Source organism: Phacochoerus africanus, chromosome 1, assembly GCF_016906955.1.
Source record: "Phacochoerus africanus isolate WHEZ1 chromosome 1, ROS_Pafr_v1, whole genome shotgun sequence".
NCBI classification, from domain to species: Eukaryota; Metazoa; Chordata; class Mammalia; order Artiodactyla; family Suidae; genus Phacochoerus; species Phacochoerus africanus.
The window spans coordinates 259,995,684-260,139,862 of record NC_062544.1 but is presented as its reverse complement, the minus strand read 5'-3'; positions in this window follow the sequence as shown (position 1 = coordinate 260,139,862).

Here is a 144,179-nt window from a genome sequence, read left to right as displayed (position 1 = left end):
AATTGAAACAGAGAAATTAATCAGGAGAAAATGGAGAAGGCAGAGGAGAGGAGGAAGAGGAGCAAAGTCACAGAAGTTAAAAGAAATGCCCAAGTGCTAACTAGGTACAAGATGAGAGATTCATATCTAGGCACCAACAGGAACTAGATATATCCTTTATGGTTTTCAGTCTTAGGGTAACTAAAATGTAAGGGCATAACATAGAGACATTTCAAACACACAATGGGTTATCTTTACTTACTTTTTCTTTTAAAAGGAAAAGGAATTGTGTTTTCTCTTCAAACTAGCAAAAAAGGAATTGAAAGAAAGAACCCACAGGAGCTAAGAAATAGTGCACCCAACACAAAAGTACCATGAAAAGAAATTCCTTCAAAATAGGCTCTGTGGTATGTGAGAAGAAAAATGGTCAAAACTGAAAAATGAATATCAAGGGTTCTAACCACCATGCTTTCAAGAACAAATGGATTAACCACAGCATATAATATACTTAAAAGGCAGGATTATCCTGAGGTCGAAATGAAAGTTTGTGCCTTTTTCTATCAATAAGGATAACTAAAAGAAGATTGAAAACTCATGGAAAAAGGAAAGATTTATATGAGGAAGCCTGAGACCAAATATGAAGACAAACATGAAGTAGGATGATTTTGAGCTACTCATGGAGTAGAAGGAAAAAGAGCCCCTTGACCTGCACTCTTGGAGCATCTCCTCACCTGGACAAGGTTTAGTGAAACAGGATTATATCATTCTACTCAGTTATGTGGTGATTAATAATTACTGTAATTATAATATTGAAAATGTTTATTTATTCCAAATTTTAGAATATAAAATATAGATAAAGGTCCAAATATTTAATTAATTATAATGGTAATACAGAATGTAAATAGTATGAATTCGGTCAATATAAAATAATGGCCCAGCTAACAGAGTACAGAGAAAAATGAGGAGGAAAGATGTGAAGAAGCATTAATATTTTTATCTTAATAATAGGACACAAGAAGTTAATGAATTCAACTTTGATGAATAAACACAAAGTTTGGCAATGACATGACTAGTAAAAATTTAAGGGAGCAAAAATCAACCGGAAGTAAAGAGAGAGCATATTTGGCAAATTCATCATCATCTACATGAAAAAATAAAGAGATAGTTTAAGTTGTAAATTTGGGGTTTTACATCTGTTAAACAATTTTAAGATGTTAATACAAAATAGAGGTATGAATGCATAGATCAGTGCAGGAGTTGCAAGTTGGTAGCCCAAAAGCTAATTCTGAAAAACAGGCCTTTGGGGTTTATTTCCCTTACAGTGTTTGTAAAAATTAAGAAACTTAACCAAAACATTCATATTTCCTTGGGGAAATGTTTTTTTGGGGGGTAAAATAAAGGAGAAGAATGATTTAGCAACACTGAAGTGACATTCCTGCATGGGAGCAATTGGCCAGAGCTGACAAACAGGCTTCCCTTAGTTGGGCCTGTGTCCTGTCATTGCCACATCCCCCAAGACTTCACCTGTGTTATTTATGCCCTGCTTTCGCTGTTTACCTTACCTGCCTGGCCTCTGTGAGAGTGGAGTTCATGATACTCACTGAGAGTTAATGAAGTTAAACACCAGAAGACTGCTCTAGTGCTTCAAGGTTGTTATCTCTGGGGAAATGGGATCAAGGGTGGGAAGCAAAGAGTTTGGGAGATAATAATCTTTTGTTTCTACCCTTCAGCACAGTTTGAAACAACCCCTTTATCTTAATTTTTGTCTGTGTATATCTCTGTCTATGTCATATCTGGCCGTAGCCTTATGTGGTCCTAGTCTGGTCACAAACTGATTCAGAGATAAGTCTCCAGCTGTAATAAAGAGATTCTATTCTAGTAGAAGGGTCAAATACAGGTTGGAAGATGGCTTTCAAGGCAATGGTTCAGTGCCAGGGTCTATGGATGCTATAACAATAATAAAGCAAAAAATCAAAACAACTTATCCACTGGTGGATATAATATAATATTTCTCTGTTCCTACTTGTGACAGTTATCTCTTACAAATAACCATGTGCTCCTCTACACTTCCCAGCCTTCCTTATAGGATGTTGCAAATAAGTGACTGTACTTTAGTCAACAAGATGTGGGCAGATGTGCTATAAACCAACCCCAACCCTGACCCATAAACCCTTCCCAAGCAGTCTTTTGGATCTCTTTCCTTCCCTTAGCAACATGGAAACCAAGTGTTTGAGATGTCTTAGCTAAAAGACAGAGGGTGCCTATCGCACCCATACTGGACTATGATGTGAGAAAGAAAAAAGCCTTAGTTATGAGAACTGGGGATTGTCTGTTCTATCAGCCATTGTCAATTACATAAACCAGTGGCTCTCAAATTTATCATGTTTCAAAATCACCAGGAGGGCTTGTTGAAACACAGATTGCTCACCCATGATTTAATATTGTCTCCTACATACCAGCATTGAAGCCATGCTTATTGGAACTCGACTGCCTGAAATGAAGATGTAGGAAGAATAGGTGATGCCAGATTTCCAAGATGTAACATAATGGTGCATTTATCACCACTGAGATGACTAAGAAGTCCAGAAAGTGATGACTTCAAGTTACCTTGAAGCACAATTTCAGTTGCAGCATGATTATGATCTTCTGGGAAACCGGAGGGCAGACAGATCAGCCTCCTCTGAGGTCACCCCTGTTGAGTAAAAGCATGGGTCAGACTGCAGGTGCAAGTAGAGGAGAGGAAACAACCAGACACTACAAACAATGGTTCAATGCTCTCATGGGAAAGTCACATCGTGGAGTCATGATAAGTGCCCCAATCTCATACATATATGTTGATCTCTAACAGTTTTAAATAGGAATTTGTCATTTCTGAATAGGAGCAATAATAAAAAGCTAACTGCCAGAGGAGGGAAAATACCCAATAGGAATCTCACAATTTTATGTTAAGAACATTGGCAGAAAAAAAGAATGCATTTCTAATGACCAAGGAGTGACAGAATCAACCTTAGAGGTTAAAAGCAGCAATTAGACAAAATTCAATTTTCTTCTTTTCTCTTTTCAGATATGAAAAATGTGCACTGATGTGATGGGTATTTCTACAGAATTTTTCCGAACAGTGATTTTACCAATATTGCCAAATTTGTTACTGCTCCTTTTCAAAAAGTTAGTCTTGCATCCTCTTCAATAACTTCATACCCTTCTTGTAACACTATACCAGAAACCACAAAAACTAGCCATTCTTTGGGTATATAAAGGTATAAAATATTTTTATTTTAGGGTTTTAACTTACTAATACTTAATTTGTTAATTGTCTCACCATAATATGATAATGTTACCTATGAGTTCCAGAAATTACTTTTTCTATTACATTTCTATTACATTCTTTCTCTTGTTTTTTTTTTTTTTTTTTTTTTCATAGATCAAAGCACAGCAAGTCCTGCCTGGACATTGCTGTTAATATTCCTGAGCATAACTTTGTTACTGCTAGTTATTAATTGAGAGCCAAATGAGAAGTCTTGATTATACTATGTGATTTTTCCTATTCTATTTGCAATCCAATGAGATATCCACTCTTGATGTTATTAACTCTTCAAATTTAAATTTTAATCTTCATTTATAAGACATCTCTTATCCTTAACTGTACATGTCAAAAATAAATTTATATATTTTTTAATCCTATTGAGAGATCTGAATACAGAAAATGAAATAAAATGGATTTTATCATAGTTTTGGTCCACAAAAATTTTAAATATATCAAAATATTCAGAAAAGGTAACCTTTAATTCTATTTTGTTCATATAGTTTTTACAGTAAATATTAAAAACTATCTATTATCTACAAAGTATTGTGCTAGGTGCCAAAGCAGATCTGAACATCAAGAAAACAAAATATTTAGATCACAGATGCAACTTGGATATGGCTTTGCTGTGGCTGTAGTGTAGGCTGGCAGCTGTAGCTCCAATTCAACCCCTAGTCTGGGAACCTCCATATGCTGGCCCTAAAAAGAAAAAAGAAAAAAAAAAGAAAAAAGAAAGAAAAGAAAAGAATCTCCTCTATCTTAATAGAACTCAGAAGTGAGGTCAATTCCTAAGAAGTTATGGTCTTGATAATGGTTAAGAAAAGACAGCAGCCCAAAATGGAGTCACTTGTGCTAAGTCCATGTCATCATACCTGGACCTAATACCTAACTTAATTGCAGTTTCAACCTTTCCCAGGAGTAGAATCTTAACCTAGTGAATCTGAAATGACCTGGTCAGCACAGGGAGGTAATCTTTCTGATAGACTCCTGTCATCCTCTAAAGGAAGGTGATTTGTCCACATCTACTCTTTGCTAGTTACTTCCTTCTTCCACCTCCTTCTGCCTATAAAACTCTTCCATTTTGTAGAGCTTCTAAGAGCTCCTTCCACTTGCTAAATGGATTGCAGCCCAATTATGAACTGTTTAATAAAGCCAATAAGATCTTTAAATTTTACTAAGCTGAATTTTATTTTACAAGAGTCATTGTTACTTTCCTAAAGAAAATAGAGCTTAAACACTATATATCAGAAGATTATTTGTAGGAGGAATCAGTGACAGTTTGGGGGCTATCTGAATTAGTTCTTAAAGAATCATAAGCTACTGATGGTAGAGAAGGCAAATGTAGATGGGAGGAGGCAAGACTATATGGAACATTTTAGGAGTGGAATTACTCTGGAGGATGGTTATAAAGACAATGTAGGGTATCACTAGTGATAAGGCTGACAAAGGGCAAACTGGTATCAGATTATAAAAGTTTAAATGTAACATTCAGGAGTTCGGAATACCCTGTAGTCCCTAAGGGTGTGACCTACGAGTGGGAGAAGGACAGTTTTAAGAATATTGCCAGGAGTTCCCACTGTGGCACAGCAGGTTAAGAATCTGACGGCAGCGGTGGAGGTGCAGGTTTAATCCCTGGCCCAGCACAGTGGGTTAAAAGGATTGAGCACTGCCACAACTGCAGCTCAGGTCACAAATGCAGCTGGGATTCAGTCCCTGGTTTGGGAACTTCCATATGCTTTGGGGCAGCCAATTAAAAAGAAAAATTCCAATGATAGGGATATACAAATAAATTAAGGAGGGTCTGAAAATCAGATCTGTGAGATACTGATGGGAGAGAAATTGTGTGGGACAAGCAGAGGGAGAAGTCAAAGATAACTGAGGTTGAGAGCCTGACTAACGGGTGAATGATGGCTCTACATGCAGCCAAAAGGAAGCTTGTTTGGGGCAATATGTAACTATAGACTTTTTTTTTTTTTTGCTTTTTAGGGCCACACTTGTGACATATGGAAGTTCCCAGGCACAGATCATGGCAATGCCCAATCCTTAACCCACTGGGTGAGGCCAGGGATAGAAACCACATCCTCATGGATACTAGTCAGGTTCGTTACTGCTGAGCTACAATGGGAAATCCCAGACTTAAGTTTAAAATGCTGTTGTGATATGGGAGGGGAAATGCAGAGCAGGCAAATGCAAAAATCGGGCTGGTGCTCAAAAGAGGGCTGGATGTTAGTATTAAAGACTTGAAAAACGGTTAAAGTCACGGGGGTGATTGAAATCAACTGGAAGAGTGAGGAGTTAGAAAGGTCAAGTGCTAATAATTATTCAAGACCAGCATTATCCAATTTACTTCATTCAGACTAAATTCAGACACTAAGACTGACACAGCTCCCAGAACCTCCACAATTGAGAGAATGGTCTACGACGTCAAATGTCACAGAAAGAGGGAGATGTCTGTTTGCATTTGGGATTAAAGGCATGTCTGAGAGAATCTGTATCAGGAGTCTTTTTATTTCCTCAGATCAAGTGTAGATTTGGCAGTTGGCTAGGTTACCTGACAGAGTCAGAAATCAAACTGATTAACTCCTAACTCCCCAAATCCACATGGAGTCTGAATTATTCATTTGAATCTTCTAGAACTGACCACACTGTGTTATACCTCTATGTCTTCTGGCTGAACAATAAGCTCCTTAAGGGCAGGGCTTTGGTCGTACAAGTGTTTGGCTCTTAAAGGAACCTTAATAATTTTTTTGTTAATATAGTAGTTGAGTGAAAATTGGCTTCGGTTTTGTATAGATCTTCAACCATTTGCAGGAGTAATTAGCATCAAAAGAAGAGAAAGAAAGACTCAGTATAATTGTATTCCAGGGCCAGTAGAAAGCTGGTGACCAGAGAGCTACGGATGCTAAATATGATTTAGAGGCCCTAGGATGGAACAGTGAGTCAGTCTTCTCCATTCCTACCAGAAAGACATGCTTCATGGATTGATTAACGGTGATTCTCAATTTACAAATGAGTTTATAGTGACACACAGGTGAAGTCACTTCCAGATGATCATAATGTGTCAGAAGAAGATCAAAGCCTGAAGGAACGGGCTTCGAAGAGAGCATCTAGTCTGTAACCTAACAAAGAAGTCCCAAACTTGCCTGAAAGTTCCCTTCTCAGATGAGTAATGATGGTTATCCCTGCCTGAGGTTACTTTTACATGAGTAACTCAGGGGAAACGTGCACTTTTAAATGACAATTCCCAACGCTGCTATAATCTTTTTAAAAAATCATATGGGGCCTTCTTTATTAAAGACAAAGCAGGGATTCTTCTTGGTGGGACGGTGAAACATATCCCAGCCCCCTCCCCAGGAATATACATTCTCTGCATAATGAACAAATACAGGACAAATGCATTGACTTATGTTATATCCAGCACCTTTAAAGTGATTAAGTGGATCATTGCTTTTCCTTGTCTGAGGTATATTAGGCATTGGTTTAAAAGGTTCATTTCTTTAGTAACATCCAGAAATAAGCTGAGGTGAAGTTACCTTGAAACTTTTTTGATCTCACTGCAATCTTGAAACAGGGCACAGAATAGTTAACCTGAGGCCCAGACAGTCTCCCGCTGACCAGAAATGAGTGAGAGCTACAGCTGAATGTCAATAAGCGCCTGTGAACTTGGGTAACCCAGCTGAGCCCTCTGCTTGCCAGAGCTGGAGGAGGTAATCAGCTTGACCCGTGTGACCTTCCTGAGGCTGTGCTCTGTTCTACATCTAGAAGCTTCTTCAAATGCATGCTGCTCCGTTGAACCCCTTTTAGAAGAACTGAACTTGAGTCAGCCTTAAGAGGAAACAAAATATAAATTAACTGGTTACAGTGGCACAATAGAGTAGATAATTTTAAACAACAAAAAACTTAAGGGCAACACGTCCTGGAAATCTCAAAAAGATTTATAGGAACAACTATGACATCTACCCTTCCAGCATTGAAGTTTATGTAAAGAGTTCTGTCAGCACTTCACATTTTAGGGGGGAGTATTGTTCCATCAAATGCTTTCAGCTTTCTGGTTTTGATAAATGGATTTACTATTGTTTTATTGTTTACTGTTCACTGTTTGCATTGCATACTTCCAAGGATGCCATACACAGAGAGTTTACCTCATAGATTAAGAGCATATTTCTTAAGGTTTTCATTGAATTTGGAAAAAGCATCCCATGTTGTTGTTCTGTTCAATAAAAGAAACTTGAACAATAATTTAAGCTCCTGTCTGTGTCTAAATACGCTGTTATTAAAAGAATGTTATTCATAAACAGAGTGTGAATGCTAATTCTACTGTTAAACTGCATAACATACATAACCAAGTAGATCACAGCCAACAGGACTTCCCTAAAAGCGAGGAAGAGTGACTTGAATAACAAAGATCACCCTATCACAGACTATGCAAATCCATAAATAAGCCCTGTTAACAAATATACAGTTTACCTTCCCAAGAAAATGGGGCTTAAATGTAACAAAAAGATTCAATTGTCTCTCACTCACAGTGGTGTTGGAGAACTCCAACTCAAAAGACACATTATTCCATCCGGGAGCTAAAGGCTTCATTCTCACCCTAAAGCAAATTTACCACCAGGTATATTCATAACATGGGTTCAGTCTTTAGTACGAAGGCATCCTTGATCACGACTAATGACTTTTGCCTTGAAAAATTATTTATATACTATCATTTTCCTTGGTTTTTATAGGACTTTTAAAACTCCTTAATCAAGAATTGCTCCAGAAAAGGTAATTTTTTTTTTTTTTTTAATCAACGGCCATTGGCCGCTGTCATTCCTTTGCAAAGAACAAAGGAGATGAGCTCCAGTGTGGGCAAAGGAATCATACAAAGTTGAAAATCGCAATCTGTGAGCAAATACTATAAAATACTCTGTAGCCTTCTTTGGACAAGCACACATGGTTAGACTATGTGGGGTGAGGGGGTAGGGCGGGTAGAGGGGTGGGGCAGGGGGGAGCCTGCTAACAAGTCTATATTAAGCTTAACATTATACTCTCAGCTTGGTCCTAAGAGAAACAACACAATTATGAGCCCTAAGAGGAGCTGAGGCAACAGATGGTAAAGATTACTTGAGGGAGATGACACCTATATATTTGACCACAACTGTCAAACATACACACAGAAAAGCTTCACAACAACTGCACTTTATCCAGACTTGCCAGTTTCTGGCTCAAGCATCTTGTGGCTGACAGCTTGAACACCTCTGAACAAAGATCTTCAGAGCACAATTCCCGAAGGAGGTTGACTTTTCAAAACACACGCCACGTGCCCAAGTAAATCACGTATTAAGATTGGACGCTAACAACCTAGCTAAACTCATAAAACGTATTTTCCTGCTGATTTTTTAAAAGCCCATTAAGATTGGATCACATGATAACCAGTTATTTTAGCACAGTCTAAATTTATACATGGAGTTTGCCTCTAGAAAGTGTCACATGTTTGTTTTGCCCCTGGATCCCTCCTTTTTACCAAGATTTGTAGAATCAATCTCTGTGAAAGTAAATATAAAGAGCAAATCTGCTTTACCTAATTAGATCACATTATAACTAGCACAGAAGAACTTCACTGCTTTATTCTGAGTGTCTCTTTTTTGGCTCCTCTGCCCTGCATCACCAGCACCACCACCCACACTTCCCTGAAGGGAAAAGAGCTTTGTCGAAAGATTTCCTGGCAAATCAAAAGCACTCTGTGGATAGTAATAGTGTGCCTTGCACCAGAATGAGACCTAGTTATGCAGTGTTCTCCAGAATGAGTCCCTGTCGGCTCAGGTCGATCAAATGCCTAATACCTGAAATGAGTAAAGAGGCTTCCGAAATTGCTCCAGTAACTAGGTTAAGCTAAACAAACACACTTAGGTTTTGCATAGCTCCATATTCCCACAGACACAGTGTAACTTGCAGAGATTAGCTGCCAAAATGTACTTTTGGACCTATTCTTGTTAAGGTTACGAAATCACTGTGTGTTATGGCTAGGTACTGATAATTCTCATTTCACAGACATTTTTAAGGGTCTTATTTGATGGAGAGTGGACTTGGGGTCAGTGTCCGTGATAAGTAGGGGAAAAGAAAGACAATTAAGATCAGCACTTCAGGAGTTCCCTTCATGGCTCAGTGGTTAACAAATCCAACTAGGAACCAAGAGGTTGTGAGTTTGATCCCTGGCCTTGCTCAGTGGGTTAAGGATCTGGTGTTGCCCTGAGTTGTGGTGTAGGTCACAGATGCGGCTCGGATCCTGCGTTGCTGTGGCTGTGGTGTAGGCTGGCAGTAACAACAGCTCCGATTAGACCCCTAGCCTGGGAATCTCCATATGCCACAGGTGCAGCCCTAGAAAAGGCAAAAAGAAAAAAAAAAACATCAACACTTCTAAAGGAGTTTCCACGCCAGCAGAAGAAATAGACAAGGAACATTTATATATAATAAAATTGTGCAAATACCATAATAGAACTACGAACGAAAGTCTGGGAGTGCTCAGAGATGGGGAAAATCATCAGTTCTATCTGAGCCACGAAGCAAAGGCCTGAGGTGACCTGAGGCCTTCCAGGGTGACATAACATAGGACACTGCATGAAGGTACACCATACACCTTGAGATGGACACACGCTCCAGTGTGCAACCTGGGCTGAAAATGTGCAGCTTATCCTCGGTAAAGGGGGAGAACAAAGAAGTCCAGAAGTTTGGGCAACTGATTTTTTTAAATGTGTTTAACATGAATGATTCCAAATGTTCACAAAAGGAAAGAGAATAATAAATAATCCCTCAAATGCCTGTCACCTAGTTTTAATGATTCTCAAATTTTGGGCATATTTACTTCCTTTATCTTCTTTTCTTTTATTCTTTTCTTCCTGAATTTTTAAAAAAGTATATCCAACACATGGATCGGTTCACCTTTCTGACTTCTTCATGTGTCTCTAAAAAACTGGGCATTGTCTACCTAATCACAATGCAATTATCACAAAATTAAGGCTAATTTCTTTTCTTTTCTTTCTTTCCTTTTCTTTCTTTCTTTTTTTTTTTTTTTTTTTTAGGGCTGCATCTGTGGCATATGGAAATTCCTGGGCCAGGGATAGACTCAGAGTTGCAGCTGCCAGCCTACACCACAGCCACAGCAACACGGGATCCTTAACCCACTGAACAAGGCCAGGGATTGAAACACATCCTTATGGATACTAGTCGAGTTCTTAATCCACTGAGCCACAATGGGAACTCCAAATAATGCTAATTCTTAATTACCACCTAACAGGGGGTCATATTCAATTTCTCTTTTTTTTTTTTCCAAAGATATATTTTTTATATGGTTAGTTTATTAGATTGGAAAAATATTTTTTTTTATAAGCCCAAATGAAATCCCATCAAGATGGGTAGTATCTCATAGTCAGGGGGAGTTCCTGGAGGGCCCAGACTATATCTAAATCATTGTTGAATAGTCTTGTACCTAAAACAGTGCCCAGCCCAGAATTAACCCTAAATAAATGTTTGCTGAGTTGCACTGACCTCAACTGAATAAAGTTTTTAAGTTGAACTCCATTTCATCAGGGTTCATTTTTAACATAACTCTAGTGGCTATAAAGTAGACATTGAAAGGCTTGTTCTAACAAAAATCTGTATGTTCAAGAAGCCTGTAATATATGAGATCAACAGTGCAGGTGTCAAAGACCACAAACCATAAATTGGAACTTTACAAAACAGCAATTATCAGTTTATAGATTTACTGAAATGACAAGCCTCTGTGTCTTATGGAATGTGGGAAGGGGTCATTGCTTACCCTTGAATATCTGAATAAATCAATACCTGAATAGACTGCTATCAAAGGCAGGTCTTTCTCAACCAGGCTAAAATGTCTCCTCTGATGATTAAGGAATTGTTTTAAAAATATTTGTTTCAAGAGTTTCTGTCATGGCTCAGCAGTAACAAACCGGTCTAGTATCCATGAGGACTCGGTTTGATCCTTGGCCTCACTCAGTGGGTTAAGGATCTGGCGTTGCCATGAGGTGTGGTGTAGATTGCAGACTCAGCTCAGATCTGGCATTGGTAGGTTGGTAGCTCTCATTTGACCCCTAGCCTGGGAACTTCCATGTTCTGGGGGAGTTATTCTTGGAATATCCTGTGTATTCTCAGTACTTAAGAAAAGAAACCGCTACAGGAGAGAGAAGGAGCTACGGAGAATTGTACTCATCACCTAGCGAAGTTTTAGCACTTGACGATTTGAGACACAGTTATACATTTCTTATCTCACTGTTTCCATTTGTTATTCACAATAATTGGTGAAATGTATAGGCCAGATATTATTACTTACAATTAACAGGTAAGCAAAATGAGATCCAGGGTAAGTGACTGCCATTTTCAAGGTCTTGAAGCTAATTTTTGGTGGAGGCAAGAATTGAGATCAAGTCTCTGGATACCAAGAACAGCACCAGCGATGTAATGTTTCTTCAATTTCCTTGGTTTTTATTTTCCATTCTTAGCAATGTCTTGGTTCCACTTGTCCTATGGCATCAAATCTGTCCAGAAGATGCTGGAAAGCAATGAGTCCTCCCTGTCCTTGTGGGTGGACCACGTAAATAAACTTCAAGCAGTTTGAAGCATCCTTGAGAGCTGATAGACTCCTCTTCATATTACTTTTATAGATTCTTCAGGGTCCATTGTTATTTTTGAAGCTTTCTTCCAAAAAATAAACAGAATCATATTTGCCCCCTAGAGTAACTTCTTCTATTAGTAATTGGTGACCCCAAATGATTTGAACTAGTTATGTAATTAGTATAGGAATACATATTCTTATAAAAGACTGAAAAGTGTTTTGTATTCATTTTGTTCATAGTATCCATAATATATGTATTGTATGCATAGATAATCAGACATTAATGCTGCTTGAATTTTGACCACATTAAATTTTAGTATGAGAATCTTTGTAATAATCAGGTTATGGCATTAAAATAAAATGCGGAGAGCAACAATTAGTTCTGGTTCAATTATTCCACACCAAATTATCTTCAGTCAATTATTATGAATAAATGTATATGGTTCTTGCATTATTAATATATGAGCTACAAGTTCTGTATTTAGCTTTCTATTGTTGTTCCTTGTATGACATCCATTTTGATCAGCTTGTGGTCATATTTCCAGAGTTACCTGTGTTTCCAATTTTTATTTCATTTTTCCCTTAAACTATTTCTTTATGAAAAGTGTTCCTAATTTTTGAAAATGAAATTGTTTCATACAAGTGCCCTTAAAGAAGATTGCATCATAGTCAAGTGCTGTAATTTCTAAAACCCAAAGAAACTGATGTAAGATATGAATGAAGATTATTTTGGATTTTCTTTTATCTAAAGCCCCAGAATTTTAATTGTAAGATCGATTATTTCCACTTATAAGCCAAGTCTACTTATGGGGGCTATATTTGGTTCCAAAATCTTATTGCAGAAGCTTCTGATTGAGATCACGCTCTGTCTTTTCTCACAGTGATTTCTCAGAACATTCCACTGAGATAGGCGCTAATTTCTCTTTCTTTACTTCCTACAAGTGGAATTAAGTGAGAATGTTCAACCAGCTTCTTTTCTTTCAAGTTGACTTATAGCTCTTGGAACACTCTTAGAAATGAAGGAAATTCATCTACCCAGATCAGGGAATTCTGCAGATTTACAAGCTTGAAGTTTTGCTCTTCATTGTGTTATACATTTTTGTTAATGGTCAGTACTGGGGGAAATGCCATTGACAATGAAAATATTTCTTTAAAAAGAGGACGAATAGATGCTATTAAACTTACTGGAGTTGTTGCACTTAACAACAACAAAAACACAAGGGGAATTTTAGAAGAGTGGAATTAAGCTGTACAAACAATGCATGTCATGGACCATGCATGGTGGGTTCCCTGGTGGGTTTCAAGCAGCAGAAAGCTTGCTTTACTAAAACATAGTATTTGGGAAGCCTGCTAAGAACCTTGCAGTGACTGTGTCTTAACTCTTTCTGTCTCCACCACAGCACTGAGCTGTTGACCTTGCAGAAAATAGATGTTTAAGTAAAAGCTTGCTGCATGAATGAATACATGGCCCCAGGTTGATTCCAAAAGAAAATTCACATTTGTATGACATGGTATCTCCTAGAAGCTCTTAATTTCAACCTCCCTCCCCTAGAGACCTCCAGAAGGGTGCCAGGGCCATCTTTCTGAAATGCAAATCTTGTCTTGACATTCTTCTAGCTAATTACCTTCACTGGCTCCCATGTACCCGCAGGAATCAATCCAAAGTTCATAATCAGACATGGAAATCCCTTGCTCCCACCTCAGACCCCAGCTTTATCTCTTCTTCCTACTCCTCTAACCCTTCCCAACCACCCACTAGTAAATTATGTACATCTACCTGCGTTCTCTTTCTGTGCTTTTATGTATGGTGTTCTCAGTGTCCTTGCTTATCAAGTCCCTGGCTAATCTATCTTTCAGTATCTGGTCAAAACTCACCTTCTCTGAGAAGCTCTCCCAGAAACCCTACTTCCTGCAGCCTGGTTGTCTGTGTCTCATTCTGGCTTTCAGTATCTTCTGGCATCTGGGTAAGTGGGGTTTGCTGTCCTCTGCCTCTCTGGACTCTGCTGTGTGAAGAACTTGGGTTCGTTTAACCTTTAAATCCAAGGCACTCAGTGTCAATCAATGTGCCAGGTCTACAGTAGGCACTCATACAAGTTGGCAGGGGTGGAGTGGGAAGATAAAGGGGGAGCAAGAGGAAAAAAAGAAAGAATGGTGGGAAGGAGGGAGAAGAGAAGGAAGCAGAAAAAAAGTTATTGGTTCAGACCATTTTTCTAGGCTCTAGAAGCCAGAAATGAACTCTAAAAATCAAGAAATGTTCAACATTTAAAAAAAAAATCTACTAAACATGGAATATATATTTTAAAGTATTAGCTTTTATATTTTGTAACTTCTGCATAAGTCTTAATAGCAATTATTGTGAATCAATTCCTCTTGAGTGATTACATGATTTAAAAAAACAAAAGCAGTAATTTTCTTATTAAAGCCTGCCCTTTGAAATCAAAGAAAACATAAATATTTCCAAGTTTATTTGACTCCAACATTGAGGTGAAAACCCAATTCAGAAATAACAAAATTCTCATTCTAGAATACTTTGTTTAAATACCAAGTAAAAAGTTAATTATTTTGCAGTTTTTGATGTGTTTTTGGGTCATGAGATAAGTCTACTTTACTTCCTCTTTACCACGGGCTGGAGGCTTTTAACTATTTATGGATTTCACTGATCAGCAAGCTCAGCTAAACTGAACCGCTCCAAGGAGTGCGGAATTTTAATAGAAGCGGGGCTTTCTTTAAACGTGGTTGCCTTTAAAGGGAACTTAAGATATGTTTGAATATCTTTCTTTATAATATGCAAAGATGCAATCATTTGGAGAAACATACAAATAACTTGTCATGCTAATTATAAAACCTAACAGTGCAGTATAAATTCCTAAGTTAAAAAAAGAGAGAGAGAAATCCATGCTGGAGATGGAGAGAGAGGACGTGCAAAACACAGAAAACCACCAAACATTGCAATAGATGCTTCCCTTTGCTCTTCACACATACTCCCACCCCTTTCTGAACTACCCAGACTATCAGGGACCTCAACAAAGCAAACAAACAAGCACCCTGTGCATGGCAGAGAAGATTGGAGTTTGACTCTAAATATGCAAGTAAAAATAAAAACTTCTTGCATTGATCATTCATGTAGGATAGTCTTGCTTTAGATGTAGCAATATTCTTCACCCTTCTGCAACCTTTTCTCCCTTAAACATTGAGCCTTGCATCTGGGAAATCTGCCTATCTCTCAGATCAAGAAAGCCTGTCCAAGGCCATTCAGTCCAAGGCCATGAGGTACAGAGCAGTGAGTCTGAAGCAAAACTGAGAACCCAGGCACTGCAGTCCCAGTTGGTCAGACCACTAGGCCACATTGCACCATCACAGCAAAGACAAACACCAGGGTTGTTCCAGGGCAGTCTATGTTTGTTTATGAATGTGTTTGCAACCTTTCCGAAGCCTTGTTGTCCTAATTTCTTTTTCCTGTTTGCAACTTATGAGCATTTCTCTCTTCCTCACCCCTGATCTAACCTATTTATGTGATCCTTTTTATTCTTTTGTTTGAAATGGATTCTGGGAGCAACTGAAGGAGAAAATGGAATAAAATGACAGCTTCTGGGTTGTCTGGAAGCACATTTATATCAGGGTGTTGGTGCTTATCTTACTGTAGATAATATTAAGGAAATGCATCAGCACCAAAAACTATTTTACACACACACAAAAAAAAAGCAACCAAAATGTGCTTTGAGCCCAAAACAACTTCAAACTCTCCCCTACATGTTTTGAGTCAAAGAATCTCAAGACAGTGAGGAAGTGATGGAAGTTAGATAATCAATTGATTACGATCCTTTCAACCCAAATGCAAGGGTGAATTTGCCCAAACTTATGTTGTAAATAGAATCACATTTTCCAAGTGTCTGCTTAAATATACAGAGTGTGTCAAGAATCACATAAGATAGATTCATCAGTCAGTGTGCTGCTTTAAAACACATGATCTATTATACAAAACTGAAAAGCCCAGAAATAAAGTAGGAAAAACAAATGTAACACATCATGATTGCTAATACTTGATGGAAAGCAGGCTGGTCTAGAGGAGGTTGAGAAGGTAGACCAACTGCTGTTGAACTTCTAGTGTGAACCCTAAGTATGGGGAAGATTTTAAGGTTAGAGGCACTGTTTTTTTAAATCTAATTTCATTTAACTTTATCCTTTGATATAGGAATTAATAGGTTTGTCCTAACACTATCATTAAAAGCCATGGTCAGGTCAATATTTGGCTCACAGATGCAATGAATATATAATATTTCTATCAGAAACCAAGAATATATTTTGTAGAGGCAAAATTGTTTTTTCTAGTGTGTAAATTAAATAGCATTTTTTCCCCTCTCTAATTATCTTTTGGTTTTTAATGTCTGTTTCTCTCACTTTCAAAATCTGGGTCTCCAAGACTTGAACACAGCAGTGAGTGAGGAGAGCAGCTGGGTCATCTACCTGGTCACCAGGCTAAACTGGTCCTACAGCCAGCAGTGCCAGACCTCTGAGTCCCTGCCCTTGTGTGTCTGGGATCAGGCAGCTTCAGCTCACAGTGACCTCTTGTGAGGAAACTGGCCGTGAGCCCTGACCCCTGGGTGGGGCGGGAACATTGCAGTCAGGCCCATTGCCTAATCCTTCTGACTCCACTGGAGCCTAAAATGAGGAAGAATGGGATGAGTCTTACCTCAAAAAGGAAGAAGGGGAAAGATGAACAAATAGCCCTAAGGTAATAGAGATTCCTGGCCCCCATGTCTCCCTCTTGGGAAGGTCAAGAACTTTCAGCTCTTACTGATGGTTAATAAGATGGTAGAATCTTTGGAAAGGGAAGCTAGCAGCCAGCCTGTTAGTTTGTCTAAGAGAAAAGAATCTAATTAGGAGCTAAACCAGTCTGGATAGGAGAGAAAATGGGCTCTCTTAGGAGCCTTAAGAATGAAAAGAATGAAATGCCACCGTTCATAAGGGATTGAGGGAAACCAGTGTTTCCTGTGATACAACCTGGCTTTTGTCTAATTGCCAACTTACCTCATTGTAGTGATCCCTTATCTCAAGGGGTTTGTTTGTTTGTTTTTGGCTTTTTAAGGCTACACCTGTGGCGTATGGAAGTTACCAGGCTAGGGGCTGGGGGCTAAATCAGAGCTATAGCTGTCGGCCTATGCTACAGTCACAGCAATGCAGGATCCGTGTCTATGACCTACACCACAGCTCACAGAAATTCCTTAACCCACTGAGCAAGGCCAGAGATCGAACCGGCAACCTCATGGTTCCTAGTCAGATTTGTTTCCACTGCACTACAACAGGAACTCCTCTCAAGGAGTCTGGAAGAGAAAGGAGAACACTCTGATGGTTGACCTACTCCCTGACAGGTTTTGTTTATTTGTATCTTTGTTCCTTTTTCTTGACTATCTCTTAGACAATTTTCCAGACATTTGGCTCTCAGATGGCTTTTCCTGGAGAAAAATCCCAACAACTGCATATGAAAGAAATCACGCAAAACCTTGGGAATGATAAGTATCACAGAATATTCTTTTGAGTCCTGTTGTCCTTGGTGCCTGGAAGCTAGGTAACCACACAAGCATAAGCATGAGTTCCCTCAGCCAAATTATCCAGGTCATGGAAAGACTGGTCAGTAAGCTCTGCATTTTCAGTAGGCATGAAGGAAAGCAAAGAAGCAGCACTGTTTCCATAACAGCATCCCCTGATGGCTTCCCACAGTCCTTGATCAAATTCTCTGATGTAGGTACCCAGCCTAATTCTTTGATTTTTCATATTGCCTGGAGGAAGCTAGTGCTACACCAAATGAAAGAGGAAGAAAATGCACTCATTCATCCTCCTGAATCAAATGGCTAAGGAAGGAGGGAGACTTTACAAGTTAGCAAACTCCCTTCCCTTCTCCCTCCTCCTTTTACCTTTGTTTTTTTGTTTGTTTTGTTTTGTTTTTTTGTTTTTTGTTTTCTTTTGGATGGCTAAATCTCAGCTCCATACCCCAAATAAAAGATTGAATTGGAGGATCTGATACTTTTTCATTTCCGTCATAGAATCAAATAGCATGAAGAGCCCTTAGAGACTGATTTGATTGAGTAATTTATTTATTCATTCAGCCATTTAACAGGCATTTGTTTAGGGTCTACTTTGCAATAGGCACCATGCAAAGAATGAGAATGCAAAGACAAAAGGATATGAGTTTTTGCCCTGGAGAAGCTCATGGTCCAGTAACAGAGACAGACATGAAAACAAATGTTTGGGGTATGAATCATGGCTCACAAACTGAAATGTGTGTGCAGTAAATGTAATTTGTCTTTATTTTCTTTAAAGGAGATTAAATGCCATGCTAAGCTCTCATCTTGCAAGGAAGGAAGTTCAATGTCAGTCATTACTGAAGGTCCTTTCTTGCTTTGCCCCTATGTCATGCAAAGGTCCTATTTTGTTTTGGTTTTTTTGTTTTGTTTTGTTTTTTCTTCATAGCCCAGAAAGTGTGGATCCACATAGGCTATTCCTAGATGCCTTCAGTCCAAGCCTAGCTGGTTAGTTGAGATCTGGAAGCCCCACTATTTCCATGACACACATGGACCACTGGATCCTCAAGGACACAGGAGCCTGGTGCCTAAAACCAGCTTCCTGGATAAATGGGTGGCCCACCCCTCACGGTGGTCCTGCCACCTTGTGGGGCTCCACCAAGAGTAGGGCTTTCCTGGGTCCTGCTGCCCAATTTGCCCAACTCCCTCTTCCTTGCCTGAGAGGGTAACCTCCTCTCTCTCTCCTCTCTGTATTTCCTCTATACCAACACAGCAGAATCTGCTCAAGGAGATAATATATCGAGAGAATATACACAAATTAATACCCCAGTGATTATCCTACCCCTAGACCCCAACAGGGTATGTCTTCTCAACTCTTGTGGCTGGGTGCCTCACAAGCCTCACCCTTGTCCCAGATCAGAGTATGTGCTTGAATAAGTGTTATAGGAAGGACACAACTACCGACAGGGTTTGTGGGACTCAGAGAGGCTGATATTTCTTCTCATCATGAGGTATGAGGAGATACTCATAATGTGCATTATGAAGCCAAGAAAACAAAATGTAGGAAACAGAGAGGGGCAAAAGAGCCTGTGTGTTCCAGGGAATGTGAAAAGCCTCCTATGGTATGGTGGAGGGGGTGGTGTGTGCGCGCGCGCGCGCGTGCACATGCATGTGTATCTGTGTGTGGTAGGAAGTGATGACAAGGGGTGAGGCTAGAAAAGAGGTTGGAGCTAAATTGTGAAGGGACTTATAGTAAACTTAGGGTGTTTCCAAGGTGAATTTCTAAGGTACACAGTTTTAGGGCATTGTTTACCCTGCAGTATTAAGGGGAATCCATGGACTTTGGAGTCTGTTGGCTATAGCTTGAAGTTCCATCGTTTTCTTGCCATATGACCCTGGGCAAGCTATTTGACCTTTCTGAACCTCAGCCTCTGTTATCTGTAAAATGGGCATAGCATCTTCAGAAGCTTTTTGCAAGTATTGAGCAAGATGATATGGAAGCATCTGTATAGATCTGGGCACAAAATTAGTAATAACTACATGTTAACCAGTAATATTAGACTTAGACAATTATTTTCATGTCACCATACTCACTGCAACCTGAAGAGGCAGACCCGGCATGCACTGCTGAACCATGCTGCAGCTTGCAGAGGCATCCGGGGATCAACATTGAAAGTCTCAATTGACTGAACATGGGGGCAGACATAAGATGATGTGACACGGTGGTTAAAAATGGCCCCAAAGGTCCAAAGAGATGAACATCAGGTCCAGCACCTGGGGCAGGGCTTTGATGATTTCACCAACTTCAAGGCAGTGTCTGGCACTCAGATGCCACCTAAGTCAATTTGTTTTGAGATTCCCCAGAGAACATAATAAAAATTAAAAGGAGCCATCAGAAGGGGGAGAGCTATGCATTCATTTCTAGGGTCTGGTGTGACAAAGTACAATAAGCCAGGAGGTTTAAAACAATAGAAACCTATGCTCTCACAGTTCTGGAAGCCAGAAGTCCAAAGTCAAGTTGTCAAGAGGGCCATGCTTCCTCTGATACTGGGGTGGAATCCTTCCTTACCTCTTTCTAACTTCTAGTGGGGGCTGCCAGCCTTGGGGTTTCCTGGGGTGCCTTTTTGGTCATGTGGTATTCTCCCAACATGTCCGTCTCATCTCCACATCTCTTCTCCTCTTATAAGGATCCAGTCATATTGGATTAAAGGCCTGCTTCCTCCAACATGACCTCACCTTAATTTACATCTTAATCACATCTGCAAAAACTATTTCCAAACAAGGTCACATTCGCAGACTCCAGGGGTCAGGACTTCAGCATATCTTTTTGAAAAACACAATTCAAACTACAAGTGATTTTATGGAAAGAGCACTGGGCTTGGAGCTTGGTTGTGGTAAAGTTACCTCTCAGAAGTCAGATGTGATATTTGTAAAATCAGGAGTGGCTTGAAAATGCTGTGATTATCCGAGCCTCTCTTGATTCTAAAAATGAGATCTATCTAGAAGCAAAAACTGAAGAAACCAATTGAAACTGTGTGTTCAAATCAAAACTGCAGTTTGAGGAACTGGGGATTACATAACCAATAACCTAAGACTTTACTGACCCTGGCAGCTTTAGGAAGCAGTGCTTGTGAAAGAATGCACTCTGTTTGAATAATTTCTTCAGTTGGGCAGAGGATAGATTTTCTTGTGTAACTGGCATTTCCCACCCATCCCTTAAAATGTATTTTGATGAATACATTTTGGATGAAAAGACATGAAGTATAAGAAAGAAGAAAGTTCAATTTACTCTCTAAATTGAATCGAGTTTTGAGTACTAAAACAAAACTATTATTATTAAGCACCTCTCCTCCCTTAATTGCAAAACAAATATCACCACTGAAGACAATTTTTTTTTTTTTTTTTTTTAGGCCTGCACCCATGGTATATGGAAGGTCCCAGGCCAGGTGCTGAATCAGAGCTGCAGCTGCTGGCCTACAGCAACACAGGATCCGAGCTGTGTCTTTGACCTACACCACAGCTCACAGTAGTGCCAGATTTTTAATGCACTGAGCAAGGCCGCATTGTCATGGTTACTGTCAAGTTCATTACTGCTGAGCCACAATGGGAACCCCAGTCACTGAAGTCTTAATTCATTATCTCCGTTTTCCCTCTTATCTCCCTGAATTCTTACCCCTGGTTGCAATAATATGTATGTTGATGGTTTTTTGCAGTAAAACAACTGATACATGGGTCATGCTTACAACCTGAGTCTGTCTTGAGAGTGTGTCACATTGTAGGGCAGTCTTGCCTGTTGATATCCAGCCTCCAATCTTTACATGTTTTATGATTTGATTGTCTCTGTGAATGAAGGGTACCTGCTCCAGTTCCATTTTGGGGTGGCCCAATGCAACCCAAATGTTAGCACATACTCTGTATCCCTGAGAAGGATACAAAAGTTTTGTAGGATCCTAAAAGGTGGTTCAATTGAGAAGAGCATCCTATTAGGGGAAATTGTACAAACAGAGACTTAGAGGCTGAAGAACATAGAGTATATTTGGAGGAAACTGACTTATTTCATTAATGATCTAGTCCCAGCTGAGCCTGATACAGGCAGCTGGGCCCCTCTTATGGAAGGGTTTTGCCTCCAAGGCTGAGAATTTCCAAATGTATTCTGCAGGCAGTGAGGAGCCACTAAAGATTTAGGGGCAGGTGGTTAAGATAGGAGTATGTTTCAGGAAGTTATCCCTTTAACAACACAGAAAATGGGCTGATGAGTGAGAATCTGCATTGACAGAGACCATCTGTGAAGCAATCATTACAAAAGCCAGAGCAAGGAGTGATGCCAGCCCACACTCAGGTAGTGATTTCAGGAGAGAAATGGAAGGTATAGGTGACAGAACACCCACTAGCGTGAAAACATGAGTTGTAGTCCTAGCAAATGAAGAAATGATGTGATGCCACGGATGTGTGAGAAGGATGGTGTTCTATTTTGGATGTGTTGCATTTGAGGTGACTTCAGGACAACCCAAAGAAGACGTTCGCTGGGAAGCATGAGGTCACTATCTCCACTCTGGCATGTTTATAAAGAAGGCTCCCAAGGGCACAGACTGCAACTCTGTCCTTTGCTGAATTCAGATGTCATGCGCTGTGTTTACAGAACCCATGGTGGTTACTCAGTAAATCCCAGTTAAGATCTTTACATAGTACCTTTCATCAGACACTCAACGAAGTCATCAGCAGCCCTACCTATCTATTCAGTCATAATGCAGGAGACTTGTAGGTCTAATGTTTTTAACGTAGCAACTCTTAACCAAGTCCTTCTTCTAAAATCAGCTTTTTAACCAAGGAGTGAAAAGTGTTGCAGAAATAGCCTGAAGTCACATGTTCCATATACCTAAGAAATGGAAGTGGATTTCAGGAGCCTGAACTCCCAGATGCCTACTTTCATCAGGCTACTTTTTTTTCTTTTCTTTCTTTGCTCGTTGATGTATTAACATTATACATTACAGAAGTTTCAAGGACCCCGTCTGAGAAGAATGACCAGAAAAAGTCTTTTCTACCCATAAAACGAGGGGGACAAAGAGAAGGGTTGGTTAGATGCCAAAAGCAATCATGTGTTTCAGAGATGCCCTTGGTTGGTATGCTCATAAAAATAATTTACAGGGGGAAAGTTGACATGGAGTCACTCTCTGTCCTTATAAGCCGTGCCTTCTGATTTCAGTTGAGAGAGACAAAAATATGAATAGGGCAGAGGTAAAGAAATAACATGACATGCTGACATGTAGATATGTAGAGCCTAAACCTGTTATCTTGACCAGTTTGGGAGGGGGGAAAAAAAAAGCTCATTTACTTTTTCATGGACTCAGGCAAGAGGGAATCAGGGAAGGCATTTGGCATTGAAAGCCAGGACCCCTGGGTTCTAGTTTGGACTGTGTCCCTAAAGAGAAGTTCTGCTACTAACCTTGGGTAAATCACTTCACCCTCTGCAGGGTTGGCACTTTCAGCTATAATTTTCTCTCCTTCACACATCACCTTCTCTATTGATTCTCTGCCCCTGCAGCCTTCTTTAAGCAATCACACATGAGATATATAAAATACCTATGTATTTTTGGAGGCTGTGTATTTCCTACTGCGAGAAGCTCCTCTTCTCCTGGCTAATAATGAAAATTACAAGTGTGGAGCCTGGCTCACTTGTGTCAGGATGATATGAGTAAACTGAAGGTCACTTTCAGCATACTTCACCATGCCTCCCAGGCACTGCTGATAAGAAAAAGAGAAAAGGACAAAGACAAAATTAACTTCTAATTTCCCATCCAAGCAGCAAACTGATAGAAACGGAGAGCCGGATAGAATCTCTTCTAACATGCAATGGAGAATTATATATTAAATATCTTATCTGGTATAACTTATCAGAGATAACCAAGCATGCAACTATTTAAATCTATATTTATGGGTAAGGTCCCTTGCTCTGAGCACTAATAAATTTCAGTGACACATTTTCATATATAGTATCAGTCCAAAAATCTTTCAGCTCTAAATTAGATGAATGAATAAACAAATCAGATACATTAACTTTCTCTTTGGAGTAGTTTTCTTTCCAAGCAATCACTAAAGTTATTTACATGCTGATATAAGACATTACTTAACATAATGAGTAACAATTTCCCACTCTCCAAGGTATTAGCCTTCGTCAGGAATTTATTTTCACAATTCTATAGCATGGCCAAGAATATTAGCAAAGATCCTGATTTGTGTGTGTGTGTCTGATATATTTCATGAAACTGGATTGGTAATAAAGGCTGGTCCAGAATTAGCCATACAAGTCACTCTAACATAAGATATAGATAATATATATTAACTATGGACAATGAATTGATTTTATAGAACACCCCACCCAAAAATGAATAGTGAAACTTGAAGTCAAATAACGAGCACTTTCAAACAAAAGATTTGAATGTAAGCTCTTCCCACATAAACTTTTCATCTTTGTGTAGCACTTTCTAAGTCCAGCAATTTTATGTTTGTGAGCAAGGCACCGCCTTGGCTTCAAAAAAGTCCAATTCAGCATTAAAGTTTACACATATATATAGATTAATTATGACTTTTTTGGTTATACAAATTTATTTTATAAAAGGAAAGTTATCCTGTTGCATTTGAGTACAATCTTATTTCTACAGCAGTGATTTATTACTCAGAAGCCTATCTATTGTATAAAACATGTTTTACCTCTGCTGTAACATTTTCAACACAGGATTTCCACTTAATAATAATGCACACCATTCAGGGAAAATATGCACTACTGGCTTTAGATTTGATAAGGTCTGAAACTGACAAGTAAGTATCCTTCCAAAATGACAATACTTTAAAGCCACATGATAATTCTACTTTACCCTAATTCAGTGCAGTTCAAGAACTTAAATGAAATAGAAACTCCAAATGAAAATCATAACATTGAACTCCATAGCACGTACAATATATACAGCACACATAATTTGAATATCCAGTTTCAGTCTCCAAATGTCTCCTGTGCTTCTTTAGAAGCCTGTATTTAATCTCAAGCAGTCAAAATGAAGGTGATACTAAAAATGAATAAAGGAGGTACCCCTGTGGCTCAGCAGAAACGAATCAGACTAGTAACCGTGAGAATGCAGGTTCGATCCCTGGCCTAGTTCAATGGGTTAAGGATCCAGTGTTGCCATGAGCTGTAGTGTAGGTCACAGACACAGCTTAGATCCCGAGTTGCTATGGCTATGGGGTAGGCCAGCGGCTACAGCTCCAATTAGACCCCTAGCCTGGGAACCTCAATATGCCACAGGTACAGGCCTAGAAAGATAATAAAATAAAATAAAATAAATTAAAATGAAATGAAATGAAATGAAATGAAATAAAATAGGAGTTCCTGTCGTGGCTCAGTGGTTAACGAATCCGACTAGGAACCATGAGGTTGTGAGTTCGATTCCTGGCCTCACTCAGTGGATTAAGGAGCCAGCATTGTCATGAGCTGTAGTGTAGCTGTAGGGTAGGTCAGCAGCTACAGCTCCAATTGGACCCCTAGGCTGGGAACCTCCATATGCCACGGGTGCGGCCCTAAAAAAGACAACATATAAAATAAAATAAAATAAATAAAAATAAAAATGAACAGAGATGTACAGAGAATTAAAAGCATTTTCATTTAAAAATTTAAATGGCCTTCTGAGGCATGGAATTTAAAAAAAGAATAATGTTCTAAGATTTAATTAATGGTAATAGTCCAGCATAGAAAATAAGAGATAAGGAGTTCCCGTCGTGGCACAGTGGTTAACGAATCCGACTAGGAACAATGAGGTTGAGGGTTCGATCCCTGGCCTTGCTCAGTAGGTTAAGGATCCAGCATTGCTGTGCGCTGTGGTGTAGGTTGCAGACTTAGCTCGGATTCCTAGTTGCTGTGTCTCTGGCATAGGCCAGTGGCTGTAGCTCCGATTCAACCCCTAGCCTGGGAACCTCCACTTGCTGTGGTCACGGCCTTAGAAAATGCTAAAAGACAAAACAAAAAACAAAAAACAAAAACAACAACAAAAAATAACAGATAAGCAAAAAGAGTCAAATAAATGTCATTTGATAATTTCAAAATTACTAATATGCGTACACTTTGTTATAGGTTGACTCTGTCCCCTCCCCCACAATTCAAATATTGAATTCTAATCCTATTCCCTGGGAACATGCCCTTCTATGGAAATAGAGCTTTTATAGAGGTAATCAACTTCAAGTGAGATCATTAGTGTGGCCCTAATCCAACATGACTAGTATCCTTATAAAAAGGGAACATTTGGACACAATAACTCATAGAGAGAAAACTGTGAGAGGGGACATGTGGAAAACACAGCCATCTGCAAGCCAAGAAGAGAGGCTTCTTCTCCACAGCCCTCAGAAAGAACCAAACATGCTGACCCTTTAATTCTGGACCTCTCACCTCCAGAACCATGAGACAATAAACACCTGCTGTTTAAGCCACCCGCCCACTCTGTGGTACTTTGTTATGGCAGCTTAGCAAGCTAATATATACTCTCCATCTTTTTGTTAAGTGAGTAAATAAGCAAATAAGTGTATATACATAAACATGCATATGTATATATGTAAATACATATGTACTTGTATATATATTTAATTGGTATCAATTTATATACCATTTTGTAACTTTTTCATTTTCTCTATAGAAACATCTCACCACCTCTTAAGATGGGACAAGAATAATAAGTTAACATGGAATGAGCATTTATTAGATAACAGGCACAGTTTTTAAACTGCTATTAAGTACTGTATGTCTACTATCAAAATCCTTATGCTGGCTAGAAGAATATAATATTTAATGACCACATAGTATTCCACTATATGGACATGTCATAAGATCATAAGTATATCCTATTACCAAGTGTTTAGGTTTATTCCATTTGTGAGGTGGTAGTGTTTAAAAAAGATCTCTGGGATTCCCATTGTGGCTCAGTGGTTAATGAAACTGACTAGCATCCATGAGGATGCAGGTTCAATCCCTGGCCTTGCTCAGTGGCTTAAGGATCTGGCATTACCATGAGCAGTGGTGTAGGTTGCAAACACAGCTCAGATCCTGCATTGCTGTGTCTCTGGAGCAGGGTGACAGCTACAGCTCCAATTTGACCCCTAGCCTGGAAACCTCCATACGCCATGCGTAAGGCCCTAATAAAGAAAAAAAAAACCCACTTCTATGAACATCTTTATGTTTTAATACAGGTGCATACATACTATCTTCTTGAAATGAGGGTCTGTGGGCTTATAAATCTTAAAGTAATTTGACAAAATATATATGTATATAATAAGTACAATATCATTTAAAATATATATGCATATAATATTTTCATTATGTGCATACATATGTATGTATCTGTGTGTATGTGTGTGTGTATATATATTACACATTTATGGATAGGATGTGTGTGTATATTTATAGGGAGAGAGAGAGAAATTATTGTCTTCCAGGATATTATGCCAACTTAACTAATTTTTACTCCCACCAGAGATAAAGGAAAGTACCTATTTTCCTTTAGTATCTTGTGTATTAAAGCCTGGTCAATTTGTAGGCAAACAATGGCATCATATTGCCTTAATTTGGATGTCTTTGACTACTAAAAACTTGAATTCTGAAAACGTGTGTGTTAGTCCTTCCTATTTTATTTTTTGAGTGTTTTGTTTCTTCATTTACGCTTAATCTGACATCACAGTGCTTTTTTCTGCTCTGGATTGTTTTTATGATTTCCTTGCCTCCCGTTGTCCCCCTGGTTTTAAGAATTGACACCAGCTGATGTTTGGTCACCTCCAACCCACAATGCCCCTTGTCCATCCCAGCGTCATATTTCTGACAACCTCAATCAAACAGAACACTAATTCAAAGCAATAAATAAGATATAAGAGTCTTTAAGAATGAAGGAAAATACTTCATACTTGGAGACCATAAGATTTATGAGTATTGCTCCAAAGGAGACCTTTATAACAGTTTGCTCGCTAATTTTAAAACACTAACGAATGAGAGAGAAAATGGTGACTCTTAGGCCCTGACTCACATTAAATAAAATATTCTTCCTTCTTGCCTACAATTTTCTCTGTGCACCACTTCCTTCCTTACCCTCATGACATCTTTCTCACTCCCTTTTCTGGAATCCCAATGTCACTATAGAGATTTAACTTAAAGTGTGAGTTCTTCTGTGCTCCCTTCCTAGATTTTCTACCCATCCCCTACTCAGCTCCTTTCTCATATGCTAATACTGCACTTCACATAAATCCTATATGACCCTTGCTGTAATGTCTCAATTATTTGCCCATGTATCTGTTTCTGATATGAGACTGAGAACACCATTAGATAGATCAGAGGGCTTTTTGCCTTCGTAGTTTCAGTGTCTGGTCCCAGACAAAGGCTATCATGGAGGAACCACATAATTGGGGACATTGCTCATCCTGAGGGTGTATTTGGCTTGAGGGAAGTAGATCTAATATTCACTTTTATGTCTAAGGCTAAATCTTAGGAAATTTTGTTGATCTGCAGAGTTAGCTCTTTGGAAAGAAACAATTGTTTAAGTTTATGCACAACAGAACAATGCACAAGTCAAAATGGATCCCTAAATGGCTTACTTCCATATCCGTGAGTGCATATATGACGATTACAAATATCACTCATCTCCTGGGCTCCCAGGTTTCTGTTGTGGTCATTTTGTTCTGTCTTTTTAGGGCCACACACAGGGCATGTGGAAGTGCCCAAGCTAGGGGTCGAATTGGAACTGCAGCTGCCGGCCCACCCCACAGCTCAGGGCAACACCAGATCCTTAACCCACTAAGCAAGGCCAGGGATGAAACCCACATCCTCATGGATACCAGTCACGTTTGTTTCCTCTGTGCCACAATGGGAACTCCCTGTTGTGGTTGTTTCCCAATCTGCAAAACAAGAGTTGTAACTTGAACTCCAAGGGGCTTTTCAGGTCTACAAGCCGGTGATGCTCTTTCTGCTTGGGCAGGCTGGTATGTGAAGTGTCTCCGCTGCTATTTTGAGGGCAGGTGGAGCCTGGGGCTGCTTGTGTCACCGTCTCAGAGATAGCAGACTGTTTACACACAGCAGCACCGCCCTGCCTCTGAGAGCTGATCCTATCAGACAGGGTTATTTCCAGCTGTCTTCAGGAGCAGACAGCTGCTGTATCCAAATTTGCCTGCTTCACCACTGGAGAGTGTGAGAAGCGGTCATACTCCTTGCAGGGCTCTTGGACGGCTAAACAAATCCTTGGGAGAATTCCACCTCACGGCATCAGAGAGCCATTCGTAAAAGCCGACTTGGAGCCAGGGTTTTTTCACATTTTCATTAGGTTGGCAAACTTGTGCTGTAGCCAGGTGGGGCTGGAATTGAGGGAGATCAAATCGAGCCCAAAGAAATTGAGGATATGGCACAGGTTCACAATCTGTTAATAATGACGACAAAAAATTATTTGGTCCTAAGCATGTAAGTTCATAGATATTGTAGATTTGGGGGGTAAGTATGTGGATATTGTATGTAGCGATGGTTCAAAATGATATCATAGGAGCTGAAAAAAAGAATTTGAAAGACCCAATAATTTGGGCATGTACCTGTGTCATCCTACTCTACACACAGTGTTGGATAGATACTTTTAAGATTTAGTACTTTTCTCAGTACTAAAAAGAAATAGTAGAAAAATGAAAATCTAAGGAGTTCCCATTGCAGCTCATCAGGTTAAAAACCCCATTTAAGGTCCACAAGGATGTGGGTTCAATCCCTGGCCTCCCTCAGTGGGTTAAGGATCTGGTATTACCACCAGCTATGGCATAGGTCACAGATATGACTCAAATTTGGCATTGCTGTGGCTGTGGCATAGGCCAGCAGCTGTAGCTCTGATTCAACCCCTAGCCTGGGTGTGGCCCTAAAAAGAAAAAAAAAAAAGAAAAGAAAAATGAAAACTTAAAATGGTTAGAAGAGAGTGATAGCAAAAATTGGAAATGATAATTAAAGTATTCATCATAGTATCAACATGACTTTACTAAATAGGAAGCTCCAGTATGCATGTTAACTGGATTTCATTTATTTAAAAAATGTTCAAGAGCACAGTTTTGAAGATGGAATCAAGACCTCTGCTTAGCCCTTAGCAAAGCTGTATGCCACTTAGTTGAAGGGCCATCACCTCCACCTTAACCAGATACAGAGTCTCTGGGACCAAGGGGAGCTGAGAGTCCACTTCTTCCTGCTTGAACAGTTTCTCTTTTGTGCCACAATGCAGTAGGACTTGTTTGCAAAGAGAGTGACATGAGGTGAACTGAAGTGACCTTATTTCCAATGGGATTTCAACCACTCCCTGAGAGAAACAAATTTCCCTGATTTAAGTTGAATTTAGAAGGATAACAGACACCAGTCTAAAGCATTTAGTTTCTTTTATCTGGTTTCTCCTTAACAAAAGGATTTGAAGGACTTAGCTTCCTGTAATTGCTTCAAGACAGTAAAGAATTTCTTTATGCAAATACTAGCAATACAACTATTTCAATTATACAAATTATATTTATTAAGATATAATAGAACGATAATATTTAGTTTCATGTGTGTAACAGAATGATTTTTGTTTATATTGCAAAATATATACAAGCTGTATAGTTAACATTCAAGTTATTATTGTAAACAGCTCTTCACAAGGTGCAAAGAATTGGGTTTGGCATGACAGAGGACTCAAAGGCTTCTGGAAGATCCTCCAATGAGAAGTCATCTACTACTTACCTTGCTAAGATGAAAAAGATTTACTTTGGTTAAAATGCAGGTGTCATTAAATAAAAACTGACCACAAAGAATGAAACCTAAGTCTTTGGCAGTTTCTCTAAAGTTTTATTGGATAAATCTGAATAGACCTGAATTTTCATAATAATATCCAGAAAGCAAAAGGATAATGGTATAGTTTCATTGAAAAATATTTTTTTCATATTCTTGCACAATATTTAATCTTACAAGGTCATAAATAATTGGAAACTAACATATTACAAAGAGAGCAAGTTCCTGGTTTTCAACAAGTACTTATAATGGGTACATCAGCTAATGAAGGAGGCTTATTTGGTTATAAACGATTGCAAGATATGTTGTAATAATAACCACACCATCATTTTAATACGTCTGCCAAGTACCACAAGGCATCTATCAAATATATTTCCAGCCTGAATTTGTTGGGAAAATGTAGTTATTTTTGGAGATTCTTCAGAAATATTTTTTCTTAGATGCAGGTTATCTTAACACAGAGAAAACGTAAGCCACTTGTTAGGGGAAATTGCTAAGATGGAAGAGATGTCACGGTGCCACGCTGTCCTTACTGTTTTTAAAAATATATCTCAGTGTTGTTCACACTAGGGCAGGATGCATCTCAAAATGCATCACTTGCGGAGTTCCCGTTGTGATTCGGTTAACGAATCGACTGGAAACCATGAGATTTCGGGTTCAATCCCTGGCCTTGTTCAGTGGGTTAAGGATCTGGCATTGTTATGAGCTGTGGTGTAGGTTGCAGACACGGCTTGCATCCCGTGTTGCTGTGGCTGTGGTGTAGGCCGGCGGCTATAGCTCCAATTGGACCCCTAGCCTGGGAATCTCCATATGCTGCAGGAGTGGCTCTAGAAAAGGCAAAAAGACAAAAAAAAAAAAAAAGCATCACTTGAAATGCTAAAGTATTTTTCTCATTGAATATTGACCTTGACCACTTCCAGCTTTCCTACACCAAAAATATGTAAATAATCATTAACACTTGATATTTTAACACTTGATAAGTGCAAGAAATGTGTTAGGAGCAATATGTCTCAATCCTCAAATCATCCCATCATATGGGTGATAATATTTACCTCCATTTTATAGCTGAGGAGACTGAGGCACAGGGTATTAATTAACTTAATGAAGGTCACAGAGGTGATAAGTGGCAAGGCAAGTAAGATCTCAACCCAGCAACTGGCTTCAGGATCTGAATACACAGCCACTACATCTTCCAGCTTCATCTGCACAATTGGTGCTACTACAAGAATTCAGGTTTCTGTGTATGTATAAGGATGTGTTTAACAATAAAGATTCTAAGGCCATTATTTCATAAGAAAGAAGCTGCCACTTTGCTACTTTATAACTCACATTGCTAAAGTTGAAAATCCAGGAGCCATATTTTAGCTGACAATGGGTTTTAAGTGCTGTTTCACCTGGGAAAACTGAAAACTTGAACTGTAGTTTAAATAAAGATGTAAGATGGGCATTGCTTGAAACTTTAAAGGACAATTAATTATTTCTATTTTTTTTAAACTTCAAGCTTACAGAAAAGCTGAGAGAATAGTATATGAAATAGCCGTAGAAACTTCCTTGAGATTTATTATTGCTAATATTTTGTTACATTCGATTTTTATATTTTCTTCTTTTGCTCAAGTGTTTGCAGTGGAGTTCCTTGGTTAGGACTCTTGTGCTTTCACTGCTGTGGCCTGGGTTCAATCCCTAGTGTGGAAATAGATCCTACCTCGTGCTATTGCTGCTGCAGTCAAAAAAAAGAAAAACAACAGCAAGTATTTGTAAGTGAATCACATATATCATAATGTATAACACTAAGTATTTAATTATACATCACTGAAAAATAAGGACAACTTCCCACTTTCCCCCACAATTTGGAATATAGCTAAATTATTATCACATTTAAAAAAATTATAATAATGGTGATTCCTTAATACCATCTAATAGTTAAGCCATATTCAAATTTCCTACAGTTGTGAAAAATAGATATTTTGCAGCTATTTTATTCAAGCCAGAGTCAAAACAAGGTCCAGCCATTGCTTATACTTGTTATAACTCAAATCTCTTTTTCTAATTTATTTTTGAAGTTGTTTCATTGGACTTCTAAAAGTCCTTTTAAAATATTCCTTAAAATAAATGAAAGATTTTTTTTTTAAAGTTCAAAAGCAAAAAAGAATATGTGGAATTGATATTTTTTGGAGAAGCTAAAATAAATAAAAGATAGCCATCTGTCTTTCAGTGATCTTTTAGGCATCTTTTCTAATTGTCTAGTACAATGACTTGCCCACCTCTTACCATGATCTCATCTTTTCCAGCTCATGTGTCAGCAGAACCTTAGAAATTCAGAACTGAAAGATCAAAATGTTGGAGATCAACCAGCATAACCACCTCCTTTAACACATTAGAAAACCAAGTTCCAAAGAGGTAAAGTAAACCGCCCTTGGCCAGAACTACGTATTAGCAGAAAATGGAACTAAAATAAAAGTCCAATCCCCTTTTCAGTAATAACCACAGTGAAAGAAGATCATATTATCTGGCCCCTATCCTTCTAAAAGATTGCAGAACAAATGACTTTTCAGATCCCATGCTCTGGCACCAAAGTCAATAAAGCTATTACTGACATTCCAATTTACATCAGTGACAGCACATTTTATCAAACAAGTCTACAGGTTAGCCCCAAAGACCCAGTTCAAATCTGTGGACAGGAGGTCAAAGGTTTGTACTGAGTCTTTGGTGCATGCTTGAACGCCTGATAAAGCCATGCTCAGGACTGGATGCACTAGGGCTCTCAGCAGAACCTTGTAAACTCAGCCACTCAGACCTAAGGAGACCCAATGCAGTATCCTTTTTCCAGTCTGTTTCTTTTTGTTTGTTTGTTTTTAGGGTGGAACCCACAGCATAAGGAAGTTCCCTGCTAGGAGTCCAATTGGAGCTACAGCCACTGGCCTAAGCCACAGCAATGAAGGATCTGGAGCTGCATCTGTGATACCACAGCTCATGGCATCACAGGATCCTTAACCCACTAATGAGACCACGGATCAAACCTGATTTCTCATGGATGCTACTCAGATTCGATTCCACTGAGCCATGTGGGGAACTCCCCCAGTATGTTTCTAAACCCAGCTTTTCTTCTGCCATTGAAGGAATATTTGTCCTCTTTCCTTGTGTTTCTGTGGCTGTCCCACACTGCCAATCATGACTTGCCTCCACCCAAAAGGGGATTCCAATCAGACTTGGCTAGTCATGGAACTCCAACTGCCTATATTCACAATGATTTACAGAGTGCATGTGTGACCCAAGCAGAGCCAAGTAAAACACTCCTGCAATTCAATATACTGGGAATAAGAGTGCTCGCTCTTTCTTTTAGCTCATACCCTTTAAGAATATGAACTTGGAGTTACCCTTGTGGTGCAGCAGAAACAAATTTGACTAGGAATCATGAAGTTGTGGGTTCAATCCCTGGCCTCCCTCAGTGGTTAAGGATCGGCATTACCGTGAGCTGCTGTGTAAGTCACAGACTTGGCTCAGATCCTGCGTTGCTGTGGCTATAGTATAGGCCAGCAGCTGTAGCTCCAATTCAACCCCTAGCCTGGAATCTCTATATGCCATGAATGTGGCCCTAAAAGGCAAAAAAAAAAAAAAGAATATGAGCTTGACAATCTTTCCACCACATGGCGAGGACCTTAGGTTAATACTTAGAGAAAAACTTGGCGTTCCCCTCGTAGCTCAGTGGTTAACAAATCCAACAAGGAACCATGAGGTTGCAAGTTCAATCTCTGGCCCTTGCTCAGTGGGTTAGGGATCCGGTGTTGCCGTGAGCTGTGGTGTAGGTTGCAGATGAGGTGTAGGTTGCAGATGCAGCTTGGATCCCATGTCGCTGTGGCTTTGGCATAGGCTGGCAGCTACAGCTCCAATTAGACCCCTAGCCTGGGAACATCCATATGCCATGGGTGTGGCCCTAGAAAAGGCAAAAAGACAAAAAAAAAATACTTAAAGAAAAACTGACTCATGCATATCTGAGATATACAGAGAGCCCTGACAATACCACTTGGGCCTACTTGGAATTCTACTGGGTGAATTAATAAATGCTTTTTTTTTTTTTTTTAACCTTTGATAGATGCTGTTAGATTTCTGTCATTTACATCCAAAAGTACACAGTTCTGCTTTGCAGAGAGTCATGAAGCCCTGAGGTTTTCAAGACATCTAAAGATAGTGATTTGTACCTTGCCACACCATTTCTAATTTTGAAAGCAGAAGTTACACAGGTCAGGGGTCCTCTACCCATAGTGACCAATCAGAATTAAAACTTGTGTTTTTCCTTTTCTTTAGATAGAGAAGTAACAGATACTTCATAATTAAAAAAAAAATCACCATAGATTCACAAACAGTAGCCTGATTTAGAAAGGTGGAAATATGGTACCTTGAAATTACTTAAAAACTTCCCTTAGAATGACATGTCACCTTGGCTACATCACAGAGGGTTGCCTCTTGAGAATTGAGGGTGTATGATAAATCTGGAAGGTGTAGGGAAAGACGTCAAGATCAGTTACTCTTCCCTTGGGCAGGTCACCGAGGAGGAAGAGGGCTGGGGGACCAAGGCCCAGGAGTTAGTAAACATCAGGACTGGATCTGCCTGAGCCCCTGGGACTTAGCTTGCACTTCAAAACTGTCTGTATCTGTATAACAGCAGTTGCTGGGGCTTCAAACATGAACCACCTTTGGCCAACATTACAACTGAAGAAGGGGAATGGCTACAGTATTCTGGACTAGCAATCACTGTTCCAAACATGTAGGGTGGGAGTTCCCTGGTGGCTCAGTGGGTTAAGGATCCAGTGTTATCACTGCTATAGCATGGGTTCTATCCCTGGCCCGGGAACTTCTGCATGCTGCAGGTGGGACCGAAAAAATGTGTAGGGTGGTCTTCAACAGTAAGAAGCAGATCTTTAGGGGTGTATGGCCTCACCTAAAGCCATCACTGGGCTCTCTTTATTCCCTTTATTCTGGGCAGAACTTTAGCAATATATTTAGTGCAAGTTTTTGTATACACATGGTTACAATCCCCAGGGAGGCAATTATAGTTTATAAACCAGAAGAGGGAAATAAAAAATCATGTTCTTACCCATAGGCAGTGGATAGCTGTAAGGATCTATATATAGGGAAGAAGCCACACTGCTTTTACAATCCCATCATAATGGGTTAATTTTACTGAGAAGCTGAGTTGTGAACTTCTCTTGACAATTGCTTTACATAATTCCTCTTACCTAAGAAACTGTCCCAGAGCCTGTGTCCTTTTAAATTTCTTAGGTGTCTTTCACAATCTGTAGCACAGTCCTATTGTCTGGTGTATCCTTTTGTTATTCTACTTACCAGAAATGTTTATTAGGCTGCCCCAGTGATCTTGGTTTTTCTTCAGCCATCACTGTCAGGCTCCCTAACAGATTTCTGCTGTCACCCCCTGAGATCTTGCTTCACCCTCTAGTCTGAATGTTCTGGAAATATTATTTTTGGTTTCAACATAGGCTATTAATCATGCACATTTATGACCTGCAATATCCCAGAAGGCTTCAAGTTATACCCAATGAGAAAGTTCATGGACTAGTAGGCAAAAAGCCAGCTCAGACATGGGAATACCTGATATTCTAGTATTACTAGCTCAGAATCTAGGCAGAGACATGTACGTGCTCTGCTGTGGAGGGAAGGTAGGAAGTGGAAGTCACTTTAGAGCTCTTCTGGCTTTTCCTCCACCTATTTCCTTCAAACTTTTTAATCCTGTCCCTCAGGATAGTTCGTTTTCCCCTTTACCATCTACTACAACCTGGGAATTGGCTTAGCCTAGCAGTATTCTTAGGCAGAAAAGTCTTAACAGGGCAGATGGTCATGGGTAGAAAGGTGCTTGCCAAATATATTATTGGAGTGGGTTGAGAATAGGAGCAAAAATCCAGGAGGGATTTCATTACTCCAAGTAACAGAAACAGAGAAGGAGAGGGAAAAACAGAAATCATGATTCATTATGAATTCAGATTCTGACTTGGTCCAACAGTTGTATCCAAAGTCACTATTTTGAGGATTTGACCTTATGATTTTATTTTTTTTCCTTTTATAAATGGTGAAACAAATGCCTGTTTCTTGTGACAAAATCAAATAAAACACTGTTCTAAAAAACGCAACTTCCACCTCCCTCAAACCTGCTCCTCTGGAAGAAACAAATGAGTTACAACTTGGTCATTTAAAAAAATTTTTTAGACTCATAAATTTTTTCTTTATGTCCATGTGTTATTTTCAACACATAATACACATATATCAAGTGTTCTATTTAGCAAAAAAAAAAAACTTGTTTTATTCTTTTGCATAAATGCAATAAACATAAACTTACTCTTCGACATATTCTTTACTCTAATCCAAACGTGGACACCATGATTGTTCTTTCGGAGGTATATAGATTTGAAGTTTAATGGGTAACTCTCTACAGATTATTATTTATGAAAGAGTCAAAATGTACTTAATTTATCCAAAAAGCAGTGAATAAAAAGCATGGTATCTGTTCTTATGGGGTTTAAACTCTATTAGGGACATAAAGCCAAACCAAATAAATATGTAAACAAGAAAAATATCATATAGCAATAACTGCTATCCTAATAATGACAATAATGGTGCTGCAATAAAGTGACTGGGTAGCTACTTTAGATTTTTATGGCATCTCTTTAAAGTCTTATCCACCAGGAAAAATAAAAGTATGAGTTTTTTCTTGTACAATTAACTTCTCCGGATTCAAATATGTCTTCCAAACGCTGATAATTGCAGGTATAAATTCTAGCAGGCTTTAAGCAATGGTATCCTGTAAGGCCAGTTCTTTCTGAGTCAATAACTGTGAGTTTGATTGACCTTGGCAGTATTACAGGGTCGTATTTTTACATGGCTGAACTGTTCTTGAACAATTTCTACAATTTACTAGGTACAAATCGTCTTTTATTCAGCACCAGGCATGCGTGTCTTATCTTCCCACCAAATTCTCCCCTCCTCCCCACCTATTCTTTCATTACTTTTATGAAAGAAAAACTATTATAAGATAAATAGAGAAAACTCATCCCCATTGGCCTTTTTTCTTACAGCCTGCCTTCTCTTTATGCTGTTACAGTTGAAATATTGCACTCATGGACTTCTGGTTTATTCTTAAGATGGATTTTATTTGTGAGTTTATCTCATTGTTTCGTGGCTCCAATAGCTCATAGAATAACCTCTTTTTATTTTCATCAGAGGAAGGACAAGAACTAAGGAAGAGATGTGGTTCTATCAGCAATTCACCTAGGAAAAATTCCAATCTTTTTCTAAACCGTCCTACAAAGAAATTGCAATGTCATCACAAAAGAGACTGAAACTGCAGTCAATTCTTAACTATTAAAATATTTCTAAGAAAATATAATTTTTAAATAAAGGAGTAAAACTCATTCCCATGAAAGCAATCCTTCTTTTATCTCCATGCTTCCACCCAGCATAGTGTGTGGCAGGGGGTTGGGTGGGATAACTAAATTAGAAACCGCAAAAGTCAGGCAGAATACCAACAGTATTCCAGGTGGCATTTTCAGGCAGAGTAATTGAGGAGAGTTTAAAGATGGAACAACTTTCAAAAATGTAGACAGGGTATGATTAAATCAACAAGAAAGAGTGAAATACTTAGGGGGCTAGTTTTTCCACACCCCTGGCTAAAACGGCAAAAAAAAGTGGGGAAGCTCTAAAAGTAGAGGTAGAAAAAGGCGCTGGGCTCTGATGGGCTCTGCAGACTTCCACTGAGGCACTCAGACAACCCACTGTTTATCAGAGCAGGAATTGGGGACATAAATACTTTAACTCACTCTCCCTGAAACCGGCATGTCCTGATGGTAATTCCCTTTGGTGGAAACCAAACAGAAGCTTGAGGACAAGAGAGCTTGTGGACACCGTTCACATAGGTCAGCTTCCCAGGGCAGAGAGCATTATGGTAAAGAATGGAGAGGAGCTGTGGGGAAAAGAAAATAAACCAGCATATCAGGTCCTGCTGCAGATGAAAACTTAGGGTCCTGAGACTTTTCTTTCCTCTCTGGGCTGGATGGCAATTAAGGATTTTCTCAAGATCCAAGATTCTGTGGCTTCCCTTAACTCTATTTATTTATTTTTTCTTTTATTTTTTTTAGGGTTGCCCCATAGCATATGGTAGTTCCCAGGCTAAGAGTCAGATCAAAGCTGCAGCCACCAGCCTATGCCACAGCCACAGCAACTTGGAATCTGAGCCACATCTGGGAGCTACACAGCAGGTTGGATCCTTAACCCACTGAGTGAGGCCAGGGATAAAACTTCCATCCTCATGGATACTATGGATTCCCTACAACTGAGCCACAACAGGAACTCCTCCTTAACTCTAAATGTCTTAATTAAAGAGAAGGATATTCACAGGTGAAAAGTTTTATTTGTTACTATACCAAAAACTTATACAAATTTTCAACATCTATTTTTACTTTCTTCCTTTTAATAGCCCTATGATGATTTTTTCCCATCATTTAAAAAAATGTATGGGTAATTAACTTTTTTGTGTTAAATATTAATGTACTACCTACATGGAAGTATTCTAAGTGTGCCCTGTTAGTACAATGATTTAATCATTATGTAGTATTTCCTATAATATCCATCTGAATGTGAAATGTTTATAGTATTTATTTGCTATTTTCCAAGATTCAGGATTCAATGGTATTGAAAAATTTTGGTCTCTATTAAATTGGGAGCTCCCTGAAAGAAGTCCGTATGCATCTTTGTGTCTCCCTAGTATCTGTGTAAAGGGTTTTGCAGTGATTTCACAGAGATTACCTGTGTTCCTAGCTCTTTGCTTTGTGTTAAGCACTGTGCTAAATGCCTTTTAAATGCTAGTCTTCGTAAATCATTGAAACAACCTTAAGAGTTTACCAAAGAGAAAATTTAAGCTCAGAGAGGTTAAATAATTTGCCTCAAGTCACACAGCAATATATGTTACAGCCAGGAGCTAGACTGGATCTGGGTGACTGCTTTAACTAGTACATCAAACTGCCACTTGGAAATAAACAAGACAAAGAGCTTTCTATTTTGTCTGGCAGAAAAACACTGGAGATGGTGGTGATGGTATTGTTAAAAGCTTTGTTACCATTATGCCAAGGAATATGAAAATATTATTGCCCTTGAGTACATTAAAATGTGGTAGGGAGTATTAGATAGTTGCTTAAATGTCTGTAATGTAAGATAGAGTAAAGCAAGGATCATAAGGAAGTACAAAAATACATGCAGGGGAGGTGGCCTCCTGAACAATGGAAAGGGTTTCAATAATTATGAAATTAAGGATGTCACTCCAGGTAGAAAGAACATTGTGAACAAGCAATGAAGTTGGAAGACACAGGGTGTGTACCAGGATCAACAAATAGTTTAATGACTACAGCAAGAGCTGTTGTAAGGGAGCAAGGAAAGAAAAGACTGGAAAGGTAGGTTGCGCTCCAGCGATTAATCTGCTTAATTGTACTATCATCTGGTACATATTTCTAGAATGTGTTGACAAGAGAGCTCATCAAATTTCATGATGAAATCTAAAAACATTTTGTCTACTGGATTTCCCTGATCTAGCAATTGTGCAATCTTGCCAAAAGAAAATGAAGTCAATAGGTTTCACCAGCCCAGTCCTGCTATCCTCCAATATATTTTTCACACTGGAGTGAAGGTACACCTCCAAAAATTCAAATCCAATTACGTACCATTTTTCTTAACACACTCAACTAGTTTCTGGTTTCCCAGATTCACATGCTCACATTTTCAGTCACCTGTCTTACCAGACCCCATCTTTAAGAGATCCCAGGTACACCAGACTTCTCTCTACTTCTGCGATGAACTTTCTTCTGAGCAGCACACTCTTCCTTCACACCTCTGTCCCTGCTGAGCTGTCTCCCAGGTCCCAACCTAGCTGGCCTTCTTCTGCAGTGTCCTTCCTCTGGTCTCCTTCATTGAATGTACCCTGCAGGGCTTCCTTATGCCATTGGTGCACTTGTCAGTATTTTTTCATGTTAATTTAAATTGCAGAAGCATTTTCATCTTTGTTTTTTACATTCCCAGGTTCAGGAGCCAAGTAGCTACATGGTAGGTATTGACTGAGTAAATGAATGAATGGGTAAAGTAAGCGGCATTTTCCATGAAGTAAGTGGACAGACTGAGCTTGCAAGTCAGAGAACTGAGAACTTTCCTGTCATTGTTCTGAGGTGGTGAGACTTGCAGCATCTATATGGATAGCTCAAGTCTCTCCCTCCTCAACTCAGTCTCTGAAATGGTTGTCATGATAACTTCTCTGTATCCTTAATCTGTCCAGGTGGCCATAATATGCTCCAACAATTACAGCATTTGTTTTCTGTTCTTTTACTTTGAATATTCTCAAAACTGATTTCCCCTCTGCTTGTATATTTCTAAATAATTCATTTTTGAAAGTTATGCTTTTTCACCTCTGTACTTTAAGCCCGTGTCCCATTCCATTGTGTTTTAAGACGATATTCCCTATTTTGTTTTCTCCCAAGAATGACTGGAAATCATCCAAACCACTTTTCTTTAAAATTACAGTTGTAGTCCTTTCATAGGAATGAGTTTCCATTTCTTTTCAGAGTTTCATCCAAGCCAATATCTAATTATCCTCAAAATTCAGTACAAAACCACTTGGGGAAGGGACTGTACAATCCATTCAAATCAGTGTTTATCAAACTACATGCAGTACACGCCATTGTTTTATATATTATGTAGACACCCAGATAAAAACCCAATAATCTGAGGTAATCTATGTGGGAAAAGAATCTGAAAGAGAATGGATGTGTGTGCATGTATAACTGAATCACTTGTTGTACAGCAGAAATTATCACACACTTGTAAATCAACTATACTTTAATAAAACTTAAAAATATACAACCAAAGATTTGACACAACTCATTTCATAATTTAGTTTAAGGATTGTCACTTCAGGATGACTTAATTCAATTCATTAAGAATTAAGTTTGATATAATCCCTTCACAAAGATATTTTCCTCATGAGTTAACACACCTTATCTTCATGATTTTATTCTCTAATATTGTTTCTCTCTGGAGTTCAAGATGTTCAGGTAGTTTTTATTTGTTTTTTTATTGAAGTATATAGTTGATTTAGAATATTATGGTTTCAGATGTGCAAATAGTCATTCAAAATTTTATAGATTATACTCCATTTTAAGTTATAAAATACTGGCTGTATTACCAGTGCTGTACAAAATATTCTTGTAGCTTTTTTTTTTTTTTTTTGTCTTTGTGCTATTTCTTTGGGCTGCTCCCGCGGCACATGGAGGTTCCCAGGCTAGGGGTCGAATCGGAGCCATAGCCACTGGCCTACACCAGAGCCACAGCAACGCGGGATCCAAGCCGCGTCTGCAATCTACACCACAGCTCAGGGCAACGCCGGATCGTTAACCCACTGAGCGAGGGCAGGGACCGAACCCGCAACCTCATGGTTCCTAGTCGGATTCGTTAACCACTGCGCCACGACGGGAACTCCGTTTTTTTTTTTTTTTTTGTCTTTCTTGTAGCTTATTTATGTTATACATAGTAGTTTGTACTTCTTAATCCCCAACCTCTATCTTGCTCCCCACTTTCCTCTACCCACTGGTAACCTCTAGTTTGTTGTCTATATCTCTATGTCTCTTTTTATTATATTCCATGGTTTGTTTTATTTTTTAGATTTCCCATGTAAGTGATAACATACATTATTTGTCTTTCTCTGACTTATTTCACTAAGCACAAATCCCCTCTATGGCCATCCATGTTGTTGCAAATGGCAAAATTTCCTTTCTTTATATGGCTGAGTGGTATTCCATAGTGTGTGTGTATATATATATATATAACTTCTTTATTCATTTTTCGATTGATGGACATCTGATATTAATTTTGAATTCTGCCACTTTATCAAATTCATTGGTAAGCTCTGGTAGTTTTTTGGTGGTGTCTTTAGGATTTTCTATGTATAGTATCATGTCATCTGCAAACAGGGATAGTTTTACTTATTCCTTTCCAATTTGAATTCCTTGTATTTCTTTTTCTTCTCTGATTACTGTGCCAGGACTTCCAATACTGTATTGAATAAAAGCGGTAAGAATGGGCATCCTTGGAGTTCCCGTCGTGGCAGGATGGTTAACGAATCCGACTAGGAACCATGAGGTTGCGGGTTCGGTCCCTGCCCTTGCTCAGTGGGTTAACGATCCGGCGTTGCCGTGAGCTGTGGTGCAGGTTGCAGACGCGGCTCGGATCCCGTGTTGCTGTGGCTCTGGTGTAGGCTGGTGGCTAGGGCTCTGATTAGACCCCCTAGCCTGGGAATCTCCATATGCCATGGGAGCGGCCCAAGAAATAGCAAAAAAAAAAGACAAAAAAAAAAAGGGCATCCTTGTCTTGTGCCTGATGTTAGAAGAAAGGGTTTCAGCCATTGAGTATGATGTTAGCTGTGGGTTTATCATATATGGCCTTTATTGTGTTAAGTTATGTTCCCTTTATGCCTACTTTCTGGAGTTTTTATCATAAATGGGTGTTGAGTTTTGTCAAAATCTTTTTCTGCATCTATTGAGATGATTTATTTTTTTATTCTTCAATTTGTCAATATAGTATGTTATATTGATTGATTTGTGGATATTGAAAAATCCTTGCATTCCTTGGATAAATCCCCACTTGATTATGGTGTATGATCCTTTTAATGTATTGTTAGATTCAGTTCCCTAATATCTTTTGTTGAAGATTTTTGAATCTTTGTTCATCAGTGGCATTGTCCTATAATTTTCTTTTTGCATGTGTTATCTTTGTCTGGTTTTGTTATGGGGGAAGTCTGGCTTCATGGAATGAATGTGGAAGTTTTCTTTCCTCCGCCATTTTTTGGAATAGTTTCAAAAGAATAGGTGTTAATTCTTTTCTAAATGTTTGGTAGAATTCACCAGTAGAGCCATCTCATCCTGGACTTCTCTTGGTTGGGAGTATTAAAATTACTGATTCAATTTTATTACTGGTACTTAGTCAGCTCATAGTTTATATTTCTTCCAGATTCAGTCTTGGAAGGCTGTACCTTTCTAAGAATGTGTCTGTCTCTTCTAGGTTGTTCATTTTATTGGCGTATAGTTGTTTGTAGTAGTCTCTTGTGATCTGTTGTATTTCCCTAGAGTCAGTTTTAACTTTTGCCTTTTCATTTCCGATTTTATTGATTTGGGCCCTCTGTCTTTTTGTCTTGATGAGTCTGGCTAAAGACATCAATTTTGTGTACTTTTTTCAAAGGACTACCTTTAGTTTTATTGATCTTTCCTACTGTTTGCTTTAGTTTCTATTTCATTTCTTTCTACTCTGATCTTTATGATTTCTATCCTTCTATTAACTTTTGGTTTTGTTTGTACTTTTTTTTATAATTCCTTTAGGTATAAAATTAGGTTATTTATTTGAGATTTTTCTTGTTTCCTGAGGTAAGTTTATATCCCTATAAACTTCCCTCTTAGAACTGCTTTTGGTGTTCACATAGATTTTGGATAACTGTGTTTTTGTTTTCATTTGTCTCTAGATATTTTTTTATTTCTTCAATAATCCATCGATTTTTAGTAGCATATTGTGTTTTTTGAAGATTTTTTTTTCTTGTATTTAAATTCCAGGCTCATAGTGTTGTTGACAGAAAAGATCCTAGATGTGATTTCAACTTGCTTAAATGTACTGAGGCTTGTTTGGTGGCCTAGCTTGTGATCTACCCCAGAGGATGTCCCATGTGCACTTGAAAAGAATGTGTATTCTGTTGTTTGGGGAAGGAATACACCTATTAAGTTCATCTGACTTAATGTGTCATTTACGGCCAGTGTTTCATTACTGACTTTTCTGTCTGGATGATCTGACCATTGATGTAAGTAGGGTATTAAAATCCCCTAGTAATATTATGTTATTTATGTGGGCTGCTTGGGTCCTTCTATTGTGGTGGGCTAACTACAGTGGATGATCAGGTAGGTGTGGCTGGTCCCCTATCTTGTTGGTTGCCAGACCCTACCTTGTGTGCAGGCTATTGACCACTGGTTGGTGAGGTTGTCCATGAGGCACGTGGCTGCAGAACCCCAGAGGACCCTGGAGCTAATGCTGCCCAGCGGTAGGTTGACTTGGGGTCCAGAATATCCCTGAAGCTGGTGCCTACTCACTCGTGGGTGATGTCAGGTCCTGATGTTACTTATGACCCATTGGCTGGGAGAGTTGTGTCCTGGGTTTTCACTGCAGGGCCCACAAATCCCAGAGTTGGCATTGGATCTCTGGTGGTTTGGGGGGAATTCCTGACACAGCTGGCTGTGGGAGCCAGGTTATGCTGAGGCTGGTGTACACTCTGATAGGTGAGGTTGGTCCTGAGGCTAAATCAGGCTTGCTGAGGGCATGGTGAGGGCTCAAGGGATTCTGGGACTAGTGTCTGCCCACTGGTGTGTGGGGCCAGGTCCTTGGGCCTCTGGCAAGCAGGGCCATGTCTAGGGGACTCAAAGGGTCTTTAGGCAGACTGTCTGTTAGTTGGTAGGGCTATATCCCTGCCTAGTTAGTTGTTTAGCCTAAGGTATCCCAGTACTATTTCCCATTTGCTGTTGGGAAGGGTCAGGGCTTTGTCCTGAGGCTAATAACCTAGAGGGAGGATTCTAAAATGGTGCTTGCCTAGGCAATAGAAATAAAAGCAAAAATAAACAAATGGAACCTAATCAAACTTGTAAGCTTTTGTACAGCAAAGGAAACCATAAATAAAATGAAAAGACAACTTATGGGACTGGGAAAAAATATTTGCAAATGATGCAACCAATAAGGACTTAATTTCCAAAATATACAAACAGCTCATACAACTTGACAACAACCACAACAAAAAATACCAATCAAAAAATAGGCAGAGGAATTAAGTTGACATTTCTCCAAAGAAAACATACAGATAGCCAATAGAAAAGATGCTCAACATTGATAATTATTAGGTAAATGCCAATCAAAACTACAATGAGGTATCACCTCACACCTGTCAGAATGGCCATCATTAAAAAGTCTACACATAACAAATGCTGGGGAGGGTGTGGGTAAAATGGAACCCTCTTATACTGTTGGTGAGAATGTAATTGGTTCAGCTATATATATATATATATATATATGTGTATATATATATATATATATATACACACAATAAAATTTATTACATAGCCATCAAAAAGAACAAAATAATGCCATTTGCAGCAATATAGATAGACCTAGAGATTATCATGCTAAGCAAAGTAAGTCAGAAAGAGAAAGGCAAATACCATATGATATTGCTTGTATGTGGAATTTAAAATATGACACAAACCAACATAACTGAGAAGCCAAAAACCAACTCACAGACATAGAGAACAGACTTATGATTGCCATGGGGAGGTTGTTGGGATGGATGGGGAGTCTGGGATTAGCAGAGGCAAACTATTATCTATAGCATGGATGAACAACATGTCTTACTGTATAGCAAAGGGAAATATACTCGATATTCTGTGACAAACCGTACTGGAAAAAATATGAAAAAAGAATATATATTTATGTAAAACTGAGTCACTTTGTATAGCAGAAATTAACACAACATTGTAAATAAACTACAATAAAATTTTGAAAAACAAAATCAAAATTTTACTTGCCAGCACCAGTGTCCATGTGGTAGAACAAGTTCCCAAAAATGGTTTCCACCAGTGTCCACATCCCCAAGGTGAGCACCAGTGACCTCCTACCTCTCCAGGAGATTCTGCAAGATCAGCTGGTAGATCTGACTCAGGTTCCTTTCAAATTATTGCTTCTTCTCTGGGCCCCAGAGTGTGTGAGATTTTGTGTGCACATTTTAAGAGTGGAATCTCTATTTTCCCCCGCCCTCTGGTTCTTCCCAAAGTAAGCCCTGCTGGCTTTCAAAACCAAACATTTTAAGGGCTCATCTTCCTGGTGTAAGCTCCCCAGCCTGGGGAGCTTGATGTGGGTCTCAGACCATTTGCTCTTTGGGGAGAACCTCTGCAATTGTGATTATTCACCCTTTTGTGGTTCACCCACTTGGGGTATGGGTCTTGCCTATACCATAGACCTGCCCTTCTTAACCATCTCTCTGTGATCCCTTCTTTATAACTTTAGTTGTAGAAGATCTTTCCAGTAGATTCTGGACTTTTTCTTCCATAGCTGTAATTTTTGTTGCCATTTCTTGGGCCCCTCCCATGGCATATGGAGGTTCCCAGGCTAGGGGTTGAATCGGAGCTGTAGCTGCCGGCCTACGCCAGAGCCACAGCAACACGGGATCCGAGCCGCGTCTGCAACCTACACCACAGCTCACGGCAACGCCAGATCGTTAACCCACTGAGCAAGGGCAGGGATCGAACCCGCAACCTCATGGTTCCTAGTCGGATTTGTTAACCACTGCACCACGATGGGAACTCCAAGTCCACTTATTTTTAACTCACCTTAACAAGTGTCTGCAATAGGGAAATAAGTTGCTTGTCCCTGCTCTTCTTATGGACCAGGAAATAGGTGAATTGAAGAAGACCCTCGGATCCAAGCAGTACAGTTTTATTCGGGTAATTAAGTGTTTATATAAATTGAATAGACTGCTTAAATCATACAAGTATATTCTGTCACCTAGGCTTAATTTTATAGTATTTAAATCATCAAATCTGCTAACATCTGACTGATATTAGGGTTCTCGAAAAATAATGAAAACAGATTGGAACGTGGAGATGATAAGGTGATTGTGGAGAACAGGCCAGTTCAGAGGAGTGAGGGTGAGTAGGCTTGGGAGGAGTGTCTTATGACAAGGACAGTCAGGAATCTCTCTGATACATCTGCCATATCCTGGTCTGAGGGTCATTTGAAGGCAAGGCAGGAAGGAGGGAGCACCACAAAGTCCAATAGTCCAGCTTGGGACATGGGGTCCTGCAGCTATAACAGCCTGTGTATTGTTCAGCAATATTCAGAGTGACTCATCAGTCATGCTTCTCTTAGGTCACTTGTTTATTCTTGAGGCTAATTTTACTTGTTCTGAAGAAAGAAAAGATTGACATCTTAAGGACCTAGTGCTAGGACTCATGAGGAGGTAATTAACTCAGAGACATTCCAAGTCCACATTTGTTCTTCTATAATTGCAGAAGATGAATATCAGCAAAATACCAGAATATTATTCTTTAAACCTGTTGCAGCCATGAGCTCTTTCTGCTGTATTTATGTAGGTAAGTAGGTAAATAGGTATTCATTAAATGCCTAGTCCCTTACCTCTCAAATCTAGCCTTCTTATTTAAATTCTGTATGGCTCGGTCCTCTAGGTATGGACCTCTTTGGGGCCATCTTACTTTGTCTGACAATTACAAAGATATATAGGCCCTCTTCCGACAGTACTGTGCCTGATATTAGGTGCTAAAGAAATAATTATCTCTTTTAAGCATAATTATTTTCCTATAGATAAATCTCAATTAACCAAGAGAATACTTTCAATGATATTAACATAAGGACTTTGTTACATAACTAAAAAAAAATAAATATAAGCATAATGATTGGAAATAAAAATATTTATTGTCTCTCTGTACCACACACTTTACATATTTTCTTCTGAAATATTATATCCATCCCACAAGGGTAATATTATGATTTTCAGTTTATACATGAACAACCAGGGGTTCAGTGAAACAAAACAACTGCCTTAAAATTACCTAACTATTTAGTAGATGGCTATATTCTGGTTGGTCCCCAAGTGTGTTAAATTTCAAAGTTCCTCTTCTTCTTTTCTGGACCATTCTTGTCTGCCTTCTTTCCAGGATCCTAAAAGGATCCCTTTTCTCCTCAAATTGGGAGGGGAGCTTATCCCCAAGAACCTTGGTTAAAATGGAGGATGCTTCTTCTCTTCTCTGTAGATAAATATCAGGTGACTGTCACTCAGACATTACTTCCATCCATTCCACTCTCCAAGGTGACTTAACTATAGAAGCAGTGGGTATGCTGGCTCTAGTTCAGCAGGCCTAGAGCCAGCCAAGGTTCAACTAGGGTTGAGTTTTATTTCCTATTCTCCATCCATCCATCCATCCATCTTTCCATGCATGTTCAATCAACATAAATGTTATGCCAGACACTATGCAACATGATAAAGATTCAGAGAAATCGATCTTTCCTTCAGAGAGCTAAGAATCTAGTAAAGGAGAAGAACATAAATTTGTGCAATGATAGGGGCATATTTAGGGGCTACGAGGAAGAAAGAATCAACTCTTCTTTGTGGATCAGGGAAGGCGTTACGGATGAAATGCTTGACCTGGCTCAGCTCCCATGAAAGCACTGAAGAGTCAGGAACTTTCCCTCACCTATGCCAACTTTCTCCAAGGCGAGTTTTTTTTTTTTTTTAGGGGTTTTGTGAATTTCAGATATCACTGTGCTTTCTTGTCAGCCTGTCATGAGACAGAGCATTGATGGGTGGCACTTTTCATCACTGATACTGAGGAGAATCTCTGCTATGTGAAGGTGCACCTCATCAAAGGATTTATCATGCTGGACACAGTGTTAACTCTTCAAAGTGTTCTATACTCTTTTGCATGACATCCCGCATGTGTGTTTCAGGAACACAGTCATCACGTTTCTGAAGATTAATGCTCCAACAAACGTGTGATGACATGCCAGGCTCAAATTAAAATCGGTCTGCAGAATGATGGCCTGCCAGGGCACGGTGGAGGCAGGCAAGTATCTCAGTGCTTTTTAAAGCACCAGAACAGAGAAGAATGTGCATCTAAGTGGAGTGGTTGAAAATAGTTGTATGCTTGGCCATTAGCAGCTGTGGCTGCAAATCAAGGGCCAATCTCATCTAGGCCGTGTGGCCAGACCTCTCTGACATGCATTATTCTTATCTGGGTTGCACGTATACATGCCTGATTGGTGATAGAATGATTAGTACTGTTTTCAAACACAAAACCAAGTTATGTATGTGGATTTGACAGCGGATATTCATTAAATGCCTGGACAAAACCATATAGCAAACCTATTCATTCTTTTGAGTACTCTCTTATGTTACTCACAGAATATATACTACAGACAATAAAAGAATGGTTTTCATTTTCAGAATCGGTGTTTCAGGCATTATACTGTCACTTCAGTATAACACAATTCCCATGGTCTATGCTTTATGATCACTTCTTTTCCCAATTGATCTCTATTGAATAGAGTCTAAAAATAAACTCAACTTTTAAACAGTATTGCACTATACCTGGATTCCAGTGTATCTGAATTAACAAATGGTTGAAAATGTAAAATTTTAAGAATGTGTTTAATCCTGAAGCAATTTTGAACTTTGGTGGTACCATACTATAGAAAGCCACTGGGGATAAAATGTGTTTGGCAACTATTATTGAACGTATTTTCACTGATATTCTTTCAGGGGATAAGTAGAATAAGAAAGGCTAATATTAAGCTTTCAAATGGTTTTACTGGAGTCTGATCATTATTAGAGCTTCCAAAGAATGGTTTGAGGTGGGGATAGCCAGGCCTGAAAGAGTGAAAGAGACACCTGGGTGAGAAAATAGTACAGATGGTTCCCTGTGTTCACTGGATCCCTGAGGGCAGGGATCAAACCTCATTTGTACGTCAATGCACGCCCAGTTCCCAGGAGGGGTTTTGGCACAAAGCAAAGGCTTGGTATCCATTTGCTGAATGGGTATGTGAACTAACAGGCCATTCAGAAGTCAACCAGCGACCAGAGAAATAGGCTCAGGCTGCCTCTGGGGCAAGTATAATGGAAATGCATAGACCTTGGGGTCAGATTGACCTCTCTGAGCTTCATCTCCTTAATCGCTGAACCAAGCATGGTACTTTCCTCATAGGGGTGCTGTGAGATCAAATGCAATAGACACCTAACAATGTCTAGAATTATGCTTGACTCATTGTAACCACTTCTTTAAAAGCTGGTAGCCTCCGTCCCTGCCTCACTCTAGGTGGGCTGCCCCCACTCCCTAACCTTAGCCTACATTTTGTATGTTCTCTTTATGTTCTGTTATGGGCAAGCAGACTTAGACATTGGTTCCAGCCTGATTACTGAAGCTCTGGGCTTTGGTTTTCTCATCTGTAAAATGATGACATCAGACCCTTCCTCTAAATCCTTTCTATCTCCAGTTTTAGCTTTGAAGTCTCCTAATTCTCACAAATTAAACAATTTATAATTACCTAAATGAATAAATACTATGCACAGGCTTGGGTGACCCACTGAAATTTCTGTTGTAATTGTCCCACCTGATTTTAGGCATCTTTTCTATACCTCTGTGAATTTTCCTCACATTTTTTTCCTCAGCTACATACAGGGTGAATTTTATTAGAATGATTAAGATTTGGATTCTGTTTCCTCAAATGTTTTAGCCAACTGAGAGTTCATCTAAGTAAGGCAGATAATCTAGGAGTGAATTAATCTCTTGATGTTTCAGAAAGTAATTCAGAATTTCCCTTTCATTTCAGGACTGTTATTAAATATTGTACTATATTGTTATGAACATGGTGGGCGGAAGAGTGGAGTAGATAAGTTTTGGTTAATAAATTGTGTTTTCCAACAGAACTCTGAGTAGCCGCATGTTCACTGCAGCAAGAAGAGAATTAACACTGCATAGTAGAACAACACAAAATTTCAGATGATTTCTTTGATGAGCTGGATATTTTACTTTTTCCTTAAATGCTAGATATGCACATTCATGACCATATTGAATTCCTTCAATAGTGGTAGTTTTTTGAAAGAGCAGTTCTTAAGTGTAGGAAATATTTAAAATTTTTCAGTCTCATCGTGGGTCTGCATTACTGGAATTTGTGTTCAGAAAGACTTGTCAGCCTTTCTTCATTAGAAATGCAATGAGAAAAATAATGCTTCTATTATTAATTCATGGACAGTAAAAGAATAATTAAATTCTCTTTATGTATTCCTTCTATCCAGTAATGTTGTTTTTTTGCTAAGATTAAGTGTGTGACATTGTCTGAAAAAGATTGCTGTGCATGATGATTTTAAAAAATTAAATCACTAAAAAAAAACTTGACTAAAGTTAGTGTCGGTATAATGCAGTTTTTCCTTCTCAGGCAGCTTGAAAAAAGAGATTCTACCCCAGACAAATATCTCCATATTTTTAAAAATAGAATATTTTCTTTCTTACTTTGGTACTGAACTTAAGAATGAAAAGAACATGGCTGATATAAGACTGAGTGACAAATTATCCGTATATAGTCCATTGAGCACAATCCACGAGGTTTCAGTTGGAAAATTCCTTTTCAAATAATAGACTAAAAGTAGGGTTACTTGATCAAAAGCTTTTTCCCCATTATGACACCTGTTTCAAAAACATATATTCTGTTTAATTCCTTCAACAGATACTGCTTAATGTCTAGAAGATACAGCTGTTAAGGATGATCCTTTAATCTGGACTTTTTTTTGTTTTGTTTTGTTTTTTGTTTTTCAGCCTTTTCTAGGGCCACTCCCTTGGCACATGGAGGTTCCCAGGCTAGGGGTCTAATTGGAGATGTAGCCACAGAAACGCGGGATCCAAGCGGCATCTGTTACCTACACCACAGCTCACAGCAATGCCGGGTCCTTAACCCACTGAGCAAGGCCAGGGATCAAACCCACAACCTCATGGTTCCTGGTCAGATTCGTTAACCACTGCACCACGACAGGAACGCCTAATCTGGACTTTTGAAAACAATACATTTTAGCATTTTTTCTTTGGAAATCAGTGTTAGAAAAAGGCGATGGAATCATCAAACAACTTTCCTTTCTTGGATTTCTTTTGCATTTTGAAAATTTCAAAGTTAGAACAGTTTTTGATTGCTTCCTAGAACGAATCTTTGACCTATAAACAAACACAGAGATCCATGTATCCTAGTACTGTAGGGGACTCAAAAGGACAGTTCCTCATACATTTACTTTTATTTATTTATTTTTTGTCTTTTGTCTTTTGGGGCCACACCATGGCATAGAGAGGTTCCCAGGCTCGTGGTCAAATCGGAGCTATAGCTGCCAGCCTTCACCACAGCTTATGGCAACGCGAGATCCTTAACCCACTGAGCAAAGCCAGGGATCAAACCCACAACCTCATTGATACCAGTCAGGTTCGTTAACCACCGAGCCACAACGGGGACTCCATACACTTATTTTTAAATGACTGTGACTCCAGATTATCAGTTTGGATCCATGAATTTGCTGGGAGGAGGGAGAGGAAATATTGCATTTATGCAAGAGTGTGGTTTTCCATTTGGGTTGTATTATTTGAAAATGATTATGGAGTTAAAGGACTGAAGTATTTTTGTGGTTCCCTGTGGTGTTACATATCAATATTTCTTCTCAACCTGCACTTTAAATTTTCACAAAAATGCTTTCTAAAGGTAATTTTTAAATGTTTAATCTTCACCTTTTGCATAAGTAATGTGTTGTGTTCCTGCCTAGAATTTACATTGTCCTAAAATTTTGGTATGCTGTCACTTGAAGAAAATGAAGAATTGAAAGGAATTTAAATGGTAAAGCAAGATTATAGTGCTTCTGCTTTAATTTAGGTACTAAAGACTTTATCTTCTGTTACAAGCTTTGCAGAACTTGTCCATGATTTTATTCATTTATTCAGTTACTCATGTCTTAGAGAAATCAGGCTACATATATGCCCATGTATTTGCTGTTCATCTCTTTTCATGAGGTTGGTGAATATTATTTTAGTTTCATATTCACTGATTTCAAGTTTGTAAAATAAGAGTTTAGTCATCATACTAAAAAATGTTCATTCTCTTTGAGGTGAACTTTGAGGCCAAGAGGGTTAAGGTGAGTCACAAAAGCAGCATTCAGCCTAAGAGTTAAGTCTAAATAGAGACATATTACTGCAAATTTTAAAATATCATTATCAGGAATCCAGATATGGCCTAGATAATCTCGATATCTTTTTTTTCTTTCTTTTTTTTTGTAAATCAACTATGATTTTTAAAAATGCAAAAGAAATACACAATTACTATCTCCAATAAATTGCATATATACCCAGAGCTAGATTAAAAAAATATTCTATTCCTCAAACAAATTCATATCCATGCTTCATGATAATCCTGGTTTCTGATCATCTTTGGGGGACATTTTGTTTAAACTTGGAGCTCCCATAACCTCATTTCCCCCATTAAAAGAAAGACAACAGAAGCTCAAAAAGATGAAGGAAAGTAGTTTGACCAATGTCAGCTAGTAGATGACAGAGCAGCAAAACATCTCTACTCTTTTGAACACAGTAAAATGTCATCAATGCACGAGACCCGGACTTGGAACCTAGAGCCTGGAGACCAGAGGAGAGATTTTTCTACAATTTATCTTTTGATAGAGAAGGAAGCCAGGAATGACCATCAAAAAAATTTCCTAAGTCAAATTCCCCTTGTTCCCAGTCATAATACCTAGCCCAGGGGTCTGACCCATCCCAGCGTTTCTTCTTTCATGGATGACTCATTTTGCCTTGACTAGTAGAAAATAACGGTTTCTTTGTTCTAGCCAAGACACAAAAAGGGGGTACTGAAGTAAAGTGGAAAGTCACAAAAGAAAGGAGAAATGTTTGCCAGGTCGCTTGTGATCAGTCTATCTCCTAAACCCCAAGCCAAAACAATCCAGATTGCCAGAATAGTTTTCTGCTAAGGGAAATCTTTTATATGGACAGCCTGCAAAAATTATACAAATTCAATCAATTTAGTTAACTAGCTGACTGATGGAAATAATGAAATATCAATACAATTGAGGCTGTCCTAAAAAGAACAGAATGTACATTCAACACAGGGACAGGAAAACGGAAGTAATATCAAGGCCTGTAACTTGCCTTGTAGTCTTGGGCTGGCAGCATTGCTTGGGAGCTTGTTAAAAATGCAGGATCTCAGGCTATCATCCAGGTTTGCAGAATCAGCATGTGCATTTTAACATGATTCCCCGGGCAGTTTATATGCACATTAAAGTTTGAGAAGCATTGATTTAGAACACCAAGAGAAAGGCTGTTTCAGGAAGTCTAAAGGTTGGCCATCAGAAGAGGATAGATGGTCCTACCCTTTTATTTTTCTACTTTCGCCCATAATTTTTCAGTCTTCAAGAGAGGAGCCCCTTGGGTGGCTGTTTCTGTGACTCATAACGTTCATGAAACATTGAAAGTACTCTGCTCTTCAGTAGGGCCTGCTGCTCCAACTCTCCATTTGAAACGGTTATTTTATTGCAATTCTCTGGACAACCTAGTGAAGCAGAAAACCCCGCACACCTTTTATTTTTCTCAACATTTCTTACTGTCAAAAATGTCACCACAGTCAGTTCTTGATTAAAAACTACTAAAGGAGTAAAGAATGGCATTAAGGGGTTCATAAAAATACCTTTTAGTCATGATTTTAACCATTCAGGTCACCCTAATCCTTCTCTGCCTTTATAAGGATTTGTTAATAATTAGTAAAATTCACAGACTTTTAAGTTTTGCCTCTTTCCTCTTCTGCTATCGACATGTCCAATCCATTTGCTGAAAGATGATGGAATTAATGATTAGGAGGATAAGCTAGAATATTAAGGATTCCAAGTCTGGTTAACTGAGAAGAGTTGATAATTATCATTGCCACTAATACTCATTGGGTTCACTCTGTGCAGGCACCATGCTGAGGGCTGAGTATTTATTAACAGACATAAGCTATATCTGTCTGATACTGCTCAGGACTCACTGTAAACTGACAGTCCTTAAAACTGGATGGTTGGACAATGCTAGGTTTTCTTTCAGTTTAATAACTCACTGTCTAAGGATGTATTTCTTTAGCATCTGTGTATCTTTCTACATCATGAAAACGATGTCTATTAGATGCATTTTTTTCTAACTGAAAGGGATGCATATTAATAGTTAATCAAATCCCACAATTTAAAATTTGACATAAGGAGTTCCCATCATAGCTCAGTGGAAACAAATCTGACTAGCATCCATGAGGACGCAGGTTTGATCCCTGGCCTCGCTCAGTGGGTTTAGGACCCAGTGTTGCCGTGAGCTGTGGTATCGGTCAAAGACAGACGCAACTCAGATCTGGAGTTGCTGTGGCTATGGCGTAGGACAGCAGCTACATCTGTGATTCACCGCCTAGCCTGGGAACCCCCATATACCACCCTAAAAATACAACAACAACAAAAAATTGACATTAAAAACTTACCATGTTATAAACACACATTATTAATGAGCTTTCTCATTGCTTTTTGCAACAGAGCCTTGATAGCTCTGGAATAAGTATTAATTGTTTGAAAGTGTAAAATCTGTAATTAACATTGAATATTTTGATTGTACATAAACATGAAATAGAGTTGCTCTTCTGAAAATCAGTCAATGTTTTTTTGTTCCTTAAAAAAATGTCAGAAATTTTTCATCTGTAATGTTATTTAGAAAAAAAGCTAAAAGTGTTTGATTTTGAGAGCTTTTAACACATACAAATTAAGATGGTTTGAAAATCAATTTAACTGATAGCATTAAGGTATAAGCTGAAAACCAGATTTATTGTCATTTAGCAATTTTTTGTTTGTCATTTAAAAAATAATATATATTTTTAATATAATTAAAAAATATTTCCATTTTTTTACCCATGAGCCAGATTTAAAAAGTAACAAAATCAGCTAATGCATGCTGTAGATAAAATATACACTAAAACAATTTTCAGATAATTTCTATAGTACCTGATCATCTTGGCACTCTGAAAATAAATTCCAGTTTGGTATATGTTACCTATAACCCAGCAGTTGTCAATCATAAAATTTATTATAAAGTTACAGAGCCACGATCTCCTTTGCTTTTTACTACCAAAGAACCTGAACTAGGTGCCTGGAACTGACGTTCCAGACTTAGGACTAAAAGTCCCACGTCCCCACCCACCCTGTTCCCACCACCCCATGCTTTTTCTTCCTTCTATGCAATGAGATCAATAAATAACCCAAACAAAGAGCACAGCTATGAGCTATCAGATGAAATTGTTCTGCTGGAGAGGTAATGAGTCAAGGTTAGAGCTGATTCCCTCCCACCTGAAAGGATATTTTTCTCATTTTTAATGTAACTAAGTGCTAGAGACTGAATGTTGATATCCCTACCTCTGCCAAATTTACTCGTTGAAATCCTAACCCCCAAGGTGACTGTACCAGGAGTGAGACCTTGGGAAGTGATTAGGTCATGAGAGCAGAGGCCTCCTGCATGGGATTAGTGCTTTAATAAAGGAGACCCCAGAGAGCACCCTTCCCCTTCTGCCATATGAAGACCCCGGGAGAAGACGTCCAACTATGAGCCAGAAAGCAGGCTCTCACCAGACACAGAATCTGATGGCACCTTGACCTTGAACTCAAGACCTCTCGGCCTCCAAAACTGTGAGAAATCGATTTCTGCTGTTCATAAGCCACCCAGTCTATGGTCTTCTGTTACAGCAGCCTGAGCCAATACACAAAATAATAAAGGACAGATTTTTATGCAGAGAGGAGATTGTCTGTCCGCCACTTGTCAGGAATGCATTCATTTTACATATAAAGACATACCAGTATTTATTCTTTAAAAAGAACGTAGACATGAAGCAAAGAGTGGATCATTGCCTTTTCAAGACACGTAGGGTGCTGAGTCCTCTTGTAACTGCCATTTACTTGGTGCCTGTGTGTTCTGGTCACAAGATTAGGTTTATTATTAACACACGCCGTCTTCATGTTAAGTCAGTGAATATGTATTATGACATTCATTCCACAGATGAGGAAAATGAGACTCCAAAATTTGAAGTAGCTTGCCCAACTTTCCAGGAAAATGAGAGAGCCAGAATGTGATGACAGGTCTGCATGAAACTCTTGAGCGTGTCTCTGATGGAGAAAGCAAAGGGGGAGCGATTTATATAACATGTGCCATTTGACCAAATTATCCCGTTAAATAGTCTTGAAAAGCCGATTAAAACTGCTGATTGATCTGTTGAAAAGTATTATACCTGGGGAGAACAATCAGCCAAGTAAACAAGATGTTCTGATGAACAATTGCCCTCACATGTAATGATTACTCTTATTTTGAAAGGCAGGTGATGATAACTCTGTAAGAAACCTCGTAGTGGTTTATTTTAAATTAACCTCCTCCTGTTTCCTATTTGGAAAACGATATCCTTATTTATCATTCTGGAGCTGTTTGCAGGCCTCTCCTTCTAATGTTTATTACTAGGAATTGTTTTGTGATGGCTGATTGCCCCAAATCAAGGATGGCAAGATAATCCTGCCTTCGGTTAAAACCACTTGGGGGATTGACAGAAGTCAGTGGGATAAACCAAAAAGCAAACACCTCATGTGTAAATAGTGGCACCATATAGATGTTTAATTTGTCTTATTTAAACATAATAAAAACATACTCATTTATAAAAGTCTTAATTATATTTAGTGGGAAGGCATATGGCAAAAGCATTTTTAGAACACAGGCTTCTTTTGTTAACCTAAATCCACCTACATCTTGGGTAATATTTTTAATAATTTACTACTTTTACCTATTAGCTCCATTGTAAATCATTATACAAACCTAGCACATATTCTTAAGATATCATAAGCTGCTGAACTTGAACATACATAATCTAGTTCAGCCTTATTATAGAAAGTGAATACAGAGATGATAAATAGCTATTAATGGTTGGTATTTGGGGGTTGAGAGGCATTTGACTCCGTGGCAAATACTTATTCTAGCAAACCATACTGTGTCTCTGAAATGGCAAGAATTGTCATTTTTACTTAGGTAAAACTTGTTATCTGTTGGGGTAAGATTTCATTACATGAAACTTACATACAATTGTCTTTCCAATTTCAAGAAATTGGAAATTCTTGAATTTCAAGGAAGTAGGAAGTGTGTCATACAGTTTTGATTTGCCACAATGCTTAACTCATTTCAGTGGAGTTTTACATGTTGTTGGTTTGTGGATTTTACCCAACCCCTCCCATGAACATTATCACAGTTAAGACTGATAGGAAATGTTGGCCTGTGAATGATTTTTCTTTTTCTTTTTTTTTTTTTTAGCCCATAGAAAATATACTCCTACATACAGTGGAAATCTAACCTCATTTTTTTTACATCTGATATCAAACTAGTATTTTGTGATCCTTCAAGGGGAAAAAAAAATTCTCCAGTATTCCTCATAAATAGGATTAAAAACATTTTAAGTTGACGATTCTTTGGTTTCTTGAACATCAGCATGACACACACACTAGGATATTTTTCTAAAGTGTTTTGCATCAGTGACGATCAACTCACTTAAATACGGTAGTCTTACATGAAAAACCAACATTTTCTTCCTCCTTCAGTAGACTATGGAGAGAAACAGAAAACCTGTACTATCCACTAATACTTGTTCTTAAATGGCTTATGGACTTTCAAGTTAGCACATTCCCAAAGCAAATGGAATTGGGGAAGGGATGGCTTGACACCTTAGCTGTTACTACTCTCCTGTCAGCTGTCACTGAAGCCTGAAGTGTCCAGGCAAACGAGAGCCACAATTCGCTGGAGTCTAGTCACTGCCAGCCTGGGTGAGGAGGGCAGGAAAAGATTGTGTTACTGAGTGACAGCTGACTCTTTCCAAGAGAATTAGCTATCTAATTCCTCTAATGAAAATGTACCTTTTATATAAAATTGGAAGAGGAATAAAAATGGAAATAGAATTGGAGCTTTTACCAAGACTCAACAAGCTTCCTGATTCTGATGCTAAAGCAATTTTTAAAAAGACTTAACTATCTCTACATCCTTTGATCCAGTGGAAGCTTTAAAATTTCTGTGCATGAAGTTATAAAGGCTCAGCCCTCCTTGCTAACTCTGTGTTAAGCATTCCTAATCCAAACCACGGAAAACCTAACTGCTATCCAATTGTGCTTCTCAGAAGTGATTTCTTACCTTATTTCTTCCTCCTTTTGTCACTCAGTATCTCACACTGAACTTCACAGGAAGTCTTACAAAGAGGGACCCAGAGTCACCTATAAACTCGATGACTAGCATCATGAAAGCATTCACTGTCTTCCCTGCTTAGTATTTGAGAGTTAAACTAGGTGACATTTAGTCTTTCTTGCCCCAGTGTCCTGTGAGATTCAAAGTTTAACTGTTATAATTACATGCATATTCACTCTGGCTCTTAAAATCCAATCTGCCCCCTGCTTGTGATCTTCTTCCTTTCAACATGCGAGACGTGTCTCTCTCTCTCTCTTCAATATGTCACACTGTATGGGTCTGATGAAGGATCAAGTTATTTTCCACACTTCATGCTGGTACCTACAGTGAATGTAACCATCCTGATTCACAAATGCAAACATTATACTGCCCAGTAGAAAGATCAAGCTCTTCGCTTTAAACACTGCTCCTCACCAACAATAAAAACACAAAATCCTGACTAATCTTCCAGATAAATACATCCTTTTCTTTCTGACTTGGAGAAACATATTCCATGTTCAATTTCTTTATCTGATTCTTTTCTACTGCTCTGTATTCTAAGAAGTTGTTCCCATGGGGGCATCATTGGGAATTTTGTTTTAAATATTGTATTTCTTCCAGATTAAACCACTACTTGAGCTGGGAGTTATTTTCCATCGTCTTGCATCTTCACACTTCAGTATATAGGAATTGAAAAGATTGTAGGATTAGAGTCACTAATGAGGCTTTTTCTCCTTTCTTAAATATACTCCAGGGGGCTATAGGTTCCAATAGTGGGAATCTCTTATTAAAATTACCTGTAGTTCCCATCCTCTGAAGGCAACAATCAGAAGAGTAAGATCTCCCATCATCTTCTTGCCTTCCCCACAGATGTGAGGATATATTGTTCTATTTATGTTGTTAACATCAAGCTGGGGAATTCTATCAGGGGTGTGAGCTGGGAGTATTGACCCAGGAGTGGGGATCCACTCTAATTACTACCTTCTTAGAACAAGAATTGAAGATAATTACTTATCTCCTTTCCAATTAAAAAACTTAGTTCTTTTTAGTCCTGTAATACCATAAGGCCTCATATGGGCTGGTGGAATCTTATTGTTAACTGCTCCCCACTCTATCCATCTGCATTTATACTAAATAATATGCTTACAGAAATAGGTAAAACTTTAATCCCTTGTTCCTTTATCACTTTGTATAAAAGTGTTGCAATTTACATTTGCTAAATAGTGAAATAGCAGGTTCTTAAGGCTTTTTTTTTTAATTTTGGAAAATTGATAGTCTCAGTTTTCTTTTTCTTTTTTTAATCATCTTTCTGTAATTTCATGGAAAGGACTATGTTTGCCTCTAGAGCAGAGATATTACCTTTTTAAATCTTCATGTCCTCAAGTTCTGCTATAGTTCATGCTAAACACTCAATAGAAAGAGTAACAAAGCTGGAATTTGTCAGGATGGAAAAATAAAACAAAGTATGCTAAAGAAACCTTGTTCCAAACACTGCTGGTTGTTTGTTCAACATCAGTTCATCTCCCCAATTCCAACCACACACACCAACTTCTTCTTTTCTCCAGATGCCTACCTTTCTCTGCAGTCATGTACTTAAAGGAAACTCATTCCAACTCCAGTCTCAGTGGTAGTTCCTAAATGGTCTAAGATAAACAGGATGATCTCAATGCTTTGCCAATGTTAAGTTTAAGCATGACCACGTAATACGCATCTGGCTAATGAGCTAGACATCTGCAAGGAGTATTGTTTTCCTCCTGAAAGCTGTACATGCAAAAGGTGGCCCCGTTTTTCTGCCCCTGGTCATGGTTATATCTGGAGATGTCATGAAGACATGGTTGATATCTCCAGATATAGCCAGATGACCATTTTGAACCCTGACAGAATCTGGCCATAAGAGAATCCAAGGCACAGAAGAGTTCAGAGCTGGCACCTGACTATACCATGCCTCAGGGCTGCCCAATATCTGAAATTTTTGCTACAAGAGGTAATTAATGTCCTTATTGTTTAAGCTACGTTGAATCAAGTTTTTCTATTACTTGAAGCTGTAATCATCCTGATAAAAAATTATTCCATGTTTCTTTCTTTCTATAAAGTCTAAAAATGAGACTTTAAACAGTCTATTGAGACATCCCTTGGGGTCTAAGTCTTACAGAAAGTTAAGAGGAAAAGTGATGAGGGAGTCAGAATTAGATTATATTTGCCTAAACAGATACAAACAAAATATTTAGTTTAAAATGTTCTCACAATTCCAAAATATTGGCTTTAAAGAACAGCAAGAAAAATTCCTCTTTTTCCCCCTGATGTACATAACTCTTTGTCAAAGACCATGAGAATGTGGAATGAACACAGGAATAAGGAATGATGGAATCTTCCAGTCCCCATTGCCCACTACCATATATGTGTGTAGCCCATTCCAGCATGGAGAATCAGGAAGGCTTGCTATGTATACTACAAGGACAAGCATTTTATTTTTGCCTTTCTTTATGCTGTCACTCATATGGGGAGACTATCCTTGGGTAAACACCCTTCAGTTCTCATGTGAAAAAAGGAGATCTGTATCACTTTACCTTAAAACATAGAGCAGAAAGAACTTGATGCAATTCCACATCTAGTTTTGCAAATCTGCTGGCATGAGGAGTCTTCGTAATGGATTTGGATGTGTCCTAGAGTTTATTGTGCCAATATCAATTGAATTAAGACTTTAAACCTTTTCAGGGAACTTCCCATCCTTCATTTCAAATGAATGCACAGACTGCTTTCAGCTACTAAAGTGCTGGCCCTGAAATGAAAAATGAATACCTCTCAGCTAAGGTGGATTGCAGAAAACCACAACATCAGATTTTGATCAGGATCCAAAAAAAAAAAAAATTAGTGTAAACAATGATTTCCACTCTTTCCAGAATTTTACAGTGGGCCGTAGTGGAAAGAATGCTGGTTTCCGACAGGAGTCCTGGATTCTAGATTTTTGTTTTGTCCCTGTCACTCTATTCCATTGTAACTAGCCATGTAATTTCCCCTCTTGAATTTCAGTTTCTTAATCTTTGAAATGACAAAGATTGGTTTTGCCAAATAGTTTCTAAAAATATTGCCACAAAAAGCAATGTGATAGGAGTTCCTGTTGTGGCTGAGCTGGTTAAGAACCAAACTAGTTATCTATGTGGATGTGGGTTTGATCCCTGGACTCAGTCAGTGGGTTAAGGATTCACTATTGCCCCAAGCTGTAGCATAGATCACAGGTGTGGCTCGGATCCAGTGTTGCTATGGCCGTGGCATTGGCTGGCTCCAATTGGACCCCTAGCCCTGGAACTTCCATATGCAGCAGATGCAGACCAAGTAAATAAATAAATAAATAAATAAATGTCAAGATGATAAACACCAAAAGTATGACACAAATACCACGTACCATTATTATTATTCCACCTCTTTTTTTCTGAGGAGATTTGAGAACATGTCCAAATTGACAGCCTTCTGAAGGGTCGAGATGCCAAACTTTGGTGTGAAGGTAACTGGGCTTCTGTAGGGACCCCTAGGTGTATGTTTCCCAAGTATTATTAGTCTTTTGTCTTTTTAGGGCTGCACCCGTGGCATATGGAGGTTCCAAAGCTAGGGGTCGAATCAGAGCTGTAGCTGCTGGACTACACCACAGACGTAGCAATGCAGGATCCGAGCCACATCTGTGACCTACACCACAGCTCATGGCAATGCCGGATCATTAACCCATTGAGTGAGGCCAGGGATTGAACCCACGTCCTCATGGCTACTAGTCATATTCATTAACCACTGAGCCTCGATGGGAACTCCCCCAAGCATTATTAGATTCATAACCTCTTTTTTTTTTTTTCTTTTAAAGTCGAAATGGTCTTAATTCATCAAAAGCCTATTAGGTTCTTATTATATCCTGGTCCAGTTCAGGCTTTAAGGTACAAAGACATGTAAGAAGTCAGGGCAAGGGACCAACTAGAAAATATAAACATAAAGCAGTAAGTAGGAAGACAGTGGGTTGGGCAGACAACTATGAGAAATCAGGGACAATACCTGTTCCAATCTGAGGTTCTTGATCTCAAATGCTGAGAAACAGTGTCATCTCATTTCTTCCTAATAACTGCTTCGAATGGATCACCTCAGATTTCCCAGTACAGTCAGTGGGAATCCCAGCACAGCCTTCCAAGGTTCTACAGATTCCTCTCACCCTCAGAAGGTTTTAAAACAGATGCAGGAGGAAGCTCAGCAAATGATTAATTTTCATCTCAACTTTCATTATGTTGATAGCATTTCTGAGGGCAAGGGATCCACAGAGCCTCCAAATGCCAGAAGGAGAATGAGGTTGCTGGCCGAGGGTGTGCCGCAGAGGTTAGGAGGTTGTGGCTCAACTCCTTCTCTTCCCTCCTGAGAATTCTGCAGATAGCGTGTTTTATGGGAGTCTTTAGTTGGAAGAGAAGTTGAGACAAGGAGAAGGAGCCTCATCTGCAAAAAATTCTAATCATGGGAAGAGGTGAAAGGGAAGAGGTAATAGAATTAAGAATCCTGATTTATAGTTTGCTAAATAACCACTTATAGGTTAAAAACAATTACTCTAAATATGTCACTTTATAATTAGTAGACTTAAAATCAAAGGAGAAGTAATAGAGGGCTTCTTTTTACCATCCACTCCTGGAGTCTCCACTAACATGTGGCAGTGGAGTTGAAAGTAAATCCACAGACGCTTGTGTCCCATCTGACCTGCTAATGATATCATTATGGCAAATTTCATGCTATTATCTTAGAGGTTTATCCACCTTCTGGACCTAAAATCAGAGAATGAATACCATCTTTTAAATATTGCACTTGACAAAAATTTAATCTACCATTTTGGAGAGCTCACAAAATTTAACTGTGGCATAAATAGTGAATGAAATTTTACAGACAGATTATGTGACTGGTGACCCTAAACTAACCTTCTGTGGGACCCAGGGGCTTCCTCCCCACACTGGAGTCTGTCCCTCCAGGTTTCAGCCATCAAATCCTTGTGTCCACGATGGGAGGGCCGGCACCAGGAACCATGTGTCTTGGAAACTCAGTGATTGTTCTCTCTCCTATGGTGCTCAGGTTACTCTTGCTGCATAACCAGCTCTCCCCACATTTAGCAGCTTCAAATGATTGCTTTATTTTGATCACAGTTTGGTGCATCAGGAATTTGTAAACTCTTAGCTGGGCAGTTCTGGCCAAGGGTTTCTCACGAGATTGCAGTCAGATGTTGGTTACTGCCGTAGTCATCTGAGGGCTCCAGGGGACTGGCTGTCCAAGACAGTGCACTCACAGGGCTGGCAGTCAAAGCAGACTATTGTCTGGAGCTCAGCTGGACTGTTGACCAGAATGGCTACATTGAGCTCTTCAGTATGGCAGTCTCAGGACCATTGTTTTCTTCTTAAGAAAAAAAATCATTGAAGTACAGTTGATTTGCAATGTTGTTTTCATTTCTACTTTACAGCAAATTGATTCAGTCATATGTACATCCATTCTTTTTCATATTCTTTTCCGTTATGGTGTATCACAGGATATTGAATATAGTTCCTTGTGCTGTACAGTAGGATCTTGTTTATCCACTCAGTATGTAATAGTTTGCATCTGCTAATCCCAGACTCTTAATCATTCCCTCCTATACTCCCTCCCCTTTAGCAACCACAAGTCTGTTCTCTATGTCTGTCCGTTTCTTTTTCATAGATAAGTTCATTTGTGGCATGTTTTAGATTCCACATATAAGTGATATCATATAGTATTTGTCTTTCTCTTTCTGACTTACTTTACTTAGTCTCTAGGTCCATCCATGTTGCTACAAACAGCCTTATTTCATTGTTTTTGATGGCTGAGTAATGGTCCATTATATATATTGGACTATATTATTAAATATAATAGTCCATTATATATATATATATAAAACCACATATCTTTTATCCACTCATTTGTCAAGGGACTTTTAGTTTGCTAAATAGTACTGCAGTTAACTTTGAGGGTACATGGATCTTTTTGAATTATAGTTTTCTCCAGATACACGCCCAGAAGTGGAATTGCAGGATCATATGGCAACTTTATTTTTAGTTTCTGAAGGAAACTCCATACTGTTCTTTTATTTTAATTTTTTTAATATTGTTATTATTTATTTATTTATTTTGTCTTTTTAGGGCCTCACCCACAGCATATGAAGGTTGCCAGGCTAGGGGTCCGATCGGAGCTGGAGCTGCTGGCCTATGCCATGGCCACAGCAACACAGGATCCGAGTCGTGTCTGAGACCTACACCATAGCTCATGGCAATGCCCGATCCTTAACCCATGGAGTGAGGCCAGGGGTCAAACCCACAATCTCATGGTTCCTAGTTGAATTTGTTTCCACTGTGCCATGACAGGAACTCCTTTTTTTTCTTTCTTTTCTTTTTTTTTTTTTTTTTTTTGCATACTATTCTTCATAGTGGCTGCACCAATTTTCGTTCCTACCAATAATGTAGGAGGGTTCTCTTTTCTCCACACTCTCTCCAGCATTTGTTATCTGGAGATTTTTTAATGATGGCCATTCTGACAGGTGTGAGGTAGTGTCTCATTTAGTTTTGATTTCCATTTCCAGATGATTAGTAATGTTGAGCATCTTTTCATGTGCCTGTTGGCCATCTGTATGTCTTCTTTGGAGAAATTTGTCTATTTAGATCTTCTGCCCATTTTTTAAATTGAGTTGTGTGTTTTTTGTTATTGAGTTGTAGAAGCTGTTTGTATATTTTGGAAATTAAGCCATTGTCTGCAGGACTACTGTATTCTTATACATAAGAATATGTAAGAATATATTTTCTTATATGTCCTGAATGTATTGTTATAGCATCTCAGGCTCTTAAAAGTGAGTGTTTCACCTAGTAAAATAAAAGCCACATAATCTTTTGTGACCTACCCTCATGAGTCACACAATATTATTTCTATCACAATCTACTGGTTACAGAGAAGGAAAAATCTCACTCAGATTCAAGGGAGAAGACTTGGACCTTACCTCTTCATGTTGTAACATGAATCACTATTTTGTTCATTTTTCTGGCTGAATAATATCCCATTGTATAAACATACTACAGTTTATTTATCCATTCATCAATTGATGGACATTTGGGTTGTTTCTACTTTTTGGCTATTTTAATAATGCTGCTATGAACATTAGTATACAAGTTTTTGTATGCACATATGTTTTCAATTGTGAATATATAAGAATATACATAAATCACTTTAAAATTCTTAGAAAACAAACAAAGTTCATTTAAAATTATTTCAATGAGTATTTGTAATTTACTCTTCTATCTTAGGTATTCCTTTTCAGTCCTAGAGTACAAAAATGAACAAAATACATAAAGTACCTGGCCTCGTGGAACTTACATTTTCTCCATGAAACCTTAAGCCCTTAAGAACAAGAACTATAATTATTTTATTCCCTTTCCAATCCACAATGCCTAGCACAGTTCTGCACAGTATGTTAATATAATAATTAATTTATTTATCCACAACTTAAGGGAAAAACTCGAATCATAATAATAGCTTTTAAATAGAATTTGGTTCATCTCTCACCTACTGAATTATAGAAACTCCAGTCCCCTTCAAATGCCTCAAACTTGTTAAGGAAGCTCCCATTTTATGTGTGCCCCTAAATTCAGCTCTCCTGCCTACCATGCGGCATCTACTACTTCCCCCTCCATCTTGGAACCCAGACTTGATAGGACTCAGGCTCCACACTGCTACCCTGATGGTAAAAAGTTGTGGCTTCCTGCCCAGTTCTCTGAGAACCTCTCCTGGTACCCCTCTGATGTGTTTATGCTTCACTTACTTCTTTTCTTCTGAATGATGACTTGGTCTAAGCTATCTCTTCTAGCAAGAAAAACATCTTCCACTCCCCTTAGGTGACACACTATAAACACCATATTTTATTACTGAGTGTCCATGACCAGTATCTTGTGCAAGTCAGTAAAATGCTCTGAAATGCAATGACCAGTCTTTATTTTCCATAGCTCATGGCGATGTGTCTGTCCTGGGATGGATGACTGATCGATGGATCGATTGATTGATTTTCTTTTTAGGGCCTTACCTGCGGCAAATGGAAGCTCCCAGGCTAGGGGTTAAAGCAGAGCTTCACTGCCAGCCTACACCACAGCCACAGCAACGTGGGATCCACTGCAACTGCAGCCCATGCCACAGCTCATGGCAATGCCAGATTCCCAACACACTGAGTGGGGCCAGGGATCAAACTCGAATCCTCATGGATACTAGCCATGTTCATTACCTCTGAGCCACAATGGAAACTCCTGTCTTGATATTTTATTGCAGCTTTTTTCTTTTTCTTTGGACACAGGATTGCTTGGTTGGGAGTTCCAAACTGCAGGGCCACCTACTCACCATTCACCAGGTTACTCAAAGCTTTCTTTCTTCTCTGAGGACCATCCATTATGGAACCAGGTTTGTGGACTGTGAATCTCTTGTCTCCTCACAACGAATTCTTCCATTTGCTGGTCTTGAGTTGCTCATGCAGATAGACCTGGGAAGCATTCTTCTTGCAGTCTCCAGACATCAGCCAAAGGTCTGAGTTATGAGAAGGAACAGCTTAAGTCTCAAACTTTGTGCCTGCTGCAGCAGCATTTACAGTAAAATGTGACTTGACAACATTTTGTTCAGTATCTCTTCTGACCACCCTCATGTGAGTCTATTTCCATTATGGCTTTGTATTTATGATTTTGGAAATAGATTTAGGAGTAGGCCAATAGTTCGGGTAATTTCAGTATGACCTGGCAGCAATCTCAATTCGGTGATTTAATTTGTATCTTGTGCAAGTCAGTAAAATGCTCTGAAATGCAAGCTCTTCTTTTGTAAGAGGGGATTATTTACCATCTAGAGTGATAATGGTAATAGCTAATGTTTAGCATGTGCTTCTGGGAAGAAGGCACAATTTCACATCTCTGTATCTATCAGCCCAAGGCCTCCTCACACCAAACTCAGGAAAAGAGTGGCTATTATTGTAGTAAAATCATTCTAAATGATATAGTTGGATTATAAAAGAATCATTCTCACTCCTTTTAAAAGGAGGCAAAGACAGGATTCATTCACTTGGTGGAACTCTCTATGCGATTTTGTAAAAAACCAATTATATATAGTTAAGTATCATTTCCCTAGAGAACGAATTATACCTGTTTAGCACATAGGCCCCTCCCATGAATAATCTCCTGTGTGTACAATTCAGGCCCCACAGATTATTTTGCCTTTCACTCAGGGCTACACTCCTCATTTTTACTCCATACTTGGATTCCATGCAGGAGATGGATGTCAGAGCAGAGAATTTTGAGACCAACCAAGAAAACTACATGTGAAGTCAGACTGAACTCTTACTTATTTTGAAAAGAGCAAAAACAACAACTCACTAAGTCCGGCCCAGAACCACCCACCATGTCTCACTTTCCCACCCAAACTTGGACCAATGTTCCTTCTGCAAAGATTATGACTTGACATTTTGGGGAAGTAGCACCTGGACTCATGATAAGCTCATTCCATGGGAATGTCTGTCTGTCTGTCTTTCTTTCTTTCTTCCCTTCTTTCTTCTTTGCTATGAGACTTCTGCCGGAGGCCCTGGACTTTCCTTTTCATACAGCCAGCTGCATTATTTTCTTCTCGATAGTGAAAAGAGAGCCACTGGGTTAGTCATCAACTTCTTATCTGCTTGACTGCATGCTTTCCTAGCTGCTCAGAGATATTTGGCTAGGAATTCAGTTTTGATTAACGAATTCTGTTATATGGTTGAAGAAGAGATTAACTAATTTGGTAAGAATTATAAGCACAACGTGTTTGGGTTTTTTTTTTTTTGAAGGGGGAGGGGGTCAGAAGAATTATTGATAATCATAAATTTTTACATTAAAATTCTAGTTCATTAAGTAATCAGCATGGGGGTGTCTGGTTGGCTGATTAGATGCAGAGGCAAATCATGTGTTGCTTTTTTAGGGAAATTTCCATCAAAGTGGTTCTACCTAGAGAATTCAAATTAATGTATTATTTTAAATCCATGTATATTTATTTCAAATTGAGTTATCCTGTAGAACAAAGGAGCTGGTTTTTTGGGGTTTTTTTCTTTTCTTTTTTTTTTTCCTTTCAGAACACTCATGGCTTCCAAGGCAGTGATAGGATTGAAGAACCCTCTCCAGTTATTAGCTCTCTCTCTCTCTCTCTCCTTTCCCTTTCTCTCCCTTCCCCCACCCCCTCTTTCTCTCTTTCTTCTTCTTGCCTGCCAACCAAAATCCTGCATCCTAAAGTTCCAAATGTGCGTCCCCAGTCCTACTTAGAAAAAAAAAAAAAAAAACCTGGAGTTGAAAAAAAACCTAGGGTTGGAAAAAAAACTGAGAAACATACATCTGAGAGGAAGGCAAAATAGTCTGTGTTAGTATTACAATCCTGTCTTTTTTTTTTTTTATGTGATTATATCTTTTGAATTTAGGTAAAGTGATTCTATTACAGGTAGTTCCACCAAGGAGCCCACATTTTAGCCCAGACTTCAAAAATAAGAAGTGCTGGAATTCCCATCGTGGCTCAGTGGTAACAAACCCGACTAGTACCCATGAGGATGCGAATTCAATCCCTGGCCTCCATCAGTGGGTTAAGGATTTGGTGTTGCTGTGAGCTGTGGTGTAGGTTGCAGATGCAGTTTGGATCCCACGTTGCTGTGGCTGTGGTGTAGGCCAGCAGCTACAGCTCCAATTTGACTCTAGCCTGAGAACCTCCACATGCTGTGGGTGAGGCCCTAAAAAGCAATAAATAAATAAATAAATAAATAAATAAATAAATAAATAAGAAATGTTAACCTATGTGGTTAAGGAGTCCCTTGAAAGGGCCTTGGTCACAACCTTGAACAGTCATGATGCTAATTTAAAAAGGTAGGCTGCAGAGTTCCTGTTGTGGGTCAGTGGGTTAAGAACCTGACTAGTGTCCATGAGGATGTGAAGTCAAAGCCCTGGCCTCGCTTAAGTTGGTTAAGAATCCTGTGTTGCCGCAGGCTGTGGCATAGGTCACAGATGTGGCTTGGATCTGGTGTTGCTGTGACTGTGGCATAGGCCAGAAGCTGTAGCTCTGATTCAGCTCCTGGCCTGGGAACTTCCATATGCCATGGGTGCAGCCCTAAAGAGAAAAAAAAAAATTAAAATTAAAAAAAAAGGTGGGCTGGGAAGCAGGATGTATCCCTTCCTCTCTGGCTAGGGTTACTTCAAAGGGGCTGTGTCCTGGAGCCACAGCTGGCTTTTGAGAGGGTTCAGAATCATCCCCTCCCCCGGGACGTTCACTCTTTCTTACCTTCATTTGCCTGAACTGGGGTGTCTTCTTAGGTACAAAAGGGCTTCCCACAAGGACTGTTTGGAGAGCTGAGAAAAAACACAATTTGCTAATATTCTGAAGCCTCTGGCGACACCCGCCAGGGCCTGCGCCAGCTCTGGTAGGAAACCACTCTGTACCTCTGCTCCACTTGGAGCCCAGATGGTGGGTCATCTTCCCAGGCCTCACACCCTGTTTATCCTCAGTCCCAGCCTGACATTCCATTCCCTTTGACCATCTCCCCTCTCCCCTACTCTCAGTCCCAAACTGGACTCCTAAATGATCATATCTCTCTGCCTTTCTCAGTCATGGCCTTTGCATCCTCTGCTCTGTGATACCAAACCCCTCCATTGTAAACCTCTTCACAAAATGCTTCTGCCAACTTTCTTGCCTTAGCTGAAACCTAACCATGCCCAAGGCCAGTGTTTCTCATGCAGGTCTTTTTAACGAAGAGAAGAGAAAACAATTGTGTTGGCATCTCTTCTTTCCCTCATTAAGGATTTTACCCTAAACTGTTATTCCTCTACGTGACAAAAGCTGCCCATTGGGGCTGATATAAACCAGCTCTGCATGTTGTTAGTGCCTTTTACTTTTCTTTTTTGCTTTTTAGGGCCGCACTCACGGCATATGGGGGTTCCCAGGCTGGGGGTCCAATCAGAACTATAGCTGCTGGCCTACACCACAGCCACAGCAATGCCAGATCTGAGCTGCATCTGCAACCTACACCAAAGTTCACGGCAATGCCGGATCCTTAATCCAATGAGTGAGGCCAGCGATTGAACCCGAAACCTCATGGATCCCAGTCAAGTTTTTTAACCACTCAGCCACATCAGGAAACCCGTTAGTGTCATTTTGGGCACCTGGACCTCATATTTCCTTTTAATTTATCAACTTCTTACCTTCTTCTATTACCCTCAGTGAGTTAAGTAGCCATTTAGGTGATCTTTCCAACATGTTTTCTTCACATTTTCCTTCATTTTTTAATTCCAGATCTTCCATTTTCACTCCGCTTGAACTACTGCTCACGCATGGCTGTGCAGTAGTCCTTGAAATCATTCTGATACACTCCATCTGAATACTCAAAAGCAGACCTACTATTCACGGACCAAATTCATTCTAGCTCTCTCCACCCCTTGCTCCCACTTGGCCAATTTCGACGTGATACAGACGTAGACCACCTTTGCCATTCCCTAGTCTGCTAATCAGCCAGCATCTTCCTGTCAAGTCAAACCTGTACTCCCTAGCGCCTCTGAAGAGATACAGCTACCCAGTGGAACTCCAACCCTAACCCAAGTCAATAATCCATCTCCAATGCCCTAAAAGCTAGTTTGAGCGCTGCTAGAGAAAAACACAACACCACCTGAAGTAGTGCCCCTTGGGTGGGCAGTCTCCCTCCTCATCAGGACCTTGTGCTGCCCCCACAATCGTTCAATGGGATCTCACCTGCAACCAACACCAGGTTCCACAAAGCCTAGTTCAAGCCTTCTCAACATTCCCCCAGGCCTTTCCCTTTGCCCTACTTCCCCTCTGAAATAACAATGAAATGATTGTAGTATCCCCAGCATTTTCAAGAAAAGATTTTCATACAATGGGGTTGCTACTACTTGATCTCCTGGGTTTTTACATATTGGCTAACTAAAACCCTTCCCACAAGAGAGGGCTTTCATAGTCCCTTCACTGAGCAAAACATATCCATACAAGAAACACACAAAGAGGAAAACAAGTACTTTCTATTACAGTATCTGAGCAGTTATGAAATTTTGTCAAATTCCCGATACCATAATCCTGAGCTTATCCATTTTCTGAATATATGTTTATTCTTTATACATGTGTTTTATATATATGTATATAAAGCCCAATGCTTTAAATAAATGTTTATTAAGGATTTGTTATATGCCATTCTCACTAGAAGGTTAAACCCTATAATATCAGGGACCTCTGTTTATTTCATTGCTTTTTAAATTTTATTTTTTTATTTTTTGCTTTTTGTGGCTGAACCCAAGGCATATGGAAGTTCCCAGGATAGGGGTCTAATCGGAGCTACAGCTGCCAGTTTACACTGCAGCCACAGCAATGCCAGATCCAAGCAGCATCTTCAGCCTACACCACAGCTCACAAGAATGCTGGATCTTTAACCCACTGAGTGAGGCTAGTGATCAAACCTGTATCCTCATGGATACCAGTCAGGCTCCTTACCTCTGAGCCATAATGGGAACTTTCTCATTGCTTTTTTTTTTTATTCTCAGTGCCTACGGCTTATAACTCTATACAAATCCTAAAGTTATTTGATTTTGCAAAGTCTTTCATGAAATACTGTAGGAGCAAGTCACATGTCTTTTTTTTTTTTGACATCCTAAGTTATCTTGAGAAAAAAAAATCAAGCAATCATAATTGTAGATTACTTGTCCTTCCTCTGTTATCTACATCATCAAGTCAAGAAATCAGATCTATTGGAAAGATACATACAATTTTGGCAACAATTTCAGATATTCCTAATGCCCCCATACCATGTAGTTGAGTGCTCAGGATGTTTTCCTGTTGATCAAACACAGTTTAAATAGTTCAACAGAGGAGCTTTCGTTGTGGCACAGCAGAAACAAATCTGACTAGTATCCATGAAGACATGGGTTTGATCCCTGACCTCACTCAGTGGGTTAAAGATATGGCGTTGCCATGAGCTGTGGTGTAGGTCATATATGCGATTCAGATCCTGCATTGCTGTGGCTGTGGTGTAGGCCAGCATCTACAGCTTGGATTCAACCCCTAGCTTGGGAACCCAGAACCTCCATATGCCACACATGAAGCCCTTAAAAAAAAAAAATAGTGAAGTAGACCTTCTTCTAGAAGGCATTTTTCCCTCTGCCTAAAGACTTTGGATCTTTCCCCTTTCCCCTTATCACATCCCCTGGCTCCCAGCGAGTCTGAGATTAGTTGGGGTTATTCAAGACTTCATAGTTAATAGTCACAAGCAAGATACTCTTAGGAGGCAAATTTCACTTCCAACTTTATTCTCTAAGGCAGCGTATTCCAAATTTTGTGAATCTCAATTCGTCCCTGTGTGCATCATGTACAGTTCCTGAATCCTCGGAAGTTGGACTTCACCTACAGCTGGGATATAATGACTTATTTGCGACCAAGGTGTGTAATCATAGTATTACTCTCATACCGTAGCCTGACAAGGACTTACTTTCTCCACAAAGTTATCCACGGTGATATATATCAGAATATTACCAGTTCACGTGCATGAATTAATCCAATGTGCAGAAATGTAACGGTGCTACTTTTACACAGCTGACCTCAGCTTACCTCTGAATCTCTCTCGGATCACTAGGAAAAATAAAAAAGAGCAACCTTTTTCATGTACATTTAAGGTAAATTATCCAGTCACATCCTATCGAAAATATTCTCTTGAATGTAAAAATTCATTTATAGTCAGGATTTAAACATATTCAATTCATAGTTTAATTTCCTTAGGATGGCTGTTCTAAGCTCTCAAGAGATTTCTTTGTCCTTCCGTCAGCCTACAGGGTACCAGAGGACCTGATCTAATGTGGTGTCAACTGTGTTGGGGGAGGGGTCCGATCTTCCTTTCTTCCTGCAGCTTCTCCTTAGATGGCCGAAATGCCACCTGCTACTTCGCTATGGCAGTTGGTCGTGGGACTCTGTCTTTGCTACATTTGCTGCTGCTGTTGCTAGAACTAGTCCTTCTTGACCTTTGCCCCTACAAACTAGTCTCTGCCTTGGCCTCCAGTCACAAGTCACAAGGACTGAGTCCTTATCCTGATCTCAACGGCTTGCAGTCCACTGGCCCTCTTGAATTTTAGCACCCCACCCACTTCTGGAGTCACTGGGCTCAGGGTGAGAGTATTAATGAACAAAGGTCCACTCACCATAATTCTAAATATTACGGAGCAAACGAATTGTTAAATAAAATCTATTCCATAATTTTACCCAGATAAATAAACTTCTCTAATGATTTAGCTCATTCAGATTTTAAAATGTTAAGACTACTTGGAATTTCGCACTGAAATGTGTTGACATGGGGAAAGCAAGCCCCACTTTATACCCCACTTTCCACTCTCCTCCCACCTCTGATTCCTGCCCCCCAAGGCCTTTAACACACCTGTGTAGAAATCCCAGCACACATACCTAAGATCCACCAATACCCCATACAAACCTCCACACACAAACAGAAATCATCACTTCCTGGCCTCCACTCGGCCCTATGGGTGTCCTATGAGTGCACACACCAGTGGTAGGTCTTACTTTCTGGAGTCTAGACCCAGGGAGAGACATGCAAAGCCTATACAGGACAACCTTGCAGAATCTCCAGAATCCCAAGTGTGCAGAGCATGGCCTAGATGGGCAGGAATGGGATGAACCCTGTGTGGGGAAGTCCCCTTGGTTTCCAGGACTCTTAGTCTTGTAGGACAGGACCTGGTCAGAGAAAGGCCAATGTGTGCCCCTTTAAAGTGTGAGGCCCAGAGCAAGGGTCCAAGGGCAGCACTGTCCCCATGCTACAAGAGAGCATGACAACCGAGGGAGAGGGGACTCATTCAAGTCTCTGCTGTCTGCCTCACACACAATTTTTACTCCATTGGGTCTGCTGAGGTTGAAGAGAGGCACTCAGAGTCATCAATAAGAAATTGGGCCATAGCCTCCTTTAGTGCTAAGATTACCAAGCTGTCTAATGGCCTCCACCTGCCCCCCTAGGTTTCAAACTTCCAGCATGAGTCAGAGAATCAGCACCAAAGCGATACTTCAAATCATTTCTTCTCTCCTCCCTCCCTTTACTGGCTCCTCTATCTAACCCAAAAACAATGTTACAGCCTCCCACACAGCAGGAAGCCACCCTTACATCCTGCATCCTTCTCTGTTCTTCATGGTTAAATATTTATGTTGATGACACTGTTTCTGCGTATATATTTGAGTTTTACTTCCATATGCATAGTTTACAGGGTTAATCCATTCTAAACATGTATTACTATTAAGCACAGCATCGTACGAGCCTTCCATTTTCCTTTCCCCAGGGCTAATTTAAATCTTTTAGCTTATTCTTTCTGTATTTGGCTATAAAACTTGAAAATTGCATATTATATTATTTTTTACTTTTCAGCTTTAGACAGTATTATGGAATGATTTACTAATTTATCTCCCATGTCCCACCCTCCCCAAATGCATATTTATGTCTATATAATAGACTCTTGCTGGCAAAAATTCCTGCTCTTATGCCTTCCCACCGTCTTCTGCTTCTTTCAAAACTGGCATCAGTATGTGTAATTAAGGGCCTGGTAGAATCATGAAATGACAGTCCTGTTGCCTGAGCCAAGCAGGTCTCCAAGTTCCAAAGATTCCACTCAGAGTGATTGAAAATGTTGTCCTACAATGAAAAGAGAGTCATACAAAAGAGGAGTTCCCCAGAGAAGAATGGATGCCACCTCCAAGTTCAAAGGGAGTCGCTGAATCTATTTTTACAGCAGCATTGAGTTGCTAAATGGCACTGCTCTTGAGGACTGGATACATCAGACAGAAAGTCAGATATTTGAAGACTCAACTTCATTTTCCTGAAGTTTTTGGAGTTGATAGCAAGGAAAAGAAGCAACAAAAGTAACAGGCAGAAAGTCAGGAGACTGCAATAGTTTGGAAGCTAAGAAAGCTTGAAAATCCAGGGAGGCATCATAGTGTGAAATTCTCAAAGGTCAAGATCTCCAAATCCAATGATTTCATGATTAACTTGACACAGTTAGATAGTAAACTTGGTTTCCGCAAAATTGTGACGATAGAAACAAGCCTAAAAGGAGTAGAAGCTGTAGAGTTAAAAATAAAGAGTGTAAGTTTTTCTTTGGAGAAGTCCGTTGGGAAAAAAGGAAAGAGAAGGAAATACAGGAAAGCTTGAGATGATAGCAGGACAAAGGGTGGAGTGGGCAGTGATATTTACATAAAGAGTGGAAAGTACCCATGGAAAGTAAGACATTGATGATGCAAAGAAAGCAGATAATCAGAGGCTCAAGGTCAAGGACACAGACCAAGAGGTTAGTTTTGAAAATGAGGCCTATTTCATCCACTGACACTAAAGGCAATAATGAAAAGAGGCTGAGGGACTACGTGGAGGAATAATTCAGTGTAGCTGAGGGTGTGGAGAGAAGAGATGTTTTCGTGAAGAAATAAGAATAATTAAAAGAGAATGCTCGCATCAGAAGTATTGGATCTTCTGGTCAATTTCCACAGTTGAAAGTTAGAGAAGTGGTTACTTCCTGAAAATATGGAGGCCAAGAAGGGTGAGACTTAGAGGGTTTAGTGAAGTTTATAAAGTGATGGAAAATTCATTGCAAGTAATTTTTCATAGGAAATCAATAAGAGGTGTACATTTCTGCAAGAAGAAAAGTTTGGTGGGGTGTAATAAACCTGAGTCCTTTGTTCTTCAAGGGTGTTTCAAGCCAACCCCATAACATCGCTTTCAAATTGTTCCAGATAATGAAGTCAAAGCCATAAGCTGTCAATGTAGACTTGATTCTCCAAGAGAGAGACCTAAAAAGCTAGATTTGAATTCCCACACATTCTAGCTATATATATATATATATATATATATATATATATATATATATATATATATATATTTTGCATCACTTCATGTTTTCCTATTGATTCATTATATGTCATTTTTGAGGCTCAAGGGAATTTGCTACAGTTTACATAGACATGGTCAAGATAGTTTCATGCAACCAAGACAGAATCCATTTCAGACTTGAGAGAATGAATAGAGAGGGTATGTGATTGGGTAGGAATGGATAGACAGTGCTAGGAGTGGAGATAGAATCAAGCATGAAAGAAGAGGAGAAAAGGAAAAGATGAGATGAAAGACCCATAACTTGTGAATCAAGGACTGTGGTCCTCAACAGGAAGCAATTCCCCCCCTCCCCCGGGAGATATTTGGCAATGGTGGTTCCAACCAGGGTGATGCTACTGGCATTCAGCAGGTGGAGGACAGTGATATGGCTAAACACCCAGCAATCCACAAGGCATCCCTTCACAGCAAAGAATTTTCTGCTCCCAAATGTGAATGCTGCCAAGGTTGAGAAACCCCAGTCTAAGTACCCTGGAGGAAAGCAAAATTTTGGCAGCCAGAGTCTTTTTTTGGCAGGGGCTATGCCCTCAGCACATGAAATTTCCCAGGCTATGGGTAGAATCAGAGCTACAGCTCCTGGCCTACACACAGCCACAGCAACCCAGGATCTGAGCCACGACTGGGACCTACATCACAGGTCATAGCGATGCCGGAACCTTAACCCTCTGAGTGAGGCCAGGGATCGAACCCATATCCTTAAGCGTACTAGTTGTGTTTGGTACCACTGAGCCATGATGGGAACTCCCACAGAAAGTCTTTTTTACCTAACACCAAGTAACTCACAATGACGGTTGAGGGTGCTGGTTTTCATTATAACATAAAACATTCTCATTATTTTTCCAAGGGACGAGATTAAGTAAAGCTTTAGTATTTACTACCTAATTCGAAGAAATTATATATTTTGAGATATGGTGAAAGCCAGCTTTTGCACTCTGTCTTTACTGTGATATGTTTGGCTGTGCATCACATACTAATAATTGGACTGACCAAGGGTTGGAATTCTATTGTTTGTGAGCCTCTTGTCCATACTGATGATAGAGGAGTTCCTGCTGTGGTGCAGTGGGTTAAGAATCCATCTGCAGAGGATCAGGTCACTGTGAGGCATGGGTTCAGTCCCTGGCCTGGCTCATTGGGTTAAGGGATCCAGCCATTAAAAAAAAATCAGTATATTGATGATAGATATCAGATTAGGATACAGGGGCCATCATGCCCACTGGTTACATCCTGACCTTGTATTATTATGTAGATGCAACCTTTAAGAGGTCAGGTCTAGGAGTTCCCATAGTTGCTTAGCAGAAACAAATCTGACTAGCATCCACGAGGACTCAGGTTCAATCCCTGGCCTTGCTCAGTGGGTTAAGGGATCTGGTGTTGCTGCGAACAGTGGTATAGGTGGCAGATGCGGACCAGATCCCATGTTGCTGTGGCTATGGTGTAGGCCAGCAGCTACAGCTCTGATTTGACCCTTAGCTGTGGGTGTGGCCCTAAAAAGACAAACAACAACAACAAAAAAGAGTTCAGGTCTAGAATCCAATGAAGCTCTTTCCCTGTCTCTTGCATGTTTTATTACTATGTTCTATTACTGTGTCACATCTGACATAGACCAAAAAGAGAAAAAAGAAAGAAAAGGAAATGTAAAAATAACTCCAAAAGCACTCCAAGTCTAAACAGAAGAGAAGAATTATGTTTGTTGTGGTCCAAAGATTCTGAGCTCCAGGAAAAAGAGCTATGGGAATTTAAAAAAAAAAAAAAAAAAAAAAAAAAAGAACGGGAGGGGGAGAGAGAAGAGTTGCCATCTGGTGTGTGAGAAGAGGAGGGGAATTAAGGATTTAGAAGAAAGAAGAAGGGCCTGGCCACTTAATAACCTTTTCCAGCAATGGATTTATAGAAGTTAGTGGTGCTTCAAGAAAATAAAGTAAAGTGCCGTTTGAAAACAGAGTCTGTTCTCAGCTTTTCATCTTCCGTGCCTCCGTTATATGTAAATTGGGTTTCATGGCATATTAGAATTGTGAAGATGATTTAATATGCCAAAATATGTTAGGGATCATTTGTGCATCGACTTTGCAGTTTTAACAGCAGCCACTGAATTGAAACTCAAAACTTCCCCTGCCAAATCACAGGGAATTTAGGATTAACTGGGATGCACCTCTGTCTGAAGAGAGTCAAGGCTTTCCTCCACCTGCAACCAGGGACATATTGCAAATATCCAGTGTGTTTGTTTGTGTTTATTGCAAACAATATGAACAAGACTAGAGAATAAGAATTTCCTTTTCTTTTCTTTTTGGGCCACACCCATGGCACATGGAGGTTCCCTGGCTAGGGGTTGAATTGGAGCTGTAGCTGCTGGCCTACACCACAGCAACCCCAGATCAGAGTCGGTGACCTACACCACAGCTCACGGTAACACCGGATCCTTAACCCACTGAGTGAGGCCATGGATTGAATCCTTATCCTCATGGATCCTAGTCAGGTTCACTAACCGCTGAGCAATGATGAGAATTTTCTTCATGCAGTATTGTCAGTGTAGTCCTGAGGTCTCTTTCTCTCTCTCTCTCTTTTTTTTTTGTCAGGGCTGCACCTACGGCATATGGAAATTCTCAGGCTAGGGGTAGAATCAGAGCTGCAGCTGCCAGCATACACGACATCCACAGCAACACCAGATCTGAGCCATGTCTGCAACCTACACCACAGCTCAAGACAATGCTGTATCCTTAACCTACTGAGGGAGTCCAGCATGATCCAACCAGCATCCTCATGAATATTAGTCAAGTTCATTTCCCCTGAGCCACAATGGGAATTCTCTGAAGTCTCTTAACTATGTCGTCTTTGCCTGGTGATTGGAAGCAGAAGTTGAGATGAAATACAGCACATCACTACATTAACCTTTTTAGGAGCAACCTGCCAGAAAATAATTATTCCTGGAGAGCAGGCCCATTGGACAATGTCAAGTGCTTCCAACTTCTCTGTGTTATCAGTCACACACATTTACTGGGCGCTCACCACTGAAGGATGAGCAAATCACCATCACTGTGATTATGTTAAAATTAATTCTTTCTTTCTTTCTTTTTTTAAATAACTGGCTTCAGTTACAAGGAAATAACCACACTTGACCCACCCTTCTCTCCAGGTGTTTTTGTAAACAGAGGATGCAGCCCCTTGCTGTGGCACTGGCTCTAGTTCTCTATCAAAAGCCAATCAGTTATAAGAGGGGGAGTTCAAGACAGGGAATGTTGAACTGTTTTTTTTTTCTTTCTTCCTTTTTCTTTTTACTTTATCTATACTCCCATAAAGGTGATCTGAACAATCCCAAGGAAATTATTACCAAAAAAAAAAAAAAAAAAGATTGTGGACTAGACATGATTTTGACAACTAAGCTTATTTCATGAGTTGAATTCTCCCATGTCTCTGCTGAACATGTAATATCATTTGTACATACTCACTGGTACATTACATGTCTCAGTAATTCTAGGATCTTTTGCTATACCTCATGATCTGCCTCTCAACGTTGACCTCTGACTCTGTACTGTCATGCTGGAATAAATGAGGGAAGCACAGTGATGAGATGGACAAGGACACTGTATGGAAGCTAGGACCACAAAGGACAGTTCCTCCTCTACCTCATCTCATTATACTCATGGATGACACAGCGAGAGGAGCAACAAGTAGCTCGTGCCAAACACAGACCACATGGACCCATGATGGCAAGTGGGAGGAAGAAGATGACTTCGGCTGGAGAGCTGTGGGATCAATGCAGACTTTCTCAGCCCCCGAAGTTGTGCCCATCCCTGTGGTCATCAGCTCACTAGCAGCTCAGACAGTGAGGTGACAACATCTTTGTCCCAGGTGTCGTTTTCTGGTGGTTTCTTCTGGGGCCCTTCTGAATCTTGAAATAACACTAGCCAAGATGTGAAAGTTACACATGCTGTCAGTTGGGGTGAGGACAGAGCCTGGAAGGTTTGGATCTGCCCAGCACCCCAGAACTTGCCCTGATGAGCATGTTCTCAATCTGCATTCTCCAGTACAGCAGCTACTAGCCACTTCTGGCTAATGAGCGCTTAAAATGTGCCAGTGTGTGACTGAGGAACTGAATTTGAAAGGTCATTTATTTTTAATTTATTTAAATTTACATTCCTCCAGGTGGCTTGTGGCTACTGTACTGGAGAGTTCTATAGCCACCCACCTCTTTGAATGTTTATTCACTTTTTCACAAATGTCATCTTGCCTCTGACCCTTATAATTCACAAAATTCTTTCAAGGTGCAAAACACAGTTGATGCTCCCAGATTTATTTTGGAAATATATCCACTAGGTCACTTCTGCAATATTTTGGCTACTGTTAATGAATGAACTGTATGAATTGATTGTAAAGCTGTTGATAGCTACTGCAAATGGATTCCAACTGGTTTAAATAATATGTCTAGTCTTATTCTGACTGCATCTGTGTTATGAGTTCGGAGTATACTCGGCAGGTCACTTTGTTCACTTTTTCCCTCTTTGGCTGTGCCCATAGCGTATGAAAGTTCCCAGGCCAGGAGTTCCTTTCATGGCTCAGTGGTTAATGAACCTGACTAGAATCCATGTGGATGTGGGTTGGATCCCTGGCTTCACTCAGTGTGTTAAGCATCTGGTATTGCCATGAATTGTGGTGTAGGTTGCAGACATGGCTTGGATCCCGAGTTGCTGTGTCTGTGGTATAGGCCAGTGGCCATAGCTCTGATTCGACCCCTAGCCTGGGACCTTCCATATGCAGCTCTAAAAAAACAAACAAAAAAAAAAAAAAAGAGAGAGAAAGTTCCCAGACCAAGGACCAAACCTGCCCCACAGCAGTGACCCAAGCTACTGCGGTGACTACAGTGGATCCTTAACCTGCTGCATCACAAAGGAATTCCAGGTCATTTTGTTCGGAGAGTGTCCTTAGCTTATCCAGTCTAGGCTCTATTCTGAGCCGAAGAATTAGTTAATGTAATCCTCACCAGCATCAATGGGAGTTACCTCGAGAAATCCTCCAAGCGCTGATAAGAGATGAAGCCTCCCTGCCTCCTCTGGCTTTTAACAATCTGTGTTGTTAAGGAACCCCTTGTGCATTGTGTCACATCCCGCATGCGGGAGGAAGTCATGGGTTCAGGAATTAAAGCCAGTCAAATTCTGTATGGTTGCATTGAGTTAGTCCCTTTATTCCTTGACTTGCCATTTGTAATCTCCCTCTAAAAAAGTTTTAATGAATTCTTGTTCTGAGGCTGCAGAGTTGTTAATTTTCAATTAAATGTTAGGCAACATGCTGTTAAAGCCACTGTGGTCATAAATACTAATATTAGGCAAATGTCCTTTTTTGTGTTGTGGTGGCAAATCCTGTCAGTGTCAATTAACATTTAAAAATTAGGAAGTGATGGAAATCAAATAATAAGCACAAGCATTACAGTGTTTTTCTCCATGTGACAGATGAAATTCTTGTTGACCTGATGCTTTCATGTCCCCAATGAGCCAAGAACAGAGGTTCTTGGCTTCCAGACATCTTTGGTGTCAAACCCTGAGTTATGCCATGCCAGGTCAGCATTTAGAGAGAAGGAGGTAGACTTCTAGAAGCATTCAAATAGTTAGTCCAATAAAAGATTTAAGACGTAACAGAAACATGAAAGAACTACAGGCACATTCTCTGAAGGATGGGTTTCTGCCTTGCTCTGGCAAATAATAAAGAAAGAAGTAGATAGTTCCCCTCCTTTCTCAAAGATCTCACCTACCCAGCCTTCTGCTTTAATTCTTCACTCCCTTTTTCATCTCAGAAGCCTGATGACTCTCACTTCCAAGTTTTCTTTAAGACCTCCTTTCCCCATATCCTTTCTGGGGTCAAAATATATTTGCCAAGCCTTCGGCATTTCATTCCCCTCACACTTTTTCTACTATGTTATTGATCTGTCTCTGGTCAGGCTAGAACTAGATCAACTTGTGGTAATTTTTGTAGCTATTATTTGAAATCATTCCTTTGCCAATTAGGTTATTTTTCCAGATGGTAAATCTCATTCCAACAGTGCTAGGGGCAAAAGAAAACACAGACTCATTCATTTAGAATATTATTTCTGTGGACAAGTTCTTCTTGTGGTTACATCAGGCACTGAGTCATTCTTCTCAGAGGATGTTCATCTTTAGGAAACATCATGTTGATAGTGAAGGGCAAGAGGTGATAAGATAGAGGAATCAGAAGGTGGCTCTTCCCTCTCTTGGTCGTCAGGGTCAAGGCAGAGTGAAGTACATAGGGTTAGTTTCCTTCTACCTTCCTTACCCAGTAGCAACTTCCTCTGTCTCCATTTAGCAGCCCTTGTCTGCAGTACAGAACTGACTCACTCTTTCAGTCCATTTGCGCTGCCAGAACAGAAAACTATAGACTGGGTAGCTTATAAAGAACAGAACTTTATTTCTCAATGTTCTGGAGGCTGACGATCTAAGATCAAGGTGCCGACATGTTTGGTGTCTGGTGAGAAATCCTAGTTCCCACTAAAAACCCTACTTCTTAGTTCATAGAGTGTCATTTTGTTCACTGTGTCCTCACATGGCAGAAGGAACAAGGGAACTCTCAGGGGTCTCTTTTCTATGGGCACTAATTCCTTTCTCATGACCTAAACATCTCCCCACATCCCCACCCCTAATTTGGGGGACTGAAGTCTATAGCATTCATTTTCCTGCAGTAAGGGTCCAGTGAGATTCCTCCCACTTACCACTAGGTCATGATTAGGTCTTCTTGCTCAGTTCCGCTCTTCCTGTCTTAAGAGGTGGGTAGATATCGGCCCATTTATCACCTGGAAGGGACTAACCAGCCTTTGATCACAAGGCATCATGCAAATGCTATCTCCTTAGAGCACAAACTCTTCTATGAATTCCATGATGTCAAAGAGGTCCGTTCACATACTAACCTGTGGCGATGCTCTAAAGAAGAGAAATAGAGGACCATTTTATGTTCCATTAATATCCAAATATTTTACTTCTGCTCTGTTGGGAATCAAACCTTCTGCAGTTAATTTCTCCATCCCCAGGGTTTTCCTTCTCTCATGCTGAGAATATCAGGCCACAGAAGGGAAAACATGATATCATGGTAGAGTTGTGGGAGAGAGATTTGGGGGAAAGCAGACCTGCAGAATCTCATGGGCCATTCTGTGTCAGTAGTTAGTGCTTTGTCACCTACAGGTAGGGTTGGCCCCCATCCAAATGGAGACTACCATATCAAAAAGTGAAAGCAACAAAAATTGAAGAAACCATGTCAATGCAGACCTCAGCCTGAGCTCTTCAGCTTGCTAAATCAACTCCATTTGGCTTAATGTTACCTTCAGAAGGTAGGGTATAGTGAGAGGAGCACTCTGAGTGCTTTTCTCATATTATCTGCATATATGGCTCCTTGAAGTTCTTCCCCAAAGTCTGGAGGTTTGGTGCTCACAGACCCCCACATAAGTCCCCCAGAATAAGCGTGATCTCAGCACATTGTTCTCTCCACACCTCATTTTCTCCCTCATAAGGTTATTCTATCCCTCTCAGTGCAGACCACGACATCCCTGGCTTTTCTCATCATCCTGGCTTATTACTTACAAATGGCAATCTACTTTGCTGTCTCCTGAACATTACATATTCCTAAGCTATCTCACTTTGTCTGATTAATTTATCTTCATCTTTCCCCAGATTTTATTCATTTGCATTTTCCCTAAAGTTATTTAATTATGTTATCTCCTTATTTAGAGCCTCTTTGGATTGAGGGAAACATGAAGATGGCAGAGGATAACAATGGTTTAGTGACATTATGTGGAGCCTAATTTTTTTCTGTTAGTGAATCCCTAGGTAACCTCTAGAAAGTCACTGAGGCTCTTTCAGCCAAAATTTCTTCACCTAGAAAAAAATAAGAAAGTAACAATGCACCCCTTGAGGTGACCAGGGGGAATAATTAACAAAATGAAATTAATAAAGTGAAAGTGATGTACAAATCAGCATTTTCGAGGATCACGGGAATATGTTTCCTTCCTTGCAGATTAACTGCAATATGTCTTATTTTGGAGCCTGAACATTTCTATAGCTGGAGTTGGAAACATCTTTGAATTGGTTGTGTTCACTTCTTCAATGCTTCAATGCAAAAATAGCCATAAGGAAAGTGATATTAGCACCATGTACAAAAGTGTGTGATTTCCATGATTTTGTTTCTGCTTTCATGTGTCTTTATCCTTCATTTATAGTCAGGGCATATTTTATGATTGGAATATGCTGGAGAAGTTTCTACTCCTGCCATAAAGTATCTTCCTGATTTGGAAAAGACAATGACTTAGGGAGTTCCCTGTGGCTCACTGGTAACAAACCCGACTAGTAACCATGAGGTACAGGTTTGATCCCTAGCCTTGTTCAGTGGGTTAAGGATTGATCCCTAGCCTGTTCAATGGGTTAAGGATCCAGCGCTGCCATGAGCTATGGTGTAGGTTGCACACATGGCTCAGATCCTGCATTGCTGTGGCTTTGGAGTAGGACATCAGCTGCAGCTCCAATTGGACCCCTGTCTTGGGAAGGAACTTCCATATGCTGCAGGTACAGCCCTAAAAAGCAAAAAAAGACAACAATTTAATCCTTACCAATAGGACTTTTATCCTTTAGGTCTTAAAGGACATAATAATCCCTAAACTCAATGATAATATGTAAAATATTACCTTTCATAATATGTACAAATATATATAGCATCCTATACAAATATATAGCATTATATATAATAAATATATAATATCTCATATATATATAGGTACATACACATGCATATATATATATGAAAGATAATACTGTATGCCTTACTGTTGAATCACTAATACACACCAAGGCTAGGAAAGTTGAATAATTTAAAAGGAAAGGAAACAGTCAATAAAGAGCTTACCTACATTTACAGTTTTGCCATGAATTCACACTTTTTTAAAAAATATATTTTAAAATTAGAATAGATTTAGAGAAAAATTTTGAATATGGTACAGAAATTTTCTGCATTCTCAGCTTCTCCTAACATTTTACATTACTATGGTATACTTTTGACAGTTAATAAACAAATAATGATACATTATTATTAAACAGGCCCACAGCACAGATCATACATTTAATATCAATGGTAAAAAACTAAAAGTTTTTCCTGTAAGATAAGGAACAAGATAAGGATACCCATTCTCAACACTTTGATTTAATATAGTACTAGCAGTCCTAACCAGAGAAATCAGGCAAGAAAAGAAATAAAATATATCCAAATTAAAAAGGAAGAAGTAAAATTGTCACTATTTGAAGATGACAAGATATTATATACAGAAAAACCCCTAAAACTACACACACATACACACACACACACACAATTTTTTGAATAGATAAGCTCATTCAGTAAAGTTGAAGGCTACAAAACCAGTATATAAAAATCTAATAAAAACAAATTATCAGAAAGGGAAATCAAGAAAGTAATTCCATTTACAATTGCAGCTAAAAGAATAAAATATCTAGGAATAAATATAACCAAGGAGGTAAAACATCTGTATACTCAAAACTGTTTAAGACATTGATAAAAGAAATTGAAGATACAAATAAATGGGAAGATATTCTGTGCTCATGGATTGATAGGATTATATTTAAAATGTCATTACCATCCAAAGCTATCTATAGATCCAATGCAATCCCTATTGAAATTTCAAATGCATTTTTCACAGAACTAGAAAAAAAAATATTAAAATTGTATGGGACAACAAAACCCCCTGAATAGCAATAGCATGCTGAAAAAGAACAAATCTGGAGGCATTACACTGCCTGATCTCAAACTATGTTACAAATCTATAGTAATCAAAACAAGATCATGTTGGCATAAAACTGGCATTTAGCTCAATGGAACAGAATAGACAGCCCAGAAAAAAAAACCTGTACTTATATAGTCAATTAACCTATAACAAAGGAAGCAAGAATGTAAAATAAGGAAATGGTAGTCTCTTTAATAAATGGTATTGGGAAAACTGGACAGCCACATGCAAAAGAAAGAAACCAGGTCCCTATCTTACAATATAAGACAAAATCAATTCAAAATGGATTAAAGACTTGAATGGAAGACCTGAAGCTATACAACTCTTAGAAGACAACACAATGGGTAAGCTCCTTGACATCAATCTTGGCAATGATTTTTTAGATTTGACTCTAAAAGTGAAGAAAACAAAGCAAAAATAAATGAGAGAGACCACATCAAGCTAAAATATTTCTGCATTACAAAAGAACAATAAAATGAAAAGGAAATTGTGAAGTGAGAAGAAATATTTGCACTTCATATAATATACAAAATATATAAAGAACTCATACTACTTAATAGCAAAAATTAAACCATCAAACTAAAAATTGGGCAGAGGAACCAAACACACATTTCTTCCAAAGAAGACATACAAATAACCAACAGGTGCTCAACATTACTAATAATCAGGGAAATGCAAATCAAAACTACAATGATATATCACCATGCACCTGTAGACTGGCTATCTTCAAGAAGACAAGAAGTAGAAAATAGTAAAGATGAACGCCATACAAAATAGGATAAAGTATAGAATAGATTTCCTATTTGTCTCAGCATATTTTCCATTCCACTTCTCCAGAGGGAGTCACTTAATCTGTTTCTTAAGATCCATGATGTAATAATCTGTGTGAATGTAATTGCATTTAAATATATGTATTTTATTCTGTACAAAAAATAAAAATAAAATTTCAAAAAAAAAAAGGAAGAAGACAAGAAGTAGAAAGTGTTGGCAAGAATGTGGAGAAAGGGGAACCCTGTATACTGTTGAAGGGAATGTCAGTTGGTTCAGCCATTATGGAAAACAGTATGGGGGTTCCACCAAAATTTAAGTATGGAACTACCACTGATCCAGCAATTCCCCTCCTGGGTATATAGCCAAAGGAAATGAAACCAGGATATAAAGGACTTGTATGCATTCCCATGTTTATTGTGGCATTATTCATGATAGCTAAGAAATGCAAACAACCTAAGTGTCTGTCTGCAGATAAATGGTAAATGAAAACAATAGCATGTTGTGGTCCAAGGCAGAGAATGTAAGAAATAGGTTTGCAGGAGTAGAATGAACCTGTCTCTGAGTTGTCCAGTTGGACACATTCAATGAGCAGCTGGAAATACAGCTGCTGATCTCTCTGAAGAGAGAGATCTGGACTAGAGATCTAAGTTAGGGTGTGTCTTCAACATACAGTTGATAGCGGCAATCATAGTAGGGTATAAGAGCACATCTAAGGCAATGGAAAAGTACACAGTCTTTCTTACCATGGGGTACAGAGAAAAGGAGGCAGTGAAAGATGACGTTAAAAATGTATCTTGTTCAACCCTTTCTACCAGTATGCGTTAAAGCATTACGAGTTCATGGCTGGATTCCACATTTGTCTCCTCTACTTCTTCATCAGCCACCTACTACCTCACTTTTCAGTTTCTTCCATCCATATCTCTGTTTCGCTCTCTCTTTTTTTTTTTTTTTTGGCCATACTCACAGCATGTGGAAGTTCCCAAACCAGGGATCAAACCTGCACCACAGTAGCAACCTGAGCCACAGAGTGACAATGCCAGTTTACCTCTAGGCCACCAGGGAACTCCACATTTCTGTGCCTTTAAAAACCATGGAGTTCCCGTCGTGGTGCAGTGGTTAACAAATCCGACTAGGAACCATGAGGTTGCGGGTTCGGTCCCTGCCCTTGCTCAGTGGGTTAAGGATCCGGCGTTGCCGTGAGCTGTGGTGTAGGTTGCAGACGCGGCTCGGATCCTGCATTGCTGTGGCTCTGGCGTAGGCCGGAGGCTATAGCTCTGATTCGACCCCTAGCCTGGGAACCTCCATATGCCGCGGGAGCGGCCATAGAAATGGCAAAAAGATAAAAAATAATAATAATAATAATAAAAATAAATAAAAAAATAAAAACCTACTGTCACCCAGAAACTCCTTTTCATCTTGTCATTCAGAATACAACAAAGCTCTTGTCTCTTCCTTCCATTCTGATCATTAATTTTTCTCTCCTTGGCTGGTTTTATTTTATTCCAACATTTACTTGGACTTCAGGTGGAGAGGTGGGTTCAAATGCATGTTTTGCTCTTTACGGGCTGTGTGGCTTTGGACAGGTGTGTTCACCTCCCTGAGCTTCAGTACTGTTATCTGTAAAATGGAGATAATATCTACCACCTGGTGTGGCCGTGTGGATTAAAAGCTGTGACATCAGTCAAACACCTATTCTTGTTCTTGTTCCTGAGCAAGCACTCAGCAAATAAAATCTCAATCCTAACTCTTACTGCTCTTCCTAGCCCTTAGTGTTTTGTTCATATCTCTGTTATCACTGGCCGGGTGCATTCTTACTGTTTTCTTCTTACGAGCTCTTTAAAGACTAAGAATGGAATGCACCTGACTTTATACTTGTGCCTTTTCCTTAGCATGCAGTGGGGCACAGTAGATAATGGTGAAAACATTTATATATGTAAACATCTGCAAATAAATATCTTAATAAATATCTATGAGTTCCCAATGTGGTTCAGCAGTTTAAGAGCCCAACATGGTATCCATAAGGATGTGGGTTCAATCCCTGGCCTGACTCAATGGGTTAATGATCTGGTGTTGCCACAAGCTGTGTTGTAGGTTGCAGATGCAGCTTGGATCCGGTGTTGCTGTGGCTGTGGCATAGGCCCCTGACCTGTGAATTTCCATATGAAATAAATAAATACATAAATAAATATCTGGATCATTGTAGGCTTTTACAAGAAGCTGCCAAAGGAATGAAACCTGGTGAGGATCTTTCAAAGTCTGTTCAAATATGAAGAAAATGTGAGCCAGGAAAATCTCAGCTTAATTTTATGAATCACAAGCAACTTATCTCCTAAACTCTAAGCATTTGGGGCTCTAGTGTATCATTGTGGGCCGTGCTCCTCCCCGAGGTAAAATATTAACCATGCTATCACTGGAAGGAGCAGCTTCCTAACCGACCCACTTGGTAAGGAGTCTAAAATCCTGCCTCCTTGGCACTGGGGGCCAGGAGGAAGGGAGAGCCTGAACCACAGGTGCTGGCTCTAGACAAACACAGAGTCAAATCCTGTTTCTCAAAACCCTTACCTAAAGCCTTCTTTCAAATTACATCTTCCAAACTATCTGCCCTCCTGGACTTTATTTTCCATAAAGTAAAGAAGGAAAAAGAACTACACCCATGTAAGGAAAATTGGCATCCAGACATGAGAGGTAGGCTGGACCAGTTGAAAAAGTGCTGAGAGGAAAGGCAAAGAGATGGACTGTGGTCTGGGTTCTAGAATATATTAACTCTGTGACCTAGGCCAAGTTGCTGACATCTCTGAGCGGCAGTTTCCTCATCTGTGAAATGGGGATGCTAATTAAAGTTTTGCCCACCTTCTGGAGATTCTTGCTAGATCAGGTCAAATAGTGGGAACCACTTGAAAAATGTTTCCCTCCAAGTCCTTCATAAATATTAAAAAAAAAAAAACAGCTAAAGAGGGATTCTCTATACAGAAATGAATACCACTGGTCTACTCTTATACAGGGAAAGGACTTACTCAGTTCTCAAGGGTAAATCTAGTATGTTTTTGCTCTTTGATCATTAGAGAGAGAATTCTTTGACCTGTCTGGAAATTGTCCTCACAAGGACCTACTTCAAAAGCCCTTAGTCTGATGTGTCTGCTTGGACCACACTTATTCCTTAGAAATAGATTTCTGACCTAGTCTTTCATATGTTCTGCTATCAATTGCTTTTGTATACACACAAATCCTTGAGAAATTAGTTTGGGACTGTTTAAACGTGCATGTGAAACATAAGTGTAAGAATCTGGGAAAATAATCTGTCAGTTGTATGTCATAATCGTCTTAAATAAGCAGTTGGAGGCTTATCTAAAGCTGGCCCCAGCTAAACAAAGAAGGCAGTCAGCGGAGCCTCAGACACTGAACTCTGAACCCTGGCCAGACCTTGCGCAGGGCAGCCTGGTAACAGGAAGGCAGCAAGACACACTTTGAACCAGGGGTTCTAAGGCTGCGGTGGGGTTATAGACAGGGTGACAGCTGCACTTTGCAGCCTGAACTTTGTACCTAGACACCGGGGCATTTAATCTCCATAACAGGCACTTTGTTTCATTACTTATTAACAGCTCCTCCTTGAGTAAAGTTCTTTGTTAATGGAGCTTTAAAATACGATCCCTCTCTCCTTTATCCCGGCCATGGGGGTAGGCGTCTGGGCTGCTTCTCACTGATGGGGCCGGAACATGGGCCGGTCCTTCCAAAGAGAAGCCTTTTCTTCTGTTCAGAACAGGCCCTTGTAGAGGGGCCGCTTTGCAATGACTGCTCCAGAGGCCACACACTGTGGCCCAGTTTACACTCAGAGAAGGTCACCACAGTCCTGGTGCCATTAAATGTCACACCGGGCAATGACTGGTGTCACTTCATCTCTCCTTACTGCACCTCTTCTCGTTTCGCCCTTCTTTTTCCTTCCCCCATTTTTTTCCTCCTTTCCTCTTTTCTTTCTGCACATTCAGCTTCTCAGTGGCGCTAGAGTTAAATAATGGTGACCCCTGTCACATACATCATTTCCCCAGCCACTGTAGCCAAGACATGTTTTGTAGCAGCTGGAAGTCCAAGCAATTTAAGTGCACATTCAAGCATCCTTCTTCCCTGGATTGGGAGTTTGGATTAGCAGATGTAAATTAGCATATAGGTGATGGATGAACAACAAGATCCTACTATGTAGCACAGGGAACTATATTCAGTAACCTGTGATAAGCCATAATGAAAAGAATATAAAAAGGAATACATATATGTGTGTATATGTTTGTGTATATATGCATTAACTGAGTCACTTTGCTGCACAGCAGAAATTAACACATTATAAATCAACTATATTTCAATAAACTTTCTAAGAAACAGGAAAAAAGCATTCTCCTTCCTAAATAAACACATTTCTACTTCACTTCAGCACATCAGTTATTGATATTCATAAGCCCGAAGTGTTAGCTATTTAAAGAGAGGGTCTAGACTCAGGAAAAGGAATGTGGGTTATTAGTGAGTTAAGCATTAGTTATTATCCATAAAAGAAATCCTAGTCCTACTGAAGATACTCACACTTCCACGCCCCCAGCCAAAAAATATATAGACACTGTCTCAGTTGCTAAAGTTTGTTCACTACTGATCAGTGAACAGGCTTTGGTGGAGGTACTGACTCCAGGCTATTCATTTAGTCACTAGCAAAGATCAAGGAGCCCCCTAAGAAGCTCTGCTTGAGGGTTTGGGGGCCCCCAAAATTAACCTTTCACTGCTCGGCTACTTTATCTATTTTGGGAGCAGTTGAGCTTAACTGAGCTCAGTTCAGACTCTCTTCTCATTTTTCTCTTTATGTTTGAAAATACCTGTGTCTCTCTCTTCCACCAAAGGGTCAGCCCTGAAGTCAGCCCTGTCTGGACACCAGGCATCAAAAACTCCCCATCCCTGGCCATCTCTCACTCCTCCAACACACACACACACATACACACACGCAAACACACACACACACACGCAAACACACATACACACACAACCTGCAGGGTGGCTCAGCCCCACCCGCTTATCTGTTTCAGCTCTCAGCCACCAAGTCTATCTGTGCTCAAGCTGGTTGACCAAAACCACCGTGAGAGTCAGAGTCCAAGTTTACACATCCCACCTGACTTTCCTCTCTTGTTCTCCTACTTTTCCCCTTGCTCCTTCTCCTCTCACTCCCTCTCCCCTTCTTTTTCAAACTTTTATTGGCTGTGTTCATTTCAGGTGCACAGCAAGTGATTCAGTTGTGTATATGCCCTTCTCTTTTCTTCTACGGTTCTTCCCTTCACTCTTGTCTTCTCCCCTAACTTGCTCAGACACACAGTTCTCCTACTTGCTGCTAGGGCACAAGTGGAACCCTACAGAAGTGGGTCTGGGCTTCTGGGTGGTGCGTGTTGCCATCTCTTAGCCCTACTGTATTTTCACAAGCCTGCCAGGAAGAGGGGATGTGACCCAGTCTTTTACCCTGTTACCTGGGTTTGGACTCACAATAAGAGAAGAAGGGAAATTTAAAACAAAGATAAATCCTCTGGAAGGACTGAGTCTCTGGCTTTTATGTTGTGTCAGCTCTGCCTGATCCAGAAACCCCATATATCTCCTTTTCTGGATGTGGCGTTGCAGGTATCATCCCATTCCCAGCAGGGTGGCGGGAGTTTCATGGTTCCCAGGCCAGCCGTGGTTTTGGTTCTAAAACTCTGCTTTGGGCTCTTGGGGTTTGCTCTAGCCTACAGCTCACTCCTTGCTCAGTGCTTTCCTTTTGTATCCCTCCAACCCCCATAGCTGGCTCTCCAGAGGCTCCTCCCAAGGCTTGGGATTAGTGCTGCACCTGCTTGAGACTTACTCAATCTGACAAATAGTAGGACTCCTCAAGAATGCCTAATTGCCTTTTCCCTGAAAGCAATACAGTTGGGCACTCTAGCTACACACCTAGGACAGCCAAGCTACAGACCTGGCCTCCGATTTCAGTCCCAATTACCATAAACCAAACACCAATTACCCCAAACAGAACACGGCAATTGAACCTTGATTTATAGTCCCTCCTCACAACTCCACCTGCCTCTCATTCCCAGAATCTTGCCACCTGCTCCAGGCAGGAAGGTTTAACAATGTACAAGCAAAGGTTATTATAGCTTACATAGCTGACAGCTCTAAGAGAAAATTAATCTGATTTTATATGCACCATAATACTCCAAGCTTAAAGATGAGAAACGTGAGGTTTGTCCTGTTTCTTTTCTTTTCTCTTTTTCTTTTTGAGTAAAGATGAGTTCAATGAAGCAAACATAATTATCCCAGTTCCTGACCAAGGCTGAGAATATACAAATTAATATGAGTTCAGTATTATATGAAGCTTTCATGTAACAACTCCTCCCATCCAGACCTCTGGTCTCTTCTCCCGCCACACACACACACACACACACACACACACACACACACACACACACACACACACGAGAACAGAAGAGAAGAGTGAGGAAAGCAGACAGTGATCTTGCCATAAAGATTAGGAGCCCTGGACAGGATCAGCCTGTGAGCGCAAATTTCTGCTCCAGGATTTCTATCAACAGCTTAAATGAGAGCGTCGTCCACTTACACTTTCAGTGATTGGTATTTTCATCTGGAAAATGATACATGGAAGATATTAGTCATTGGATCCCAGACTGAAAAGATGACAGAAGTGAAGAGAAGGAAACTAGTATGGACAAAGGCGCTTCCACACTGAAAGCAGGAAGGTGACAAAGAGAGGGAAAGTGTGTTCTCCAAAAAGGATGCTGTTGGTTTGCTTTCTCTAAGGAGTCATGCCAGTCTCTCCTTAGTTTCTGGACAAATCCCCTCTCTTCTCATCATATTCAGATTTCTTCTCTGTAGAAAATACACTGATACTACAACAAAAAACAGGAATAGAGGATAGTGGTAAATTTTGCCCAGTATTAAACTATGTAGACTCTGGCCCCCTAATTTCCAGCCACGGTTTCTTTTTTCTTTCTATTTGTTTGTTTGTTTGTTTTCTTTATGGCCTGCAACCTCAGCATATGGAATTCCTAGAACAGGGGTCAAATAGGAGCTGCATCTGCTGGCCTATGTTACAGCCACAGCAACTCAAAATCCGAGCCACATCCATGACCTAGACCATAGCTCATGGCAACGTCGGGTCCTTAACCCACTGAGGGAGGCCAGGAATTGAACCTGCATCTTCATGGATCCTAGTTGGGATTGTTAACCACTGAGCCTCTAAGGGAACTCCCCACAGTTTCTTTTTGGTACAAATTTTGCAGTTATCTTTGGCATAAATTAAGATTAACTGCCTTTGATGATCTAAAAAGAGTTGCTCTAAGTGGAGAGAAGAATAATATACCCTTTAAAAATGTTCAGCTGGTTCTCAGTACTGGCACTTGCAAGAATGCCTCATGACTGGTTATCACCTTTTCTCCATGTCCTACCCTATTTCTAAAATAACATTGCAAAATTATTTGCTCTGAAAGGGCCAGACCTCATGTAGTTTTCCTCATCTCTGTCTATCTCGTCCCTTATGTACTTCAAGCTGCGTTTCCTACCCTCACTTTTAAGTTATGTATTTCTGCTTACAGCTTCCATTTCTGAGGCTTAAAAAGGTTGATCAAGCTCTGTTGCCTTCAGTTCATCCCTTCCTCAAGTCCTTGAACCACTTGTTTACTGGCTTAACTCTTGAAATGCTTTCTTATTTTTCCAAATGTTGGTTTTAAGTTTTCCACTCCTTGCCAATAGACAATGTTTACCCGAGATCTGACCATCCTTGCTGTTCTAGCAATAGTCCTTTGGCTCAGGCCTCATCTATTATCCTCAATAAGGATGCAAAGAAGGCAACAAAAATATGAGTCTGGCGTTATTATTCTAGTGAGGAGGAAAGAGCGAAGAGACCAGCCAGACCACTGACCTACTTACTCTACAGAATCCTCTAAATGGAGAGAAGAAAGAGAACTCTAGTCTCCAGGGGTTAAAAAAAAAAAAAAAAAAAGGAAATTTTCCATTTATGAAGTGTATCCTATAGAGCAGGCAAAATGCTAGCCTAAGAAGTTCCCATTGTGGCATAGTGGAAATGAATCCGACTAGGAACCATGAGGTTGTGGGTTCGATCCCTGGCCTTGCTCAGTGGGTTAAGGATCTGGCACTGCCGTGAGCTGTGGTGTAGGTCACAGACACAGCTTGGATCTGGCATTGCTGTTGTTGTGGCGTGGGCCGACAGCAGCAGCTCCAATCGGACCCCTGGCCTGGATACCTCCATGTGCTGTGGGTGCGGACCTAAAAAGACAAAAACAAACAAAAAACAATGCTAGGTTAAAGGAGTTTATGTATATATTTCTACTGAGAGATGGAAAGCTGAGTCAAAAATCTGTATAGAACATAGAGTGTTTACCAGAATTTAGCCAAGAACCAAGAGTTATTCCTTACTCCACTATGGAGCCCATCCAACCTTTTTACCCTGGCATTCAGATCCTTCTACAATTTCACTCCATATGACCCATCCAAATTTACTGTCTGTTTTTATTCATAAGGTATTCTCTGCTCAAGCCACCTCATCAAGGTAGCTTTATGTCTGTGTTCATGCTCTTTTATGGTGAAAAGTATAGTGTCTGGAGCCAGTGGATCTGTGTTTGAGTCCTGGTTCTGTCATTAGCTAGCTGGGACATTTTTGAGCCTCAGGTGCTTCATCTCTAAAGAGGGGACTAGTGATTCTCAGTAGATTCTGTGTGCTATTGAGGCATAGAAATATACAAAATGGGTTTTGCCTTATAGCTGCTATGCAAGAGACAGCCAATGATCTGTTATTATGGCATCATTATGTTTAGTATTGAATGTCTTCTCCACCCCATCATCTTTTAAATCTTACTTGTCAACCTACAGTTTACTAATCAATGTTCTCTTTGAGACTATTTTCTTTTACACCTGGTTCAAATCTACAGATTTACTTACTTCATACATTTCATATTTGATAATATACTATCTTGAATGGCACAAACCTCATTGTAAATTCCTTAAATGCAAAGATCAAATCTTATGTGTCTCTGCTGAGTGTGAGCTTTCAATATATATTTTTTGAATTTTAGAGTTTGTACTTATTGAGCTTCTTTTGATATGAGACCATATTTTATAATATTAAGTCCCAGTCAGCATGCTAAAAGCTCTTAATTTTAAATAAGTTCAAATTATTTAACATAGTTAGCATGGAAAGCATAACATTATAATAAATGTCTCTAACAAACTGTTTTTTAAGTACCTGATACATGGGTTCACATGTTCTAAGAATTCTCTAAACCCAGAATTAAATTATGCTAAGAAACACAGTATTCCTTTTAACAAAGCAAAGAGCCCTGTGATTAACATAAAAAATACCCTCTGTGTGTATTTTCCTCTTCTCACTGAAACAAAATAAATCAACCTAATATTCTGAGCTAGCCCTCTATGTAAATAACCTGGGGTTTACTTTGGGTCCAATATTCTGATTTACAGAGCACAAGCAAGCACAAGCACTATACACAAGCACATCACTTATCAACCTTTGGTAAGATATAGGTGAACAGTTTGAAGAGATGACTACATACACAGTTTAAAGAAGAACCTAGAACTCTTTTTATTTCTATGACGGGGATCTTGAGAAAAGTTAAAGGATAGTGACACATGAAGTCCAGAATGTAGTTCAGTCTTCAGTCAACTGCTCAAAGATTAGCAAACCTTCTTCCCAGAACTTTACAGGTTTGATCCACACCCAGGAAACACACCCAGCTGTGCCTCTGGGATCTGCCCCAACCAGCTTTCGTACCCAGTACAGGCTCTCAGAAACTCTTTTGTTCCTCTTTATATGAATCAATTTGTCTCACCATTTCCTGCATTTTTCAGAAGTTACTTCAATAGTTTATTTTTAGGAGCAAGTTAGAAGTTACCGGTACTTATTACATTATCTACAAAGCTCAGAGTCACAACCAAACTGCAAAATTTACCTCTGGTGTCAAGCAACTTTCTAATCTATATAACCAAATTGCCATTAATCATTTAGGACTATTTCCTTTCTCTCACATGTTTTGAGTTTCCTCAAGTCTTTCACTAACTGTTCTATCTACATATTTTTGGCCATAGGTCAAATTTGGAGGGGCATGGTTAATAGGGAAAATTAGAAAGTCTCCATAGGGAGAATTAGAATTTTTTTTTTAATCCTATAAAAAAATCTATTGCAGAGACAAGAGAATCCTCAAAGTAAATGAATATGAATAGCTAACAGATTTCAAACTGTGTTTGGGTAGCAAGTTTTGATCAGTACCCTCAGGCAAGAGTGCTAAGTAATTAGGAAAGTCTCAAGGACACCCTCATATGACTGGTTTGTCTTGTCAAATGTACACAATATCCATTTAAAGAAGTTTTCACATGATAAAAACGCTACATGTTTAGAAGCACTCTCTAAATCAGGAGATTTCTGAGTCACCATACCTGTTGTGGGTGAAAAAAAAAAAAAGGGGACAATGGAGTGATTCAACCTTTCACTCAACAAGTATTATTCACCACCTACTGTCCTATGTATACAAAGCAGTGCATGCTTGGCCTAAAGAGCATCCAGACCAGCATGACAGCCTGCACCGCAGAAGCAGTTGCCATTAGGAAAGGTAACATACTCCAAAAATGTAATCATGCACAGGAGAAATGGATGGGGACACTGCAGAGTCAGCTTCAGGTCTCAGGCCCTTCTTTTTAGGAAAGACATTGAACTTCTGTAGGTCTCCATGTCTTTTTTCATAAAAAGTAAGAACCCAGTGAGGTACTCTTTCAACTTTTCTTGAGATCTGAAATTCTATGACTTTATGAGGCAGAATACAAGACATTACATAATAAATGCTAAAATTTTGTGGCACTTATAACTAGAGATTTAGGCTAAGGAATTCTAATCCTGGTTTACTTTGAATCAAAGAAGGTCAGAAACCTCAAAGCCTGAATGTCCTCATGCTCCTGTGGCAGAATCAGATCAGTAGAAAGTCCAGTTAAATAGTGAATGTGGTGATGTCATCTCTTACTGCTACTGGGAAGTCAGAACTGGGCCTCACACCATCATTTTCTAGTTCACCACTCCCGTCCAACCACACTGGCTTTTTCTGTTCCTAGAACACAGAAATGCTCATTTCTCTCATGGCTCCTCAAAGGTCCCTCCCCTCTCCACCCCCCACCACTGTCAGAGGCTGTGACTATATTATCTCACAAGGCAAAAGAGGCTTTGCCAAGGTGATTAAATTAAGGATTTTAGATAGGGAGATTATTCTGAATGATCTGGGTGGACCAAATGTACATACGCAAGGCTTCTTGTAAGTAAAACAGGGGAGTCATGAGAGTCAAATTCAGAAAGAATAAAGATGTTACCCTGCTGGGTTTAAAGACAGAGGAGGGGGCCATGGGCCAAGGAATGTAGGTGGCTTCTAGAAAAGGTGATGAAACAAATTCTCCTCCAAAAACTTCTGAACGGAAAGCTGAGCTGCTAACACCTTAAACCCAGTGAAACAAACCCCTGTTGTACTTCTGACCTCTAGAATGATAACCAATCTGCATGGTTTTCAGCCATTAGGTTTGTGGTAATTTGTTACAGCAGCTATAAGAAACGAATACACCCACTCTGTGGTCTTTCCACCAGCTGCTCCCAGTACCTGGAAGGCCCTTTCCCTAGAATCGGTATATGGATGGCTTCTCTTTGCCACTCTTGTCTCAACCTGTGTGCCATCTTCTTTGATCATATCATCTAAGGAGCCCCCCAGGTCTTCAGCTAATTCTTTGCCTAGGGTATATGCTATTTTCCCAGTCCCTTTGTTTATTATCTCTATGAGAGTAGGAAACCTGTTTGTCTCAGTTACTACCCTGTTTCTAATACTTAGAACAATGTCTGGCCTTCATCGATATTCATTGAATTTCTTGATTTAGGAAACCCAGTAAAGATTTGGTGAATCTGAATCTTAACAGAAAGTTTCTGGGACATACACAAAGGAATCACAACACATCTTTCAGACATTGCAAAAGCCACCTATTACCACCAAAGAAAACCAGTACCTTCCTCCACCTTGATTCTCTCCATCTCCACGTGTCTCATAGAGCAAAGTTAAGAAAATATGAGAGTAGACTAGCTATTCTCCTAAAATAGCCCTTGAGATAAGGATGGTGCCTAGTATGTGCAAAGGTCTCTGGGTTCTTAAGGAATAAATGGCGCTACATAAGAGTTAAAATACTGGAGTTCCCTTAAATTAAAAATTCCATTTTTAACTATCTGTTTGATATGATGCAACATTGCCACTCCAGCAAAATTCTATTGCAGCAAAAAGAAGAGCACCCCCCCCCTTAAATTTGTTAAAATGGCATTTCCCTTGTGTTGCATTTCCTTAGACCTGTGCAAAAACATCTCCTCCCAAGATAGAAAGCAATGCACAGCTGGAGCCCTGGGAAGCATAGTGCTGTGCTTGGAATATCAGATTTTTAAATCTACCAAAGCTGGAAAAGAGATTAAGAGTTAAGGCTGAAAGTCTGTCTTTAATGTGCTCTATTATGCACCAGGCATTACAGTTAATATGTCCCTTCAGATTTTGATGACCTACTTTTCTGGGTTTACAGATGCAGCAGTACACATTAAGGAGAGCAGTTCAGCAAGGATTGTGAATTTCCTTGCTTCCTCTGATAGACCTCACACCCTCAATATTATGGTGAGGTTATGTATGTGGAGAAAAGAGATTGGTGGTGAGAAGATGGTGAGAGGAAGAGGGAAATAATTTTTATAGGAGCACCACAAATAATACAACCTCGAAAGAGAGAAAAGAATTTTTGTATGAATGTCCACTCTATATCAGCAGTCCCTCCATTTGGTGGGTATTTCAGTATTTTAGCAATATTTTCTCTTTATGGGAACTGAAGTTTCCAGTAGAGGTTTTTAGGTTTTTTTTATTTTGTTTTCCCCTTGATCAGAATGTGCAAAATGGCAGTATTGACCAACCAATGCTTGTACACGTTTTGTCTGGCAGCACTTCTTTTTTATAATTGGCACGCTTTGAAGTGAACATATCCACCCTAGTTCCCAGTAGTTTCAAGCACTTACTATTCTCTTATATCTGACTGCTTTACACATGTATTTTCCAGGTCTTCCCAGCCCCCAGTGCAAGAGACCCTGGTCTAATCTATATCTGGCTCATTTGTGCATCTTGAACTATCCAACTCGACACATTCACATATGAGTGACTGTTTACTCTGTTGTTCCCAGTGAGTAAGAAGATGACTCAGAGATATGACAGCTTTATTTCTCATAACCCGGTCAGGATTTCTTCTGATGCATGGATTTAGTCAGTGTAAAAATATTTCAAATAGAAATTTTCAATCAGAATTAGACATAAACACCTTGCTTTTTTTCCAGAAAAGACTGAGGATTGCTATTGGATGGAGTTACAAAGATCCATGGTGAATTATTTTTATTTAAAAGTATCAAAAAACAGAAAAATCTGGGAAATCTTGGAAAATCCTGGCTGTACTGATACCATGTACCTGGCTGAAACAGGCATGACAGACCGCTGCTGTGTGAACTTTGTTAGAAATGCAGTTTTGAAGTAGGAGACAGATGTTCCATTTTCAAAGAATTTGACACGATTGATAGACATAAGATTTTGCACTAGCCAAGAAGGACTCTGGGAATCCAGCCTACATCTGTTTCTAGAGTGAGTCCGACTGGGCAGAGGAGCCCACAAATGACAATTCTCAGTAGAAAGTGCAGCATGGAGGTAGAAAAGCGGGTGGAGAAGGCAGAGCAGGTGTTGAGACCTGTGTGGTAACCGCCAACCAGGGCAGAATCAGCAGTGACTCATGTACCCTAGGAAGGAGACCAGGAGGCACTTTTGTAAGACTCAGAAAATCCTGAGGAAAAGCACATCTCCCTTTCTCTGGAGTCCAATTATTTTCTCTGCTTCTCCTCCACATCTAGTTAATGCACTCCCCAGTTCAAAGTTTAGCAAAGTAGGGGATATATATATATATATATATATATATCCCCTACTTTAAGGCAAGCAAGGTCCAAGCTACCATCATCTCTCAGCTGACTTTTGCAGAAATCTATCAGCATCTTTTCCCCAACAGCAGCCAGAGATGGAGTTTTAATAAGGTAAATGCAGGCATTCTCTTGTGGTGTGGCTGGGTAAGGATCCAATGTTGGGACTGAGTCCCTGCTGAGTCCCAGGTCTACTGTGGCATGGGTTCAATTCCTGGCCCGGGAACTTCTGCCTGCTGTGGATGTGGCCAAAAAAGAAAAGCAAATATATTCACACCACACGTTTTCATACACTCTTCCAATGGATTCCCTTTATTCTTATAATAAAGTACAATACTTTTAACCGGCCCTTCAAGATCCTACACAATGATCTATCTATTCTAAGATTTCTCAGGCTTGACTCTATTGACATCTTTAGCTAAAAAAAAAAAAAAATTCCTGTTGGAGGGCTGTCCTCTGCCTTATAGGATGTTTAGCAGCACCCTTGGCCTTTAATTACTAGATGCCAGCTGAACTCCCTATCCCCAGATATGACAATTAAAAATATCACCAAACCACCAAACAGTGCAAATAAATGCTTCTGACTGAGGGAGTTCCCATCCTAGCTTAGCGGTAATTAACCCAACTTGTATCTATGAGGACACAAGTTCGATCCCTAGCCTTGCTCAGTGGGTTAAGGATCCAGCATTGCTATGATCTGTGGGGGAGTTCTCAGATGCATCTCAGATCCCACATTGCTGGGGCCATGGTGTAGCCTGGCAGCTATAGCTCTGATTCAACCCCTAGCCTGGGAAAATCCATATGCCGTGGGTGTGGCTCTAAAAAGGCAAAATAAATAAATAAACACATACATACATACTTCTGACTGAGAACAATTGGGCTATCCAGACTCTGCCCTGACATCATCCTAATTCTACCCCCACTCACCCCATGCTTCCCAAGTACCAGCAGAAGCCTCTGCTTGTCCAGCCATAACATCTCCCTTACTGCCTCTTCAAGGGCAACTTTCCACTGTGTCTTAGTCTTCTCAGGCTGCCATTGACAAAAAGATGATGGACCAGGAGGTTCAAACCACAGATATTAACTTCTCACAATTCTGGAGCCTAGGAAGTTCAAGAACAAGGTGCCAGCCAATTCAGTTCCTGGTGAGGGCTCTCTTCCTGGCTTGCAGATGGCTGCCCTCTTGCTGTGTCCTCACAGGGAGGAGTGAGAGTTCTGGGTTTTCTTTCTCTCCTTATAAGGACATTAATCCCATCTTTGGGCTCCACTCTCACCATCTCTTCTAATCCTAATTACCTACCCAAGGTCCTACCTCCAAATACCATTGCACTGAGGGTTAGGGCTTCCACAGGAATTTGAAGGGGAAACAAATATTCAGTCCATTTGTATGAAAAACATACCATTTCCCCACTTGTTTTCTACTCTCCCAATCCCAACTCTGAACTAGCTAATTCCTACTCATCCTTCAAGAGGGATTCTTTCCTGATCCTGGTGGTTAGTATCCCACCCCTAAACTTTACATACTTTCATAACACCTTTACCATCACTGAAATTGCTTTTGTAATTAGTTCTGCCCGTTATTCTTTCTGCACCAAAAGCTTCACCGACATAGAAGCCGTATTTGTATAGCTCACCATAGTTTCCAGTTCCTAGCACAGTGCTTGATGGACAGCACCTCCAAACAAATAACTAAAGACAGAAAGAAAACAAACAAACAAAAATCCCAAAGCAGGTGAAATACTAAAACCTAGGATGCTCAGAGAAGGATATAACCACAAGTATGCCCTGAAGCTCCCCACTGGGGATCTCCTGGTAGATGCTATTACGGTGTGTACTAATGACTAGATGCTCTAATGATAATATTAGCTAACATTGATTGAGTTCTTAATTTATGTCAGGTACTGCATGATATACTTCTTACATCAATGAATTCTTAAAATCATCTGCTGAGGTAATAGCTATTCATATCTCCATTTTTTGAAGAGATTAAGTAAATGGACTAGGGTCACACAGCTACTAAGTGGCGGGGCCAGAACTCACACACCAGAAGTTGAACCTAAAGGCTGTTATCTACAGTCCCACATCGTATTGTCTGTTATGAGTTGGGGAGAAGGGAGCTAGACTGTTCACCCTTCCTCAGGTGATGTGATAAGAGAGTGTGGCCAATAAGCCTGATGTCTACAGAGTCTCCATGTCGAGATCTAGATTCTCAAGAAATCATTCAGAAGCAGAATACCAATTGCCAAATAATTCATCTCTGTTCTTTTTGGCAGATGGGAGCTGGGCACGTTAACATTAGGTCATAAACGAGGAAACAAAGAAGTTAAAGATTGTCTCCCCAACATAGCACAGCCATCTAAAGTTGCATTTTAATCAACACACTTCTTTTAAAATTCACAAGCATATTAGTCATTCATACCTCAGTATGAACGATCTTGAGCCCATAAGAAAATTTTTTTCTGATATTGTGTGTGTGTGTGAATATAACAACTGTAGACTCCAGGGCCCTCCAGTACAGGGTAGAAATGAAAGAGGTAACTCTAAAAAGAGTTTGGAAAGCAATAAAATTTGATAGGGCCACTAAATACTTGGTTCCAGAAAGGTAGGTGGGATTAGGGCACTGGATATGAAGTGGGAAGATGCCAAAAGTAATTGCTACCCGCTTTGCAATTACTCCCAGGGCCCAGAGGCTGAGAAAAATTATCCTAAGGGCTACCTTTGGCACTGGAAACTTGCAATAGAGTTTTCATGAATAATTCACTTTGCCAAAGTAGAAGTAACCATGGTTTGTAGTTCACTTTCTTCCCATTAATTTAATCTATGGCTTTCATTTTGTCTATCTGTAAAAACAAAAGGGATGCTAATATTTAGTATGAGCCAGGGAAGTGATTTATTAGGTAACATTTATAAATCATTATTTATGGCGCACTAATAGTTTAGCAAAAGCCTTTTAAAAATAAGAGTTTTACTGAGAACAGATTCTGGAGAAAAATAAGCATTCTATACATAGTCGACTGCATTTTCTCTCTTCTAGAACAGTTAAAATTTCATCTACCCAATTTTGATGCATGTACTCAAGTGCCAGAGAAGGCTCAAAATATAAAGTCCATCTGTCTAATGGAGGTTTGGCCTATCAATCAAATTTGTCATTACTTGGATTAAGTTGTTGGGTTGACCAGGTTTTGGAAAATAAGAAAGGTGAAAATGCCGTAACAAATGATGGTTAATTAGAGAGATTTGGGCTAATGAACTTCCTCCAGTAGAAATCCAAGATATTTTTCCTTGGACTCCCTTTAGGGTTGGTAGAAAGAAAATATGTTCTTAAAGGTGGAGCCTCCGTTCCTGTCCCTTTGGCATCCTCTGGAGGCATCCGCCCGGGTCATCATGATACTGTCTCAGGGCCTGGCTATCAGTGCCCTCATGACTAATTAAAAACTTGCATAACAGCAATGTTAAAGGGCTTGGAGTCCTTTCCCTCTGAAAGCAGGACTCTGGCTCCAAGTTTGGAGCTTGGCGATATCAAGCTAATTCTACCACATGGACATGGGCTATTTTTGGGCAAAGCCAACTCCAGTGTCTCACTCCCTATAGTGGGAACAGGATCTGACCTTGGTTGACCCTGGGTGGCCTGGACATCTGGGCTTCTCTTGAGAAGTTATGCCGTGCAGTTCAGGAAACAATGAGGAGTGTTGCCTGCAAGGGTCGTGGTGCTGGAGCATCCAAATACATCTAGCACCTCTCACGAAAGGGATTTTTACATCACCCCAGAAATGAAGGAGTGAAAATCCTTATGGCTTTTCCTATTCTGTTCTCCCTCTCTCAGAAGAATGGGACAGGGTGGTGAGATAAGTGAAATAGCAAAATTGGTCCTAAGCCGATGCATAATATAAATAACATACTGATTTATTTAAAAATAAGTTTAGTTACTATTTTAGCTCTGGGAAAGTCCTACGTGTCCCTGTAAAGTCATTGTTTCTAAGACTGGGAGCATCTCGAAGGGAAGGGAATTGCATACTTAACTGTGCATGTGTATCTCTCTGACTGAGCCAGTATTTAATATATAAATATGAATTATTTTACACCCAATGAGTGAAAGGAAAATTTAGTTTAATTTGGAGATCATTTTGCATGAACACATGATTATCAGACATGCAAAGTAGGTGCTATTTTTCCACAAAGCACAGAATGTTAGAGGAAAGAAACGAAGGAGAAGGAAGTGAGTTGTCACCTAATTATTTTCCTCCTTTCCTTGGGTGAGGTGTAAAAGTGATCATGCAATTCTATCCAAGACTACTTGCTCACCTTATCCCAGAAACACAAGGCTGGCAGCCTTCTCTGTTCCCATGCTGTCCTTCCAAATACATTCTGGAACTCCTGCATTCTATTCTCTTTTAGTTTAACCTCTTTCTCCTTATTCCTGCCAAAGAGAGCTAGGCACTGCAAAGACGACAAGGAAATCTTGAAGAAACGATGATAATGTAAGTTCCTATCTTTTTTATATCATTTGTCTATTGAGGAAAGTAAAAGTTAAATTCCTATGGTTTTGAAGCATGGTGAAATAACGATAAAGAACTTTTCAACTATAACTAATTCGTAAATGCTATCGAAGCACTCAAAGAACATCAGGAGTGGAGTGATTATTTCCTAATTGGTTTGAGCCTAATGGATTTTAATTATGAATGAAAACACGCTCAGCAATTTTGTTGCACATATTGTCCTTGTGATCTAGTTAATTGTCTATATTCAAAAATTATTATATCAGTATGTCATTCAACAAACATTGTTGAGCCCTTATGTTGGGTCCTGGACCCTGTGAAGCATAGGATTAAAATTTAATATGAAAAAAGATTTGGGGAGTTCCCATTGTGGCTCAGCAGGTTAAGAACCCAACTAGTATCCATGAGAATGCAGGTTCCATCCCTGGCTTCACTCAGTGTGTTAAGAATCTGGTGTTGCTGTGGGCTGAGGCGAAGGTCGCAGATGCAGCTCTGATTTGGATTTGACCCCTAGCCTGGGAACTTCCATTTGCCATGAGTGCAGCACTAAAAAAGCAAGACAAACAAACAAAAAAACCAACATGCTTCAGGCATGAAGCTATATATGTCTTTTACAAATGGTAGAAGAAACACAGTGTTAGGAATGCTATACATGTTAAAAAGAAAGATTACTGTCGAGTGCCATAATCATGGAAGCTCTTCAGAATAGATAGCACTTCATAATGAAATACAATTTTGGTCCACAAATTGCTTTATGTATATGTCTGTTCTCCTTAACTACACCATGATCTACTTGTGGCTGGACACCGAATACTATACTTGGGTTTTTGTTTTTGTTTTTGATTTGTCTGTTATCTTTTATTCTTTTAGCAAGGATCAGCTGCCTAGGAGGACCTTCATAAATAATTATATTTTAATACTTTCTAAATGGTAAGACAAAAGTCAGAACAAATGCCAGCAATTCCATCTGTACCTTTTAGCTGACTAGATTCCAACAGCGAGATTTTCGATGGAAACCGTGAGATGGCGGATCCTTCCAGTTCCTTGCTTCTGTGTTGCTGGCTAGGAAAATGGAATTCTAGTTCTCATTTTTCTACTGGCTTAATCAATGAAGTGGATCAGGCTTCAATTATCTCACCTAAAAAATCAGCCTGCTAGCATCTTGAAGATTTAATAAGTATCATTTTATGTCCCCAAAGAGCTGTGAGGATATTGGGAAAAACGTTATACCAACACGAGGTGCCGGTATCACTACCACAACTTGTGTACTGGTGTTAAGTTCATTCTTGACAATGGTGCAGAGGTTGCTATAGAAGCATCGCCATGGCTTTAATTTTTCACTTTTATGTTTCATCTGGCTCATCTTTTTGAAGTCATTTTCCTTGTTTAAAGAGTTTTGTATTGTACCTTTTCTCTCAAACTGGTTTTAGTTTCATGGATCTACTTCCCTGGAGGAAGCTGCATGTGGAAAAAGCTAAGAACCATGGACCTTCTAATAATAATTATCCTCTGCTCTTTTAGAGTCTCTTTTACCTGAGGGTATCAAAGTGTTTTTCAAACCGGTTTTTATAATTACCTCCATCATACGAAAGGATAACTGCCAGTGAGGCTGAATGACTTACAGGAGGTTGACAAAAGCAAAATGCAGAACCTAAATTCACTCCCCTTTTTTTCTTCCCTGTCTCCCAGACTCCAGGACCAGGGCTCTGAGGAGATTTGGAGAAAACGGGAGCAAATCTTCCCGATCAGTGGCTCTAACGGAGACCTAAAGGTGGTGCCCTCTGACAGCTCATCACCTGAGGATATATGAACAGTAATGGCAAGACATCAATTAAGTAGGAAACCGTGGCGGAGAGGTCACTTTGGGGTAGAAAGGCTAAAAAAGGCTTTGTCAAGTGGAATTTCAGTCAACCTACCCCAGGAAATGGCTGGTTCTCTGCATGGCCTTGACTTTGCAATTTTCTTTTCTCACCTAGAAAAGTAGTTTATATTTGGTAAAGGGCAGGGGTCTACATTTTCCACAGCAGGCCAAGTTGAGGGCTAGAAAGATGGCTTTCTGGATTCTCCTTAAGGATATCATTTAAGCCCAGTGGTCACTGAGATTCAGAGTGCTTTAGCAATTGATCATCCATGCTTGATAACATTCAGATTTTCTTCCTGGGTTCTATTTGCAGAGAGAATGATATATCTCAAACTGACAAAGTTCCCCTAAGAACTGGACAAATGAAGGATGCAAACAGGGCTTGGTGAGCCAGGCATTTTGATTAAACCTGGGGTCTGAGAACTGGCAGAAGGTCCATGTCTGACTGATGGCAGAAAGGGCCTAGGGCCTCCATATTAAATGGTGAACTAGGGACCATAGAAGAGATAATATAGTGAAGATTTTCAGCCATCAATTTATTCCACAAATGGATAGGGCATTTTATACGTGGAGAGAGGGGCACTGATGGTTATCTGAATATCACTAACGTGTCCCACAGAACCTACTTGGAATAATTTTTTACTATTAATTTCACCAAGAGTGCTGAGATGCTTTATATATATAATAAAGCTAATTTCTAATTTTTACATTTAGTAGAAATGAGGTTTTTTAACATTAGCAAAATCAGAATCTTATTAAATTTTAGGAGTGGATATAACTTTTAAAACCCTTTGGTTCTTTTTCTGGGTTCTGTTTGGTGATTAAAATATTCTCATTTCAGTCTTCTTAGATTGGATTTATCATGCTTATAGTTTTTCTTAGACATATTTCGATTGTTTTCCAAAACTAGAATTTTTACAAGTTGTTTCATACATTCATTTTTATATTAACTCTTATACTTGTAAAGAACGCTGATGGTTTCTATTTTCCTGATCAACAAGGAATTATTGAGGGAAATAATGGCCATTATTTATGAAGCATTTACTATATATGCCTGGTCTTGGATTAAGCTGCATGAACCGTGTCACTTCATTCTTAAAAGAACAGCATACATTAGGCATACTGGTATTATTTGCATTTTATAGATGAGGAAACAGAGGCTTAAAAATTTAGGTCAGAAGTTCCCTGGTGGCTCAACTCAGGTTGCTGCTGTGGCCCGGGGTTCAGTCTCTGGTCCGGGAACTTCCACATGCTGCAGGCGTGGTCAAAAACAAATTAGGCCACTGATGCCACACAGCTAATAAATGACACAGCTGTCATTAAAACCCACGTCTTACTGATTCCAAACCCACTCTCTTGACTGCAACTTTAGCCTGTTTCGTAATTGATTCTTAAATTTCTAGTTCTATGACCTTCACTGTGTCTAGTTAAGCCATCACAAACCATGTGCCATTACTCTCTGCTCAAACATCTTCCGCCAACATGTCGGCGTATATATACATATACAGATATATGTATATTTGATCAAATTGGAAACACTGAAGATCATGATGCCCTACATCTCATGCCTTAAATAGGCTTAAGGAGCCTCTGCATAAGGGTTTCAACTTTAATGACTGCAATGTCCTCTCAAAAAGAGATGACCTTACTAAAGGTCACTTCTGGGTAAATAAAACTCTGCTGCTGTTGACTTTTGATTCATCATCACACTGATATTTAGTGTCAGTCCAGTGTGCTGGATGAAGCAGCAGTCTTGAGCTCTTATAAAGGGAAACAGGTGGCTGGTCACATTGGACTTATTCCCTTTGGCAGAGGTGGGGAAACTGCAACTAGTATTTAGCATTTTAATTGAAGTTGGCATTTGCAGAACCACTTTTCTCTTTAAAATTCTTTTCAAATGAGAGACAACCAAAATAGAAAGTATTATAACTCCTTCCTGTGTCATGTACATTTAGCTCCTTCAGAAGATGAGACTTCCCTTTGCTTTGACTCGAACAGCATTCGCGTGCTCCCAAGCTGATATTCAGTTGCCAAAACTAATACACGCAGGTGTTTAGCGTATCAGGGAGAGTAAATGTTTTTGTCAACTTTTTAAACAACTTCCCCCACAATCGCCAATGCTCTCCAAATAGAATCTGCTGACTTCAATGGCAGGGTCAGTGTTCCAGAGTGACTCACTGCCCCGGAGAGAACAAACAAGCTCAACAAAGGCTACTTGAAGATGTAAATGCCCTTTCCTTATTGCTGGTGGAAGCTAGGGTTTTCACAAAATAGAACTTAAAGGTCTGTGGGTGGGGGTTTCTGCTGTCTCAGATATCCCAGGGCCTCAAGAAATACACCCTCTAACAACTGTTTCCCTCCCCTACCTCTCCCAACTCCTAGAGTGCACCAGATGCATTCAGTTCCTCAGTGAAAATACTCCTGAACCTGATCCAGACCAGCCCTAACCCACGCCACTTCCCAGAAGCTAGCCTTGCCAAGGTATCCAGTAACACGCTCACTGCCAAAACCAAATGGCATTTCTCCATCTTGATGCTCCTTGACTTATGTACAGAATTTGACACTGCTGATAACCAATTACACAACTCTCTCTCCTTGGCTTCTGAGCCTCTTTCCTCATTTAGTCTTACTCTCACCTCATCTACTTTAGAGACCCTTCACCACCACCCCTTCCTCTGGCTTCCACTCACAGAGGGCTTACCCCTATGGCTTGGCAAATTAGCTTTTTCATGTTGGTTGCTTCACCAATGGCAGGGGCCATGCTTAATTCGTGTTAGAACCCCAGTGCCTAGATAGCGCTTGCAAAATAACATGACCTCAAAAAAATATTTGTTGAATGAATACATATATCTAATAAATCCATATCTGTGTTCACCTCTGTTCTCCACATTGCATCTGTCTGCAAGACAAGTTCCATAACAATTCATATTAAATGGAAATTTATCATCTGTCTTTCACTTTGCCCACATCCAACATCCATGTATCAGTAAAGAACACTGATAAATAAGAAAGCTCCCAAATAAAACACCTCACTGGCTCTTGGTTGTTTTTCGATTTCTATTTCCAGTTCCTAATTAAAGCTGCTTTTTCAGTCATGACATTTTCTGAATCTGATTTGTCTTCTTTTCAACTCTTCTGAAGGATTTTTTATAGAATAAACAAGAAAAAGCACTCTGTGTTCAATTGGCATTTTGTATAGTAACTACTTGCTATAATGTATCACAAAGAGCAGCCAATTAATATTTGTTGAGTGATAGCCACACAAATAACTGGATTATGTGAACTGTTTCTCAATTTGATCATTAATGCAGTCCAGACACATGAATTAGTGTTTCCATGTATGTTTATTTCAGTCATTTTAATGACCAAATCATATTATCTTAGAGGTGATATCGTCCAAATAATGCACTTTGTTGTTTCAGTGAAAAATAAGAACTTAACTCTATTAAGTTTGTTTTATGGTTTATAGATGATCCTTTATTTTTTATTTGGATAATCATAGACTCTTCTCCCCAGAATACCTCTTCTGCCAAACTTATCTTTTTCACCTGTCGGTTTATGTGTGCCAGACTTCTCTGAGGCCATATGATTTTTTTTAAACTTATCTGATAGATCATGTGTAAGATCCTCTTGCTCAGCTGCAAACTCTTTCATCCTAATTTTTTAAATGCCTTACTGGTCATTTTTCTCTCTTCTTTTATACCCTCTGATCGAACTGCATCTTGTGTCTTCTCACTACCCTCTTCCTTTGATCATTTTACTTCATATGTTCCATTTGGATGGATAGATGGATAGATAGATAAATAGATAGATAGACAAAATCACTTCTTGCAGACATTAAAGGATTGTTTGATATAATCTGCTAGCACCAAGAACTTACTTCCTAATAACAGATATTGTCTTTTTATTCTCTCTTGATAAGCATATCTCTTCCATATTTGTAGTAAATCAAATATATTTATATTTGAATATCATTTTATATGTGGTTTGCCAAGCTATCCCTCCTTATACATTTCTCTGTTTTGGGGTTTTGTTTTTGTTTTTGTTTTTTTGGTCTTTTGTCTTTTCAGGGTCACACTTGAGGCATATGGAGTCTAATTGGAGCTACAGCAGCCAGCCTATGCCAGAGCCACAGCAATGCCAGATCCAAGCTGCATCTGTGACCTACACCACAGCTCACGGCAATGCCGGATCCTTAACCCACTGAGTGAGGCCAGGAATTGAACCCACAAACTCATGGTTCCTAGTCAGATTTGTTTCTGCTGTGCCACGACGGAACTCCTGTTTCTCTGTTTTATTATCATCAGTTTCTGATTGTAAGCTCCTAAAAGGAAGAATTGATATTTATTAAATATAGCCTAAACAGTTTCCAGCACTCTAATATGAGAATATAAGCAAGTAAATGTTATTTATGTCTATTAACACGTTATCATATATGTATCTGAAACTGTAGGTACCTGAAACTATAAAAAAATCAATTAATTCTTTTCATCTTTCACCAGTATATTCATTCAACCTTGCTAGAGGGAATATGTAATGAAAATGGACCCCTTCCATTATTCACTGCATCTTGTTAGATCAATAGTATTTCCCATTTAGTAAAATGTGATGTCTCATGATTTTTCATAGCAATCTGTATAATTGGAAGGGATTCACTTTGATTAACATAGAAGAGTGGTAATTCATATGAGGCATCATAATGAGATATGAGAAGCCTGTGTTGATATGTCTAACCTATCTGAGTTTCCAAAATAAATACTTTTCTGAAACTAAAGAGAATACCTTTTCAATTTTCCTGATGCTTATCATTCCTTCTATTTGATTCTTTTAGTTATAAACCATAAACATTTTAAATTTCTTTCTCTGCTTATCATAGCTACACTCTTTTGCACAACATTTTAAATCTTCAATAAAATATAAATGAGCAACAGCTTCCTGCTAACCACAAATTCCCCTTCTTGTTTTGCTTTGTCTAAATGTTCTTCTTGAATGCCCAAAGGACTTTCTCTTCCTGCTTGGCACAGTCTGAAATTAGTTTGAATCACATTATTCTTACATCCAGGGTACCTGCATTATGATTCCAAGGGTAATTTGTGTCCTTTAACCGTAGAGTGCTTATCGTCAGTGCTTCCAGGGACTACAATCTGGCCTTGATCTTGCTCAGTTCATCAAGGCTGCTTGGGGGTAGAAGTAGTCACTGGCAAAATATTGGTTTCACTCCTATGACAACTCAGAAATCTATTTCTCAACCAGGCCAGTGATTTGTAACAGCGTTTTCTTTCTTTTTTTTTTTTTTTAATCATATTTGCAAGACAGTGCTGACACAAAAGTGTGTATCCATTTTTTTCGCCATTACATTCAAAGCAAGCAATTCTTTTTACCATCTCTCCTTGAACTTCACTTCTGACCTAAATATTTAGCCCTTGAGCATCGGCTAAAAATCTTGTTCTGCCTCTGTGTTTATGGGTTTTCTTTTAAGTGTGTATGTGTGTTTCCTTTTCAATGTCTCATTAAAAGATTAAGGCATGTTATTATTAGTTGAAATAAATGGGTAAACTTTGCTCTGCTTATTGCTTATTCATGCTTTCATCTTCTCCTGGTCAGATTACCCTAATGGCAGGTCATTTGGTCTGCCAAAAAAAAAAAAAAAAACTATTGATCCTAAATCTTTGTTTTGTGCAAAATCCCCATTGTCCTCAGGTGTGGTGCAGAGAGACTCAACCATTACTGAGCTGTCCTAACACTACAATACTCTTTTGTGAATAAACAGATCTACGTTAAGAAAGTATTTGTGATCCCTAAGTAGGTCTTTGTAGCCAACTATTTCCCATGTATAGTTCTGGGCTCTAACCTGGTAGCTACCCTCTCATTTCAAATCATTGTTACATGTACATTGAACATAGTTAAAATTTTACAAAATTCTTTGAAATTCCTGGCTAATAGCTTCCTGCCTTGAGTTAAATTTATGTAAACCTCGAAGAACCAATTACAATGTGGAAAAAATTGTCAAAACCTTCATTTCACATCATGTGTGAAAAAATATGTTTTGACATATTCTACATTTCATAGGCTAAATGCAGTCAAGACAGTTTCAATGTGACAACAGCTCAGAAAAAAAACAGGAGAAATTTTAATCGAGAATGTGTAATTGACTAATTTGCTGTCCCATAAGTGTTAGAGGTGGGGTCTTTCTCAAGACATCAATCAGAGTTCTCACTGCCTTAAAAAAGCTCGAAACACTTGAGCTCTAGATCAAGCCGGGACACCCTCTGGCTAGCTGGATGACGCAAGGCAACTCAGCTAACCTCTTTGTACCTCAGTTTCTTTTTTGTAAAATAGGAGGGTTGGACAATAGCAGCAACTGTCAGTTCCACCTGGCATGAGTTGGGTCAGAACAAGGCATTCCAGTTCTGGTGCCAGCTACAGAAGGGCCAAAACTCTAGGCCACATCTTCAACCAAGAGCCCCTGAAGCCAAAGGGCATGAGTGGTGCCAAAGTGTAAAGCCTCAGGTGTGCCCTGGGAGACAGTGAGGCTGAGAACTCCTGGAGCACATCTTCTCCAATATCTTCAAGGATATAAATTCTTCCACCTACAGTAGGTCACTGGAATTTTTTTTAAAAAATCAGTTTTTTAAATGACTGAGATTGTAAAAATGCAATCTGAGGCTATGCTATATAAAAAAATAGTACAGCTTTCCAGAGAACTCCACCTAATATGCAATATTCTGTGATAGTCTAGGTGGGAAAAGAATCGGAAAGAGAATGGATGTGTGTACATGTATAACTGAATCACTTTAATGTACAGCAGAAATGATCATAACCTTGTCCATCAATTCTACTTTAATAAAACTAAAAAATAGGGAAAAATAATACAGTTTTTAAGGGTTTAGATTATGGAACACTGTGAATAAAACATGTAAGACATATTGTCATATTGACCATTTTCACTCAAAGGCAGAAGAATAGAATATCAAGACTGTTCTACTTTTCCAGAGCACAGCCCCGGACTAGTGAAGCAACACCTGTTCTTGTAAATGAGGCAGATATATTTTCCAACTCTTAAAACACATGTGCTGTGTGAGGTTGAAGCTCACTTTGCATAGGGAGTAGGGGGTTGCCTGAGAAGGGTTTTGAAGCATGAGTAAGAGTCCATTAAGAAAAGAAAGGTGGCATGGGCCATCTAGGAAAAAGAAACAGATCACAAAAAGAATCTGTTTTGATTGAAGAAGGTTGAGAATTTTCTTGAACCTGGAGAATTAGAAGAGTGGAGAGCCACCAAAAGAAAAACTGAAGATGTAGAAAATAGGTGCTTATGGGATCAAGTAAAAAGCCTGGATCTTGTAGAAAATAGGAATCTTTCATGATGTTTGTTTTTATAATATTTATTTTTTAAATTTATGTATTTTCTCTTTTTTTATGAATACAGTTGCCTTCTAAGGGAGAGGAGCAAATTCAATGGAGTGCCATTTGCTCTGTTTCTTGATGGGTTTTACTAATGGGTTTTAGGTACATAAGGCTGGGAGAGGGTAATGTGAAAAACACATGAAAGGATGTTCAGCATCACTCATTACTAGAGAAATACAAATCAAAACTACTATGAGGTACTACCTTACACCAGCCAGAATGGCCATCATCAAAGTCTACAAACAATAAGTGCTAGAGAGGGTGTGGAGAAAAAGGAACCCTATTACACTCTTGGTGGGATTGTGAATTGGTGCAACCAATGTGGAAAACTGTATGGAGATTCCTTGGAAAACTAAAAATAGAATGGCCATTTGATCCAGCAATCCCACTTCTGGGCATCTATCCAGAGAAAACCGTGACTCAAAAAGACACATGTACTCCAATGTTCACTGAAGTATTATTTGCAATAGCCAAGACATGGAAACAACCAAAGTGTCCATAGACAGAGGAGTGGCTAAAGAAGATGTGGTACATATACACAATGGAATATTACTCAGCCATTAAAAGGAACAAAATAACGGCATTTTTAGCAACATGGATGGACCTAGAAATTATTATGCTAAGTGAAGTCAGTCAGACAATGAAACACAAATATCATATGCTATAACTTACATGTGGAATCTGACAAAAGGGCACAATAAACTTCTTTGCAGAACAGATACTGACTCACAGACTTTGAAAAACCTATGGTTTCCAAAGGAGACAGTTTGGGGGTAGGGGGATGTGCTGGGGGTGTGGGATGGAAATACTATAAAACTGGGTTGTGATGATCATTGTACAACTATAAATGTAACAAATTCATTTAGTAATAAAAAAATGAAAGAAGAATTTGGAGTTCTTAAATAAGGAGGTCAGAAACAGAACAATGAAGGAAGAACCCAACAAGATAAAGAAAAGCAAAAAAAAAAAAGCATTCATAAACGTATTAGTAGATATCCACAGCATAACAAAAAATGAGGGATATTTAAGAACAATTATCTATCTCTTTGCTCCATTTGAAATTATTTTCATTGCTAATGTTTTATCCACTCCTCAGCCTTTCTCCCAAATCTCCAATTTCATTGAACTTGTGTTTATGTGACTAGGAATTTTAATGTTTGTGAAAATCAAGGGATGGGCTGGGTTAGTGGTGTATGACATATTAAGGAAGTGCAGCCCAGAGACTGAGACGAAGGGAGAATTTAACTCCCACAGGCATATGTAAAAGCCTTGGGGAGGGTTTTTGACAACAAGCCATGGAATTGGGGAAGAGGAAGAAGTCAAGTGCAAGGGCAGGGGTGGCAGAGGCCCACCTAATTTCTGCTCATATTAAGTTTTTCAAGTGAGAGAGTGACATGACCAAATTCACTGTTAGATAATTTAGCAGTACAAGAATGGACAGGGACTACGAATTTTGAGGCAATGAGACAGTACATCGAAGAGTAGTCATGAGGTTGAAGAAATAGAAACTAACATTTGAAGCAAAGGTAGGTGTCAGTAAGCACACCAATGCATGGAGCTGGATAGATCTGGGAAAAGATACTTGCAAAAAGGGAATATAGAGGATCAGGGAGGTGGGGGAAGGGCTGGTGAATTAGATTTAATAGATGCCAACTTTGAAGTGACTGTGATAGAGTTAAATAGAGATGCCCATTAGAAGATTGCATATACACCTAAAAAGAGTTTGAATTCAATAGTATTTGATTTCACTTTTACATTATCTTACCCAGAATGTGGGTCCTGGAGATATGAAAATGTTTTAGTTAGCCTCCCAAATAGAAGACATAAATTCACGTCATGTTCTTTTCCCCTCTTATTGAGTTGTGCAGTTCTTTCCCTCCTTCTTTCTTCCTTCCTTTCTTTCTTCCCTCCATTCCTCTTTCCTAACTCAACCCCTATTCTTTTTCAGCAGTTATTGAAGAAAACAAAAACTCTACTATTTATAGTTTTTTTCTAAAAACTTTTAAAAAATTATTTTGTGGAAATTCCCATTGTGGCTCAGCCTGTTAAGAACCCAAACAGTATCCATAAGGATGACTGTTGAATCCCTGGCCTCACTCAGTGGGTTAGGGATCTGGCATTGCCATGAGATGTGGTGTAGGTCACAGACGCAGCTCAGATCCTGCTTTGCTGTGGCTGTGGTGTAGGCTGGCAGCTGCGTCTCTCATTCAACCCCATATGCCACAGGTGTGTCCCTAAAAAGAAGAATGAAAAAAATAAAAATTATTTTGTGAGAATGTAAATTGGTACCACCACTATGGAGAACACTAAAAATAGAACTACCAAGAGATCCAGCAATCCCAGTCTTGGGCATCTAGCTGAAGGAAACCATAAATCACTTTTTTTTTTTTCTTGTTTGGCCATCCCATAGCATATGGAGTTCCTGAGCCAGGGATCAGATCTGAGCTGCAGCTATGACCTACACTGGCAACTCAGGATCCTTTAACCCACTGTTCCAGACCAGGGATTGAACCTATTTCCTGGTGCTGCAGAGACGCCACTAATCCCGTTGCACCACAGTAAGAACTCCAAAAACAATCATTAAAAAAGATTCATGTACCCCAGCATTTATTGCAGCTCTATTTATAGTAGCAAAGACATGGAAACAACTGAAGTGTCTATCGACAAAGGAATGGATAAAGAAGATGCTGCTCATATATACAATGGGATATTACTCAGCCATCAAAAAAAGACTGAAATAATGCCATTTGCAGCAACATAGATGGACCTAGAGATTATCATTCTGAGTGACATAAGTCAGAGAGAGAAAGATAAACATCATATGATATCACTTATATGTGAAATTTTAAAAAAGAATACAGATGAACTTACTTGCAGAAAAGAAAAAGACTCACAGACTTTGAAAACAAATTTACAGTTACCAAAAGGGACTAGTTATGGGGAGGGATGCATTGGGAGTTTAGGATTGGCATATGCACACTGTGGTATACAGAATGATTGGCCAACAAAGGAACTGCTATGTAGCATAGGGAACTCTACCCATCATTCTGTGATAATCTATGTGGGAAAAGAATCTGAAAAGGAATGGATGTGTGTATAGATATATATAACTGAATCACTTTGCTGTACAGCAGAAATAATCGCAACATGTAAATCAACTACACTTCAATAAAACTTTTAAAAAAGAGAAAAAATTTACACATTAATTTTATATGAAATTTGATGAAAACATTTGCTCACATCTAAATTAAATCAGTTTTAACAGTTTTAATATGGTGATATCTGTTGTAATTTTAATTTTGAGATTTTTATTGTTATTATTAAAAGAAAACTGCTCCTGTCATATTTTATAAATTTCACATTTCTCATATTTTTACTGTTTTAAGGGGAAAATTATTCTCAAAATTATTTATCTATTTTTATCTGTTAACATTAATTTAATTCCCTAAAACTCTCTTCTGTTTTTTCTGTTACTCTTTCTAGCTGCTCTTCTCATGTGAATTTACATTTTCCTCTGACACTGAACTCCCCAAATGTAAAAGCCTAATTATATCATACCACTAAAGCATTTATGAAACTTTACTTACCTTTTTTGGTTGTTACAGTCATCTTATGGTTGTTATATAAATACTTCATTAGAATCATTTAAAATCCAAATTATTAAGCCAGCCATTTTCCCATTGTTAGAGCAAAATAGAAACACATATTGGAACTATTGTCAAAAGAGATTGAAATATACATAATAATCATTGTTTCTCCTTTAAATTAACATATTTTAGTAGAATTTGTGTTGAAAACACTAGAATTTGTCAAAAGCCATTAGAAAATAATTTAAAACTATCTTTTGAGAAATTAGGAGAATTTTAAAGACTTTTTTTTTGGGAGGGGGGGCTTTTTGTCTTTTTAGGGCCGCACCTGCGGCATATGGAAGTTCCCAGGCTGGGGGTCTAATTGGAGCTGTAGCCACTGGCCTACACCACAGCCACAGCAACGCAGAATCCAAGCCACATCTCATGGCAATGCAGGATCCTTAACCTACTGAGCAAGGCCAGGGATCAAACCTACCACCTCTTGGTTCCTAGTTGGATTTGTTTCTGCTGCACTACGACTGGAACTTCTAAAGACATTATTTTGTACCTATGATACATACTTAATGTAAGATAATAAAAGCACAATAATTTTGAAAGTGTAATGCTTGTGAGACATTAATTCTAGTGAAAAGTGCTAAAATACTTGCAGAATTTGGTGATAGTAATGAGGATTTAGTTGTATTAAATAAAAATAATATACATAAGCATTCTACTAATGATTAAATGTTTGTGTCTCTTACTATTGTCGCCACAAAAAGTTGACTTTTATACATCATGCTTCATTTTTTTCTGGAAAATTCTTTCGTATGTATGCGTTCCAAAGATTTATAATACTAACAATTTATAATGATTTTTTAAAAACTAAGAGGACCTAGGGCCTATTATGATACTTTTGTCTCTTCAAATCTCTAATTAAATTCTTCCTTAATATTTAGCTGATGTAAAACAAGGACAAAGGACAATTGAGATAACGTATCATCATGTAGGTTTTGAGATGCCTTTATTCTGGAAAAAGTTATATTTGAAAATGGTAGTCACGACTTAGAAGTTTTCTGATTATATCTTAAAATAGATGTGAATATCATTTGTTTGTATTATATATTTCTCCCATAGAACTCAAAGTATTTTATTATATGCATAATATAAGTCAGCAAATACTTATGGAGGCAGTAGATACACAATACTCAGAAATAAAGTAATGGAAGTTAGAAGAATCCTCAAGAAATTTTCTCAAAGTCTCACACGAAGGCCAGTCATGGAACTAAGAAAAAGAATATATGCAGTAATACAGTGTGACGCTCCATTTCTAAGATCACACTTTTTCCAAAATTTTATCATGTATGTATAATGGATATCCAGCATTCCCCCCTTTTGGAAGAGAATATCACCATTTGTTTAATGGTGAACATATTCTTCGGAGTGAAGTCTAAGTTCTTATAACTAGTACCTCCTCCATAAACTCTGTGTGAAAAGGTCACTGCCATTCAAGCTCACCCTTCTTTCTCCCTTATATATTTATATGTGGCACTCAGCACCCTTCCTCTGGCTTGGAAAGCCATCAAGAACTTTTATCTTAGGAGTTAGTTGCCAGTTCTGTGTAATGAACCAGTCAGCAGGATTCTAGAGAGCCATGAGTATAAGCCTGTCTCTGCCCTTTTTCTCAGACTGAGAATGTCATTACCTCAAAAGCTAGCCATTGGGAAATAGAACAGTTTACTGGAAGTTGTACAGAGCTCACCCCTATTCCTGTGTATGTACACATTCTGTTTTAACTCTAAGTCTATTGACACTGACGGTAGGTTTATCAATGCAAGAGAAATCCCTGGAAACATTTTCTTTTCACTTTTATATTATCTTAACCCAGAATGTGGGTACTAGAGGTGTTAAAATGTTTTGCTTAGCCTCCCAGGTAGAGGACATAAATGCACAGAGCCTTCAAGCATCTTCTGAACATAAATGCATAGAGTCTTCAAGCATTTCTCCCCTGTCTCCCTCCCTCAGAATATTATCATATTTGGCAAGATGAGGTTCAATTCCACTTAAAATGATGGAATTAAACAATCAGCCCATCTAATGCTTGGAATCTATACACTCTTAGAAGCATAGTTAAATTTAATCAGATATTAGGCCATAAAATTAATAGTTCTACATTTGGAGCTAAAACAGATTTTTGAGTTTCCTTTGACATTTTAAGAGTAAGTTAAAATAAATATGTAGTAGTACAGCAGGCCCATTAAACCAAAATATTTAGTGGTAATATTTTATATTTTATGGCTTTACGATGTTACAAATTGCTAAGCTATATTTCAATTTTAGTATCCTTGCATATTGTATACAATATGATGGGAAACAAAGTAGAGAAAGCAGTGTGGTATTTGGAATATAGGAAGAAGTGATTATGCCACAAATAAAGTTTACTGCTAATGAATTAAAGACAAAAAAACTGGAGTGCATACCTGATGCTGTGGTACATCTTTTTGGAACTCAATCATCCCTCAAATTATAAAGGGGAATTTCAGATTTTCCATATCAACTTTTCAACAAATGGAATATGCAAGTGTTCACATAGGCTATACCCCTTGATTTTTCTTTCCTACTTACATTAACCATATTTTAGATTATTAACTTCATAGTCTAGGGATTAATTCTTTAACCCACTGCATAGCTTTTTCTCTGACTGTTCTATTTATTTTGGAAGGAATTTCCCTTTCCAACTCTACCCCCCAGTCTTCTCAGCTGCAGTCCCACCATCAATTAAAATTTTTTTCTTCCTTTTGACACTCTCATATATATTAGGAAAAATAACTGCAAATTTCTGAGGCAAAATAATCCCCAAACTATGGAGTTCCCTTCGTGGCTCAGTGGTTAACAAATCTGACTAGGAACCATGAGGTTGTGGGTTCAATCCCTGGCCTTGCTCAGTGGATTAAAGATCCAGCATTGCCATCAGCTATGGTGTAGGTTGCAGATGTGGCTAGGATCCCGCATTGCTCTGGCTCTAGTGTAGGCCAGCGGCTACAGCTCTGAATAGACCCCTAGCCTGGAAACCTCCACATGCCACAGGTGCAACCCTAGAAAATACAAAAAGACAAAAAACTAGATTGTTAAAATCTTAAATCTTAAAAATTTCTTCTTGCCAATTTTGAGAAGTAAAGGAAAACCTGAAGCTAGCTTGTTCTTAATTTTTGGTACAATTCTCACTTCTGTCAGTCAGTATGTGGCAATCGTTCAAACATCACCAGTCACAGCTTCTTATAGTGGAAAGGGAAATTGTGTTTTCAATTATCCATCAAAATATCAGGCATTCATACCACTGCTATTTCTCCTCAAATGCGGTGGGACTGTCAACAGAAACTTCCCTTTTCAAAAGTTTACAATGTTTTGGAGCAACACAGACTCTACCTTACATTTTTCTGCATTCTTTTGAGAAGACATTTTTGTTTATTTTATATTTTATTGTAATTTCATATAAAATTCCTATCTAGGGATCCACAATCCTATTAGGCACGACTGAGAAAAAGATTAAGAAGGAGATAAAGGAGTATATCTTCACTTTTATGACAGAAAATTTTGGTTTTCCCAACATAGGAAAGAGGCAGAGCATAGGATTTTTAATTCTCTACTTTATAATATGGGTGAAAAGGATGCTAATCTTTATTGAGCACTAACCTTGACCTTGTACCAATAGACACTTACATAGTTTTATTATTTAATTCTAACTGCAAATATTGAATAGAGGTGAAAAATGTTGCCATATTAATAAAATTTCCCCTTATTTGCCATTTTAATGACTTTCCTTCCATTGCGTTTCTATGAATGGGTATATTATTTGTATGTAGTTCCAATAACTTGTAATTACATACACTAACTTTTTTTTAAATTTACTCAGTAAATTCTTAGGTAGTAAGAACAACCTACTTCTGCATTATTATATTATTGGCATATGCAGGTAATAACTAAATAAGAATCAAATAATCCCTTGGTGTAGAGTGGATATGCCATAATTAACTGTTTCTCATGGATTTTAAGTTTTTACTATTATAGATATTTTTAGAATAAAAATCTTTGTCATAAAGTTTCTGTTGTTGTTGTTGTTGCTTTTACCATGCCTGCAGCATGTTGGAAGTTCCTGGGCCAGGGGTTTAACCTGCGCCACGGCTTTAACCAGAGCCACTACAGTGACAACCAGATCCTAAACATACTAAGTCACAAGGGACCTCCTAACGTTTTTATTTAGTTCTTTTCTTAGCATAAATTGTCAATAGTAAAATCAATGGGAAATGGAGCAGTACAAATACTAATAAAATAAAAACAGTAATTAAGTTTATATTTGCATTATAAATTAAAAAAATGTTCTAGGAATAATATTAGTAAAACTATTAATCTGTTACTCTCATACAGTGCTGGTAATATCTTAAAATATCACAACTCTTTGGAAAACAAACTGATGTATATATAACTTTTTATACCCAGTGACCAAGCACTACATTTTTGGGAGTCTCCCCAAATAAAGTAGTGCAAAAAAAAGGGAAATATATCTGGTAGAAAAATGAGCATTGCAACTTTATTAATGTATTTATTAGTTCTAATCTTAAAGTGAAAATTATTCCTTTATTATTACAAGAACAATACATATTCATGGTAAACAATTTAAACAATATGTAAGGAGAAAAAATAACCCCCTAGTTCCCTTCCCTAGAGACAAGAGCTTCTAATCGCTTCTTTGCTACCTTCCAAAATGTTTCTATTCAAATTTATGTGAACGCATATTTCTTTTAACACAAACTTACACCATACAAATTGCTCTTCAATTTGCTAGTTTCACTTACTGCAATATCTTAGACATCTCTCCATTTCAATACATACAGACCCAACTCATTCTGTTGAATAGCTAGTTTCCCATTGTGTGACCACACCACATTTTATGCATCTAGTACTCATTTTGAGTTGTATGTATTTTTCTGCTATAACAAATATGGCAAAGGACATCACTGTACATAAATCTTTCCACACTTCTAAGAATAAAAGTATATGGGATATTTTTAGCTAAATGTGGCTAAGTAGAGGGTATATATGCATTTTAGGTAGGTTATTCCTAATTGTCTTCCAAAATCAATCTACATTCCTAAAAACAGTGTTTGACCATGTCTGTTTCCTCACATCCTTAACAATACTGTGTATATTCAAACTTTTAAATGCTTGCTAACATAATAAGTCCTTCTTCTATCCTCAAATATTTATGTTCATTAAGCCATCTGAACCAGAGACACATCACTACTTTCAAAGAGATAAGCCACAAATATATATTGTAAAATCACACAGTCAAAAAAATTATGCATCTTGAAGAGTTATTAGAGGTGGTATGCTTCAAGTTTTTCACTAGCAAAAATATACATCTTAACTCCACACAAACTCACAAGTGCATGCACACACACACACACGCACACACACACACACAAATATCTTTGGGAGGATGACAAACCACTTACACTCATTTCACAGATAAGAAGACTGAGATTCAGAAAGAAAAAAAAAGACTTTCCAAGGTCACACAACTACATTCCCACAGAACAAGAGCCATGGCAAAACTGCAGGCACGAGATGATCTCTCCAAGGCAACATGCAAGTATTATGTATCTTTACATACTGTATAGTGTGGAACACACTATAATAAAGCTAGTTGATTTGTCATTTTATTAGTGGAAGTTTCTTCTAACCAGTACAATAATAGCCGACATTTACGATGAATAACTGACAAAAGATTAACTTTTGTTCTCTGTAGTGTTATACTGATGTGTTTAGTGTTGAATGTATCTTGTTGCAATTATTTGAAATTAACCATAGATGTGTGTAGGATTTGGAAACCAAAATATGAATTTCCCAAGCAATCTCCAATTTTCCCCAATGCAGAGAGTTTATTGCAAAACTGCTGAAAGAAGAAATAAAAGAGGAGAAACAGAAAGGAGCCCAGATTGGAACTGATTTGAGCAGAGTACATGCAGTTGTATGTCCTCTCTATTCCCATTTTTTATCACAACAGCACTTTCTCGTGTCATTAAGAATTCTTTATGTCTGCAAAGAAACTTATTAATTTATCAAATTCCTTTCAGATTATTACTATTTTTCTTAATCTACTATTACTGCAAAGAACGATCTTATAAGTTAGTTTTTGTCTGTATTCTAAAGATTACTTTGGCAAACATTCAGAGAAGTGGGTGTATTGGATCCAAGGATATAAAATTTTGAGTCCACTTGTCTTTCCTGAAAAACCTAGTCCCAGTGAAAATATCTATCAGGAGCATTAGCATGTATATTTCATTTTACCCCTCCAATATTGAGCCTTACCATTACGTTGAAAGATTTTTAAAAAGGAAAGAAAGGGCAATGGTGTTGTGGATCTTCCCATAACACTCTCCTCCCTCATTTTCCAAACTTTGTATGTTGTTATTTTACTTTTATACTTAAGTGGCTTAAATGTGGTTAGATGTATATGACTAAGATATGTGTGACAACATGACAGCCATTAAATATAAGCCTGCATGATCCTGTAACTATAATGGGGAATCAGCGAGAGAAGGTTATCAGTTCCCTGGCAGGCTTTAGGGAAGGATGAGCTTAGACTATACTGTGAAGGATTGGTAGGATCTAATTTGGCAAAGAGGAGGTGAGGTTGCATCTAGACATGAGAAAAGCACAAAAAACCCCTGGGTTCAAATGAACATACACCCTTTAGGAACAACAATTTTTGATAAACTGAATTAAATTAGATAGAGCTGGTTTGACTCTAAAATTTCCTTAGTGGTTTCCTCTTCTCAACTCACTGAAAATGGAACGCACACCTTTTGAGTGGCACCAACCTCCTCCCTCAAAATTATTGAATTAAATATTATCAAGAAAGTCAATGTCGATGAAGTCGGTAAATTTTTTTAAATTTTCAAAATCTACCAGAGAGATTACCTGTTCTCTGCTGACCTTTGGCTTGATTAGAATTCTCATAGCCTGTTTTGTCATGCCTGCTGATTTAAAGAAAACCCGGTATATTCATGCTTTCCCAATTTGTTTTTTTTTTTTTTTGCACTCTTAATCAACACACCACTAGGCAGAATCTTCCTTAGGCTGCAGAATCTGAGCTGACAGTTTTCAATTTGGTGCTTCCAATAAAATTCGCTGGCTAAATATAAGTTTTTCTCTCAGTGAACAGAGGGAAGAAAAGTTTTTACAAGACTGTTTTTAGAGATTATGTCTTAATTAGCTATGTCAAATATAGAATACCCCCATCCATCTGTAAACTAGTATTCAAGTCTGACCACCTCATTATGTGCAAACAGTAAGATAAAAAATGAAAAATAAAAGGCAACCATCTGGATATCTGATATAACAGTAAAAGTCAGAGTCCTTAAACCACTCTGTGTGTACATTGTTTCCTCTTACTTCGTTGTCCATTTTTGTACTTCTACGGTCTATGTCAAGAAAGGTTTGTGGCTTTGCATGATAGGATCCTCAATAAGCTTCATTGTGTGCTGAACAACGAAGCCTTTTTCTCACTCCTTAAAATGCATTAGGATGCACAAATGTCCATAGAGGCTCTATTTGTAATAGTCCCAAACTGAAAATAACCCAGGTGTCCTTCAGTGAGTTAATAGTTAAGCTCCGATACATCTATGCAATGGAATACTACTCAGAAACGAAAAGGAATAAATTAGTGATACATTCAACTACCTGAATAGGTCTCAAGAGCATCATGAATAGAGAAAAAGCCAATTCCAAAAGGTTGAATACTGTCTGTTTCCATTTATACGACATTTTCTAAATGAGAAAACTATAGAGACAAAGGACAAATGAATGGTTCCCAGGGGATAGAGACAGGGATAAAGTATTGATGAAGCTCTAAAGAAAAAGCAACAGGGAGGAGTTCTGTTGTGGCTCAGCAGGTTAAGAACCCAACATAGTGTCCATGAGGATGCAGGTTTGATCCCTGGCCTCACTTGGTGGTTAAGGATCCAACATTGCTGCAAGCTACAGTATAGGTCGAAGATGAGGCTTGGATCCCCTATTGCTATGGCTGTGGTGTAGGCTGGCAGCTGCAGCTCCAATTGGACCTCTAGCCTGAGAACCTCCATATGCCACAGGTGCAGCCAAAGAAAGAAAAAAAATAAGTAAAAAGGAGATCTCCGTGGTGATGGAACACTTCTGTACCCTGATCATGGTGGCAATTACATCAAAATTTACATGGGACCAAATTGTGTAGAACTATACACACAGGTGCGCACGCATACAAATGAGGGTGTGTAAAAACTGGTGACGACTAAGGACTGTAGTCGACTTACTAGTGTTATACCATTAGGTCAACATCAATTTTTTGGTTTGGATATCATGCTACAGACATACAAGTGTCACCATCAGAAGAAACTAGTGAAAGTTCCATAGTATTCTATGTATTCCTTTTGCAACTTCCTGTGAGTCCATAATTACAATTTTAATGTTTAAAGCAAACCAAAAAAAAAAAAGCATCAGGGTCCTCACTCATGTTTTCCCTTTGCTGGAACCAGCAGTGCTGTGCCTTTGATCCTTGAACTCCTAACTTTTTGACCCCTGCCAGGAAAGTCTTTCTTAGCTCTCCAGACTAGGTATGTTTCTCATTGTTATATGTTCTCATGACACTTCATATTTCTTCTTTGGGCCTAGCACAATGGCTATTAAATAATTCCATTAGTGTAACAGAGTGTTTAATACCTGCCTACCACAGACTATAAATTTTAAAAAGGAATCAAGTTCACTACTGCAACTTTAGTACTTGATCTATTCCTTAAAATGCTGTGGGTGCTTAGTCAATGTTTGTTGAAATAAGGAGTGAGAATGACACAGCCACATGAGCAAGGATTTCTGTAAGTCACAGCTGGGGAATTTCAGTCTGAATATGAAGATGAGATCATGGAGAAAGTCAGTACATAGGTAACAATAGTTCATTACATTTTTTAAAGATTTCTGGGGGGTTCCCTTCGTGGCTCAGCGGTTAACGAACCTGATTGGTATCCATGAGGATGTGGGAATGATCCCCGGCCTCGCTCTGTGGGTTGGGGACCTGGCATTGCCATGAGCTGTGGTGTAGGTCACAGACACATTCGGATCCCACGTTGCTGTGGCTGTGGCGTAGGTGGCAGCTACAGCTCCAATTCAACCCCTAGCACGGGAACATCCACATGATGCAGGTGCAGCCGTAAAAAGAAAAAAAAAGATTTCTAGTATCGGAAAGAGTATAAATATTAATGCACACACTGCAAAATCTCCATTCATCTATAACCAAACAAATATGGTTATTTGATTATTTCTGTGTTATCAAGAAGAACATTTTGACTATCGTCTTTGTCATTGGTCAAATATAGTCTCCATCCATATTCTCCACCCTCTGGAGTATTTTTCCAACAAAAAAAGTTAGAACAAATTCTAATAGTGAGGCTATTCCTGCTGTTGAGTGGCTTTCAAAGCTGTTACTGTCCTAGGGCCCAGACAAAACATCAAGGATGCAACTCGCCATTGACACTCTGACAATTCCTTTTCTAAGGCCTTCTCCTATTTTCAGATACCAAGCAAGCTTCTTTCGATTCAAATTATCTCATTCCTTCATACCATTTTCTAGCTGTTAAATACCTCCAGTGTGGCATGCACCCACCCGCGCATGTGCATACACACACACAAAGACACACACGTACACACACACACACACACACACGCGCGCGCACACATACAAATTGTCTTTCTTTCTTCTCCCCTCATTTTCTCCCCCAAATCTCATTTCTTCAGTGTTCAGGTAAACCCATAGGAGGAAAGAATCTGAACAGGCATAAATCTCAAAAACAGCGAAGAGAAGATGTTTTTGAACAGAAGCGGTAGTTGTCTAATTCAGTTCACTTTTGCCAGTTTCCCCATCGGACACCAGAAGACCAGGGATTGGCTTGAGAACATGGCAGCTTACTTGTGGAAGTTTTCCAACTCTTAAGTTTTAAATCAAGTGAAAAGAGTAAGAGACATCTGGCCATCCAAAATTTTGCAATGCTAATCTGTGTGTTCTGAAAGCAAGTACACAAAAAGACACGTATGAGATCTTAGTCTCTTTCACAAAATTAGTTCAGAGCTACATGATGAGTGGAAGGCTAGTGGCAGAAACAAAATGCCAAACAGCACTAGGGAAATTCTGGGCAAAGAAATATGTCTAAAATAAGTTCTTATGTAAGAAAACTTGACTTTAATTCCTTGGTGGTTTAAAGTAGCAAGATGACAATGGCCATTATGTACTATTGCTTTCTCAGCCAAAATTATTTTAAATATTTATTTATATTTATTTTTGTCTTTTGTGGGCCGCAGCATATGGAGGTTTCCAGGCAAGGGGTCTAATCAGAGTTGTAGCCGCCAGCCTACGCCACAACCACAACAACACCCATCCTTAACCCACTTAGTGATGCCAGGAATTGAACCTGCATCCTCATGGTCGCTAGTCGGGTTCGTTAACCGCTGAGCCATGATGGGAACTCCCCAGCCAAAATTATTTTAATGTCAGAAATTGAGCATTTTGTAATGTGTTTTTGATGTGTTCGTGAAAATTACACAGTATTTCTATTGTCAGTTACTTGAATCATCCTTTCAGACACTGGTAGAACCAGGTAACAGCTAACACTGAAATAATCACAGTAGATTAATATGGAAAAGAAAAAATCAAAATGGTTTTGCTAATTAGAATTTTTCCACAAAACTTTTTCTCCTGCAATAAAAACTGCCTTTTGTATTTCATTTCTCACTTGACATTTTTCTTTTAAATGAAAAAAGGATTATATTTGATAGTACTGCCATGTACTGACCCATAGTGGTAGCAAATTAGGGAGACAGGAATAGGCTATGTTCTTCTCTTTGATTCTCTGGTTTAGTGTATGTGCAAAAATCTCTTCACTCCAATTTGAAGCCACGTACCACACAAGTAAATTAATCTCTTTTCAAGTATAAACCACCCATCTGTCCCTTTTGTTCATCCATGAGTCATTTCGGAATTCACTATTGAAAGAAAAAGTTAATATCTTTAACCTATGTAATAACTCTACAGGAAAAAAAATGAAAGTAGGACACATAAAGAAAATGAAAACATCAACATTTATTCTCCTATATTCATGACACTCATTATTGGAACCAGAAAATTATCACAACAATAATAAATATGTAGACTCCAACAGGCAAAAGGATTGTGCTCCCCCCAATTTGATTTCCAAGTGGGTTGTTTAAATCATTAATACTTATAATAGAAATAATGTTCTACATCACAGTCAGGACCCACAGGTATTCTGTGAATGCCTATTGAGTCCAGAACCATGGAAATCAGTAGGAAATGGGTCTCAAGATGAATAAGGATGAAGTTTCCATTGTGGCTCAGTGGATTATGAACCTGACTAGTATCCATGAGGTTGCGGGTTCAATCCCTGGCCTCGCTCTATAGGTTAAGGATCTGGCATTGCCATGAGCTGTGGTGTAGGCTGCGGATGCAGCTCAGATCCCGTGTCGGGTGGCTGTGGTGTAGGCTGGCAGCTGTAGAAGTCGACCTCTAGCCTGGGAACTTCCATATGCTGTGTGTGCAGCCCTAAAAAGCAAAAATAAATAAATAAATAAAAGTTCACATGTTAATTAAAGAAAAAAAAAAGATGAATAAGGAAGGAGAATAGGAGAGGAAAAGTTTATTCCCTCCATGGTACAGACATGAGCACATTTTTGAAACCATCAGGTTCACCTTTGGCCTTCTCCGCCATCTTTTGGGGGATCCCTTCACGCCCATCAGTAACTTTAGTTTTTGGTTTCCAGGTATTTGTACATTTACACTTCCCTAAGACCCACATTATAGAAATCTAGGCAGACCTATCCCCTTGAACCACGTGCTCCATGGTAAAAATTGACCCATCATCTGACAAAAGGGTCCATTCCTTCAGGTAATATTTGTTCATTATTATATCCCCCACATCTAGACTAATGCCTGGCATACATTAGGTGGTCGATAAATATTTGTTGAGTGAATAATTGAATGAGGTATAGCTGATATCAACACCATGTGAAGGAGAAATTTTCCAAATTAGGGAGAACCTATATTTGCATTGGTTTGGAGTCCTTTGTTTTGTTGAAATTCATCCATAATTAATTTTGTTCTCACTGCATTGTAGGAAGCTGGTATAAAAAGTCATTCAATTATCCATAGCTTAAAGTGAAACCTGGTGGCTTCCTCAAATTATAATAATAACTATAACAACAGCAATAATAATAAGTTGCAGGTATAGCACTTGCTGTGATTCAGGGCCTTTGCTAAGTACTTCTCATATCTTAACTTATTTAATCCTCTCACTAACCCTGGAGGCATGTACTACTTTATTCCCACTTTAGAGATGAGCAAAATAAGGCAGAGTGTTATCAGCTTCCCCAAATTGCACAGCTGCCCTGCTTAGCCGGCAGGCTCAAGTCTGGGCTCCAAGCTTTGCATGGTCTGGTCTCCTTTTCCATTTGCCATTATCTATGCCTGACACAAAAGTTCTTTAATGAGAAGAGATCTTCCTAGATAAATAGGTTGTGTTCTTTTTGTCAGAGTCAGTGGTGGTGACACCACTGTACATGCACAATCCCAAAGACAACAGGAGAAAGAAGGAAGAGACAGAGTTGTGTGCAAAAGGAGCTCTGACACATTGTTTTAGATTTCTTGACATTTGTCTAAACTCTAAATAGAATTGACAATTTTAGCCTGCAGGAGTGATAATCCATACAGGAATTTTTTAAGTGGTCTTTTTCATATTGCCAATTTTGGTATCATCAAAGCAAGCAACTTGGGGAGTTCCCACTGTGGCTCATCGGAAATGAACACAACTAGTATCCATGAGGATGTGGATTCAATCCCTGGCCTCGCTCAGTGGATTAAGGATCTGGTGTTGCCATGAGCTATGGTGTAGGTCACAGACACGGCTTGGATTGCTCATGGCTGTGGCTGTGGTATAGGCCAGCAGCTGTGGCTCCGTTTCAACCCCTAGCCTAGGGAAAAAGAAAAAAAAAAAAAAGGTTATTCGGCAGGATGGCTCTAGTTGACTTTCCTCCTTACCAGGTATATCCCCATTCCTGGACTAACACTGAGAAAACTGGTTAGTTTTCAACTTAAAGGCTGTCAAAACAACCAAACTTGCATCTTGTATTACTGTATATTGCCTACACTTTTTTTTTCCTTTTATTTTACTCTGGTCTCTGGTATGCTACCTGATAAAACTGAGTAATAGTTTATGGTGAGATATCCCCTAAAAATAAATTCATTTTGTTTCTAAAACTAGAAACCATGAAAGCTATTTGGCTTTTTTGCAATAAATTCTTTTGTGTTATCTAAATCACCACATATCAGCTAAGTCGTTTCAATAAAATTTTTGGAATGTCCATGATGCTCTTGCTGCTAGTTATGTCTGTGTGTGTGTGTGTGTGTGTGTGTGTGTGTGTGTGTGTGTGTGTGTGTGTTCTACTTTCTCTATTAAAAAAATTTAGGTGTCCCCTTGTGGTGCAGCAGGTTAAGGATCTGATGTCACTGAAGGAGCCGCTCAGATCAGTCCCTGACCAGAGAAATCCTATATGCCACAGGTGTGGCTAAAAAAAAAAAAAAAAAAAAAAAAAAAAAAAGAAAGAAAGAAAGAAAGAAAGAAAAGAAAAGGAAAGAAAAATAGCTATCTACTCAAGCTCAAATAGTTTTCTACTCAGTATACTTTTTTTGCTGTTTAAAAAGAACTCATCAGTCATTTTGGAACTTGCTCTATCTTTTGGTACATTAAGTAGTTTCTGTGCATGCTAGATACTTTTCAAGTTACAACTCAATTTCATATCACACTTTTTTCTCCTGAGAGTTTCTTACTGAGTTGCTGATTTTCTTTTTAGCGTTTAACTTTTTCTTTTTTAATGTCATGAAATAAATCAACTTGTGGATTTTTTAAACCATCCCAAAAGGCAACAGTAAACAAAAAAGAGATTCGTAAGGAGTTCCCGGCATGGCGCAGCAGAAACAAATCCGACTAGGAACCATGAGGTTTCAGGTTCGATCCCTGGCCTTGCTCAGTGGGTTAAAGATCTGGCCTTGCTGTGGCTGTGGTGTAGGCCAGCAGCTGTAGCTCCAATTAGACCCCCAGCCTGGGAATCTCCATATGCCTCGGGTGCAGCACAGGAAAAAAAAAAAAAAAAGAGAGAGAGAGAGAATGAGATTCATTAGAGTAATGATAACATTGCATAATGCTGTGTGAACCCAAGTTCATGGAGTTAAAGAACATAACAGATTGCATAATTCCTTCCTGCATTCAGTGCTCACTCTCGAGTTACCCAGTTACTAGAGGGATCTTCCACTTGCATTGGACAGCCTCATCTCTCATTTCTTTTTGCCAATGTAGTATGAAAACTAGAACTGTCAAGAAAGAGAATGCAGCCCTTCTCTTTAGCTTTAGAAAATGTAGTATAGGAGTTCCCACCGTGGCTCCGTGGGTTAAGAACCTGACAGCAGTCTCCATGAGTATTTGGGTTTCATCCCTGGCCTTTCTTAGTGGGTTAAGGATCCATTTTCCCCACAAGCTGTGGCATAGGTCACAGCTGCAGCTCCAACTTGACCCCTAGCTTGGGAACTTCTGTATGCTGCAGGTTCAGCCATAGGGGGGAAAAAAGAAGGAAAAAAGAAAAGAAAAGAAAATGTAGTGTATAAACTGGAGAAAATGTACTAAAACACCTTCCAGGATAAAAACAGGAAAGGAAAAGCCATGCTAAGAAAAGGAAAAAAGAATATTGTATCATGCCTTCTTTTCACTACCTTCTACTTAAAGGTCACAGAAAGACATAAGGAATGCATCTTAAGCCCAAAGACTAAGGCTAAAAGGACCCATAGTACCATATGGATATTTGGCATTTAGTTGATGAATTAAATCAGTATAGATACATAATCTAGAGGAAGCCAGTGGCTTTTAGTTAGGATGTTTATCATCTGGAAATTTGCACTATCTTCACTTCACCCGTTCTAAAAGAAAACAATCAAAGAATTAGACCCCTTAATCAAGTGGGATGCCAATATAATGGGTTATTCTACTTTATTTACTCTGTGAACTCATGGATCCTTGAGCCTTTCTTTGATGGTGCTTAGCTGGCAGCGTTTCTGCATCAGTATTCAGAGCATCAATATTTATTGAACACCCACTGCAGCAAATGAAGAAGGTGCAGAAGATGAATCTAACTTTGGGCCGATCACAGTGTATGACTTAAACGGCTTCAGTGGAGGGGCTTAAAAATAAACCCACAATTACGGTTTGTTTTATTTGTCAAGTGTGAGATACAAATTCCTCCCAACTAAGATTGCTGATTAATCCACTTTATGCTTCTTCACCCTAGAATGACATGTTGCATGGCCTCTGTTTCAGTGAATGAATTGTTTCAATGTTGGATCTGTTTCATGATTAAGTAGTGAAATCACTTTGGCTGACAATGTCATCTATGGTGAGCACTGCAGTAGTTTTTAAATTATTTTATCAAAAGAGAAATAATGACCACTTGCTTCTAAACAGAAATTCCAAAATAAATAGAATTTCAAAGTCAAATTGGAAATTTTGTGTGTCACTGGAAGTTTAATTTGGAAAAAGACTTAATCAAACAAATATATCAGACCTTTAAACAGATTGAAGTCCTGAATGTTATGACAAGGCACTGAGTTTTTATTGCTGCCCCGTGAGCAACAGTACCAACCTGTTGGTTTGGACTTTGACCCAGGCCCATGGGGACTCATATTCCAAATGTTTGACTCTTATATTAAAGTTTGAGATTAGAAGGCAAAACATGGTAAACGAAAATCACAAACTGTGAATGTTGCAGAAAGGAGGTGCGTTTTCTGATGCTACAACTTTTTAAAGGTTTTTGTGTGTGCATGTGTGTGTATTACTTCTTATGCCATAAAAGTGAAAAAAATATATATTATTTCCTTTCAAGACAATGAGTAATTTAGCCTCTTATTTGAGAGATCCTGACACTAATGTGCTGCATTAACACAAAAGTTTTAGTACTAAAGACTTAAAAGAGTGCTAAGTGAAACATGAATGGTTTATGGGAATTCATAAATTCTACATTAAATGCAAGAAAACAGCTCAACTTTTGAATGACAGTGTTTATAATTGTTGACTTGTAAACACAGTAAATTCTTTATTCCTGTCTTTTGGGTTTTAGCTCTTAGACTTGGTTATAAATCTAAAATTGGGCAATTTAGAAATATCCAAAATATTATTTTTCTGACTTTTTCCACCTCTCTGTGTTTCTATAGCTAAATCATAAAATGGAAAAGATTCATGTGAAAAGTCTAATCAAAGATATAGTGCAAAAATCTCTATAAATTGATACCCATAAAATTTATTTCATTAGTAGCAGTGTAACTTGTGGGACATTTCCATTGGTATTTTGGGCCAGTCTCTTCATTATTTGATCTAATGGAAGGCACTGGACAGATATTTGATCCTGTCCAGGCCAGCAACTTAGACCCACAGCAGGAGATTGCATAATGCACTGCAGAATTTTGTAAATGGATGCTGTGGTTTGCAAGGTGGGGCATAGAGAATGCGATGGGCTCAGACCAGGCCTCAGGCTAAGGCTGTGTGTGCTCAGGGCAGTCCTTCCAAGTGTACGGTTGGTGGTGAAAGCCAGTCTGCATTTCACTACCCATGTGTCAGCCCAGCAGGCAGGGTGATTATTCCAAATCATCCACTCCGAAAGAGCCCCCTTTTTCTAAATGGTCAACCCAGAGGTCAGAAGCGGTGCGTTTAATAATGTACATACAAAGACATTCTACCAATCATGATTTTGGCTGGGTACAAATAGCTAGAAACAATTCAAAAGTTGTGTTTCCACTAGAAACACAATTCAAAGTGCATTTCATGAAAATGACCAATAACTCCTCTTTTGCATTTAAAATATGGTAAGTGAAGTTCCCATCGTGATGCAATGGAAACAAATTCGACTAGGAACCATGAGGTTGTGGGTTCGATCCCTGGCCTCTTTCAGTGGGTTAAGGCTCCAGCGTTGCTGTGAGCTCTGGTGTAGATGCAGGCTCGGATCTGGTGTTGCTGTGGCTCTGATGTAGGTCAGCTGCTGTAGCTCCAATTCGACCCCTAGCCTGGGAACCTCCATATGCCATGGGTGCAGCCCTAAAACAAACAAAGATAAAATATGGTAACTTGCACTTATTTTTGAAAATTAATTAAAAATTAAATGTTATTTATGTTTACAACATACTTAAGAGTCTATTATATATATATATATATATATGTATATATATATATCCACATGAAATAATATAGCTGAAGCTAACATTAAAATGTTAACTAAAATAAATTTTGAAATCTTGATATTCGTAGGTAAGTTTATAAGTTGTTATTGTAAAAGATTACTGCTTGGGACATCAGAGATATAGACAAACTAGGAAGACAGCTGCAGAATAAAATCCCCAGAGTCATGTGGGTCACAGGTTGGGACAACCACTTGCTAGCTTGTAACCCTGAGCAAGGACTTAGCTACCTAATCTTGTTTCCTTACCCAAAAATGGAGCTGACAATAGTACCCACCTCACAGAGATATTGCCAGTGTTAAACAAGACAATTCATATAAAGCGCAGAGCAGAGCACCTGTCAGACACATTATAAGCACTGAATAAATGTTGGCTGGGGGAGTGGAGTGGGAGGAGGAAGAGGGGGCAGGGTGGTAGGCAGAATTTCTAAAGTGGTCTCCAAAGTCATCTTACCTTAATCCTTAATCCCAAGAATCTATGAATTTGATGAGTTATCACTCTCATGACTATGTTATGTTATATGGTACAGCTGACACCAGGAGAGGGAGATTGTCCCCGTGGGCATGATTGAATGCAGTGAGCGCCTAAAAACAGAGAGCTTCCTCCAAATGGTGGCAGAAGAGGTCAACAGAAAGATTCAAAGCAGGAGAGGGAATCTGTGCCCCATCGCTGGCTCCAAGATGGAGGGGACCACCCAAGGAGGTGTGCGGAATGATCTCTAGGAAATAAGAGCAGCTCCCTGCTAACAGCCAGCAAAGAAATGGTGACTTCAGTCCTCCAACCATAAGAAGAAGATTCGGCTGACAACTTGAATAAGTTTGCAGGGGGCTTCTTTCCCAGAGGCTCCACAATACACCCCAGCCAGGCCAATACCTTGATGTCAGCATAGGGCAACTCTGAGAAGGGAGTGTGGCTGAGTCTACCTGGTCTGCTGACCTTTACAGCTGTGAGAAAACGTTGTTGCTTTCAGCTGCTGAGATAATAGTAATTTGTTAAACAGCAGAAGAATACTAATCCAGGAATGGTTTGGCTTCCAGAAAGGATACCCCTTCGAATTGTTAGGGTGTATTTCCAAAAAAGACATGTTTGTATTTGCTTGGAGACAAATCTTGCAGGAGAATTTTAATGAATAAAATGAAGTACAAAAGGTAATATTTTGATTTTCCTAACAGCATACAAAAATGATTTACTATAAGGAATCAAGTGTCAACCTTTCTGAGAGCAGATGGCTTTGCCATCAGTGACCAACAAGGACAACAAAACAAAACAAAACAAAATGGATTACTTCTAGAAATAATTTCTAGACCTGAATCCCTACGGAGAGAATCAATTCTTTTGCATTTATATATTGCTTAAACTGTCAAATATGTTAAAAGACAGAGTAGGAAAAAGTCTCCTGGGAGTTCCCATCGTGGTTCAGTGGAAACAAATCTGACTAGCATCCATGAGGACTCGGGTTAGATCCCTGAGCTGGCTCAGTGTGTTAAGGGTCCTGTGTTGCCGTGAGCTGTGGTGTAGGTCACAGACACGGCTCCGATCCCACATCACTGTGGCTATGGTGTAGGCTGGTAGCTACAGCTCTGATGCAACCCCTAGCTTGGGAACTTCCATATGCCACAGGTGCAACCCTAAAATGACCAAAAAAAAAAAAAAAAAGTGTCCTGGATGTTACCTGGGATATTCCTGCTAAGTGAACAGCTGATGCTTTTTGGTTTGCCTATCAATTTTTTTCTTTTGTATAACTGCCCATCTTCTTAAGGGGTCAGTTCACATGACACTATCTCTTCTTTCAGGAGGTTGGCTCTTGCTTCATATTAGCCAATCAGAATACCTCAAGCCACACATAGTGCCTTATGCAGGTAAGGATTGGTTCAGAACTGTTCATGGTACCAAAGCACTGTCAAAGCAATGTCAAACATTCTTGATGTTTCTGCCACTGCTTTATCAAAGTTGTAGTCTTTTCTTTTTATTTCTTCCTATAGCTGGCTTTTTAGGATTTCACCAAGCAGATACCTTCTTTTGAGGACAAGAAGGAACAAGGAAAAAAGAAAATGTATGTTTTTTGCATTGCCATTTTTTGGGAGGTGGGTAGTTTGGGGAGAGTTAATTTGGAATTATGTGTGAATACCCTGCATAAATATTATTCCTGCATCTTGTTTCCAGATAACTCAAATGGACTAGGCTATCCTTTCACTTGCTAAGTGAAGTCTCTTCAAACTACATATATTGCAGGAAGCGAAAGCTTGGGGTTCAGCATCTCTCTGTAGGATGTGATTTGGTCACAAGTGAGGTGACTAGCTAATTTGGCAAATTGCTGTTTGAGCTTATTTTCAGTTGAAGTTCTGCTGAGAGAAGACAGAACAAGCAGGCGAGCAGAGAACATACTATATGCATCACTGAAACTTATTGCTTATCTTTATTGCATTTGAGTAAATGCTCTTTTTTTTGCTGTTGCCAAGTAAGTCATCATATTTTAGTTCTGCACTGAATCCCTCGGCAGGAGACAAGATTTGAATAGATCCAGAGTGCAGGAAATAAAAAGAATGCACATTTTGGCTCAAATGCTCCTTTCTCCATGCTTCTCTCCCACCACCTATATTGGTCACTTGCAGAATTCATGCTAATCTTGATGAGACATTTTCTGGAAACAATAGTGAGATTTTATGCTAAAGTTTTTATCAGATTGAAAACATGTTTATTTTTCTAATAAAAAATAACACATGCTCATTGTAAAAAAATACAGACACATATAAGGAAAAGATTAAAATTTACCTGAAGTCCCACCTCTTAGAAACCCGTTAACATTTCAGTGACCATCATTTAACATCTCTGCATATGTATATATACAAATATATTTATTTTTATTTTTATTTTTATTTATTGTCTTTTTCTAGGGCCGTTCCCATGGCATATGGAGGTTCCCAGCCAGGGGTCTAATCGGAGCTATAGCCACCGGCCTACACCACAGCCACAGCAATGGGGGATCCGAGCCGCGTCTGCGACCCACACCACAGCTCACGGCAACGCCTGATCCTTCACCCACTGAGCAAGGCCAGGGATTGAACCCACAACCTCATGGTTCCTAGTCAGATTCATTAACCACTGAGCCACAACGGGAACTCCTCACACTTTATTTTTTATAAATTATTTACCTCCACTTTTTTTTCTTTCCTCCTTCCACCCACATGTTTCCTCTAATCAATCATATGCAAATGTATTACATAAAGTATTTGATATTTTATGCCAAAATGAACTCATATTCCGTATACTTTCCTGTATGTTGCTTTTCCCACCTAGCCACATATTGTCAAAATCTTTCAAAAGCAACTGGGATAAAATTAACACATTTCTTTTCTTTTTATGGCTGCACTGAAGTATATGGAAGTTCCTGGGTCAGGTGTCAAATCAGAGCTGAAGCTGCAGCTACACCACAGCCAGGGCAACAGCAGATCCAAGATGCATCTGCAACCTGTGCCACAGCTGTGGCAACACCAGATCCTTAATGCACAGAGTGAGGCCAGGGATAGAATCAGCATCCTCACAGAGACAATCAGGTCCTTAACCTACTGAGCCACGATGGGAACTCCTAAACACTTTTCTTTTTAATGGTTATGCAATAAACCCTAGAATAAACATGTCGCCATTTACCCAGTTATTCACCTATTTATGAATATTCAGATTGTTTCAAGGTTTTTTGTTTGTTTGTTTGTTTCCAGCCGTACCTGTGGCATATGGAAGTTCCCAGGCTAGGGGTCCAGTCGGAGCTGCAGGTAAGTCCTATGCCACAGCTTAAAACAGTGCTGGATCCTTAACCCGCTGAGGGAGACCAGCAATCGAGCCCACGTCCCCAAAGAGACTACGTTGAGTCCTTAACCTGCTGAGCCACAAAGGGAACTCCTGTTCCAAGTTTTGTTGCTATCACAGACAATGATGTTATGCACATCTTTATATGTTGGTGCTTTTATTTTCATAGAATAGTTTCTCAAAGTAGGATTGTTGATCCAGAAGATTAAATGGGTAGTATACACAGGTATATGTATTCGATGTTAGTAGATTTTGCCAAAGCACATCCCAAGATAGCCTAGACAGCACAGATGTTTACAGCAATGCCTAAGGATGTCCTTTTTCCCTACAATCCAACAAGCTACATAAACCAATTGTTTTTTACCTTTTTTTTTTGCTTTTTTTTGATTTGTAGGGTTGCACCTGTGGCGTATGGACGTCTTCAGGCTAGGGGTCGAATTGGAGATACAGCTGCCAGCCCACACCACAGCCATAGCAACTCCAGATCTGAGCAGCGTCTGTGACCTACAAGGCCTGATCCTTAACCCACTGAGTGAGGCCAGGAATCAAACCCACATCCTCATGTTTCCTAGTCGAGCTTGTTACCACTGAGCCACAACGGGAACTCCCTAGGCTGTCTTTATTTTACATAACCCTTAAAAATCACAATGATATTTGTTTGAAGAGTCCAGAAGATACTGTGATCCCCATGTTTGTCCTTCCTGCCATTACCCTGCATTCTCATTTCTCCTTACATGTGGCACAGTTGGCCAACTGCTATCTCCTTAACCATGTTTACTCTTTCTCCGAGACTCCTGAAGACCTTCCTCCTGGGAGAGCTTGTTTGGGTGAAAATGATTTATATGCTCCTTGGCTTTGGAGAATATTGCTATGTACCAATTGTTATGAATAGATTATAAGTTTTCAGGGAGGGGAAGAAAATAATAATTTGTGATTTTTTTAAAAAAACATTTTATTTCTTAGTTCTCTGGGTATCTATTTATAGCACAACATAAAAAAAAATTATTTCTTTCCCTAAAGTCCCAGAATAGGCTGTAAATATTTCTTTGAAACATCCCCTGCCTGGGCTGGTTGGTGGTCTTCGGTGCTGTTATTTGCAAATATGCTGCGAAGAGGACATTGCATGACCCAGTTCCTTTCATTTATTCCAGGTCATTGGTAACCAGATGAATTCTAGTTCTGTAGAAGGTCTAGTCTTTGCGTAGATATGGCTTATGCTTCAGGACTGTAGCTTTGTTTGAAAGCATTAAGTTTCTCAGCAAAGTAGGTGAAGGCTTGAGGGTTAGTAGACAACAGAAATATGTGTACATTTTGCTCTGTTAGTTCTGGCAAACTTCAGAGCACAGACCTGGCCGTCTTGGCTCCTACAAACGTGTGGCCAGCTTTTACCTAGGCCCAGAATCATATTTGACTTTTTATTTACCTGTCAGATACCTCATTCTCATCACTTCATCCAAGACGGGCCTCAGATCCAGTTCCTTACTGACAAAACTAACCAAGTGGCTGATAAATCTTCCGTCTAAATGGCAGATTCCAAACAGTATAGCCAGGACAAGGACGTCAGAGCTGGAAATATAATATGATCTCTCTTGGTGCTCTCTTATAAAAGGTGGTACACACATATGCTGACAGCAGGGCAACTTTTCAGAAACTTGGAGCTCTGTGTGAGAAATAAAATGAGATTCCGGGTCCCCTCCGCGGTGCTCAGGTAGGCTCCGGAGTCAGGGAACAGTCTGCACTCCAGGCTACAGGGAGCGTGTGGCTCCCCAGTTGTGGAGCTCTCCTAATTTACTCATAAATCTTGCTTTTCTTGAAGCAATTTTTTCCCTTGAAGGGATCTTTTAATTACCATCCTCTGGACTAACCAACCAAGCTGCAAAACCCTGAAAGCAGCTGAGAGAGCCTTCCTTCCACCGCTGTCCTGCAGCCTCAGCGGAATTCCCTGCCTATGGAAGCAATTTCTGTCCTCCACTTCCTGCCAAAGCACCCATCTGAATGGAGTATGTTGTTTCAGATGCCACTTCATTATCCAGAAGAACAGAAAACTTGAAAGGGAATATTTTCAGGATCTTAAAATTGTCACAAGTTCTTCTGAAAACAAAAGATTCCACATGCCCTTTGGGGTTAATAATCTTTCCTTGTGAGGGGATTTTTTTTTTTTTTTTTTGGTCTTCTTAGGGCCTCACCCACGGCATATGGAGTTTCCCAGACTAGGGGTTGAATCAGAGCTGTAACTACCAGCCTACACCACAGCCTACGCCACAGCAACACCAGATCTGAGCCACGTCTGTGACCTACACCACAGCTCACAGCAATGCCAGATCCTTTACCCACTGAGCAAAGCCAGGGATCGAACAAACCTGCATCCTCATGGATACTAGTCAGATTAGTTTCCCCTGAGCTAGGCGGGAACTCTAGGAAATTTTCTTCCCTTCTCTAGAGCGGAATGATGTGACTATAAGGAAAGCCACATCATGATTTATTAGGCAGAAGTAACCAAGAATTTTCCCTGTTCTAGCTGCACTGTTGCTGGGCCTCTCCTAAGTCAAGGCATAATACAATTGTTAAAGGCAATGAAATAAAATTACACTGTCCAGTATTGCACTTAAGCTCATTAGCACCCTACTGCAACATCTGAACAACAACGTGTTGCTGCTAAATACAGATAAACAAAGAAAACATTTGTACATGAATTGGGGTTATGTGTTTTTCCATGCTTGTCCATATACAATGTTGATACAAAGCCGTATTGTCTACCAATAAGAGATAGTCAGCCAGGTCTGGTCTAAGTCCCATCTCCATGAAAACGCTGCACCAATCACTCGTAAGTTTAAGCTTGGTGAAAGGTTGTGATTACAGTTTGTAATAAGATGAGTCATGGCACCAAACTTAGTAATGAAATAGTAGAGCTAGAAGAGGCTCGTAGACAAGATCCAACTTTTTTGTCTGTCTCCACGTTAAGTTAATGAAACAATCTAAGGCTACATTTTCTGAAGCACATTTCATGAAACACAAGCCAAGCTATATACTCTGCCAAAAAAGAGAGAGAAAGACAAAGATTCTGGAAAACAGAGATTCACAGTAAATATTATACTATTAAAAGTTAACAGCTTTCTTATGACCTTCAGTATAAAATATGATTTAATTTGGTTCAACCTAGTATTTCTCAAATGGATTTGATTGTAAACATTTTTCTTATAATCCCTCCCTGTTAACACCTCATGCAACCACTGTTACACGGAAGGAAACACACTTTGGATAACCTTGATCAGATGATTACAACTGCCAGAAGATCTCCAGAGAAATTTTAAACTGTCCTTTAGAGAGCCACATCATTCAGAAATATCCAGCATTTTTCTTGAGTCAAGAGGAATCTTCTTTTGGTAAGAGGGTCTCTGTATTCAAAATTGGGTCCTTGGATTCTATTGTTAAGGGGGAAATAATGCTTGGTACTCAGCTCCTCACTGTCTCCAGCAGGGAGACCACTCGAGCCCTCCCCCTGGAAGAAGCACGGAAGGGAGACATTTTCTATCTCTCTCCATCTCAGTTATGGTTTTTCTTTTTGGTGAAATTGGGGCAGAATCATTGCTCTGGTATAGCCTGGTCTCTTGGGTCTCTCCTTTCCTTGAACTAAAGGTGAGGTAGACTGTAAACCTCCATGGACCTGTGGGTATGGACCTGTGGGTAAGCGTCTTGCTTTGCAGTCCCAACTCAGACCTTGACTGTGTCTTGAGTTTAGATTTGTGGAGTTGAGTCATGGAAATTGAGTGAGATGCAAAGTAATAGAACACCTTGCTTGGATCTCAGGTTCAAGCTACACGTTCCAATAAAAAGAACCATGACAGTTCAGGGTAATAAAGCTCATTCTACCCTTGAATGCTCACTTGACTGCTGCGTCTGTTCTCAATTTGGTTATGGAAATTTGGAAACCGGAAGTGAAAAGGAAAATAATTCATTGGCGTCCTCCATCCCCAACACCTATTATCCTTATAATACCCTTTCATCAATTGAAAATGATTAT